Source organism: Mytilus galloprovincialis, chromosome 13, assembly GCF_965363235.1.
Source record: "Mytilus galloprovincialis chromosome 13, xbMytGall1.hap1.1, whole genome shotgun sequence".
Taxonomy (NCBI): Eukaryota; Metazoa; Mollusca; class Bivalvia; order Mytilida; family Mytilidae; genus Mytilus; species Mytilus galloprovincialis.
The window spans coordinates 53700033-53844211 of record NC_134850.1 but is presented as its reverse complement, the minus strand read 5'-3'; the positions used below and the strand labels follow the sequence as shown (position 1 = coordinate 53844211).

Genomic DNA, 144179 nt, shown 5'->3' with positions numbered 1-144179 from the left:
TTACATCATTTTGAGAAGACTGTTGCCATAGCAACTGGTACTATTTTGTATTACACTTTAAAGTTGGTATCTGATTCTATTAAACTTCATTTTGGTATGTTAATATATAATTCTTATTATCAAAATCTCGGAATCCTTTAATGTATGGCAATTTTTTCGTATTTTTTTCCCATTTGACTACCGTTGCTATTGGGACCATTTGACAGAGTGAAATATTTTCTGTATTTTTTATATTTTTTATCCCATAATCAGTAAGTACTTGATGAATGTTCATCTTTACAGCTCTCAAAAAGCTGGAAAATGAAGGAAATACTATGGGATCAGGTATTTTTTTTTAATTTGAATGTTGCTTAGCAACAGAAAAAATACATTATTTATGAATATAATCATTAACTTTGACATGATTTGGAAAGCTGACTTTCCAAGCTTACTTTAACGGGTAAGAGTTATATCTATTTTAATTTAAAACATTTTCAGAAATGATCAGGAAATTCAAAATTTCCATAAAATGACAAGAAAAAGCGGGAAATTTCAATACTTAGAGACGTGTCACGTGATCTGTTGCTATGGTAACATTTATCTGATATGTTCATTTTGAAGCCCCAACATATCTGTTCTGAGATAGATGGATACAAAAAGATATCGTCGCTGTTATGCAGAAACCACGTATCTAAGGTTTTGATAATTTTCACCAGGCATTAAAAACTGAAATCTTTTAATCGATTATTTAGAATTAAATATGTATGTTCAACTGTATGCCAAAATATCTGATCTTCTAACCAATCAATTACCAAGACGAGCAAATATTTCTGCACCTATATTGTTTTTTCAAAGCTTTTCATTATTTTTAAGCTATATTAGCTTTGAAAACCTGAAATTGATAAAACTGTACCTGTTATAATATAATCTGCCGTGCCATGTGTTTTCTTTTGAGATACGATATTTTCGCACAACAAAATGTCTCACCGATCCGACTACACTTTTTCGTCTCGTGTCAGAATTCGAGTTAATGATTGGTTAGAAGATCAGATATTTTCGCATACAGTGGATCATACCTATCTAATCTTAAATAATCGATAAAAAGATTTCCGCAAAAAATTGAGATACGAGGTTTTTGCATAACAGCGACGATATGCTTTATTATAGATAAAGAAATTTATGTGATATTTAAGAACACCCTTAAAAGTGTAAATTTTGCTTAAAAATGCATGAATGGGAAGGGGTTAAGTACTGGGACCAAATGCTTAGACCAACATTGACTCTGACGTAGAATCGTGCGTCTGACGTCAGAATGTAAACGTCACACAGGTAGAGATATACAATAATTTTGTCGTTCAAAGTATGAAAATATTATAGATCATTATAGTCTTTAGTTCTTTAGTTCTCTCTCTCTATATATATATATAGGCATGTCCTTTGCAGAATGTAAATTAGAAGTTTACCTTTCCTTCTTACCGCTTGTCTTTACGCTTATTGTGTATTTATTCTTAAAAAAAAAGAGCTACGTCATTATGTATAATAAAAGATACACAAAAGGGCATATAGGCAGAGCACACTCTATTTGGTCTTTTAAACAATTTTTTATTCGAGCGTCACTGATGAGTCTTTTGTAGACGAAACATGCGTCTGGCGTGAATATAAATTTGTTATCCTGGTTTCTATGATGAGTTTGTTTGCAACCACTGCTGGTGGAGATTTATTTCCCCGAAGGTATCACCAGCCCAGTAGTGAACACTTCTGTGTTGACTTGAGTTATCATTGATATGTTCATATTTATAAATTAACTGTCATCAACACTTTGAATTTTTGAAAAACTAAGGCTTTTCTACAACAGGAATAGATTACCTTAGGTGTATTTGACAAAACTTTCAGGAATTTTTGGTTCTCAATGCTCTCCAACTTCGTACTCTATTTGGACTTTTGAACATTTTTTTTATTCGAGCGTCACTGGTGAGTCTTTTGTAGACGAAACGCGCGTCTGGCGTAAATATAAATTTGGTATCCTTGTATCTATGATGAGTTTATTTGCAACCACTGGGTCGATGACACTGCTGGTGGAAATTTATTTCCCCGAGAGTAGTCAGCACTTCTGTGTTGACATGAGTTATCATTGATATGTTCATAATTATAAATTAACTGTTAACAAAACTTTGAATTTTTGGGAAAATTAAGACTTTTCTACATCAGGAATAGATTACCTTATCTGTATTTGGCAAAACTTTTAGGAATTTTTGGTCCCCAATGCTCTTCAAATTCGTTCTCTATTTGGCCTTTTAAACACTTTTTTTTATTCTAGCGTCACTGGCGAGTCTTTTGTAGACGAAATGCGCGTCTGGCGTAAACATAAATTTGTTATCCTGGTCTCTATGATGAGTTTATTAGCAAATATAAATGACCAGAATACAAAAATTATAATAGAACAATAACACAATAGCGGAATGTTTAAGTAGAGAGCCACGTCATTTATGTAAAAAAAAACATAAAAAGTCACACGCACAAAGCAAATAGGAAAGATACTGCAAACAACATAATGACGGGATGTATAAGTACAAAGCCACGTCAAATGAATATTACCAAAAAAAGACCAAACAGTAAAAGTAGTATTAATAAAGACAAATAAAAGAACTCTATAACACGTATTAAAATGATAAACCAGTACACAAAATCTATTCTTTAAGACCGTCGTGTATTATTTGTGAAGTTGATATGCAATATTTATCAACAAGGTCTTAGTACCTTCAATTGAACGTTCTTTGCCGTACCCCTGGTTCATCAACTTTCTGCTCAGAAAATGGTGACGTTTTACAAAGTCTGAGTAGGAGCTGCAAGCTCTTGAATCCCGAATAAGTTGGGAAATATAGATTCCTACACTGCAACAAATGTGGTACGATATTTCTCCATTTGAGACAGTTAGATTTTTTCATTTAAAACTCGAGGTTGCCGAGTCTATAAATGAGGCGGAGGAAGCCGTATCTAATGTTTCTCTAATTTCTAGTTCTAGGGGATATATTATTAGAACCCAATCAGAAAAGCTCGGATTGTTAATGGAAAGAACATCATCAATATATCTGAAAGTGAAATCAAATGACCTGGCTTCTTTAATCATCTTGTGTCTAAAGGAACACCAAATAAATTCATATGAAAATATACTACTAACGGTTAACGAGGCCGGGATAAGGTACCGGTATTTGATGTATCCACTAACAAATGTGAAAACTATCAATCAAACATGATTAACTTTAAAAAATAAATCATATGAAAATAAGAAGAGATCGACAAGGAGAGGCACACAGTTCGTTTCCATAGGATACCGACAATATGTTGACAAATTGTGAAACTCCAGCATACTAATCACTTGTTCCTCTATGTAGCATGTTTTACCCTTCTGTTCACTAACATATTGACAAAATATGCCTTATGTTAATTTAAAGTAATAAATTTATAGCGTATGCTACCATTTTTATGTTGAATTGCATTGTAGATTATTTACTTTAGGCGATTTTCAATTTCACATGGGAAATGGTGGTATACAGGGTTGAAAAATCAAAAGTTTTGATAGAACTAATTTCAGAAAAAGACCCGAGATTTAAAATTATCCAGAATTTCTTAAGATTTCTAAGAATCTACATTATAAAATTATCAATTAAAATGGCTTAACTCAATCAAAAGATATATAAACACAAAAATAGTGAACATACACTGAACGTATACATTTGATCTATGACACAAAGTAAAACTACGAAATCAATTATAAAAATTAGAGGTGAGATGTTAAACAATATCAGAAAGAAAACCATAAACTAAACGTGAACAAAATGCCAGCCAAATAAAATAATAAACACTGATAAATGAAAATAATTTTGTTGTATAAAGGTTTACAGTAATTGTATTCGGAAGTATGTTTTCACGTTTAATACCAGAACAGAAATGTATAGTCATACTGAACACTCATCACAGTGGTATATATTTAAAATAAAGAGACGAGATATAACACTTAATAAGTAAATATTAGATAGCCACAATGCATTACAAATTGTATCAACAGGTCAAATTAACACGAAACGAAAGTACGATTTGAGAGTACTCGCATTTACTGAAAGCTAGTTAAAAATCAAAACAATCAATACTAAAATAAATCGTGCATCGAAGACTAAAATAAACTGAAACACATTCCAGGGATTTGAATTGTTAACGTCATCATTCGTCAAAGAGACTAAAAACCATTTAAAGTCTAAAATGTGCTATATTTACTTGATAATACTCGACTGTAGTGTAGTGTGAAACACTGAAACTCACTTTACTCGACCAGACTTAATCATTCTATGCGCGTCTGAACCATACTCGACATAGTCTGAACGATACTCAACATAGTCTGAACAATGCTAGACCAAGTCTGAACCATGCTCAACCTAGTCTGAATTATACTTGACCTAGTCTGAACTATACTCAACCTAGTCTGAACCATACCCAACAAGACTTAATAAATCAAGACTTTTTTTCTTCTATCTATTGTATTTCATTTATTTAGAAACTGTTTTTTTTTAACAACAGCTATTTCCATGGCTAAAAATTTAGCAACAATTTGAAATTAGAATGAGAAAAAAGTTGAAGTTATTTTGGTCAAGTATGGTTCAGACAAGTCTAGTAATGCTCAGACCTTTAGTCAAGTATGTTTTAGACTGAAAAAATATGCTGAGTACAAGTCGAATATCGGTTAAGACTGTTTTAGACTGGCCAAGCAACAGTTCTGACTATTTTCAATGTCAAAGATAAGGATCAGATACAAACCAGTACGAGTATGATTCAGAGTGAGGTCGAGTAATGTAGAGCAAATTTTAGACAATTTTAGACTGGTCGAGTACAGATATATGGCATTTAAGACTTGTGAGAAGACATATACGCATGACTTGTGCGATGCCAAAAATAAAAGTATCGACAGGCAGTCGAACAGTAAGAAGTAAACCTTTTAAGAGTATGCTCTATATAAAAAATGAACCTGGATGAGTATTTATACATACAAAAAAAAACCAGTTTGAAAAGAATACAAATTTAGTGATGTTTTAATTTGCTTATGTCAATGTAAACTTCATTCAAAAATTAAAAAAATGCAACATTTTATTGTTGACTTATCAAAAACATACTAGACTAACAAAAGCTATAGGCTCCTGACTTCAGACAGGCGCAAAATTCGGCGGGGTTAAAGATGTTGTGTGATATCTCAACCCCCCTATACCTCTAGTCAAGGCCTCACTTACAAATATTTTGGTTTGCCTAAACCCTACACAAAGGTAGAGACAGTAGGTAAGTAGGTAGGCAATTCCCTTTTTTTTTTTTATTATTTTGAAAAGGAGAAATGGGAGTGTCGGGTTTTTTTCATGCAGATCTGATTAAAAAAAACTTTTTCTAATGAAGGCAATACAAGATTTTGGGTATACAGCTATTTTTTGGGTAGGTAGGGTTAGGGCACACAAACATATTCTTTTTTATGGCCTAATATAAAATGAAGATACACATAGTAGTACACATAGTAAAACTCAGTTTAAGGAAGTCCGAGTTCGATATCAGATTAGGTAACAATAGAATAGTTATCAAAGGTACCAGGATTATAATTTAGTACGCCAGACGCGCGTTTCGTGTACATAAGACTCATCAGTGACGCTCATATCAAAATATTTATAAAGCCAAACAAGTACGAAGTTGAAGAGCAACTATGCAAAATGACAATGATACATAACTTGAAATGAAAAAAATAATACTAGTAGTTACTGACATGCTAGCGCCAGAACGAAATTGAACTGATTGAAATCTTTTGTATATATGCATCATATGAAAATCAAGTACAATCCCTCCCCCATTAAAAGTATCATGCCATCATCAAATTTATGAGAACATACCCCGTATCAACAACTGGTTTAAGAATAAATGTGTTTATTACCGATGCAAAGACTCTATTAGTGAACCAATATCATTACCAAAGTATGCAATTCTAAATGACTTGACAACAGTATCGTAGCTATGTTCTTTCAGAATGAGTCTGTTTTAAGATTTGATAAGCTTTTGAGGTGAATGCCGACATTTGTGTGCTTTGTAAAGAATATTACCATACAATATTGGATGTGTAATACCTGAACGTATAATATGTCTGCATGTTGATTTATATTTACGTATGATGTTCGTGTACCGATGATAAAAAATAGTGAATATTTTGACTAGTTTGTGATATCGAAAAATGATTTTAGTCATCAATTTTAATAGTTTTTCATTGAAACATAAATAAATATTGAGAGGGCCTAACTAGATATTTTTACCTTTTAATTGGATAAATTATTTTATCAGTCCTTAAATATTTCAGATTTTATCCGTGTACAGTGAATCTAAATTTTTTAAGTTATTTGGGGGAAAATTTTAATGTATAAGTTTTAATTAACTCCCGTCTGGATAATATCCGTTGAGGAGGTGTTCCATAATTGGAAGGATATACATATAGAAGAAGAAGAACTTTAAGAAGAAGATAAAGAAGACTTCTATCGTAAGAATCAAATACGTTGTTAGATACACGAGTGCATGGAAAAAGTTGAGATATAATAACACCATAAGATGGTGCAAGGAAAACGTCACCATCTTAAAATGGAAAATTAAAAATCATGACATCTGTTTAACTAAATTTTGGTACTTAGCTTCCCGTTAAAGATATAGATAAAAAGATCCAGAAAAGAGCAATTTTCATTGTTAGTTTTAGCTTTATTTACAGTCAGTTCTGCAGGATAAATCACTTTAAGTGTACATACTGAAGTCGTCATTATCATGATTATTAAGAGCCAATGTATCATCTTTTTTAAATCAGATGTTATTTCGATGAGACTTTGCTGATTTTAGTCATCAATTGTAGCTATATGCTATCAAATTCGTTATTAAAGTGGTGCAGTTAGTCTTCAGTCAAAGGAATATCTACTACTTGTCGGTACATTTATCGCCAAAAAGTACATATATGTTGTCCAGGAAATAAAATAAAGCTATAATTATATCTTCACATTTCCAGTAAGTGTATCTAGCATTCTTTCCTTTATCGTTACAGAAAATACTCTAAACTAGTTACAGCAAATAAATGTGTAATGAGACGCTTCAAAGGACCAGTTAATTAACTATCCATCGAAATAACAGTACAATCAAAAGCATGTAGTTTATCTAAAAACTCTAATTAAAAGAATTTAAAACACTCCAAAACTATTAAATACCATTAGTTTCATAAGCTTTATTACAAAAGTTAATAACAAGTTTTTTGATAGTAGTAAAGGGGGAAGTTAAGACTGATAGATTAGGAGTAGAACACCTTCTACACGAGGCGATGAACGAACCGGTACTGAAATGGTTGTTTATGTTATTAAGGTAATTTCGGTACTCTCAAATGTTCGCAAAAGGCTTTATACTGGCCGGGTAGGCTAACGTCAGTGATGTGCTTGTTTACAAAGTTGACTCTCTGTTGAGCGAACGGACCTGATACAGAAGAATTGATAGTTTCGTTTTGGAGAAATTCCGTGTAGTATATATGCGTCACACCACTTCTTCATTATTGGGTGCTTTGTCTGACGATCTGTTGGCAATTCAAGTATGTAATAGTACATATATATTTAAAGTAGAATAGTTCTATACATTGTAGATAGTTCCTTAGAGAAAGCAAAGAGCAGTTGTGTATACATTGTATCTTAGTTTATGAATAGTTTACTTGTCCAATATTTTGTACATACAATGATTTTGGATCCAGTATCAAACTGACAACCCTTACCGAAAATAAGCCCTGCGGCAAACATTTGCTACAAACTTGCCGCAACTATTTTACCATCCAAATGAAGGTTACGACAAGCCTGCTGCAATTATAGTAATGCAAATTAGATTTGCCGCAAGCTTGCGGTAATTGTTTGCTGCAAAATTGTGGCAATTGTTTGTTGCAAACTTGCGGCAAACTTGCAGGGACTACACATAAACCACTGTCAATTATCTCTTTCAAATTACACAGCAACATTTTTAAAAAGAATTCCGGATCCTGTCTGTATACCAATAGACATTGAAAGAACATTTGCAAACTCCAAGATTAAAGGAAATACAAACATGCATTTGAGTTTTTAAAAAGGGGGCTGGGGTCATTCTCAAATGACATCATATACCTTTATTAAGAAATGAAAAAGGCTTAATCTCAAATGTGTATTTGGAATAAAGCTAGCTATTTATATACAATGTATATATAGGTAATATTGCATTACAGAATTGAACTTAATTTTAATAAAGATGTACAGTACATCAGTTATAAAATGCAAACTTATATTAGCTTAAGTTTTTCAAACACACATATACATGATATACATGATATAGTTGCTTATACGTAATTATGTATGATGTGACATCCCAGGTAGCACAAAAACATTTTATTGATATTTTTAAAATATATTGCAAAATATCACCAAAATATCATTCAAAAACATGTTTTTGACGTGATATGTCTGGCTGTACTCATGTGAATAGCATATTTTCTGGAAATATTTGTTCTGAATGTTTAAAGAGCATTATTTTTAAATATCTTGATTTTATATTGAAATAACATAATTTTGATATAATTCAGTTTCAATTGGAAATATCCAGACAACATCTTTCAAACATCTGGACAAAATATTCTTCTAATGTCTAGGATATGTTTCATTGATGTCTACCTAATATCTTTTATTTAGTACAGTCTGTCAACCTTATTCTTATTTTAATAAAAAGTTGAGGCATTGAATTGAATGATTACAAGTCAATTCATAAATTCTACTGGTTCATATTATAATATATATATATTCAGTAGATTAACAACTATCAATTGGAGAGTAAGACAATTCACTCGTGTCAATGATGTGTTGATATACAAGAAAATGAAAAAAATGAAAGTATATTCAAATTGTATTTGTTGTTTTGGGCTGGTTTTAAATATTTTTTGTTTGTGCATAAAATTATTCAATAATTTAGGTAAATACATTTAAATGACTACACAGATTTGAAAATGTTAGATAAAGAGAAGGAAGAGCACATTTTTTGTTAGAACATTGGAATAATATAATTTTCAAGTATGTGGTATAAAGGGGGGAGATAAGTACCTAATACGTTGGCATATTGTTGGCACAATGTTGGCTTATATTTCTTTATTGGCATGAAATATCAATGATATTTTTTTATAAACACTGTTTAAAAAACTTTGAATTAGGCAAAATACAAAGAATTTTCTAGTTCTAGGCACAGATTATCGTAGTCCTATTTGGTATGACTTTATCATTTTGATTTTTTACTGGGTCCTCAACGCTCTTAGAACACAATCGTTATTCGCTATATAATTTTTCTTTTGACTTGATTTGAATTTTCATTTAAGTTAGATTAGAATTGTTAAGACTTTTCTATCAAAAATGAGGAGACATTCATGTTAATCTGATTAAAAAATTGTATAAAAAATATTTTCTTTTTCATATCAAACATCATGGACCTCACACAAATATCACTAACAAACATAAGAAAATCATTTGTCGTACATCTTACAAATATCAATTAAAAATATTATGTAAAAATATTTATAAAATATTTCTTTTTTTCATATCAAACTTGTGCTTCACTCAAATATCACTGACAAACATTTGGAAAACATTTCTAGCATACATCTTACAAATATCTATTAAACATATTATCTTAAAACTATTATGAAACAGTTTTTAACTAATATTTTCTAAATAAAATCGAAAAAATATATTGTTATGATGTTATTGAAATATTCATTAGATATTACCATTTTTATATTTTTGATTAGGACAAGAAAAGTATATTGATGTTACATCAAAAAGATATTTTATTATACATCAAACCTATGCTTTACATAGATGTAAATCAAAAATGTTTTTTAAATATTTCTTTTACACATCTAAAAAATATATATATTAAATGTTATATAAAAATGTTCATCAGATATTGATTGAATATTGCAAAGAAATATCTCCTCGACATACAATTGTTCTCATTTATAAAACTGTCTATTTAACGTTTTAAAACATCAGCAAAGAATATTTATTATTCATTATAAAAAAATATTTACAAAACATGTGTTTATATTAGCAATCAAACATTGGGACGAAATATTGTTAAAATATCATTAATGCATAATTTCTGATGTAAAAAAAATGTCTTTAAAATATTTTTTGGTAAATATTTTTGAAAAACATATATATAACCAGTCAATAATATCATGAAAATTTTATGTGTTAGCTGGGATTAATCATTTTATTAAAAAGGGCAGTTCTATGAATTATTTGTACTTACAAAATTTCATATTTCATATTCTATATTATTGAACCAATTGAAATGCCTACTTGATCTCTTATATATGGAATGCATTTTCCAAACACAATCAACATGACCTAGCCATAATTTCAAATTGTTAGCTTCCAAGAAATGCCAACTAAACATGCCCAGTCAATATTGTTTAATTCTTGCAATGTTCTGTCAAACATATTAATGGTCAAATGTTGGACAATCTTGCGGCAAACATAAAGAATGGTAAAAGTTTTCTGCAATCTTGCGGCAAACATTCTTTATTATGTTAACTTTCTGGCAATCTTATGGCAAACATTAATGTTTCTGCAAACTTGCCACAAGCTTGTAGAAAAAAGCTGCACTGTTTGCCAGAAGTTTTAAGCTAGCGGCAAACATCCGCCGCAAACACTATTTTCTGTGTTCCTGCAATTTTTTTGTCTGCCGCAAGCTTGCTGCAAATCTACTGCAAGTTTGTGGCAAACATTGAAGTTCCATAAGGGAATCATTAGTGTTAACGAACCCATTTTAGAATAGAAATAGACAAGCTTACCCTGTGTACACGGTACAAATGTAATGCATGGTGTCTATCCTGTTCAATATTTATTTAATATTACCTCATCTTATTTGATAAAATTACTTTTAAATATTAACGTATACAGCGGTCTATATCTATTTATAGAAAATTTCATAGCTAATCTATATTTAATTGTTGGTGTGGCCAATCTATTTTAAAACCATGTAATGCGCATTATTCCCGGTCGTATCGCTATTTCTATTGCTGATATCATTCATGTGTGTTAATGTAGTGAAGTATAAATCATACTTATAGCACGCTATGATAAAAAATTACTCTATTGAAATCAGGTAAGTGTGTATTCCAAAATTTCACATGTACATGTAGCAATCAATGTCATAAAATAATAATTAACATGAAAGTTGAAATTGTCTCAGACTCATGTGACTGCATGGGTATGACTCACTGGTCTAGTAATTCTCTTTAAACTGCCATACAGATTATTTATTGTTTATTACACTTGCCAATAATTGCGATGTTTAAAAAAATTTAATACATCACTAATGTTTTCGATTGGTCAAATTATGGTTCTTTTTCAAATCTAAATATAGAAACGGTGTTTGTCTTTTCGCCATTGTTAGGTCAAAATGTCAACCAACATTGGGAACGTCCTAGAAATGGAGGCAGTCCGAGTACACAGTTTGTTTTAGTGAGCATTTCCAATATTGCACTGTTCTATCTCAACAAATAACACACGAATAAACTCATCATAGATACACGGATTACATTTTGTATATACGCCAGACGCGCGTTTGAAATTTCGTCTACAAAAAAACTAATCTTGTCTCCGTATGAGCCTCCTTTATAAGGAGCACTACCTTCTTCTTTATTTTTTCCTCCTTTATCTGGAGTACCACTACTTTTGTAGTGTAGCACGGATAAGCATCTGTGTGCATGTGCAGGAATAATTTACAGTGAATATGATCGGTGCACAAACCAGTATAAGTTCGCCTATAATCAATTGTTCAAGATACTGGTATAATATATGTATAAATGATATCACCACAGCCTGGCGTATTTACCACCAATTTACAACGCAACGGAAGTTTGTTTTATCCAATATGTGCTAAGTCTGCGATCCCAGCTGGGTGCTCAATTAAAAAAGCTTGAGGCACTGGTAGCTTTAAAACAACCTAATGTCAATTCACATTTATTACACGTGCAGGAAACTGTTGCATCAACATACTATATACATTTGTACTCCATTTAAGGCACACATGTTATTACGTCAATAATACACTAATCTATGTATAGTACTTTAAAAGTTCATGCACTAAAATCTAAAAAACACTTTATGTGCCACCAAGTTATTAATGTTACTGTGACAGTTTATAACTCAGCATATATCTCAACTTTCTATTGTCATCCTAAATTAAACCAATATGCACATCTTTATTGGTACTTCTCTTAAGTCGCCTAGCTTACACTGCACCAGTAGCCTTATAACTCCAACTTCAATAAAAAAAAAAAAAAAAAAAAAAAAAAAAACCACAACAAATTAAATTAGGGAGAAAATCAGTAGATTAACACAATATTTACTTTATCACTTAAAAATTGGGGCATATATTCCTATTAGCTGTGTAGAATTTTCCTTATACCTTTATATAAAAATTATCTTCGGTTTAAGGTAGCACAATACAAAGATTTTTTCACTCCCAATCAGATAACTTTAAACTGATGTAATTCATTTCATCCTTCTTTATATTTTATAAATGAGGTACCAAAAGAAAGAAGAAAGATTAATCTTTCAAATTGTGATAATTTCATTATGACATAATTATTACATAATTAACTGTTATGTAATTAGTTGCTATATTGTGATGTCCACACTTGAATGCATTTAGCGTCTTTGTTCTTCATAGCATCCTAAAATATTTTATAGATTCTTGTACAAAACAGCTTGACCTCCAAAACTGTGTCTCAGATTTTCAAAAACATCAATAGAACAAATTTTATACCCAATTGAATTTAGTGATCTCTTATAAATTGATGTTGCAAACTTCATTGAAGATTTATAAGAGAATGAAATGCAATAGGAAAAATCTGAGACACAGTTTTGGAGGTCAAACTGTGTTGTGCAAGAATCTATAAAATATTTTGGGATGCTATGAATAACAAAGAAGCTAAATTCATTCAAGTATGGACATCACAATATAGCAACTAATTACATAACAATTATGTCATTATGAAATTATCACAATTTGAAAGATTAATCATTCGTCTTTCTTTTGGTACCTCATTTATAAAATTTAAAGAAGGATGAGTGGAATTACATCAGTTTAAAGATGTCTGATTGGGGATGAAAAATCTTTGTATTGTGCTACCTAAAATTCCAGTATACACATCTAACTTAATAGAACAACTTAACCATTTATATCAACCTTTAAGTTTTATCCTAACTGGCTGAAATATAAGTATTGCAAAAATATAAGAATACAAGGCTTATACTTGACATTAAATTGTCATGTTTAACCTTAAACTTTTGATTTAAAGTTAACTTAATAAATTGCATTATTTTATTTTAAGCTATTAAATGATTTTAAATGACATTGCCATCCTAGCTGCCAACTAAATCCAGTATAGAACATCTTTAATAGTGTAAGGCATATACAATTCCTCTTGTTATGGCCTCAATTTTCTCCATAAATAAGAAAGTCTGTACTAATATTAGAACTTATGGACTAGATACATCCAAAATCAATCTCAATAGCATTGACTTGTTAGAAAATACTAGATTTCCTACTTCATGATTAAAGTCATAAAGCAGAGTTCCTAGCTTTGAAATAAACGGACTCCTCACAGTTTATGTACTACATGTAGTACATTGAAGCAAGAAATGTTCAGTATTTTCAATATCATCCATACACAATGGACGACATATCGCACTTACGTCATACTTGTTAAAGCTACTAAGATTTGATTGCAGTGTATACATTCCTGTAAGTAATCTAGTTTTACATTAGCTTTTAGAAATAGAGTCAAGTCCTGTGTTTGCCCAAACTTTATGAACAAAGTTCATTAACATAGGATGCAACAAAAAGCTTCTGATTTGAAGTAAACGAGTCTAGAAATCGCGTTCAGCAGCAAAAGTTTCTAATTTAGATTTTTCAAAAGACCATAACCAATGTTCCTGTATAGCTAGAATATCTGCATTACCGAGTAGCTCTAATAGGTAGACGGCATTTGTTCTCAACATTGAAGGTTGAAATAACGGTTGCCTTGCCATTGATGTTGTTATTTGCTGTCTCACATAGTGATTGGCCGATAAGTTCAGATTGTGACTGTGAGGATAAACTGGTAACCTCGCATATACTTGACTCAGTAATGTTGGTTGCATTGGCCATTAACGTTGAAGACTGTTTACAAAATGTTGTTCCTGTTTTGGGGTTTTAATCCTGTACCTTGGAGGCCTTTTTTTCGTTACGCTTTTTTTCTAAAAAAAGTGGTATCCGATTTTGCAGTGTTGTCCTGCTCAGTAACGTCGTGTGATGTGTTTATCAAGTTTGTATCTACTGAGACCACAGTAGTGACTGGGTTTTGTGATGCAGTGTCCTGAGTACTTGGAAAACCCTCTGCAGCCTGTATATTATATCCTGGGGTATCGAACCCTTCATGAGACAGTGCATGACGATTATTAGTACTCACACTTTTACTCCTACTATTCTTTTACCTCCGAGCTCCCTTGCATTTAAAACTTTCAATATAGACGGACAACTAATGTCACCACTGCTTTTAACTGGCGGAATACACTCCTGAATTTCTATCAATATTGTCTATAGTTAATAAATCCCTACAGTTTGTACATGTGTAGTAATTATTACTACATTCAAGTCCCTTACTATCTGAGGGTGAGATGTTTTCACAATCATAGTGAGACCAGGCATTGCACCTATCACACAACACTGCGTTATCTGCACAATGTTTATCGCAAACCAGACAAATTTCAGTTTCATTTATACTTCAGTTCATATCTATAGACCGCCCTCTTCCTGGAAGACTAATTGTGTCACAACTAACTGACTAGTATTTGATGCTGCAGCAGTGTTACTCATAATGTTAGAAGAGTCAGTTACACTTTTTGAATCTTGTACAATTTTGTCAGTTTCTAAAAGTCCACAAATTTTGTCTCATTACCTTGTTCATATTACTAAAATCACCAATCTTGTCAAGCTCACTAATAATGAGATGTAAGTGATCGGGATAGAAAGATTGTAAAAGCCCAACATTCACATTAACAATTGAAGTTGTCAAATATAAATTTATCCTTTATAACTTAACACCACCCTTGTATGCCATAAGAGATTCATCTGCCCTTATCATACAATCTTTTGACAAACGGGTTTCAAATTCGAATTTAACATCTTGAAATGGCACTGATTTAAAAATTGTTTGAGTTACTGCTCTAAATGCCTCAAATGCTGCAATTGAAAAAGTCAGCACAATATTTCCGTTTTTCAGGGCTACCTAAAAATGTTCACGATCAGTAGCTTCTAGCTTCTGATTCAATACCTTTGTCTTAATTTTTATTCACATTATAGTTTACAATTCTTTGTACAATTGGGCGGCTTGGTGTGAACGGCTTTCTAGCGTGTCGTATCCTTGTCGAACGAATCATGATATCGTAACGGATGGCAAGTCAAAAAGTTAAAATACTTTATAAAATTTATAGATTGGTGGACTTTCAAGTTATTTATTAAAATTTAGTTTCGTCACCCAGACTACAGTTACAATAATTGCATTAAAAATGTATAAAATGGATAAAACGGACAAAAAGGCATTTAACTAGTCCAAGACTTTATCTAAGGCTAAATGAAAGTAAAGGATAAAATAAAATAACGAAATGGGTTATATATTAAAACCTAAAAATATGGACCAAATGGAAGTGTTAAAAAATACACAACACTTTCAATTAAAATATATTATAAAAGGTAAAAATAATGATGCAGTAAAATTGAGAATGGAAATGGGGAATGTGTCAAAGAGACAACAACCCGACCAAAAAAAAACAACAGCAGAGGGTCACCAACAGGTCTTCAATGTAGCGAGAAATTCCCGCACCCGAGGCGTCCTTCAGCTGGCCCCTAAACAAATATATACTAGTCCAGTGATAATGAACGCCATACTAATTTCCAAATGGTACACAAGAAACTAAAATTAAAATAATACAAGACTAACAAAGGCCAGAGGCTCCTGACTTGGGACAGGCGCAAAAATGCGGCGGGGTTAAACATGTTTGTGAGATCTCAACCCTCCCCCTATACCTCTAACCAATGTCGAAAAGTAAACGCATAACAATACGCACATTAAAATTCAGTTCAAGAGAAGTCCGAGTCTGATGTCAGAAGATGTAACTAAAGAAAATAAACAAAATGACAATAATACATAAATAACAACAGACTACTAGCAGTTAACTGACATGCCAGCTCCAGACTTCAATTAAACTGACTGAAAGATTATGATTTCATCATATGAACATCAGGCACAATCCTTCCCGTTAGGGGTTTAGTATCATACCATCATAACATATATGAGAAGAACATAACCCGTGTCATGCCAACAACTGTTTTTAGAATAAATGTGTTTAGTTCCGATGCAAAGACGTTATCAGTGACTCAATATTAACGCCAAAATATGCAATCTTTAATGACTTGAAAACAGTATCGTAATTATATCCCTTCTTAATAAGTCTATTCAAAGGTTTTGTAAGTTTCTGAGGTGAATACTGACACCTTTGTGCTTTATAAAGAATATTTCCATAAAAAATTGGATGTGAAATACCTGAACGTATTAGAAGTCTGCATGTTGAGCTATATTTACGAATGATGTCTTTATACCGATGATAAAATTTAGTAAATGTTTTGACTAGTTTGTGATATCGAAAACCCTGGTGTAATAATTTTTCAGTAATACATAAATTTCTCTCGTTAAAATCTAAAACCTTGTTACATACACGAGCGAATCGTACAAGTTGAGATATATAAACACCGTAAGATGGTGACAAGGGAACGTCACCATCTAAAAACGGATAATTAACTATAGGAAATGAAAAATCATCCCTTTTATTATAAATTTTAGTATTCAGCTTTCCATTAGTGATATAGATATCAAGATCGAGAACTGATGATACATGGAAAACACTAAGTGAATCAGGTGAGCGTGTGAGTTAATATATGCATATTTACATAAAGTTCTACCATTTGCTGTCAGGAATAAAATTGAGAATGGAAATGGGGAATGTGCCAAAGAGACAACAACCCGACCATAGAAAAAAAACAACAGCAGAAGGTCACCAACAGGTCTTCAATGTAGCGAGAAATTCCCGCACCTGGAGGGTTTGGCTCAAAAGTAATATTTACAGTAATATTTGTCTTGGATGATAAAATCAACATGGCCAACCACTGACCAGAACGAGACGGAATGATGTTTTTAAGTGTTGTTCGCAAACACTTCGCTTGGTTGTGGGTTAAACATATTTAAATCTTGTTATTAAAAGGATAAAACATCATTTAGACACAAGTATAAATGTTATTTTGTGTTACAGCTCGACAACGTCATGGACATTTTCAACAAAATTTTCCGCCTTCCATTCCTGCACATGCGTAGTTCGAAAATCGTCATGGCGTATAAAGGAGGACCATATCGGTACAGATTAATGTGAGCATTTGCCTATCCAATTCCCCAGGCAGGCCGTGACATGTCTTATTACCAGAAAGATAACCTTCCCCAAACATAATACAATGTAATAAAATAAAACATATGACACGACGATATTAACTCACACGCTCACCTGATTCACTTAGTCCTCGAAGTATAAAAATTGCAATCTGTAACAGGTGTATATTTTCCATGTATCATCAGTTACGCTCGAATCTAAAAAAAAGTTGAAAAGGCCAAATAAAGTAGGACGTTGAAGGACCAAAATTCCTTAACGTTTTGCCAAATACATCTAAGGTTATCTAATCCTGAGGCAGAAAAGCCTTATAGTATTTCAAAAAATCTAAAAGTTTTGCAAACAGTTAATTTATAAATATGACCATGTCAATGACAATTCATGTCAGAACAGAATTATAGATAGGTGACTGAAAACATATAAAATTAAATCGATGATATTAATTACTTTTTATTAATCTTGTTCAAATCTGTTTGGTGATATATATTTTTACAGATTGTTTTCTCCATGTCCATTTGTGTGGAAACTAAGATGCCAACGAGAATAGAAGCAAATTTACCATGCAAGAGCTTACAGCTGTAACCAACGACAAGCTTTTGGATATTGAGCATTCTTCAGATGTTTTGGACTTACTCATAATTAAACTTTCATATTTTGACTCAGCCCACACTATTGAATCGCTCAGAGCTTTAATGTATCACAAAAACAGTTATTTCTTTTCTTAATATTTAAACATTTACATAGATAGAAACATTACAGTGCTTTCGTCATTATCAACAGCTGACCATGTGCCATGATATATTTTGTGCAACAGGAATGTTAGGATGCGAATAGTCTGTGGCTGTTTAATTGTCAGTATTAATTCGTCCATATGCTTGTCACTTAGTTTGTTCTGTTGTGCGTTCTTTCAGGGTTGAATTGTTTTGAAAATTCTTGTTTTGCCAATGTTGACATTTTTTATGCTGTACATGCTTTGACAGTCTTGACTAAATTTATGATTTTATAACGGCAGCAAATATACTCAGAGAGATATCAACATTCCAAAGACTAATTCTTAAATCAACATTTTATATAAATATGCTCATTGAAATGCTTGCTCAAGGATTGTGTGAATGAATTCATAATGAAAAAAAGTTGGGCTGTATTTTGTTTATTATGTTCGGTAAGTATAACTTAAGGAATGTTGTTTTACACATGTATTATTGTCTTTTATTTTTATAGTACAAAGAATGGATATAATTAAACAAGTGAAATAAAACAAAATAATCTGTACTAAGAAAATATATCAAAATCTTCATGATAAACTGTTAACTTTACATTTTTAACTTGAAATTTATATTCATTAAGTCTATATGAAACTTTAGTTATGAATAGAGTTTGGAAAAAAATATTGGTTTTTCTGTTGAAATTCTTTTATGAATTATGCATGTATATTAATAAATATGAACCTTTTTAAACATATGTTAAATTAGAAATCACACGATTTGTATGGTTGCAAAAGACAGAAGGGCAATGATATTTGAAACTAAAGTTTCGACAATCTATTGACTTGAAAAAGGCACATATAGTATAAATTGGAGGGGTTTAACATGTTTTTAGCACCCAAACCTACGCTAACCCTTCACCCTTGTAACAGCACAACTTGAAAGACAAACTAAGAATTCAGTTAAAACAGGTGGTACAGTGACCTATAGTTGTCAACTTCTGCGTTATTTGGTCTCTGGCGGGGAATTGTCTCTTTGTCAATTATATCATACAACACCCTGTTATTTTTAAAAATATGCAAACATGAACATATTGAATTTTCAGGTTTTGAATGTTTTTGGTGAAACAATAACCAGGTTGTTCCCAAATGGAATAGAAACTACATGCCTGGGGATTGTTTGTCCAAAAAGTAAGTTTAAACTTCAACACACATTACACATGATTATTAAAGCTGAGTTTGAAGAGATACTCCAAATACATACTATTAGTTATTAGTAATTTTTTGTTAATATAACCAAGATACTTAAAAAAATAATTATCCTTTTTCTCCTTTAGACATTAATTTACATAACATGGAAATACCATAGTATGAAGAGAAACAGATTTTTCATGCATATTTGATGTTTATTTAGGTGTTAAAACAGGACTTTTGAAGATTGATAATAAATGCAATTCCTACCTTCAATTGTCTGTCACAAACTACTCTTTTGGACTGACATTTCCATCTTTAACAGTTTTGTTGTGTGTTGCAAGGGTTGTTATTCTATTGATGATCATATTATAGCCCTGTCGTGTCGTCATGAATCAGTTTTATCTGTTCATTTTGATGTTTGTCCGTGCATCTATTTGTCGAAATAATTTTGTCACACTTTTTCGTAGGAAGGACTGGACAAAATGACACAGGTGTATAGTCACCAAAATTGATCTGTAGATCCGTTTAGTTTATATAGTAAACATTTTTTAACTGTTTAAATTTTATGAAAATGTTTCCAAACACTAACAATTAATAAGATATAGTTGCAGGAAAGAGGTGGGTTCCAATTTGTGTGGATAGAGGATAAGTTTTACTTTAATATACTCAAAGTCGGCTAGCAAGCATATAGCCTGAAATATTTTGCTTTTATTTATAAGCAACCTTGTTGTATGAATTTAATTTCAGACTTCATATTTGAACCCTGTACACTTGGTGATGGGAAGAATGACAAGTGCGTTGAATGTCCACCAGATAGGCCAATCTCAATAGCCAAATTTGATTCATCATTTTTCTATGAACCACCTGATGTTTGTAAAAATCCTCATGAAGTATGTGTCTGTGCTGCTGGTATGTTCCAAATAAAATGTAGATATTATGAATCAAGAACTAATTCCTTCATGTAAAATCATCAGTCATCACCTGTAGGAGGTACAGTTCTTTTTTAAGGAATTTATTGTTAGTAGAGAAGAAAGAAAATATTTTTTCAGGGATAATATATTGCAGCATACGATTTGAAATGCATTTATCAATCTCACATTATAGGTTGCATTTCTGTAAACATTGACAATGCAATTTCCCATAGGAACTCCTTTTACGGCTAAAACTGTACCACTTTTACTATGAAGTTTTGAAAACAATCTTATCCTAGAATTGAAAGTTGATAGAATCATATTCAAAACAGTGTGGCTGTGGCCATTGATTGACGGCCTAAATTATCCCGTTGACTGGGACAGATTAGGTGAACGTTTATCTGTAAAAACCACTGCTCACTACTTACTTATTATAGAATTTAAAATGTGGGGTCACCGAAGGTTCTTAAAGCTTTTAATATTAAAAAAATTCGAAAAATTAATCAGGAATAACCTTTATGTTTTGATTTATATTATTGATATAAATCAAAACATCGTGTTAATCCTGATTAGTTTTTCGAATCACTTTATTTGAGGCGTTGAGAACCTTTAGCGACACCACAGTTTAAGTGTCTTTAACAAGTACATAGTGAGCAGTGGTCGTTACAGACAACCGTTCACCTAATCTGTCCCAGTCAATAGGATAATTTAGGTCGTCAATCAATGGCCACAGCCACACTGTTTTGAATTTGATTCTATGCAATACAAAACATAGGGATGTGCGGCATATTTTCAACGTTTATATGCCCTGAACTTTTCAGGGCATATAACTTTTAAGTCTTAACCTCCTGATTCCACTTGTTCTAGTTCCCAATTCATATATAATCCGGCTGGCCACGTTATTACCGGTGATCTCAACATTGTTAATAACACTTCCCTACGAAATGTGTTATCAAAAGGTCCGAAATATCGTGATCCTAAATCCATCAATTGGAAATTTTAACTTTAAAATTTTGATGGATTCAGTCGAGGATTATGCCAGATTATGGGCTAAGCGCGAGAAGGAAGACGTAGATACTCTTTCTGAATGGATTAAGGCAGTGAGGTCGTTGATACAAATAAGAATTAAGAAACTGAAAGGGTCTATCAATGCCCATGCTACATAAATCTTTAAAGACCCAAATGTTGCAAAACACTTATCCTACCTCCATGACAAATATGTTGTTGTCCCCGCAGATAAAGCCTCAAACAACATCGTTTTTGTGTGTAAAACTCATTACTTTAACTGCTTGATAAACGAATTAGGTATTGACAATTCACTTGGAAACTCAACATATACCCTCACAACACTTACCAAAGAGATAATCTTGGAATTTCAACCAAAGATGAAGAACTGGATCTTCCATCACTGTATTGGATACCTAAACTACATACGTGTCCTTACAAACAACGGTATATTGCTGGGTCTTCCAAATGCTCTACGAAACCTCTTTCTAAATTATTAACATTTATTACATCAGCAATCAAAGACGGGCTTCAAAGTTATTGTGAAACTGTCTATTATAGATCTAGAGGTGGCGTGAATCAGATGTGGATACTTAAAAAATCCAAAGATCTTTTAGAGTACATACAATCAAACTCTCTTTCATGTTGTTATAGTGTTAAAACATTTGACTTTTCTACTCTTTACACAAGTATTTCACATTCTAAACTAAAGGACAAATTGAAAGAGTTAGTATTGCTTTGCTTCATAAAAAAAGCCCAACGTAGATACAAGTATCTTGTCATAGGGAGGGATAAATCCTACTTTGTAAAGGATCACTCTGATTGAAACAAAAAAATCACTGAAACTGACATTATCAAGCTGCTTGATTTCTTGATTGACAACATATTTGTTACGTTCGGAGGACGTGTTTTTCAACAGACTGTCGGCATTCCATTGTGAACAAATTGTGAATATTCTAAATCTCCCCAAAAGAGGCGTGGTTTAAGAAACAGCTGTATTTACAAAGTGCAACCTATAGGAACTATAGTCAGATTTATACTTTTCAATACGAGCATTGAAAAACATTATATATTTAATATATCATTTTTACACTATCTTTCAGAAGCCAAACTTATGAATCAAAGAGAATGTTTAACTAACCTAAATCCAGAATGTCAGTGTGATGTATCGAGAGGTTACTTTGGTAGTGATCCAAATCTATGTGAATTGTCAGAAAATCCTTGCTCTTCCCCTGGATTTCAACTTGCATTGAACGGTAAGAAACATAACTCAAAATTATACATATCTCTTATTTCTGATGATATTTGAAAAAAGCTCAATAATATGTCATTATAATTGCTGTTAAAAAGCTTTTGAATAGGTCTGAAAACCATGTACAAAAATGCCAAATGCTTAGAATGTTCATGCAAAGTGGAAAAATAGAATAATGTTCGATTACTATTTTAGAAAAATATAAAAATTGAAAGAAAAAATATAAATTTGCAGTACATTTTGCCAATGACACTGTACAAATTTTCCTACATATATTTTGCTTGAATGAAATAATCAAATTGTAAAATGATTATTTTAGGTAGTTGTTTACAGTGTGCAGATCAGTATTACAAAGAACAGATTGGAAATGGGGAATGTAAAAAACAATCCAAGTAAGTAGACATTGAAAATGTATTTCAGATGCCAATATTTGAACTCTCAATAAAAAGGTTCACCTCATAATAATTTATTTTACTTCAATCATTTTCCCCTATCCTTAACATATTAGAATAAGTCACTTATAAAGTATGGTGAGCTTTGCAGCAACTATTTTTAACTTCTGTGGATTGAGGTTTGAGGTTTATCAAAGCCAAACAGAAAACTTCTTCCTTTCTGCTGTACATGAACAGTAGATCTGGCCAATCAAATGTTACTAAAGATACCTAGTGTAAAATGTTAACATGAAATAATTTAATTGATGAATTGGTTAGTTATTTTACCCATCTTGGGGAATATGTACAAATTCATATTTTTCATATTGTTGGTGATATGTGTCATCAGCAATTTTATAGTAAAAGTCTTGTACAATATTGTATAAATGTTTGTCTAAGTTTTTATCGATTGTAAACCTGAAGTTGTTGTAGTTATTATTGCAGGAAATTACCAATGATGTTTTGATTCCATTTAATTCAGAACAAATACAAGCATATTTGATTTTTTTTTTCATACTTTTTATGACAATAGTTTCACAGTTTATGTTATTGTTAGCATTGTAACATTTTAATTTGAAAACTTGCTGGTTTCAAGATAAAGTCTCACCTCGTAGTTTGATCATTCAGATCTGTATCATGAAAGTCAAGGTATGGTTATTTAAAATTATTTGCACAATCGACTCGGATTAAAATTGCAAGAATAAATATTCAAAATATATTGAAAATCACTTAAATCACTAGTGTGACAGTGTGAAGTCAGTAGCATGCATACGAGTCACCTTTTATGCACTGTCTAATTATCTGAAACTTAAATCTCAGTTGTGCATTCACTGTATATAGATTCTTACATTAATAACAGTGGCATGGATTATTTGATTTATCCAATCGAGATAGTTTTAAACATTTTAAAGTTCTGTATCCTTCTTAAAGGTTCTCGAAGGGTTGAAATTGGCCCTAAATTTTTATGTTTTTTTTTTTTAAATCGGGCCATGAAATAACAATTTTCACATAGAAATACTTGTAATAGTACTTTTAAAAGAACCAACATATTTTGTTTGGCACCTTCCTTTAACATTTATGAAGCTATGATCCTTTAAACAATTTTTTTTTTTTTGTAATTTAAGGTCAATTTCGGTAAAATTATCTATAATTTTAATTGTTTTTGGCATAATTAACCTTGGCTGCCATCCACGATCCAAATGATTTTATATTGATGAATTCGATATCAAAATTGGAATCGTTTGGTTACCCCACATTTTGGATTGTAGGTAGCGGCCATGGTGTTTCTAAAGCTTTTAGGTCTGAAAATTGCACTAAATCCTCATATTTCGACAAAATATCCAAAATGGGTTAACTTTGGAGACTATTATGTACATTTATGTAAAGAGCTGATTTGTTTAGCATTAAGACTTTTAAAATAGAACCATTTACAAACTTAATTGTAACCGTTTTGATGTTTTATGATAAGAAGTTGATATTTTAGGCCATTTTGTTCCATAAGTGAACCTTGTCCTTTGCAAAATAATGCTTTAATTGACTTTACCTTATTTCACCAAACTTAAACAAACCCTTCTACTGGATGAGATGTTGCGCACCAGCTGTTTTAGTTTTTGATCTATTATATAGTAAGTGATTTTGTGGTATTTCTCACTTCAAACATAATCTTGACCATGTCTGCTTACAATAATATATTATTTGACGCAGCTGATGATATTTTCTTAGCTATAAGTCTTATTTGTCCTTTAGATTTAGGTACCTTTTTTTTGTCTCGATGAAGATGTTCACTAGGTTAAAAATGGGATGATATTTTGTTGGAAAAATTAAACGACATATACAATTCAGTAGGTAATACATGTCTATGGCATCAGTCACATTAAACTTCGGTGAATCTGTTAAAAGGTTTTATAAAGTTAAAATTTCATTTAATTATAACATAGAAAGTGAATTGATGGGTCTCTCCTAATACTAACACACTAATCATTTATTATATACATATTTTTCCAGATGTGAACATCCATATGTTGTGGATCAGCCAGGAGATTTCAAAACAAAGAGGACTTGCAAACTACGAACAACTATAACCACAGCTTTCCCAGGAATGAAAACTACTGTTCCTAATTATGTTTCTACTTCTGATAAAGGATATACAAGTATTCCAACCTCTTCAGCAACTGTTAATGGTAAGGTCAGAATATTACAAAGAAGGCATTTCCATTTTGCATGTTGGTACATTTGAACAATTAATGTCCCTTAAACCATATAGTTTTACACAGTGTATGTCTACAATCCAATATAAGAATTCGATACATATTTGTTTTTAAAGGTTTGTACATACCAAATTTGATATACAGTATAAATATAACTCCATCTAGAAGTCTGCAACAATAAACAGGTGTTAATATGTCAAGCTTTCAAATGCCCTGAATCATTTTCAGTAGATTTAACACAGATTCTGAAAGATCTGCGATCAACACAAAATTCTCCAAATCATTAAAGATAATCTTTAATCAGCTTTGACACTAGCATTTGGCATGGTTATATTTCACGTTTAACCCGAAAACTGAGCTAAGAATGGTATATATATAAGTCTGTTCAGAGAAAACACTTATTTTCATTATTACAGAATAAATGGTAACAAAAACTCAAGTGCAAATGAAACAAGAAAAAATCCCTGTCAAAGCTGGGGAGTTTCTGAATACAAGCCATCTCTCATATTTGTTTTCTTTTGTTTATTGTTTTGCAGTTACACCACTGTCCAAGGTAAGTCCGAGATCTTTGATCCTTGGTGGATATTGATATTTGTCTCGTTGGCAATGATTTTCCTAATTTCTATAACAAAAAAGTATTCAACTTGCTGATATGAATTCCTGCCATCTATTTCTCTGTTTTAATGGTTATTCTACTGAACCGGTATCATATACAGTTCATGTATTTGGATAAGAAAGTAGATGTTTAAGTAATTTTATTAAGTAGTTGATATTATTGGGTTCCCATTTTTCGCTTTCTTGGACCAAAGGGTCTTTCTCATTATTTTGGTGACTTATTTCCTCTTCATTTAACCTTTACACCAAAAAAGATCCCTCTGAAGCTACTGAGCCAATTAAAACCAAACTTTGTCACGATCATCCTTTGGGTATCTTGATTCAAAAGTGCTGGATGATTCTTCCTGCTCACTAACATGGCCGCAACATCTAAATACAGAACATAAGGGACAAATGCAAGTTTTGTATAATTTGGAGACCACTACGAATAGCGTAAACAGGGGTAGTAACTCTATTGGTAGGTATCAAACTTGGTGGTTTGATTAAAGTTATCTTTTGAATTCTTATATTTGGATTTTAGTTTTTTGACAACAAATCATGTGTTCAATTTCACTTATTTTTTTGCCATTCATTAGTGGCAACATTCAACATTTTTTTCTATAAAATTATTTCTTTTCTCAAATGGTATATTGAATTGTTGTAAATTTTCAGATACATCAACAAACGGCACTACAGAAGAGGAACCTTTCATGTGAGTTTTCTTTGTACATACCAAATTTGATATACAGTATAAATATAACTCCATCTAGAAGTCTGCAACAATAAACAGGTGTTAATATGTCAAGCTTTCTGTGAGTTTTCTAAAAAAAAAAAAAATTTTAAAAATGTCTTAGAAGTATTTTTTCATTTAGGTTGAAAATAAGGAGAGTTGGTATGATTGCCAATGAGACGAATATCACACAGAGTTCAACTGAACCTGAGCAACTTTAGGTAACTGTATAGCCTTCCACAATTAGAAAACATCAATATTACATAATCAGCAATAAAAGCCCCAGACATTACCAAATGTGAAACAATTCAAATGATAAAAATAGTAGATAATTCAAATACAGTCAATTACATTTTTTAGGATTTTCAATTTGGAAGTTGTTTTTTCTGATGTTCTTGTCACTGTAACTGATTTTTCTTATGCCCGCGTCACACTGTCCCGATTTTTACGCCGATGGCAACACGATAATGGAAATTTTCAAAATCGGGGCTGATCGTATCCAGATCGGGCTATTCGTAGTGCCATCTTTAACCATCTTTAACCATCGGCCACTTTTTCTAGCCTTCGGGGACAACTTCGGGAAGGGTTCTAAATTTTTTAACATGTTAAAAAATCCCCGAAGGTGCGCCCGAAGTTGAAGGTTCGTATTGAGTTCGTATCACCATCCTAAATATCGTAATGTCACCGGGAATGCATCTTTGTACATCGTATTGCATTCGTGTTTCAATCGTTTCCATCGGGCAGTTTTGACATTACGATGTCTACACGAATGAATCACGAAGATACCCGAAGGTCTTACGATGGCAACACGACTTCGTGAAGACCTCGTAATCCCGTTGTGTTGCCATCGAATAAAAGTACGAAGGCGACAAGATGGAACTACGACGGCAATAAATTCAGCTAAATGTAAGTAAATTTTCGCGCTAAAATACATTTAAAGTGCCATGCGCGATATGCACTGGTCAGTCCAATACGACAGTTAAGAAAGACGTTCACAAAACATGGAGCTCATATCATATGATTCTATGAGAACAAGAAAGGCGACAGCGTTGTTTCTATTAATTCAAATGGAATAAAGAAGAGCAGCTATTACAGGCTCAGGATTTACTTTTACAAGTAAAATATTATTTTTTGTCAATTTTTTATATCAAGTAACATAATTAAAGGTGACAAAGAATTTAGAGTTTTTAATTTTTATTAGACAATGTCGGAACATATTCAATTTCTTCTATTCACAACAACAACTCGAAAAGACAAAAACGTTAGTTATGATAATAGCGATATGTTCAGGCCTTTTCCATCTGGATGGTTTCATATCATTTCATGCTGGGGTTCCTTTAAATAAACGCGCCTCGAACACCAACACTGCAGGTACACGTATATAGGGAAACCAACTTTTTCTTCATTATTCTGATTTTTTATGTATCGTCTGAGTTGTTGTCACACGAATGTTTACTCCATAACCATTTTGTTTTCTATATGTCATATTTTTGCCGCCTTTGTTGCTTTCCCCACATCCTTCCTTGGGCATAATTATGGGTGATTATTCAGACTAGTGCACACATTTTACAGTTCAAACAAGGCAATGCCGAGCGTGGCATCCCCTCGTATGTAACATATTGGGGACAAATATGGACACTATATTTGTATATGACACATGCAGAAAATGGTAAATTGAATATGCATATTTGATACATAAACTATATTTTTAGAAATCAACCAAAACATTTAGTAACTGGAAATACCTTTAATATTGTCTTTAGAACCAGCAGGTAAAAAAGTTAGCAACCAATTTCCTGTGTATTATGCTATTTCAAGGAGAAAAACAAGTCCATCTGCATGACCTTGACCTTTGGCCTTGAACGTAAAAAATGTCAGATCATTACAAGGAGGAACAATATACCAAATGTGGTTAAAATCTTTTGAAGCATATTGGTTTGAGAGTGTCCACAAGGGTGATATTGCCTTGTATTACAACTGCCACTGTGACCTTGACCTTTGAACTTTAAAGTCAATAGTGCTTAAGATATTCTTAACGAGTACCACCATACCCAGTTTTGAGCATTTTGGTTCTAGAGTGTCCATAACAATTTTATCTACACGCAACTTACATGTAGTAGGCGAGGGGATAATAAACTAAGTTTTATAAGAATTAGACAAAAAGATCGATAACCCGCCATGCATGGCAGACTTGTACAGAAACGATATGTTTTCGAAATTCTGTTCGTATTTTTTAGACATCGTATGGCCATCCCGCCATCATCGTAATCCATCGTGTAGCCTTCGTAATCCATCGTGTAGCCTTCGTGATCCATTGTGTAGGCTACGGCTGAGATATGAAGCTTAAATACCCGTCTTTGGTTAACCTTCGTATGTCCATCTTTTGCTATCGTATACAATTTCGGCACCATCGTATAGACTTCGTTATTCATCGTACTTGCTTCGGTCACTTTTTTGTATTTTAACGAGATCTGGACCAACTTCGTACGAACTTACAATTTTAGCATTCGGGTGTTCATCGTTTATAAAAATCGGGACAGTGTGACGCGGGCATTAATGCCCGCGTCTCACTGTCCCGATTTTTACACCGATGGCAACACGATTATGGAAATGTTCAAAATCGGGACTGATCGTTTCCAGGTCGGGCTATTCGTAGTGCCATCTTTAACCATCTTTATCCATCGGCCACTTTTTCTAGCCTTCGGGGACAACTTCGGGAAGGGTTCTAAATTTTTTAACATGTTAAAAAATCCCCGAAGGTGCGTCCGATGTTGAGGGTTCGTATTGAGTTCGTATCACCATCCTCACCATCGTAATGTCACCGGAAATGCATCTTTGAACATCGTATTGCTTTCGTGTTTCCATCGCTTCCATCGGGCAGTTTTGACATTACGATGTCTACACGAATGAATCACGAAGCTACCCGAAGGTCTTACGATGGCAACACGACTTCGTGAAGACCTCGAAATACCGTCGTGTTGCCATCGAATAAAAGTACGAAGGCGACAAGATGGAACTACGACGGCAATAAATCAAGCTAAATGTAAGTTAATTTTTCGCGCTAAAATACATTTAAAGTGCCATGCGCGATGTGCACTGGTCAGTCTAATACGACAGTTAAGAAAGACGTTCACAAAACATGGAGCTCATATCATATGATTCTATGAGAACAAGAAAGGGGACAGCGTTGTTTCTATTAATTCAAACGGAAGAACAAGAAGAGCAGCTATTACAGTCTCAGGATTTACTTTTACAAGTAAAATATTATTTTTTGTCAATTTTTCATTTCAAGTAACACAATGAAAATTATAAACGCGCATCGTACATAAACACTGCAGGTGCACGTATATAGGGAAACCAACTTTTTCTTCATTATTCTGATTTTTTATGTATCGTCTGAGTTGTTGTCACACGAATGTTTACTCCATAACCATTTTGTTTTCTATATGCCATATTTTGCCGCATTTGTTGCTTTCCCCACATCTTTCCTTTTGTCTATATTATAATGATATTCTCCTGGAAAGAGCTCTTTTTTAATAAAAGGGATCAACGAACCCATTACCTTACCTTTAAGGTAGATCAGTAAACATGGGAATAATTATGGGTGATTTTTCAGACTAGTGCACACATTTTACAGTTCAAACAAGGCAATGCCGAGCGTGGCATCCCCTCGTATGTAACATATTGGGGACAAATATGGACACTATATTTGTATATGACACATGCAGAAAATAGTAAATTGAATATGCATATTTGATACATAAACTATTTTTTTTAGAAATCAACCAAAACATTCAGTAACTTGAAATACCTTTAATATTGTCTTTAGAACCAGCAGGTTAAAAAATGAGCAACCAATTTCCTGTGTATTATGCTATTTCAAGGAGAAAAAAAACAAGTTCCTCTGCATGACCTTGACCTTTGGCCTTGAACGTAAAAAATGCCAGATCATTACAAGGAGGAACAATTTACCAAATGTGATTAAAGTCTTTGGAAGCATATTGGTTTAAGAGTGTCCACAAGGTTGATATTGCCTTGTATTACAACTTCCACTGTGACCTTGACCTTTGAACTTTAAAGTCAATAGCGCTTAAGATATTCTTAACGAATAACACCATACCAAGTTTTGAGCATTTTGGTTCTAGAGTGTCCATAACAATTTTATCTACACGCAACTTACATGTAGTAGGCGAGGGGATAATAAACTAAGTTATGTTTAATATTGATCAAACAATTTAAAACGCGTGATGCCTTCGGCATATAATTTAAATGCATCGTAAGCTGTACACGACGTCTTTTAGACATCGTATGGCCATCGCGCCATCATCGTAATCCATCGTGTAGCCTTCGTGATATGTCGTGTAGGCTTCGGCTGAGATATGAAGCTTAAATACCCGTCTTCGGTTAACCTTCGTATGTCCAACTTTTGCTATCGTATATAATTTCGGCATCATCGTATAGACTTCGTTATTCATCGTACTTGCTTCGGTCACTTTTTGGTATTTTAACGAGATCGGGACCAACTTCGTACGAACTTACAATTTTCGCATTCGGGTGTCCATCGTATATAAAAATCGGGACAGTGTGACGCGGGCATAAAGAAGAAATTAAATTAACAGATATTTTCCTTATTTAATCTAAACCATAACAATATTATGATATTTTGCTATCAAACATGTGTTAAGTTTTGTTTTAATTTTACGAAGAGCTGCTAAATATTCAGGTGTAACTAATCAATTTGATCGTAAAGACACTTGAATCAAGCAGTTTTTTATGAAAATTTTTCATTAATTCATAATAGGGACCTCACATATGTATAGATAGCTTTAAGTTAAAATCAAAGTGAAAAGATTTATTGCAAGAACATAAATTAAAACCTATAAAGTGGCTTTTTTCAAAATAGTTAGAAGATATGATATGAGTAGAGGAAAACATTGTTTTTATATGACCGCAAAAATTTTAATTTTTTGGTCGTAAATTGCTATCACGTTGGCGTCGTCGTCGTCGTCGTCGTCCGAATACTTTTAGTTTTCGCACTCTAACTTTAGTAAAAGTGAATAGTAATCAATGAAATTTTAACACAAGGTTTATGACCACAAAAGGAAGGTTGGGATTGATTTTGGGAGTTTTGGTCCTAACATTTTATGAATTAGGGGCCAAAAAGGGCCCAAATAAGCATTTTCTTGGTTTTCGAACTATAACTTTAGTTTGAGTGAATAGAAATCTATGAAATTTTGACACAAGGTTTATGACCACAAAAGGAAGGTTGGGATTGATTTTGGGAGTTTTGGTTTCAACAGTTTAGGAATTAAGGGCCAAAAAAGGGCCCAAATAAGCATTATTCTTGGTTTTCGCACCATAACTTTAGTATAAGTAAATAGAAATCTATGAAATTTAAACACAAGGTTTATGACCATAAAAGGAAGGTTGGGTTTGATTTTGGGAGTTTTGGTCCAAACAGTTTAGGAATAAGGGGCCCAAAGGGTCCAAAATTGAACTTTGTGTGATTTCATCAAAAATTGAATAATTGGGGTTCTTTGATATGTCGAATCTAACTATGTATGTAGATTCTTAATTTTTGGTCCCGTTTTCAAATTGGTCTACATTAAGGTCCAAAGGGTCCAAAATTAAACTTAGTTTGATTTTAACAAAAATTGAATCCTTGGGGTTCTTTGATATGCTGAATTTAAAAATGTACTTAGATTTTTAATTATTGGCCTAGTTTTCAAGTTGGTCCAAATGGGGGTCCAAAATTAAACTTTGTTTGATTTCATCAAAAATTGAATAAATGGGTTCTTTGATATACCAAATCTAACTGTGTATGTAGATTCTTAATTTTTGGTCCAGTTTTCAAATTGGTCTACATTAAGGTCCAAAGGGTCAAAATTAAACTAAGTTTGATTTTAACAAAAATTAAATTTTGGGCTTATTTGATATGCTTTATCTAAATATGTACTTTGATTTTTGATTATGGGCCCAGTTTTCAAGTTGGTCCAAATCAGGATTCCATATCAAGTATTGTGCAATGGCAAGAAATTTTCAATTGCACAGTATTGCACAATAGCAAGAAACATCTAATTGCACAATATTGTGCAATAGCAATTAATTTTCAATTGGAGTTATCTTTCTTTGTATAGAATAGTAGTTGATAATATATGTTGGAAATTTGCCAGACATGACTATGATGTTATTTTCTATTTTTATTTGCCAATAACTTTATGTAAATAACTTCATTGGAAATTTGCCAATATAAAATGTTGCTGATGAAGCTTTTTTTCCTTATCTTATCTAAAATGTTTTTAAATAATGTATGTTGGACATTTGCCAGACATGACTATGATGTCATTTTCTATTTTTATTTGCCAATAACTTTATGTAAATAACTTCATTGGAAATTTGCCAATATAAAATGTTGCTGATGAAGTTTTTTTTATTGTTTTATACAATAAACAATGTATATTCACTTTTACTACCAACCAATCTTTACCATTCAGTGATAACAAGCACTTTATTTTACATTTTAATATTTTATGATGTATTTAAAAGAGTAGTTATTGTTGCAAACTCCATTAGAAATTTGAATTGATATCAGTTTTGGAAAAAGGGAAACGGGGATGTGAAAAAAGGGGGGGGGTTAAATTTTTCTCATTTCAGATTTCATAAATAAAAAGAAAATTTCTTCAAACATTTTTTTGAGAGGATTAATATTCAACAGCATAGTGAATTGCTCAAAGGCAAAAAAACCTTTTAAGTTCATTAGACCACATTCATTGTGTCAGAAACCTATGCTGTGTCAACTATTTAATTTTAGATTTAAAAAGTTTGAAGAAGAAATCTTTAATTGATTTGTAAAATCTTGACATTTGTTTTGTGTAAAAAAAAAAAACCCATGTAATGTCAAAAATTTGATCACAATCCAAATTCAGAGCTGTATCACGCTTGAATGTTTTGTCCATACTTGCCCCAACTGTTCAGGGTTCGACCTCTGCGGTCGTATAAAGCTGCGCCCTGCGGAGCACCTGGTTCAGAATTTATTTTCGCTTTCAGCGTCATTTTAATACTCTTTGACGGAACTAGTATACACATACAATTTCATAATTCTACAAGTCCATTTCTTACAGTGATGAGGAAGTGATATGGATAATTGGTGTTTTGTTGCTTCTTAGTCTTATAGCCATGCCAGTGGTAATTCTTTTGAAAAGAAAGTTGAGGAGCGAAGGTAAAAAAAAATATTTAGTTACAATACAGAGACCGTGTTTTATGAAAAACAAACCACCGTATTTGATTTTTCTTGAAAAGGCCAGACTTCGGCAGCAGTTTCCACAGTATCAACAATGTATTTATATAGTCTGTAGTTATGTTGGTTTATTGGAATGAGTAGCATAAATAAAAAAAAAACGTCAGTTCCGCTTAACATGCTTAAGCACCTATTTCACAGAAATTAAAAACCTTTGAAACATATTGTACTGGAAAACATTATGATGCAAGATGAATGCTGTACTGTGCTTGCATGGGGTATATTTGCAATTAAAGGCATGACTGTATCTCTTGGATGAAGATAAGAAATAAAAGCGATGAAATGTATCATGATATTTGGTATTCTTCCTTGTTTCCTGTCAACTGTTTTGGGTGTTCTAGTCATACTTGTACCAAGGTCATGCCACAGTTTTAACAGAGTGTGTCTTTTGTTTCTACTTGTCTTTTAATATAATTGATCAGTCAATTTGTCCTTTACAAATTTGAAATTAAAAACATATGTTCATAACTATACTTCTTTTGGGTGATTTTGAGCTCACCTGACCTGAAAGGTCAAGTGAGTTTTTCTCATCACTTGGCGTCCGTCGTCCGTCGTCCTGCGTCCGTAAACTTTTACAAAAATCTTCTCCTCTGAAACTACTGGGCCAAATTTAACCAAACTTGGCCACAATCATCCTTTAGGTATCTAGTTAAAAAAATATGTCCGATGACCTGGCCATCAAACCAAGATGGCCGCCATGGATAAAAATAGAACACAGGGGTAAAATGTATATTTTGGCTTATATCTTTAAAACAAAAGCATTTAGAGCAAATCTGAGAGGTGTAAAATTGTTGATCAGGTCAAGATCTATCTGCCCTGAAATTTTCAGACGAATCGGACAACTTGTTGTTGAGTTGCTCCCCCTGAATTGGTAATTTTAAGGAAATTTTGCAGTTTTTGGTTATTATCTTGAATACTATTATAGATAGAGATAAACTGTAAACAGCAATAATGTTCAGCAAAGTAAGATCTACAAATAAGTCAACATGACCAAAATTGTCAGAGAACCCCTTAAGGAGTTATTGTCCTTTATAGTCAATATTGAACAACTTTTCGTCATTTTTGTAACAGGTACAAAAATCTTCTTTTCTAAAACAATGGGCCAAATTTAACCAAACTTGGCCACAATCGTTACTAGGGTATCTATTTTTAAAAAGTGTCTAATGACCCCGCCTACCAACCAAGATGGCAAACATCAGTAAACACAGTAACAGGTGAGCGACACAGGCTCTTGAGAGCCTTTAGTTCTTATACTACTCTTTTCTGGATCATAACTGTTGTTTCGGATATGTTTATGGAGTACGTTATTAAACATTATCTGAACTCCACAGGAGTAATTGGATTTTATGGAAATTATACACAATGCTAATTACCACAAAACACAGACCAACTTTGAATTTTGTATGCATCATTATTACTGTTCTAGAGTTGTACCCCTTTACAAATGGAAATATTGCTGAATTTTTCGTTTCAGTTCTCCAACTTAAGTTTGCCTCAATCGAATCGTATGAAACTGATACACAATACTAATTACCAAATTTGATTTTTGGTATTATCACTTCGACTGTTCTAGAGTTATGCCCCTTTAATAGCTCACAAATTCCCTAGTGGTTAAGTTGATGATATTTGGTTTATCTCTTTCCATGGAGATTATATGGCTCTACCCCCTCAGTCCTGGTCTATTGATGTTTGCTCAGTTAACATGTATAAGATTATGATTAATTCTGTTTGAATTGCAGGTCAATGTATGTGGTTTGCAGATGTGTGAGCATTTATCAGTGGCGGATCCAGAAATTTTCATAAGTGGGGGCCCACTGACTGACCTAAGAGGGGGGCCGCTCCAGTCACGCTTTAGTGATTCCCTATATAAGCAACCAATTTTTTTCCCAAAAAGGGGAGGGGGGCCGGGCCCCCTGCCCCCCCCTAAATTCGCCTCTGTTTATTGTGTTTGGTATTCAGATGTTATAGCATTTTAATTTTTTCTTACGTAACTTTTTTTTGGCTGTGCCTGTGAAATGTACAGTAAATTGTTTGAAATGAGCTTGTCTTGTAGCATAAATTGTTGAAATGATTTACATAATGTCCAATTGAAACCTATCGGAAAAATTTTGTATTTACGGTAATGTCTTCTTGATGTCAACACTTTTATGGTTTGAACCAAACTTGGATTGGATAATGTGTTGAGGAATATGATAGTTGTTCTCCATTTGTTTGATGTGTTTGAGCTTTTGATTTTGCCATTTGATTAGGGTCTTTCTGTTTTGAATTTTCCTCGGAGTTCATTATTTATGTGATTTTACTTTTGACTTTATGAGTAATCTTTGCTAATGTTACATGAGGTTCAACTTGAAACATTTATTAAGTCTGACCGTTAGTTGCAGTCTACACCGTTAGTTCAAGTGCCCATAAGATATAAAAAAAAAAGTGTAATAAACATGATAAATGTCATTGCTATGTTTAAAGAATTCATTACAATTATTTTTTTTTTACAGATGTTGATGTAGAAAATCCTGGAATTTTGAATCAATTAAGAGTTAACATCCCAAACTTGAACCTTACTAATGAGTCGAAGAAATTTGAACATTCAAATAGAAGTGTTAAAGAATTGCAAAAGAAAAGTGAAGAAAAGGAAAGTTTACTTCCAGAAACAACTTTGAAGTTAAATGATTTAGGGGATAAAGATGATTCTAATGTTCCAAGTGATGAACCACTTAACACTATAAAAATTGTTGATCATAATATCTTACAAACAAGACAGACTACAGAACTTGGCAGCAATTTGATAGTAGCGGGAAATAGTGGCATACCAGATATTGGTGCTGATCAAATATCTAGTGAAAGTTATCAGACCAGTGGGTCTGGTGTAATAAGTGGGAAAATCAAGAAAGACAGTAGTGAAACTTTACTTAAGGCTATACAAAGGCAACTAGAAAACCAATCAGATACCTTGAAAAATGTTGAATCAGTTGTTACAAATCTTTTTCCAACCCAAATTATGAGAGAAAGTGCTAAATCTAAGAATGTATCTGTTCAGACATTTGACAATGTTTTAGATAGTTGTGAAGAATTTAGTAGAACAGGGCAGCTGTCTCAATCATCTGATAATATTGCAACACATGAAAATAGAAACAACTCGGTAGAAACAGAGTTAAAAAATGTAATTTTACCGAAGGACACAAATGTGAAAGCAATGGAACAAGAGCCTACTTCTAATGTACCAATTTTACATGTAGACTCAATGTTATCTGAAGGTAATATGATGTTTCAGCATTTAAACATATACCTGCAGGAACTCAAACTATAAACTATAATGCCATTAAAAATAGTTTGTTGGACGAAAGTACAAATTTTAAACTATAGTTTTGAAAACTTTGCATTTTCGTCAGATAGCTATAGAACATGTAGAAACAGAATAACATTTTACAAGATATTTTTTTTAAAGAAATTCATAAAAAATATAATAACCACAAATCAGGCGAGCAGTACTCTCTTTAAAAAAGTAATGAATACATGTACAATGTATACGATTTTGAAGGAATTGCAAAATTGTATGTTGAAATACCATTTAAGATTTTTTTTTGTCTATGCAAGTATTTAATTTTAAAATGCGTATGTAAACTGTGCTTTTTCTCTGTACATTTGAAAAGGGCATTTCAATTTTTTGATTATAACATCAGTGAGGCTTTGAAAGTTTCCATGTTTATTGTAGGTTTTTATTTTGTCCTGGTAAAAAAAGATAATTTGTAAACTCATAAATTTTTGCATTTGTATTGCAATATTTAAACAATGTGACAGTTTTGCAAGATAATTTGATACGATTAAAGGACATGATACATACAAACAATGCTATCAAAATTAAAATGTGACTTATTTTGGAAAACTTTTACACTTTTTCAATTTTGGTACTATTAAAAACATGAATAAATTTCCTGAAAGTACAATAACTTTTATTGATATGACTATTTTTAATTTTTAGGGAATGCCAAATCCTCTGTTTCTGTTTCTGTATATCGTCTACATTACCAATTATCAGGAGAGGACAGACCAAGTAGAGCATGTGCAGGTAGCATTTCATTCATTTTAATTTAAAATTTAAAGTACTGTGGATTCATTTATTCTTTCTGGATTGAGGAACACATGTATTTTGTTTATATTTGATCTCATAATTTTGCCAAAATCTGCATCAAAGCCTATGAAAAAATTGTTCTTACTTTTTTAGACGACGACCAAAAAATTTTGCAGTCGTATATTTGTATCACGTCGTCGTCTTTATCATCCGAAAACATTTGATTTCTTTAAAATTTCTTAAGTATAAGTAAATAGATATGTAAGAAATGTAAACACAATATTTATAACCACACAAGAAAGGTTCAGATAGATTTAGAGGGTTATGGTCCATACAGTTGAGGGACCAAAAAGGGACCCAAATAAGCATTTGTCTAGTTTTCAAGAAAATAACTTGTGGTGGGGTTTATGGATCTCTCTGAGTTTCCATACCACAAAGGGGTGGTTAGTATTGGATTTTGGGGGTTATGGCTTAAATGTTTAGGAATAAGTGGCAAAAAAAGAGAGGAAAAACAAGGGTTTCCTGGTAAATCTATACTATTAAACGAGAAGACCTTATTTTGTGTGTCGCTTCTCTTCTTTCCACAATAAATTAATCAACATGCCTCTGTGTACTATAGGTACAGTGCATAGTCGCATTTGTCATCCATTTATATGATTATTCAGATTGAGTTATTTTAGGAGAAAAACGAGAAAAAAGGCATCCGGATATTGTCCCGTCATTGGACGAAATTTTAAGTCAGATTAGACTTCCGGTTTGCGTTTTTCTGTATACTTTGTACATACATTTACTACGAATAAAGTGTATTTTCAAAATTTTATCCGCTATCATTTTCAAGTTTACTATCCACGGCGGTCACAGAGTGTATTAAATAGAGAGGGTCTGTATACTATATCAATGATCACCATGGATCGATTAGTTAACTTAGAATTGAAAGTAAATATGCTTTATTTATATAGTAATGAATGTTCATAATATACAGATAAGCGCTAAAATTATTCATGTGAACTTTTGATACCTTTTCTGAAATTCTCCAGTCATTAAATCTTTTACAAAATTCATTGATTACAAAAAAAAAGAAGATGTGGTATGATTGCCATGTTGAGACAACTCTATACAAGAGACCAAAATGACACAGAAATTTACAACTATAGGTCACCGTACGGCCTTCAACAAAGAGCAAAGCCCATACCGCATACTCAGCTTCAAAAGGCCCCGAAATGACAATGTAAAACAATGCAAACGAGAAAACTAGCGGCCTTATTTATGTACAAAAAATGAACGAAAAACAAATATGTAACACATAAACAAACGACAACCACTGAATTACAGGCACCTTACTTAAATCTTCATAACATACTAAATGTATGTTCATATTAAAATTGATAGAAAACCAAAAATTAGGAACTTTGGAAATAAAGGTGGAGAGTAAACAAAAACCATTTCCTGTCTCCAATAACTTATGACTTATGATACTTTTGCTGAAATTCTCCAGTCATTCTGTATTTTACAAAATTCTTCCAACAACACTTTACATACTTTAAACTATGCTCTGAATACCCGCGTTTTCGTGGGTGTGTTCTAGTTGACAATAAATTAAGTACAAATTGATGTTTAGATTACCTCCCTTACACTGCTTTTAAATTATGTATAAAGAAATGTTGTATTGTCTTGAGGTTGTTAGCTGTTAATTTACATTTAAAAGTTACTACATGTATTAAATGCTAATTAAGGAAGATTAATATTGAAGCCATGATTATGTATTTCATTTTCTATTCTTAGACTTTTATGATGTATTTGAATGGGTAAGTTATGGTTGCAAACTCCATTGAAAATTTGAATTGCGATCATGACCATATCTTGAGGGAAAGATTGTTTTTAGGAAAGGGGGTGGGGTTAAAAACAAATTGTGGGGAGGGCAATTTTTTTCTACTTTCAGATTTCAGAAATTAAAAAGTAATTTCTTCAAATACATCTTTTTTAGATAACAAACGGGAGGTGGGCAATTTGCAACAGCGTATTGTATTACACAAAAGCAAAAAAGAAAGGGGTAATAATTAATTTTTTTTGTGGGGGGAGCAATTCGCAACAGCATAATGTATTGCACAAAAGCAAAACTTTAAATATAAATTCAAGTCATATAACCAATTCTAAGTTCTTTGACTACATGTACAATTATTCTGTGTCAGAAACCTGTTATGTGTCTAATATTTAAATATAACAATCCAAATTCAGACCTGAACCAAGTGCGAAGATTGTGTATTTTTTGCCCAGATTGTTCAAGGTTGAACAAAATCAGTCGTATCCAGCTGTGCTCGGCGACGCAATTTATTAAGTTTGTGGTTCACTTTTAAAAACTTGTGGTTTACTTTTTCCCAGAAAATCCATGTCTATGGTATCCAACAAATATTATTATCAATCCATCCTAATTATTTGACACAGTTTTATAAATTTTTTGGAATTTTTTTCTCATGCTCCCAGGTATAAATACTGTAAATTCAGAAAATATTGTTTTAATTTATTATTGTGATTTTTGAAGAATCATTATGGACAAAAATGCAAGATTAGTTATCGTAATGTTAGGAACATCTGCATTAAGATATTTATCATATACTTAGACTTAATAACATATGATTTTTACCGTATGATAATAGCATTAAATTAAAGTATTTTCTATATTTTTCGAATTGGTGCTTAGCGGGCTGATATGAAAAGTTTATCACATGCTTCGATTGTTATCACATGCCTTTCCGTAACGTTATCACATGGCATTCCGGTGATACTCGGCAAATTCCGGAAAATACACCTTAATGCTACGTTTTCAGTGAAAAACATTACAAAGTAGTGTACAAAACAATTATATGAATACTGGAAAGTATATTGTGTAAAATAATTAAATTAAATTAAAAAAAAATAATTAAATAAATGCATTTTTTAAGTCCAGTCTTTCTGAAACATAATTTAGAAAGTTACTTTAAAAAAAGTTGACTTTTCCAAACAATTTTCATTATGTATATTGTATAATTATTTTTTTGTCGATTCGTCCATATTAAAATGTGTTTTTTTTTTTCTCTCTGTTGAGGCATATGATAGAAAGATTTCTTATTGAATGTATCAAATTTTGGGTCCGACGTCCGTGAACTTTTTACTCTTTCAAGATCTTTTCGGGAACCACGTAGAAGGATCAATATATGAATCTGTTATTTTTCTCTACTGTTGAAGCATATGATAAAAAGATTATAACATGTCATTTTTCATATCGCATGTATTATCAGCCCTCGGTCAATATCAGCCCTCGAGCCATGCGGCTCTTGGGCTGATATTGAACCTAGGGCTGATATTACATGCGATATGAAAAATGCCATGTAATAATCTGATAGTATCTTATATCAGAATGTGAGTTCTGATAATTGTGATAATTAACTGTTTGCAGTATTGGCACTAATAAAAAACCTTGGTATAATCATGATTATTTGCAATCATTTTTAAATTTACAGTTGTCATACTGATTAAAGATAAGTTCAATTGTAAGAATAGTTCTTGTTCTACCTGAAGCATAAAGTCTTTGCTTTAACATATTGTTTGTGGATGATAATTACAGTTTCCTGTTATGAAATATTACATTTTTTTTAATCAAAAAAGAAAACAACTTATTATTATTTTTTTAGGCAGTATAGAATGTTGTGATGGTCAACAACATTGTCTGAAGTCTAGAGTATTGCCTAACTTTGTGACTGGGAAAGTACTTCTGAAAGTTCCACAAACTTTGAAAAATATGACAGATCATGTCATTTTTGTACCATACAGTGAACATGGTGGTGCGAAGCCTTATACTGATATCCAAATGGAACAGTTATCAAAGAGTTTAGGTTAGTTACAGTGGTTGTCCTGTCACCTTTGTGGTATCACGATAGCAATGGCTAAAACAGTTTGCCAAATTGCAGTTAGATTTCTTCTCCAACTAACTGATCAACCAGTAAAATATTTTAACAGATTGCTCAAGTGAAAGGTTGTTAGTATGAAGTGAGTGCTGGGCAATAAAAATTAATACTTAGCATCCAGTTACTTGAAGAATCCCTTGATTTTAAGATACTTTCATAGGAGATTTTAGATAGTTATAGTATTAAGGGTTAGGTCTATAGCTCTTGAGTAAGCTCAGCAGAGCTGATATCTGATATTTGTCTGCAACATTCAGCCTATGATGGCAGTCTGTCACCACTAGTCTCATGTGTTGATTTTAGAAAATGTCACTTTATGTCGTTTCTATGCAATTACTTTTGAACGTTCAACCAATGCTCTTTAAATTTTAATATACTATTACTAATGACTTAATTGTGTTCAGGTTTGATATTGATGATCTATTTTACTGTTCAGGAGGATACCTGAAAAAGGGCATAGAATGGAGCAATTAAAAAAAAGTAAACCCCATTTCAAATCAAAATAACACTCAGTACACATGTAATATGCCAAATTACAGTTTTTACCCCTCCTACACAATTCACTGAACATAGAAATGTGGTTCAGTCTGTATTAAGGCAGATTGTATTGATGTAAAGGTAGCAGCAATTTGAAACTTATAACACATGTTCATTGTGACATAAACATTTTAGATTTTATTACCAATGGTGACCCTGATTAGAGAGTTCCCTGATGGACAGGAATATAATAGGGCTGATGTGTCTTTGGACATATGTTCTTGTTTCTGACTCTAGATTATTAGACTTAATTCTTTTTTTCAGAAATGCAAAGTCTTTTTGAACCTGACAGCATCATTCTAGATCTGAAGTCATTTGAGGTAATGTAAATGTTGTAATTATAGCTTTACTAGATGAGTTCATTGTTTGTATCCATGTTAAATGAATTCAACGGAATGCTGAAATAGAAGTTTTAATTTCTTTGAAACCAAATGTGAGTCCTTGGAGAAAGAATTCGACAAATAAACACATCCTAGTGCAAATCAGGTCAAAGAACTTTAAAAAAAAATGTTTTTAATTATAGTTTTCATGGACAATTTCATCTTGCTGTTCACATGCATATATGGTAGGGTAACTTCCAAATCATCTCCTACATCCTCTGTTATAAAAGTTTGAAACAAATCTTATTTTCTGTTTGGTTACATAGTATTATATATAAACTTGCAAGATAGTGTATAAGAAATCTCCATGGCTGGGACTTCTCTATCTTTATACATAATTTGGCCACATATGTTGAATCGTCTTAAGTAAGTCATGTTACAAAATGGTTAGAAAACATAATGAATATAAATAATCTTCACCCTATAAACATGCTATAAAATTCTGAAATTTATGTATTGTAGACTATAAATTTAAAAAGACCGGAGGAACATTTGGCACATTGGGTGCATTCCATATCTGTACAGCCTCATCAGATGTCAGTGCCACATGAACAAAACCAAGTAGATAGTGTAGGTTTTTATATTTAACTCTATAAACTCCTAGGGATCAGATGATGGCTCTTTTCATATACGAATTGATCTAAAATTAGAGTAATTCAATACCTTTTAAAGATGGATTTACCCATATTATACTTTTTTGCAAACACCATAAAAGAATGATAGAAAATGTAAATATCAAAGATCAAAGCACAGTAAATTTCAATAAAAAAGGTCAACATGACCAAAGTGTTCAACTGACTCCTTGTAGGAGTTACTGCCCTTGAATAACTATTGTTTACCCTTTTTATGTATTTTCTTTTAGGAACAAATAAGAGAGCAACAATAAATTACAAACATCTTCAACAAGATGAGGTTAACAATTTAGTCAACAGGTTAAAAATCATCAATTGACCTATACGAGGAGTTAATTACCCTAAAAAAGATCTGTGTTCACCCATTTCTTTAATTAGATAGAGAGAAACAGTAAACTCCAGAAATGTACAGCTCACTGAGATTGTAAAATAAGTCAACATCAGTTGCCAAAAGTTATTAAATAAAGATAAAAAAATTGCTAAAAGTTATTTCCCCAGTTGTTCCACAAAAAAAAAGCTAGTTAACGAATTATAAAAAAGCCTAAAAAGAGTTGATTTTGTTGTTAAAACACACTTTGATGAACCAATCAGATAATATCTAGCTATTTTAGGAAACCTATCCAAGATATAATGCTATAAATTTGAGATCTCCCTAATATTGCTGGTTTTTATACGGCTGCAAAATTTTTTTGATCGTATATTGGTATCACGTTTGCATCGTCGTCGTCGTCGTTATCGTCCGAAGACATTTGGTTTTCGCACTCTAACTTTAGTAAAAGTAAATAGAAATCTATGAAATTTAAACACGAGGTTTATGACCATAAAAGGAAGGTTGAGATTGATTTTGGGTGTTTTGGTCCCAACATTTTAGGAATTAGGGGCCAAAAAGTGCCCAAATAAGCATTTTTCTTGGTTTTCTCACAATAACTTTAGTATAGGTAAACAGAAATCTATGAAATTTTAACATAAGGTCTATATGACCACAAAAGGAAGGTTGGGATTGATTTTGGGAGTTTTAGTACCAACATTTTAGGAATCAGGGGCCAAATACAGGTCCCAAATAAGCATTTTTCTTGGTTTTGCACAATAACTTTAGTATAGGTAAATAGAAATCTATGAAATTTTAATACAAGGTTTATGACCACAAAAGGAAGGTTTGGGTTGATTTTGGGAGATTTGGTCCCAACGAATTAGGGGCCAAATGGGTCCAAAATTAAACTTTGTTTGATTTCATCAAAAAATTATTGTGGTTCTTTGATATGTCAAATCTAACCATGTATTTAGATTCTTAATTTTTGGTCCTGTTTTCAAATTGGTCTACATTAAAGTCCAAAGGGTCCTAAATTAAACTTAGCTTGATTTTAACAAAAATTGAATTCTTGGGGTTCTTTGATATGCTGAATCTAAACATGTACTTAGATTTTTGATTATGGGCCCAGTTTTCAAGTTAGTCAAAATCGGGGTCCAAATTTATTATATTAAGTATTGTGCAATAGCAAGAAATTTTCAATTGAACAGTATTCCGCAATAGCAAGAAATCTTCAATTGCACAGTATTGTGCAATAGCAGGAAATTTTCAATTGCACAGTATTGCACAATAGCAAGAAATCTTCAATTGCACAGCATTGTGCAATAGGAAGAAATCTTCAATTGCACAGTATTGCGCAATAGCAAGAAATATATAATTGTACAATATTGTGCAATAGCAAAACATTTTCAATTACACAGTTTTGCACAATAGCAAGAAATATTCAATTGCACAGTATTGTCCTGTTTTCAAATTGGTCTACATTAAGGTCCAAAGGGTCAAAAATTAAACTTTGTTTGATTTCAACAAAAATTGAATATATGGGGTTCTTCAATATGCTGAATCTAACCATGTATTTAGATTTTTAATATTTGGGCCCGGTTATAAAATTGGTCCACATTGAGGTCTAAAGGGTCTAAAATTGAACATTATTTGATTTTATCAAAAATCGAATTCTTGGGGTTCTATGATATGCTGAATCTAACCATGTATTTAGATTTTGGATATTGGACCATAATAGGTAAATGTCCAATTTAAAATTTTTAAGTTTTTAAGTTTAAGTTCTTATACCACATTCATTCTGTGTCAGAAACCTATGTTGTGTCAACTATTTAATCACAATCCAAATTTAGAGCTGCATCAAGCTTAAATGTTGTGTCCATACTTGCCTCAACTGTTCAGGGTTCGACCTCTGTCGTCGTATAAAGCTGCGCCCTGCAGAGCATCTGGTTAAAACCTAAAACAAAAGTGAAATAAAAGATAAGAATAAAATATATATGAATAAATTTAATCATGAACTTCTGTATTAGGGTTTTCAATGTAGAACACTATTCTTTTTAATGAAAACGTTTCTTTGCATAATAATGTTATGAAAGCCACATCAGTAATGATCCCAGTGGTTAAATTCAGGTACCCCGTTTTTTTCCATTACAAAAAGAGTCAAGAGAGCTGATAGTGGTGTTAAACACCAAAAATAAATCGATTTCAAAATGTATTTAATCAATAATTTGAATTTTATTTTAAAGGGAATAGACAACAACACAGGACACAATGAATTGCAGAATGAAGAGACATTTAATAGGCTTTCTCCTGAAAGTTTTGAGGATGATGATTGAATGTTGAATATGAGTATGGTTTTATATGTTCATTCAAACAATTCAAACATTATTACTATTTTGGAACAGTTATAAGTGTTCTTAATTACGAAACAATTTTATATTGTTTCTGGACAAAACATGTCAGCATTTATAAAACAATGCATTCAAGTAGATTTATTTTTACACAGTGAATAAACAGTTACACGGGTGGTAATGAAGAGCAGATTGCAGAAATATTCAAGTCTTTTTTTTTGTGGGGGAGAATGATAATTAAGTGTGAAGCACTATTATTATTGACGTTATTTACAATTAAGATCTGATTACAGAGATTCCCTTTTGTAAGATCCTTTATGCTTTTTAAATATTGAAATGAATTTGATAAAAAAAAATGTAAATGACAAGAATTGTATTTTCCAAAACAAATTACATATATATATATTTTTGGATTAACATATAATCATGTGTTATTGTACAGTGTTACTTTTTTTTAAAGTTTATATATATACGTTTCATGTTATTTTTTAAATAACATATTGGTTTTCAATAGAAATAGATTTACCTATAGTTAGTATACAAAGGGGGGCATTTAGAGGTATTTTTGATCCAGAGATTTCAGTATTCTTAGAGTGATCTGTTAGGGATGAAAACATATGGTAAGGATAACTCAGTTGATGAATGTCAAATAAAAATGTTATTTAGATTCTAAAAAAAATAATAATCTAACATAGTTTTCATCACAACAACTAGCATTTTTATCAATTTAGTATTGCATAAGAAATGTAAATGAATCTTCGTGTAGTCACTATTTAATGAGATTTTTCTTTGTTAGATGTTTCTAGGCTCCATTTATAACTGAAGGTGATACATTTTAATCTCTGCTTGAAAGCTCATTCATGTCCAGTGCACCATGATTAATCAATATTGTAGACATCGCAATATCTACAATGTTAACACGATATGTGTCAACATTTTTTACATTGTGTGAACCCTTATTGATGTATACAATCTAGAAAATATATTGTGTTTACATTGTATACATCGCGATGTATACAATGCTATCACGATGTTGTGTCAACATCGTAAACATTGTTTCAGCCCTTATATATTGTTTACATCGTTGACATCGTTAACATCGCGATGTATACAATGTTAACACGATGTTGTGTCAACATGGTATACATTGTTTGAACCCTTATATATTGTTTACATCGTTGACATCGTTAACATCGTTATGTGTACAATGTTAACACGATGTTGTGTCAACATCGTTTACATTGTCTTAACTCTTATATATTGTTTACATTGTTGACATCGTTAACATCGCGATGTATACAATGTTAACACGATGTTTTTTAACATTGTCTTAACTCTTATATATTGTTTACATTGTTGACATCGTTAACATCACGATGTGTACAATGTTAACACAATGTTGTGTCAACATCGTTACATTGTCTTAACTCTTATATATTGTTTACCATGTTTACATCGTTGACATCGTAAACATCGTGATGTATACAATGTTAAAAAGATTTTGTGTTGACATTGTTTACATCGCCATATAAACTATGTTGACACTATTTTGTGTCAAATTAGAGCTATAACATCAATTTTTTTTTTAAAGATTTGTTGTTAAAAAAACATAAAAATGCAAACTGTATGCATGTCATCGACAAACTTCATTGAATAATTATTATATAAATGAATAAAAAAAACTTTTTTTTGATATTTTCAACATCACAATGTGTACGATGTGAACGATGTAAATACAAAGGTATAGACTTGGTACATATAATTTATACAATGTTGACGCTGTCAATGATGTATAAACGATATTATCAACATCACGATGTAATCCATTTTAACGATGTAAACAGAAAGTTAAAGAGGTGATATACAACATAAACACGATGTTGACACGATATTGTCAAGATTGCGATGTATACGATATGAACGATGTAAACACAAAGGTAAAGACTTGGTTCACAACATCGATACTGTTGACGATGTAAAAACGATATTGTCAACATTACGATGTATACGATGTGAACGATGTAGACAGAAAGGTATGGACTAAGTTCACAACATCTATACGATTTTGACGATGTAAAAACGATATTGTCAACATCACGATGTATACGATGTGAACGATGTAAACAGAAAGGTATGGACTCTATATTCAACATAAACACGATGTTGACGCGATATTGTTAACATCACGATGTATACGATGTGAACGATGTTGACGCGATATTGTTAACATCACGATGTATACGATGTGAACGATGTTGACGCGATATTGTTAACATCACGATGTATACGATGTGAACGATGTAAACACAAAGATTAAGACTTGGTCCACAACATTTATACAATGTTGACTATGTAAAAAAGATATTGTCAACATCACAATGTATACGATGTGAACGATGTAAACACAAAAGTAAAGACTTGGTTCACAACATTTATACAATGTTGACTATGTAAAAACGATATTGTCAACATCACGATGTATACGATGTAAACGATGTAAATAGAAATTTATAGAGTCGATATACAACATTAACACGATGTTCACACGACATTGTTAACATCACGAATATACGATGTGAACAATGTAAACACAAAGGTACAGAACATAAAGATAGGATACAATGTAAACACAATTACGACACTATAAAGTTGACATTGGGATGTTGACAATATTGACAAAACATCGTGCACTGGACATACTTCTTTGGTTTGGGCAAACTTTAGTCAGAGAATGGAAACTATTTTTTTATGTAAAAACGTACATACAGACAACCGTACTGAAGTAACGACGAACAAAGGGTGAAATCATAATGCCCCCTCCAACAAGGCAGGGTATACACACTTTTTAACAGTTAACAGTTTATAGTATATTCGCATTTAAGTTTATAACTTATTTTACTGTTTTTTTAAAGCTTTAAGAAGTATGTCCAGTGCACGATGTTTTGTCAATATTGTCACAACTTAAATGTGAATATCCACATAAATGGAGTTTCCATTCTCTGACTAAAGTTTGCCCAAACCAAATGTTATGAAACTAATGAACAATGTATGGTACGACCACACAGAGATCGAATTTGAATTTGAGTGACGTTACTCTTACTTAGTTATGTCCCTATAATTGAAAAAAATTAACAGATTTGCAGACTCCACAATCTAACTTTATCATGCATCATTCAAATGATATGAGACTTATACACAATGCTCATTTAATTACCAACAAAGATCAATATTTTGAATTTGGGCATCATCACTGTCACCGTTCTTGATTTATATCCCTTTATGTATTGGGCATCTTTATAAATTAATTAGCGTTTAATTGACACACATATTAATTTATATTCTTTGCTTTTTGGAAAAATTTACAAATTTACTATAATCTATTATCATTGCAATTAAAAATGTAGTGTTTTTTTCTCTTGATATTTATGTACCTCGTGAGTACGTGAAAAATAATTTTGTTCCCACATTTACATATGTAGACCAAATATTTCTCATCACATAACATGACTACATTTTTACATGGAATGTTGAAATTCAGATAATGAACTAAAAAAAGAGTATACAAAAGTAATTCAAAAGTATGAACTAGTCAAAATAGTTAGAGTTGGAAAGTATCATATAACCTAGCTAGCTTTGTTGTGAAAATGGTATTCTCATAAAGTGCTGAAATTTGAATCAGAATAATATTTTGCTTGAATTATTAACTCTTATTTTGAACAACTATAAAAACCAGAAATATTTGTTAAAATGGTTTAAATTCCAGAAGTGACAGTTTATGTTCAGTCTGTATCTGGTTTCAATTTATTTAAAATTTAATCAGAATTAATTTTCTTTGGGCTTTTATGAATTGTCAAACTGTTTTTCATGATTTTTTTTTTATGTGCAAATGAAAACAAAAGTGAACTGTTGTCTGTTTTTGGTAAATATTTAATCTGAATTATATTTGAAGCATTATATGACATTAATTGATTGTGTCCTTAATTTTAAGAATGTCTTTTAGGAAATATAAATATGTAGCGATCGTTATATGTATCTCATATGCAATGAGCCTAATGTGTAAATATTGTTTGTAGTTAGTATAGACTTAGATATGTGCATTGTCAAATATCTCATTGAAATTGAGACTAATCAGTCTTTTTTTGTATTTATAAAATGTTTGTTGGAAAAGAACTAGGATGGTTAAAGTACTTTCTTATCCATAGGAAAATTGAACATTGATAAGGATTGGATTGTAGTTAAAATATTTTAGCCCACTATGTTTTTGTTTTACGATGGGGCTCATTATTGCTCTGAGATATTTATGTGAAGTTTTTCTTGTCATGTCAAATATGCACATTGAATGACTTCTAATTTTGAATAAACAAAGCAAAAACTTGATAACCCATTTTTTTAGGGCAACTTTCTATTAAATATTTTTATTTTCACTTCATTATAGCTCAAGGTAAAAATGTTCTTGGCCTGTCTGTCAGTTAAGTTAATTAAGTTTATATATACATCTAATTGAGATGTGAATTTGTTGACGCCAAGGTCACATATACTTACAATAGACCTACTTTGTGACAGAAAAAAGGCTTTCAAGAAGATTGCTCAAGAACCTTTGGATTAAAGTGGTCACATTTAATGAGTGAAAAATATCTTTTGATGAGGTAGTCCAGTTATTGGTGGTGTAACTTTAATTGTTCTAGAGTTGTGCCCCTTTAAAAAATTGATCAATCACTTCATTTCTGTTCTGTATCTAAAGTTTGCTTTGACCAAATGTTATGAAATTTATGCATCATATTTATTACCACATACATTTGTAACTCAGATCAAGTCACTAATTTGGGTATACTCGTTTTTACCATTATTCAGTTAGGTTCTTTATAACTTTATATGATATTCAAGCAGGGGCATCATCTGTGTCCCATACACACATTGTCCATTTATTTAAAATTGTACCATGCATACAGATTTGAATACTGAGAAGTAAAACATCAAACATGACAAGAAGTGCTTATTTGTCTCTGTGGACCCATGACATTTGTTTTAAAAAGTGATCGAAATCAGTCAATATTACAAGAGAGCAAATTTGAATTGCAATGAATACTCTGTAACAGTGTTAGATTTACTATCATAATATCACAGTTACATTTCTTTCATTTGTTATTAAAAATGTAACTTTCATAATTGTTTATTTTCTACAATGGTCGAGTGAGCAAAAATGTTGTTAATGAAATCAGGTTGGAGGTTATCTTTGCTTTATATTTTATTCTTACAATATCCTTGATTAAGAAATGCATTTGTATTGCTATTTTTTAATGCCTGGATTTTATATATTGTATTGAAGTTATGACGGCAAAAATGAAATATTATTTGTGGCGCAAAAGCGAAGCACCTGTTATGACATATAAAAATCTTTTCTATTTGCCAAGTGTACTTATATAATGAAGGTAAAATGAGGTAAAATATTACAAGAAATAAATTTCAATATTTCATATAAAACTAAGTGAATCTTCTTTGTAATTGTAGAAAATAACTAATTCTTGTATAAAGCTTTTTGTATAAAAAGATATAATTAGAAAGACTATAATGTTATGTAACTTTTGATATATAAGTATTAGATGTGAAAATCGTCTTATTTGACACTTAACGATATAAATAAGGTTTGAAAGCTTAAACTCTTAGAAGTATTTCCTTTAGCAAATATATCTAATTCTTTTCTACTGTTCACTTAGAATTCTATTTAACCAAATAATCGGATTTCCCTAATGGTCGTAAAAACAAAGTATTAAGTAATTAAAAAATAGTAGCCCCAACTTATGTAAAAATGTAAATTAGATAAAAAGAGATCTAACCAATAGAAACTGTCTTTATAAAAATAAGTATTCTAAAAGTCATTTTGATTGGTGAATAAAACAAGTCCAACCAGCACGTGTTCCAGGGGTTTAAAATAGGAAACCCTAAGGAATGAAACATATGAAAGTATTTTGATAATTGTTAATTCAATTTCATTTTAAGAATCAAACTCTTTATTTCATATTTATGCATTTGATTAATTTACTCGTATGGTTGGACTCAAAATAAATATATAGACATCTTTGTTTTATTCACCAGGTTCGTAAACTTATAAATTTTGTTTAGTGAAAAAATAAACGTAACCTTAGCAACGTTTTAATGTAATAATTTTATAACAGAAATCTTATTATAAGTATTATTAAAGTTACCATAAATATCATGATAAACTATTTTAATTAATTGATAAAGTATTTTGATAATTGTTAATTCAATTTCATTTTAAGAATCAAACTCTTTATTTCATATTTATGCATTTGATTAATTTACTCGTATGGTTGGACTCAAAATAAATATATATAGACATCTTTGTTTCATTCACCAGGAGGCCTCGAAAGAACGCAAACGACAGTCCCCCAAATTGTCGTAGTTAAAATACGGAGAAGAAACATGTAAAACAGAAACCAACAACACAAACACCCTTCAACGGGAAAGGGGAGGCAACTGCCTTAGTCTGACCTTACCCCCTCTTTCCCGCATAACAGAAAGTATAGTTCATTAATGAAATTAATTGTGAATACGCTTCTTTCTAGAAATAGTCACTTACTTTGATTTTGTATAACTTTTCAAAATCACAGCTTTCAATTCTTAAAGTTAGAATAATTGAGAATAGAAATGGTGAATAGGTCGAAGAGACAAAAATATATGGTGTTTACATTTTGAATTTGTAAGTCAAGCTTTAAACATAAAACTTATAGTGAGATAAAGGTGATATCATTTTATACGAAATCAAATGCTGTAAATTTATAAATATTGATTTCTTATAATGTGAATATTGTGATTGGATGCATATTGCAATAAAGAGAAGTCCCATTATTATATTTGCTTCATATGGCTGTAGACAGTGTTTGTTTTTATAGCTTCATACTGTTAACCTATGAAAATAAAAATACATGCGGTTATGACCTGCATTGAAGAAAAAAATTCAGTTCATGAAGCGTATAAACTTTTTTTCAGCTAAATCTAAGTATTTAAATAGTTTGCATGCAGTACACAAACAATGCAAAACAAGTGTGTTGATTAACAAGATATGCAGAGCTTTTATTTTAACCGGATTTTTGTGACAAAAATGTCGGTTATTGATTTGGGGATGTACGGCGGGCGGCCGGGCGGCAATCAAATGTTGTCCGTGCATTAACTCATGAACCGTTCAACCAAAGCTTTTAAAATTTTAATATGTTGTTACTGACAACTAAATGAAGGTCAAGTTCAATAATGGCGATTTTGACTTTTACCGTTCAGGAGTTATGGTTCTTGAAAGATTGAAAAATGAAGTTTCCAGTCGTGTCCGTGCATTTACGCATGAACTGTTCTACCAAAGCTTCCCAAATTTTAATATGTTGTTACCGATGACAAAATAGAGGTCAAGTTCAATAATGACGATTTTGACTTTTACCGTTCAGGCGTTATGGTTCTTGAAAGATTGAAAAATGGAGTTTTCAGTCGTGTCCGTGCATTTACGCATGAACTGTTCTACCAAAGCTTCCCAAATTTTATATATTGTTACTGATGACAAAATGGAGGTCAAGTTCAATAATGACGATTTTGACTTTTACCGTTCAAGAGTTATGGTTCTTGAAAGATTGAAAAATGGTGTTTCCAGTCGTGTCCGTGCATTTTCTCATAAACCATTCAACCAAAGCTTTTGAAATTTTATATGTTGTTACTGATGACAAAATAGAGGCCAAGTTCAATAATGACGATTTTGACTTTTACTGTTCAGGAGTTATGGTTCTAGAAAGATCGTAAAATGGCGTTTCCATTCACGTTGTTGCATTTACTAATGGACCATTCAATCTAAGCTTTTCAAATTTTAATATGTTGATACTGACTACAAAATGGAGGTCAAATTTGATATTGACGATTTTCACTTTCAGCATTCATCAGTTATGGTTTTTGTGATATTGCCAGGACACAAATAAATGTTAATAAATCCGGTTTGCTGTCGTTGTGACAGCCTCTTGTTATACTCTTGTATTGCTTTCATATACTGCATTGTTGCTTTTTATATGAAAAAAAAGATTTGTCTTCCAGCCATTCAAATATCAACTTGTGTATGCATTGCACCCTTCTGTAAATATTATGATATGAATTTTTAAAATATACTCCAAATTAGCATTTTATTTTTTAGCTTACTAAATAAATGTGAAAATTATAAGCCAGGTGTTATTTTCTTCAAACTTATAATTAAGTCTTTCCACTTTTCTGTGGAAAGACTTATTGTTTTTCTTCTAATATTCATACCTGCCAACTTTCACGATTTAGGCGTGTACTACACGATTTTGACCCTTTGTCACGATTGCACGATCGTGTTCCTGAAAAACCCTCTAAAACACGATTTGGTGAAAATTTACACGAAAAATATTGTTGTTCCCGATTTTGAACTGTGTCCAATGGAGGAAAATCGTGTTCAGCCAATCAAATTGTGCGTTTCTCATGATCAAATTAATATTATATTATTAGGTCTTTCCACTTTTCTGTGGAAAGACCTATTGTTTTTGTTCTGATTATTAAGTCTTTCCACTTTTCTGTGGAAAGACTTATTGTTTTTCTTCTGATTATTATTTTTTTTTTTTTTTTCTTCCGCCAAATTTTGTTCTTGCGATAAATGTTTGATTCGCAATATGTTGTTTAGATATTTCTCATATGGTATCGTATAATTAAGGCGCTTTTACATTTCACCCTGCTAAGGCGAACCATTTTCTTTGTAAGAGTTATCTCCCTATTCACTGTTTACCATCAGAGTGCATCTCCTTCGTAACAAAAAAAGATAGCGACAAAATTCTTTTTACAAATTGTTCGTTACATCCTCAGTAATTTTTGGCGTATTTGGATTGAAGCGAATCGATGAAATTTTATAGGAGTTATCTACCTTTACAAAATAAATTTGTCGGTATGTTTATTTAACTCATAAACAGTTAACCGTATAACCCTTGAATGTTTTTATTTGAGTCCCCTAGGTCCTAACTTAGAAAATGAGGTCAAGGTCAAAGGTCAAGGTCAAGTTCTCAATTGTGACTTTTGCTTGTTTTTGCATTTTCTCTGACACTTTGAAAGATACATATTACAGAACAAGTGCAAAATGGCAGCTTTATTGTAATGAAGATATGCTACATTTAGTCTTATACTATTACATGGCATCTTAGAGGAGTTGTTGCCCCTGAAATTTCTTGATATGAGGTTATTTGATTATTACTTCAACTAAGATCATTATAAAGGCATTTGACCTTGTACAAAAGGTTAGGTGACAAATGACCTTGAAAAATGAATACCGGAAGTGACCTTGAGAAAACCGGAAGTAGCCTTTTTTGCAATTTTTTTCATCTAAAAGTACCCAGAATCCATATATTTTGTCATATAGATACATAAACTGATTACTGAAGACTAAACATGACTTCCAACAAACCGAAAGTGGCCAATTATCTCCCATTCTACATACAAAAGTATATAGAAACTATATATTTTTGGAATCAGTGTGAAAGAAGCTATCATATGAGACCGGAAGTAGCATATTATCTCCCTTATATTACTCAAAAATATAATTAAACCATTATTTATCGTATCAGTCTGAAGAATAACTTCTTATCAAAATTTCTTTGGTGTGGAAAGTCTTTCAATTGTTCTCTGAACAATTGGTTTTTAATTGTACCTATTATTATGTTATTAAAATTTGCTGTTACAAAATTTTGGAAATTATTTGAAATTAAGGAATGTATCCCCTCATGCAAAGGTCTCATTCCTTGCCCAGCTTTGGCTCTATTTTTTGTTTTGTTTTTGTTTGTTTATAGCTCTTCATATTTTTAAAAAGCTTTTGATTTTCAAATATTTAGGCCTTGAGCAGACAATAATTGTCAAAATGCTCATCCATTGCAGAAAACTGATTGGTATTGTTTATGATATTATAAGACATCTCTCCAAATTTTGCTACTTTTCAAAAATCTTTTTCAGAATCTTTTTTTTTATTATGCTTGCACCTCAGGAAGTCAGAATTTACAATTTTGGAATTCTTACCTTCAATTATGTTTACAAATAATACGAATCCTGTCATAAATTGAAAACAAAAATTCTTTTAAATTATAGCTAAAGTCCAAAGAAAGAACTTCTGCTTGTAGATTTAGAATGGCATTAAGTCTTTATTCCTTGATTTATCCTAAACTATGATTGTTAACATTCCATATATATACATAATATGGTCCAAGACCACAATTATTTCGTAGTGCATTTCTTTTAGAACATTAATGAAAATAAAAAAAATCCCACCTGCACTTTCTCAAAGAAACTTTCACAGTGTGTTGTACTACTTTTGGGACAAATTATATCAAAATTATAGAAAACTTCATCGGCTCTAACTCAAAATATGGACAATTTTATGTTTAGGGCGTCTTGAAATCTTTTGACAGCTTCCGGAGTGCTAATTTTAAACCTTTTTTAGCTGGACCAAATCACTACTTTCCTTTAAAATTCAGGACCAATATTTCTTTACAGTGTAATTTCACCCCCATACTTGCAATTCGAGGCATTAAACATGGAGAAATAAATTTGAAAGGGGTATAAAAATTAATGGCAAGTAACCCACTGTCAACACTAGGGACTATATTTGTGAACGACAATTGTGGTCTCGGACCATATTAGATGAAATTTAGGGTTTGTTTCATGGACGTCAAGTTGGTTACTTATTCCCTATTCCCTATTCGTTACCTATTCCCTATTCCCTATTCGTTACCTATTCGTTACCTATTCCCTATTCCCTATTCCCTATTCGTTACCTATTCCCTATTCCCTATTCGTTACCTATTCGTTACCTATTCCCTATTCCCTATTCGTTACCTATTCGTTACCTATTCCCTATTCGTTACCTATTCGTTACCTATTCCCTATTCCCTATTCGTTACCTATTCGTTACCTATTCCCTATTCCCTATTCGTTACCTATTCGTTACCTATTCCATATTCCCTATTCGTTACCTATTCGTTACTTATTCCCTATTCCCTATCGTTACCTATTTGTTACTTATTCCCTATTCCTTATTCGTTACTTATTCGATTTTTAATATCCTTCCCCCTTTTTAATTGTTTATACTCTTTTATCTGCTAATAGTTCTAAATTTGTTGAGGTAAAATGATCTTTTTATGACCTATTTATATGTGTTTGTGCTCAACCGATCCTTTTACTTTATGTTCGATACTCATTTGTTCCTTATTTGATTTTTATACGTTCTACCTTTTAACTGCTTTATGTCCGTATGTTTGAAGATGGATTTTGGTTCGAAGCGATGAAATCACCATGTTAGCGCTTGTATAAAAAAGAAGATGTGGTATGATTGCCAATGAGACAACACCCCACAATAGACCAAAATGACACAGAAATTATCAACTATAGGTTACTGTACGGCCTTCAACAATGAGCATAGCCCAAACCGTGTAGTCACCTATAAAAGGTCCAGACATGACAATCTCAAACAATTCAAACAACAAAACTAACGGCCGTATTTCATATACAAAAAAATAAACAAAAAAACAAATATGTAACACAAAAACAAACGATAACTACTTAATTTCAGGCTCTTGTCCAGGGACAGACACATACTAACATAATGTGGTGGGGTTAAACATGTTAGCAGGGTGTACATCGTTTCGGAGCATGCTATTACCTTGTTTAATTCGTTCCATCACTCGCTTATAATTCGCTTATAATACGTGTATCATACATTGCACCTTTTAAAACATGATTTTCAATTGTTTTGTTGTCTCTGGTGGTAGATTTGGGTTCTTAGAGGTGATATAACTCTATAAGCGCATATGTACCCGTTCCAGCGCTCGGATATTACCCTGTTAAATATTCGTTACTTATTCGCTTTTAATACGTTTGTTGTACGTTGCACCTTTTAGAAAAGGATTTTCAATTGTGTTCATATCTCTGTTGGTAATAATATGTTCTTATAGATGAAATACCCCTATTATCGCGTATGTACCCGTTCCAGCGCTCGGATAATAATACCCTGTTACTTATTCGTTCCTTATTCGCTTTTAATGCGCGGGATATACGTTGCACCTTGAAATAAATCGTTTTTTAATTGTGTTCATGTCTCTGGTGGTAACAATGTGTTCTTTGAGATAAAATGACCCTATTAGAGCGCATGTTCCCGTTCCAGCGCTCGGTTAATACCCTGTTACCTATTCGTTACCTATTCGTTACCTATTCACTTATAATACGTTTGTTGTACGTAGCACCTTTTAGAAAAAGGAATTTCAATTGTGTCCATGTCTCTGGTGGTAACAATGTGTTCTTATAGATGAAATGACCTATTAGCGCGCATGTACCCGTTCCAGCGCTCGGTTAATACCATGTTACCTATTCGTTACCTATTCACTTATAATACGTTTGTTGTACGTTGCACCTTTTAGAAAAGGATTTTCAATTGTGTCCATGTCTCTGGTGGTAACAATGTGTTCTTAGAAATGAAATGACCCTGTTAGCGTGCATGTACCCGTTCCATCGCTCGGTTAATACCCTGTTACCTATTCGTTACCTATTCACTTATAATACGTTTGTTGTACGTTGCACCTTTTAGAAAAGGATTTCCAATTGTGCCCATGTCTCTGGTGGTAACAATGTGTTCTTAGAGATGAAATGACCCTATTAGCGCGCATGTACCCGTTCAAGCGCTCGGTAAATACCCTGTTACCTATTCGTAACCTATTCGTTACTTATTCGCTTTTAATACGTTTGTTGTACGTTGCACCGTTTAGAAAAGGATTTTCAATTAAGTTCATATCTCTGGTGGTAATAATGTGTTTTTATAGATGAAATACCCCTATTAGTGCGTATGTACTCGTTCCAGTGCTCGGATAATACCCTGTTACTTTTTCGTTCCTTATTCGCTTTTAATGCGCGGGTTTTACGTTTCACCTTGAAATAAATCGTTTTTTAATTGTGTTCATGTCTCTGGTAGTAACAATGTGTTCTTAGAGATTACATGACCTTATTAGCGCGCATGTACCCGTTCCAGCGCTCGGTTAATCCCCTGTTACCTTTTCGTAACCTTTTCACTTATAACATGTTTGTTGTATGTTGCACCTTTTAGAAAAGAATTTTCAATTAAGTTCATATCTCTGGTGGTAATGATGTGTTCTTATAGATGAAATACCCCTATTAGCGCGTATGTACTCGTTCCAGCGCTCGGTTAATACCTTATTACCTATTCGTTACCTATTCACTTATAATACGTTTGTTGTACGTTGCACCTTTTAGAAAAGGATTTTCAATTGTGCCCATGTCTCTGGTGGTAACAATGTGTTCTTAGAGATGAAATGACTCTATTAGCGCGCAGGTACCCGTTCCTGTGCTCGGTTAATACCCTGTTACCTATTCGTTACCTATTCGTTACTAATTCGCTTTTAATACGTTTGTTGTACGTTGCACCTTTAAGAAAAAGATTTTCACTTAAGTTCATATCTCTGGTGGTTATAATGTGTTCTTATAGATGAAATACCACTATTAGCACGTATGTACCCGTTCCAGCGCTCGGATAATACCCGGTTACTTATTCGTTCCTTATTCGCTTTTTATGCGCAGGGTATACGATGCACCTTGAAATAAATCGTTTTTTAATTGTGTTCATGTCTCTGGTGGTAACAATGTGTTCTTAGAGATGAAATGACCCTATTAGCGCGTTGGTACCCGTTCCAGCACTCGGTTAATATCCTGTTACCTATTCGTTACCTATTCGTTAGCTATTCACTTATCATACGTTTGTTGTACGTTGCACCTTTTAAGAAATAATTTTCAATTGTGTCCATGTCTCTGGTGGTAACAAGGTGTTCTTAGAGATGAAATGACTCTATTAGCGCGCATGTACCAGTTCCAGCGCTCGGTTAATACCCTGTTACCTATTCGTTACCTATTCGTTACCTATTCACTTATAATACGTTTGTTGTACGTTGCACCTTTTAGAAAATAATTTTCAATTGTGTCCATGTCTCTGGTGGTAACAATGTGTTCTTAGAGATGAAATGACCCTATTAGCGCGCATGTACCCGTTCCATCGCTCTGTTAATACCCTGTTACCTATTCGTTACCTATTTGTTACTTATTCGCTTTTAATACGTTTGTTGTACGTTGCACCTTTTAGAAAAGGATTTTCACTTACGTTCATATCTCTGCTGGTTATAATGTGTTCTTATATATGAAATACCCCTATTACCGCGTATGTACTCGTTCCAGAGCTCGGATAATACCCGGTTACTTATTCGTTCCTTATTCGCTTTTTATGCTTAGGGTATACGTTGCACCTTGAAATAAATCGTTTTTTAATTTTGTTCATGTCTCTGGTGGTAACAATGTGTTCTTGGAGATGAAATGAGCCTATTAGCGCATAGGTACCCGTTCCAGCGCTCGGTTAATAGCTTGTTACCTATTCGTTACCTATTCGTTACCTATTCACTTATCATACGTTTGTTGTACGTTGCATCTACCTATTCTAAAGGTGCAACGTACAACAAAGGTATTATAAGTGAATAGGTAACGAATAGGTAACGAATAGGTAACAGGGTATTAACCGAGCGCTGGAACGGGTACATGCGCGCTAATAGGGTCATTTCATCTCTAAGAACACATTGTTACCACCAGAGACATGAACACATTAAAAAAAAACGATTTATTTCAAGGTGCAACGTATACCCTGCGCATTAAAAGCGAATAAGGAACGAAAAAGTAACAGGGTATTATCCGAGCTCTGGAACGAGTACATACGCGCTAATAGGGGTATTTCATCTATAAGAACTCATTATTACCACCTGAGATATGAATTTAATTGAAAATCCTTTTCTAAAAGGAGCAACGTACAACAAACGTATTATAAGTGAATAGGTAACGAATAGGTAACAGGGTATTAACCGAGCGCTGGAACGGATATATACGCGTTAATAGGGTCATTTCATCTCTAAGAACACATTGTTACCACCAGAGACATGAACACATTAAAAAACGATTTATTTCAAGGTGCAACGTATACCCCGCGCATTAAAAGCGAATAAGGAACGAAAAAGTAACAGGGTATTATCCGAGCTCTGGAACGAGTACATACGCTCTAATAGGGGTATTTCATCTATAAGAACACATTATTACCACCAGAGATATGAACTTAATTGAAAATCCTTTTCGTAAAGGTGCAACGTACAACAAACGTATTATAAGTGAATAGGTAACGAATAGGTAACAGGGTATTAACCGAGCGCTGGAACGGATACATACGCGTTAATAGGCTCATTTCATCTCTAAGAACACATTGTTACCACCAGACACATGAACACAATTAAAAATCCTTTTCTAAAAGGTACAACGTACAACAAACGTATTATAAGTGAAAAGGTAACGAATAGGTAACAGGGTATTAACCGAGCGCTGGAACGGGTACATGCGCGCTAATAGGGTCATTTCATCTCTAAGAACACATTGTTACCACCAGAGACATGAACACATTAAAAAACCATTTATTTCAAGGTGCAACGTTTACCCCGCGCATTAAAAGCGAATAAGGAATGAATAAGTAACAGGGTATTATCCGAGCGCTGGAACGAGTACATACGCGCTAATAGGGGTATTTCATCTATAAGAACACATTATTACCACCAGACATATGAACTTAATTGAAAATCCTTTTCTAAAAGGTGCAACGTACAACAAACGTATTAAAAGCGAATAAGTAACGAATAGGTAACGAATAGGTAACAGGGTATTAACCGAGCGCTGGAACGGGTACATGCGCGCTAATAGGGTCATTTCATCTCTAAGAACACATTGTTACCACCAGAGACATGAACACATTAAAAAACCATTTATTTCAAGGTGCAACGTATACCCCGCGCATTAAAAGCGAATAAGGAATGAATAAGTAACAGGGTATTATCCGAGCGCTGGAACGAGTACATACGCGCTAATAGGGGTATTTCATCTATAAGAACACATTATTACCACCAGACATATGAACTTAATTGAAAATCCTTTTCTAAAAGGTGCAACGTACAACAAACGTATTAAAAGCGAATAAGTAACGAATAGGTAACGAATAGGTAACAGGGTATTAACCGAGCGCTGGAACGGGTGCATGCGCGCTAATAGGGTCATTAATCTCTAAGAACACATTGTTACCACCAGAGACATGAACACAATTAAAAAACGATTTATTTCAAGGTGCAACGTATACTCCGCGCATTTAAAGCGAATAAGGAACGAATAAGTAACAGGGTATTATTCGAGCGCTGGAACGGGTACATACGCGATAATAGGGGTATTTCATCTATAAGAACACATTATTACCAACAGAGATATGAACACAATTGAAAATCCTTTTCTAAAAGGTGCAACGTACAACAAACATATTAAAAGCGAATAAGTAACGAATATTTAACAGGGTATTTATTATCCGAGCGCTGGATAGGGTACATATGCACTTATAGAGTTATATCACCTCTATGAACCCAAATCTACCACCAGAGACAACAAAACAATTGGAAATCATGTTTTAAAAGGTGCAACGTATGATGCACGTATTATTAGCGAATTATAAGCGAGTGATGGAACGAATTAAACAAGGTAATAGCATGCTCCGAAACAATAATAATAATAATAAATTCTTTATTTAAAGAGGGTAACTCAATTAGAAATAGTCTAATTTTCATTGAGGCCCTCAAACAAAATACATGCATACAGTTAACATTCATACATTCATACATTAATTTACAATATATATTACTAGTATATACACAATTCAATCATTGAAATATACAAAGGGTAATAAATGACAATATTTGATATAGTTTTGTTAAAGGAAAACAAATTAGTTGACTTGCATATAATTTTCAAGAAAATGATTATAACTATGTTTCTTGAATAATTCCACATTAGGACATTTTTTTATTTCGAGTGGTAAATTATTCCATACTTTGGTTGCAGAATAATGAAAAGATTTTTTATAAAAATTTGTATTTGGTCTTGGAACAAAAAGATCATTATTATAGACAGATCGTAAGTTGTGGCGTTGCACATCATTAATATTTAGTATTGCTAAGTAATCAGGTGTTAGCCCATTTACAATTTTATACATTAGAATTGATTGTTGGTATTTTATTCTTTTGGTAAAAGATAGCCATTTTAAAGAAGAAAACATGAAATTAGATGGAATAGAAATATCGCATTCCAGTATAATTCTTGCTACTCTTTTTTGAAGTTTTATGATTCTATCTGAATCTTTTTGTAATAAATTTCCCCAAACTGAACTACAATAGTCTATATATGGTAGAATATATGCATTATAAAATAGTTGCCTTGTGTGTATTGGCAAATATACTTTAATTTTATATAAAAGTGATACTTTAGATGAGATAATTTTACATATACGATCAACATGATCTTCCCAGCTTAAATTTTCATCAATGTCTATTCCAAGTAATTTGAAAGAATGTACACCCTGCTAACATGTTTAACCCCACCACATTATGTTAGTATGTACCTGTCCCTAGACAAGAGCCTGAAATTAAGTAGTTATCGTTTGTTTTTGTGTTACATATTTGTTTTCCGTTTATTTTTTATACGACCGCAAAAAATTTAATTTTTTGGTCGTATATTGCTATCACGTTGGCGTCGTCGTCGTCGTCGTCTGCGTCGTCGTCGTCGTCATCGTCGTCGTCGTCCGAATACTTTTAGTTTTCGCACTCTAACTTTAGTAAAAGTGAATAGAAATCAATGAAATTTTAACACAAGGTTTATGACCACAAAAGGAAGGTTGGGATTGATTTTGGGAGTTTTTGTCCCAACATTTTAGGAATAAGGGGCCAAAAAGGGCCCAAATAAGCATTTTCTTGGTTTTCGCACTATAACTTTAGTTTAAGTGAATAGAAATCTATGAAATTTTGACACAAGGTTTATGACCACAAAAGGAAGGTTGGGATTGATTTTAGGAGTTTTGGTTCCAACAGTTTAGGAATTAAGGGCCAAAAAAGGGCCCAAATAAGCATTATTCTTGGTTTTCGCACAATAACTTTAGTATAAGTAAATAGAAATCAATGAAATTTTAACACATGGTTAATGACCATAAAAGGAAGGTTGGGATTGATTTTTGGAGTTGAGGTCCTAACAGTTTAGGAATAAGGGGCCCAAAGGGTCCAAAATTGAACTTTGTGTGATTTCATCAAAAATTGAATAATTGGGGTTCTTTGATATGCCGAATCTAACTATGTATGTAGATTCTTAATTTTTGGTCCCGTTTTCAAATTGGTATACATTAAGGTCCAAAGGGTCCAAAATTAAACTTAGTTTGATTTTAACAAAAATTGAATCCTTGGGGTTCTTTGATATGCTGAATTTAAAAATGTACTTAGATTTTTAATTATTGGCCTAGTTTTCAAGTTGGTCCAAATGGGGGTCCAAAATTAAACTTTGTTTGATTTCATCAAAAATTAAATAAATGGGTTCTTTGAACTGTGTATGTAGATTCTTAACTTTTGGTCCAGTTTTCAAATTGGTCTACATTAAGGTCCAAAGGGTGCAAAATTAAACTAAGTTTGATTTTAAACAAAAAATAAATTCTTGGGCTTATTTGATATGCGTTATCTAAATATGTACTTTGATTTTTGATTATGGGCCCAGTTTTCAAGTTGGTCCAAATCAGGATTCCATATCAAGTATTGTGCAATAGCAAGAAATTTTCAATTGCACAGTATTGCACAATAGCAAGAAAGATCTAATAGCACCATATTGTGCAATAGCAATTAATTTTCAATTGGAGTTATCTTTCTTTGTATAGAATAGTAGTTGATAATATATGTTGGAAATTTGCCAGACATGACTATGATGTCATTTTCTATTTTTATTTGCCAATAACTTTATGTAAATAACTTCATTGGAAATTTGCCAATATAAAATGTTGCTGATGAAGCTTTTTTTCCTTATCTTATCTAAAATGTTTTAGATAATGTATGTTGGACATTTGCCAGACATGACTATGATGTCATTTTCTATTTTTATTTGCCAATAACTTTATGTAAATAACTTCATTGGAAATTTGCCAATATAAAATGTTGCTGATGAAGGTTTTTTTATTGTTTTATACAATAAACAATGTATATTCACTTTTACTACCAACCAATCTTTACCATTCGGTGATAACAAGCACTTTATTTTACATTTTAATATTTTATGATGTATTTAAAAGAGTAGTTATTGTTGCAAACTCCATTAGAAATTTGAATTGATATCAGTTTTGGAAAAAGGGAAACTGGGATGTGAAAAAAAGGGGGGGGGGTTAAATTTTTCTCATTTCAGATTTCATAAATAAAAAGAAAATTTCTTCAAACATTTTTTTGAGAGGATTAATATTCAACAGCATAGTGAATTGCTCAAAGGCAAAAAAAAACTTTTAAGTTCATTAGACCACATTCATTCTGTGTCAGAAACATATGCTGTGTCAACTATTTAATTTTAGATTTAAAAAGTTTGAAGAAGAAATCTTTAATTGATTTGTAAAATCTTGACATTTGTTTTGTGTAAAAAAAAAACCATGTAATGTCAAAAATTTGATCACAATCCAAATTCAGAGCTGTATCACGCTTGAATGTTTTGTCCATACTTGCCCCAACTGTTCAGGTTCGACCTCTGCGGTCGTATAAGGCTGCGCCCTGCGGAGCACCTGGTTTGTATATGAAATACGGCCGTTAGTTTTGTTGTTTGAATTGTTTGAGATTGTCATGTCTGGACCTTTTATAGGTGACTACACGGTTTGGGCTATGTTCATTGTTCAAGGCCGTACAGTGACCTATAGTTGATAATTTCTGTGTCATTTTGGTCTATTGTGGGGTGTTGTCTCATTGGCAATCATACCACATCTTCTTTTTTATACAAGCGCTAACACGGTGATTTTGTCGCTTCGAACCAAGATCCATCTTCAAACATACGGACATAAAGCAGTTAAAAGGTAGAACGTATAAAAATCAAATAAGGAACAAATGAGTATCGAACATAAAGTAAAAGGATCGGTTGAGCACAAACACATATAAATAGGTCATAAAAAGATCATTTTACCTCAACAAATTTAGAACTATAACCAGCAGTGGCGGATCCAGAAATTTTCATAAGTGGGGGCCCACTGACTGACCTAAGAGGGGGCCCGCTCCAGTCACGCTTCAGTAATTCCCTATATAAGCAACCAATTTTTTTCCCAAAAAGGGGGGGGGGCCCGGGCCCCCTGGCCCCCCCCCTAAATCCGCCTCTGACCAGATATAAGAGTATAAACAATTAAAAAGGGAGAAGGATATTAAAAATCGAATAAGTAACGAATAAGGAATAGGGAATAAGTAACAAATAGGTAACGATAGGGAATAGGTAACGAATAGGTAACGAATAGGGAATAGGGAATAGGTAACGAATAGGGAATAGGTAACGAATAGGTAACGAATAGGGAATAGGTAACGAATAGGAAATAGGGAATAAGTAACCAACTTGACGTCCATGTTTGTTTCTATATTGTTATATGATTCATTAAAGTCACATAAAATCTGGTGTTGGTTTATTTTGCATTATTTAAGTCTTTCCCCTAAGTGAGGAAAGACCATATTATTTTTCTAACGTTCTTTTTGTACCCCGCTTTAAAAATTGGAAGTTTACGGTTTTACCTTCCGTCCATCCATAAGAGATCGGTCCAACGATTTACAGAAAAGAGCGACGATTTACAGAAAAGAACCTAAAAGGACCGAAAAGAACCGAAAAGAGGATACATTTATATTTATTATATCAAGTTAAAACAATGTAAATATACAAGGATTTTTTTATATTGGTAAAAATTCTTCGTAATTATAATTCAAATTTAGATTGTGCATTTATAGGGGGATATGTGAACTTACAAAAAAGAAACAATATAACTTGTTTTTTAATAATATATTTTTAATATGTGTATGCTCAATTATCATTTATTTTTCTCTTTTTTTAATCTTATTATCTAAACATTTGTTTACTGTTTGCGTAGATATAAGAATGTGTGACAACCCTCTACTTAAGTCATAGTTTGTACAAGTAAACTATTATAGGTCAAAGGATGGTCTTCAACGGGAAGGATGGTTCACACCAAACAACAAGCTATAAATTAAGGGACCCCCAAAAATGACTTATTTGGTGAATATTTTTTTCTAAAAGATAGGCACGCGACCCTATCTGTAATTTTTCACATGTAGGTTAAAATTAGTCCTGTGACAGTGAAACGTCAAAAACATATTTTTACTAAGTCATACATTTTTGACATACATACAGTTGATAATAAATACAGAACACTAAGTATACTTTACTAAAGAAGTATGTTCTCCTTCAGATTTTGGTGATGAGGAGAAGTGGCTTCCTAGGTTGACTATTTTAAGCCTTTACTACTGAATGCTAATACTGATGTAAATGCTGTGGAGTATGGATGGGTATTGTTGAAAGATACTCTCTACACCAAGTGAGTTATTGAAACAAAGATAGATGATGTGCATCATTATAATAATAATACATTTAATTGCACATACTTTTCAACAGATTAACAACTAATTGACTTATTTTTTTATTTTACCAGGTTCAAAGATGTGTCTTGCCTGAAATGGAGTGATGTGAACCAAGGTGGTGCCACTGACTTTTTGAACATTCTAGGACTTATGGATGTAATTTTTTCCCTACCTGCTTATTCTGCTGATGCAGAACGGTTTTTTCTGAGATGAAACTTGTAAAGAATGATTGGCGATCAAAATTGCGTTCAACTGTTTTATCAGATCTTTTATTCATTATGCTTCATACTGAAGATATAGCATCATTTGATCCGGTCCCGGCTATTGAAATGTGAAATATTTCTGGACAGCGCTCCAGACGACCCAGTCCGGCACCCTATGGTCGTCGTGAGGATTGCGATGTCGTGGAAGACAATGTTGATAGTTGTTCTGTCCTTGATCCTGATTTTGATTAAGAAAATCATTGAGATTATAAAAGCCTTTATCAAAATCAAAATCAAGACCATACCTTTGTTCCTGTCTAACTTATGTAAACGAAAGCATCAAAATAAAATTAAGGCAGTGGCTATTTGACCGGCACCGGCTAAATAGCAAATTTGCTATTTGACCGGCACCGGCAAAATAGCAAATTTGCTATTTAGCCGGCACTGAATAAAATTGTTCATTGATGTGATTAGTCATGTTTGTAGAGAATAAACCAGATGCTCCGCAGGGCGCAGCTTTATACGACCGCATAGGTTGAACCCTGAACGGTTGGGGCAAGTATGGACACAACATTCAAGCTGGATTCAGCTCTAAATTTGGATTGTGATTAAATAGTTGACACAGCATAGGTTTTGGACACAGAATGAATGTGGTCTAATGAACTTAAAATTATTTTTTTGTCTTTGAGCAATCACTATGCTGTTGAATATTAATCCTCTCAAAAAAATGTTTGAAGAAATTTTCTTTTTTTTATGAAATCTGAAATGAGAAAAATTAACCCCCCCCCCAAACCATTTTTTTTTACATCCCCCTTTCCCTTTTTCAAAACTGATCTCAATTCAAAATTCTAATGGAGTTTGCAACAATTACTACTCATTTAAATACATCATAAAATATTAAAATGTAACAAAAAGTGCTTGTTATCACTGAATGGTAAAGAGTGTTTTAATTTATCAGTTGGTAGTAAAAGTGAATATACATTGTGCATTGTATAAAACAATGATTTAAGTTGATTCAACTACTTTTCTGGACAAAGAAAGATAACTCCAATCAATTGAAAATTTCTTGCTATTGCACAATATTGTGCAATTAGATATTTCTTGCTATTGCGCAATACTGTGCAATTAAAAATATTTGCTATTGCACAATACTGTGCAATTGAAGATTTCTTGCTATTGCACAATACTGTGCAATTGAACATTTTTTGCTATTGCACAATACTGTGCAATTGAAGATTTCTTGCTATTGCTGAATACTGTGCAATTGAAATTTCTTGCTATTGCACAATACTTAATATAATATTTTTGGATCCTGATTTGAACCAACTTGAAAACTGGGTCCATAATCAAAAATCTAAGTACATGATTAAATTCAGCATATCAAAAAAGCCAAAGAATTCAATTTTTATTAAAATCAAACTTAGTTTAATTTTTGACCCTTTGGTATTTAATGTAGACCAATTTGAAAACGGGACTAAAAATTAAGAATCTACATACACAGTTAGATTTGGCATATCAAAGAACCCCAATTATTCAATTTTTGATGAAATCAAACAAAGTTTAATTTTGGACCCCGATTTGGACCAACTTGAAAACTGGGCCAATAATCAAAAATCTAAGTACATTTTTAGATTCAGCAGATCAAAGAACCCCAAGGATTCAATTTTTGTTAAAATCGAACTAAGTTTAATTTTGGACCCTTTAGACCTTAATGTAGACCAATTGGAAAACGGGACCAAAAATTAAGAATCTACATACACAGTTAGATCCGGCATATCAAAGAACCCCAATTATTCAATTTTTGATGAAATCAAACAAAGTTCAATTTTGGACCCTTTGGGCCCCTTATTCCTAAAAACCTGTTAGGACCAAAACTCCCAAAATCAAACCCAACCTTCCTTTTATGGTCATTAACCATGTGTTTAAATTTCAAAGATTTCTATTTACTTATACTAAGGTTATGGTGCGAAAACCAAGATTAATGCTTACTTGGGCCCCTTTTTGGCCCCTAATTCCTAAACTGTTCAGACCTCAACTCCCAAAATCAATCTCAACCTTCCTTTTGTGGTCATAAACCTTGTGTTTAAATTTCATTGATTTCTATTTACTTATACTAAAGTTATTGTGCGAAAACCAAGAATAATGCTTATTTGGGCCCTTTTTTGGCCCCTAATTCCTAAACTGTTTGAACTAAAACTCCCAAAATCAATCCCAACCTTCCTTTTGTGGTCATAAACCTTGTGTTTAAATTTCATCGATTTCTATTTACTTATACTAAAGTTATTGTGCGAAAACCAAGATTAATGCTTACTTGGGCCCCTTTTTGGCCCCTAATTCCTAAACTGTTCAGACCTCAACTCCCAAAATCAATCCCAACCTTCCTTTTGTGGTCATAAACCTTGTGTTTAAATTTCATTGATTTCTATTTACTTATACTAAAGTTATTGTGCGAAAACCAAGATTAATGCTTACTTGGGCCCCTTTTTGGCCCCTAATTCCTAAACTGTTCAGACCTCAACTCCCAAAATCAATCCCAACCTTCCTTTTGTGGTCATAAACCTTGTGTTTAAATTTCATTGATTTCTATTTACTTATACTAAAGTTATTGTGCGAAAACCAAGAATAATGCTTATTTGTGCCCTTTTTTGGCCCCTAATTCCTAAACTGTTTGAACTAAAACTCCCAAAATCAATCCCAACCTTCCTTTTGTGGTCATAAACCTTGTGTTTAAATTTCATCGATTTCTATTTACTTATACTAAAGTTATTGTGCGAAAACCAAGAAAAATGCTTATTTGGGCCCTTTTTTGGCCCCTTATTCCTAAACTGTTGGAACCAAAACTCCCAAAATCAATCCCAACCTTCCTTTTGTGGTCATAAACCTTGTGTCAAAATTTCATAGATTTCTATTTACTTAAACTAAAGTTATAGTGCGAAAACCAAGAAAATGCTTATTTGGGCCCTTTTTGGCCCCTAATTCCTCAAATTTTGGGACCAAAACTCCCAAAATCAGAGGCGGATTTAGAGGGGGGCCCAGGGGGCCCGGGCCCCCCTTTTTGGGAAAAAATTTGGTTGCTTATATAGGGAATCACTGAAGCGGGCCCCCTCTTAGGTCAGTTAGTGGGCCCCCACTTATGAAAATTTCTGGATCCGCCACTGAAAATCAATCCTAACCTTCCTTTTGTGGTAATAAACCTTGTGTTAAAATTTCATAGATTTCTATTCACTTTTTCTTAAGTTAGAGTGCGAAAACTAAAAGTATTTGGACGACGACGCAAGACGACGCAGGACGACGACGCCAACGTGATAGCAATATACGACGAAAAATTAAAATTTTTGCGGTCGTATAAAAAGCTTAATAATAATTTAAAATCATTTTATCACAATATGAAGCATTAAAAATACAGTACAATAAAAAAAAAATAGTGAAGATGTTCATATAAATAAATAGTTTATAACTTAATAATATTAATTAAAAGCATGAAAACACCATCAAAAGATCAAAGAACTAGCTGCAAACTGCAGTTCAACCAAGGAGCTCTGGTTAGTCTTTAAGACCAACTTAAACCAGAGTGTGGCAAATCACATCACGTACAAAACCGCAAAACAAAAAGACAGCCTGCCTTGGCTCACACCATCAGTGGTTAAACTAATAAAAAGTTTCCAAATTCCAGCATCCAGAAGTGATTACAGGAAATACTCTTTTTTCCCGAGAACGATCAGGGATTGCCACACCGTCTGGTTATGTTGGTCTTAAAAGACTAACCAGAGCTCCTCGGTTGAACTGCAGTTTGCAGCTAGTTCTTTGATCTTTTGGTGGTGTTTTCATGCTTTTAATTAATATTATTAAGTTATAATTACATTAGATGTATGTTTCATTATAATATTTTATTCTGATTGGCTAACTGCACATCACGTGTTATTCCGTGAGCAGTCGCATTGCTCAATACAACTTTTCACTCATGATAACACATGCTCCAACAATAAAGTGCACATGTGAATTAAATAATAAAATATATAAAATTCGTGTTTCCATGATCATAGCTAAAAACTGTAATTATAAGTATTGAATGCTTCTTTTTGTAACTTATAGGGTTGTAAAAGCGTTAACCGTGCGTACATTTTTAGAATGAAGCGCTTCTGCGCTTCATACAAAATGTACTTCGGTCAACGCTTTTACACCCCAATAAATTTACAAAAAGAAGCATTCAATTCTTAAATAAATTATTTATTTATATGAACATCTTCAATATTTTTTTTTATTGTACTGTATTTTTAATGCTTGATATTCAACGGTAATAAAATTATTTTAAATTATTATTAAGCTTGTTTATTCTCTACAAACATGACTAATCACATCAATGAACAATTTTATTCAGTGCCGGCTAAATAGCAAATTTATGTGTTTTTTTTCTGGACAAATTTTTGTTTTCGCCTGCGGCGAAAAACAATCTATTTTTTTCGCGACAAGTCGAAAACAATTTTTTTCTTTCAATTTTAGCATTACATATAGTGGCAGCTGAGGGTGAAACAAACATTTTATTTTTCTCAGAATCAAAAACAAATTATTTTTTTCTCCAAAAACTGGAAACAAACTTTTTTTCCAAAAAAAAACCATAGCCCCCCAGAAAATCAAATGGTTGCTGCCTTATAGCTGACTATGCGTTATGGGCTTTGCTCATTGGTGAAGGTCGTACGGTGACCTATAGTTGTTAATTTCTGTGTCATTTTGATCTCTTGTGGCGAGTTGTTTCATTGGCAATCATACCACATCTTCTTTTTTATATGTATTGTTTGCACATGTCCTAAGTCAGGAACCTGTTGTTCAGTGGTTGTCGTTTGTTTATGTGGTTCATCGTTTCTCGTTTTTCACATCAATTAGATCGGTTTCAGTTTTTCAGTTTGAATGGTTTGACACTAGTCATTTTTGGGACCCTTTATGATCCTTTATAGCTAGTAAGTCGGTATGGGCCAAGGCTCCGTGTTGAAGGCCGTACTTTGATCTGTAATGGTTTACTTTTTTACAAATTGTGACTTGGATAGAGAGTTGTCTCATTGGGACTCATACCACATGTTCTGACATCTAATCAAGATTGTTTTTCTCACTAAAGATAATCATATTAATGACATATAAAACCATCTCATATCTTATTTAAAGTTTAGGACATTTTTAGCTAATATCGAATGAGAACTTAATATAATTTTATTTGGAAATATTGAGCTGCCCATTGTACACATTCTGTCCTCCTCAACGCCCACTTTGTGTCAACTACAGATGCTCCATCTACTTCCGTCAAATCTTTGCGGGAACCTTGCGCAGACATCGGAACAAATAAAGGTCTCAAGTTTGTTTCTTTAAAAATCAACGCATTCATTGAGATATCTTCACAGTATCTTTTGCTATTCCAATCAACGAGCTTCGTATCTTGCATATATTTCACTAAATATTTACGATGAAACAACATTGTTTTACCGATAGTTAAAGATGGATTCTTGCCCCTAACAATGTATTCGTTCATTGAATTGACGTAACGCATATCTCTGCTGATGCCCACTAATCTGCTCGGATTTTCACTCCATCGTAATAACATTAACGACAGCAATGCTTCACTTATAAGGACATCGTCATCAATCACCAGGACAGCATCTGTACGTATGTATTGAAATACATTAAAACGGTTATTCATGCTGTTAACTTCCGATTGTATAAAAGTAAGTTTGGGTAAATTGATATTTGGTGTAAATGATGCGTTTTTATTATTCCATAATAATAAAATTTGGTCTATCATCTGATACTTGGTGTATGCAGGTAGGATCTCGTTATAGTTGGGGAACCTTTTCGTCGAATACCCCATAAGTACAACAGTGACACCACTATTTCCCACACAGAGTGTATCAGCTCCTACTAGCATAGCGGAAGTCAACTGAGGATAAATAAACATGCATGGCTCAACATAGTAACTCACTTCCTTTCTCCAGTTTTGTAAATGTTGATGCGAGATCATTATTCTGATTTTACTAAATTTCAAAATGGCTGCTGTAGCTTTTGTGGTAAAATTGTCAGTTTGTATGAGTATTATTGATTTCGTATTGTCAAAATCATTGACCATCATAAGCTGACTTTGTAAAAATGTAGAATTCACATTTGAAACAAAAAATATTATAGTTTGTTTGCCTTTACTTCGCCCAAAGCAAGCAGGATGTTGTGGGATAATAGTTTTTGCCACCATATTACGTCTGCGGCCAATGAAATATACGCCTTGATTCTTCAGTCGACGTAGCTCCTCGGTGTCCCAAGAAGCATACACTTCCTCAAACATAGACATGATATGTTTTGCAATCACAGTTTTTATACGAATTGGGTGTAGCTGAAATTCACGATCATTGTCCGGTGGGGTAGCTACACCTCGGTAATTATCCCAAAGTCTTTCATGCCAAATAAATAATCCATTTTCTTTGATCAGATTAATAGCCGAATTAAGAATAGATAATGCATCATAAACATGTTCGATAACATTAATCATGACAAGAGAATCAAATTTCCTGGTATTATTAAGTTCTTCGGCCGGTATAGATAATAACGTAGTCGGTAAATTCATAAAAGTACCGTTTTTATAAAAGCAACGTTTAACGTGCGTCATATAATGGAACGCCATTGGTTCTACCAACGTTATACTGGTTGCATTCTTGTCTTTAAGCATCGTCTGTGACTGAGTAAAGGGACCTGCACCAAGCTCGATGATGTCACCTAAATTGTCTGGTAAAGATTGGTAGAAATTAAACGATTTAGCATGAGCCTCATTCCGATCTGTGGCAGTTTCACGTTGATCCCAGGTTACCTGTTCGACGCTTTGAGCACCATGCCATCGTTCACAAGAGACTGACAAGGTACCAGTTACGTTGCTATAGAAACACTCGTCACTCCATTGCGAGCATTGTTTGTTGTCATTAACTGCGCATGTATCTCCATGCCATGGTGGTCTACAAAATGTTTTGTCTAGAAAAGATATACTCTTCGGCAAGTCATTTACCGGAGTGGTATTAATAGTCTGGGATTTAACTTTATAACTGCCAATGCACCAACCCTTTTGAGCTCCTCTGTAAATCCAACCTTTAGGAACATGCATTTCTATATCATGCACTAAATCGTTGTTCTTTAAATAGTCCACACCTTTCAGCACCGCCGGCCAAGATTTTGAACAATCATCTAACAGTAATAGGTTATTGACAGAGGCAACTCTTGCCATGTTTTTCATGTCTGTCTGTGGAAAGTGAGCATGGTGGGCACCGTCTACATGTATCAGATCACATTTTCCTGCAAACTGAGGTACGGTTTTAGTAGAGTCACCTTTCACAAGTGAAATTTGACGGTCACTGAATCTTTTCCGCATCCAGGCAATTGCCGAGTCTTCATATTCGGCTCGATCCCACATATCAAACGCTGTATAACTAGCAGAATCTGTGGAATGTAGAAACAGTGTTGCACTATGTCCTCCGGCAAATCCGATCTCACAAATTGTTCGTATTGGGTACTTTTTATTGAATTCTTTGATCGCAGATATATAACTTTCAACCTGTATCTTCCCCTTTCCGTTGTATATATTCCCTGTGAAAATATAAATGATGTCAATTAAAATCTTCATATGAATTGGCAAAATCTGTTTTATTTTTGACTGCGTATACTTTTTTGTTTCAGTATGATGAACAAAACGTATCACAAAAGGGAAAAACCAACTTCTTTGTTCTTTTCGAAACAAAATGCACTTTCAGAAAATATTTGTTCATTGTTGAAGGCCTTACAATGCCAAATCGTTAACTTTGTAAATGAAAAGACAAAAATAGCATACGCGTAGCTACGTTTACGTCAAAACGCCCGGGCGTACACTTGAATTTTGAAAATAAAACAAATATTCGACACAGAATGTGAAAAACTGCTTGTGCTTCTTTTTTTCAATGGATTGTAATTTTGAATAAAAAGGGACTAAATTTACTCAAATAGATCATTTAATATATTTGTTCGAATCTTTTGTAAAAGTCTGAATCTAGTACTATGAATTCTACGAACTTTTCTTATATTTAAAGCAATTCACTATCTGCTCAGATTCGATATGCTGTTTGTATTATTTTGTCGAGCCAGTGATTTATGTCCCAAAAGCGACACAAAGCGGCGTCAACATTTAGGTTCCGAATGTGGATAAAGTCTTTTGAATGACTCTCCGTGAAATTTTATGAAAGTTGGACAGAAACTGTTTATGATCAAAAGAGTATTCAGAGCAATATAATAATGCAATTATACCTTTAATTTTTCCACATTTTAAGGACAAAATGTATTTCTTTCTGCAATTAATAAGTGGTCGCAGTTTGGGCGTACATTTTGTTATTTCTAAATTACATGAACCTTCATCGAATTTTATGAAAATGCCAAAGAATCTTTTTCTATTACTTAGGTCTAAAGCTAAGATTTTGAAAGCATTTTTTTCGTTCATTTTCTGTTCTTTTCTGATAGACAGCCGGATAGCCGGACTCTTCTTTACGCAGTTAATTGTTTTACATTCTCAATTTATAAACCTTCATAGATTGTCGTGAAATATTCCAGATCAAGAAAAAAATATCAGAAGAAAATTTTAGATTTTTTTAAATCTCTTTAAAGGAACGATAAATTGATTCACTTTTTGTGGGAAGAAATCCTAGGTGTTCCAGAATTTTTTTTATATTGCACCTCTTAGAAATATTTTTTCGTGTTCATTAAAAGGTGCTTTTGTGGATTGTATGCTCACTCACGGCACCATTTAAACTTATTTAAAAGTAATATTGCTTTGGACGTTTTCTCTAAAACCAATGACCATTAGGATAGCTTCTAGTTTAACACGATGAATAAGTTAACATATTAAAAGATTTAACCAAAACAAACAAACAATTTAGATTCAAAAGTATGTTGCTATCAATGATTTTTTTACTGACAGAAATCATTATGGTATCTCATTCTCGATAGCTTTCTGGGGCTTCGTCCCTTTCGAACCCACTTCCAGTAGGTGCTTTAACACTGAACGATTGGCACCCCTCATATCCCTCGCCAAGTTTCGGGCGTACACTTAAAAATGACCCAGCTACGCCACTGAATAGAGAGATGAACCAGCATTCTAAATTCAATAATGGAAATCCTGATTCTGGTCATAAATATAACAAAATTGAAATTTATGTAAAAATATCCTATTTGTCAAATAAGACTGCCATTATGTAATTGTCTATGTTCATGAATAGCTATTTATTTTATTTTTGTCCGGTATAATGAATAATGCAGTCGAAATTCGTGCTCATGCGTATTATACATCGTACCTGTTAGAAAAGGTTTTCGTTACCGTGTAAGGTCAAAATCGATCATGCCCGCTTGGTTAGTACCTATATCTGGTGTACTGATGATACGCGGTGAATATGTTACATAAAATAGACATTGCAAAAATTTAGAGACCTCTAAGTGAAACCACTCGATATCTAATTCAAATTTGGTAACTTCTCATAGAATTCAGATTTGGACAGATAATTTCGCTGGTCAGTATCTAAAGAAAATGCAAGACGTGCTTGATCAATCATGCAATTTACCCAAATAATTTTTATATATACTACTAATACTTCTTTAGTTCGTATTTACTTGTGTATATTGCAATTGAATTTGATACATTTAAATTACATGTATAATAGTACAGAATGTTGTGATGGAAAATTTACCGACCGTGCAATGGCTGTATAGCCAGTCAAAGTCGTTAAAACTTCCATATGTTGCAAATGAGACAATTATCCCCCAGAGTTAAAAGGAAGTATAAGTTAGCAATTATAGGCCGCCATACGTCTTAATAAAATAAGTCATTTCGTATCTCTTTTATAGTCGATCACAAAAGGTCCCGACATGGAAAATGTGAAACAGTTCAAACGATACAACTAACAGCCTCATTCTTTACAAAATAAGTTACGAATAAACCACACATGATAATGACAACCAATATACTACTTGGTCCAGACTTGGGACAGGCACATACAGACATACAAAAGACAACAGCCTGACCAAAAAACAGATCACAGCCAAGGGCCAACAAGGGGTCGTTAACGCAGCGAGAAAAACTCCACCATTGAGGCCGACTTTAGAATGTCTCTGAAAAATAATATATACTAGTCTAGCAAATTAAAAGTCACACTTAACTTCGAAACTTAAAATTGATCCAAAACTTATGTAAAATCACACAAGACTAACAAGTATGAAAGCGCGCCGCGAGCAATAACACAAAATATCTGATTTAGGCAAGAGGCTATATTGTATTGTTATTTTTTTAAATTGTGTCTGACATGTTTTCATTTCTTGCTGTAATCCAAAATAGGACTCTTTTTTTATTAACTCACATTTTTTCATCCTATACTGTAGGGAATTTGTATATGGTTGACTATCGTACTATGGTAAACACGTAATCATTTTCTCGTAAATATCTATAAAATTTAAATCTGAGTAAAGTCTGGCAGAGAACGCTGTCCCCATCCCTTTCCCCTTCCCCAAAAAGTGAAGATTACTGGTATGTCAACGATAAAGCTCAATAAATACTTTCGTCAGCCAACCACTTTATTAACTGGAAAGAAGAAACTTATGAAAAAGAAGATGTGGTATGATTTCCAATGCGACAACTGTCCACAAGAGACCAAAATGACGCAAAAATTAACAACTATAGGTCACCGTACGGCCTTCAACAATGAACAAAGCTCATTACACCTGTACTTTTTGCACACAGTAAAGGCAACTACAATGTACCACGAGAAGCAAATCAAACCAGGCATTGACCACCACATCAAATTTTGGTGTGCAAAGTCCAGAACAACAGCTAAAGGACTTCACTGGCTATAGCAACATTTAGCCTATAAAAATCGGCTACCTAGATAATATCTCTCTGTATATAAAAAAAATAAAATAGAAGATGTGGTATCATTGCCAATGAGACAACTCTCCACAAGAGACCAAAATGACACAGAAATTAACAACTATAGGTCACTGTACGGCCTTCAACAATGAGCAAAGCACATACCGCATAGTCAGCTATAAAAGGCTTAAGGTTCATGTGGGCCCTATGGTTAAAATGGCCGTATTTTCACCTCAAAATTTTCTCTGAGTACAGGCAAACCTGTACATCTGGAAAAGTTTTAAGGCATAGCATGCCCTAGATAAATAGAATTCAAATGCATTGTATGATTTAGAAAATTCATATAAACTTAACTGGATTTTGCCGTACACTTGTTGAGTTTACCTTGAAATGGTCCACTCAGGTACACAATTTAAATAACCAATTATTGTCAGGTATCTATTGTCCATCTAATGTCCATGTCAATTAAAAATGCTCACTTTAATTTTTACCTGTGGGGAAGTTCTCAAACCTGTTTCCCAACTTAGTTTATTTTGGCACCTTCTGGAGGAATGAAAAAAAGTGCACGGCAAAATCCTGGTAATTTTTTTTTTCTAAAACATAAAACATACTTAAAATTCATTTATCTAGGGCATGCTATGCCTTAAATGTTTTACAGATGCGCAGGTTTGTCTGTACTCAGGGTAAATTTTGAGGTGAAAATACGGCCATTTTAGCCATAGGATCCACATGAACCTAAAGCCCCAGTCCCACTAGACCACGATCGCACCACGCTCACCGCGATCTAAAATAAATTTAGATCGTGATGAGGTCGCGGTATGAGCGGCATGAAAATGTAAATTTTCGTTGCTTTCACGATGCTACTACGTCCTCTCTACGCTTCTACAAAGATCCCGCTACGATTATACCACGTTCTCACCGCGCTTATTCTGCGACCTCACTACGCTTATCAAGATCTTTCTACGCTCTTCACGTTCTCACTACGACCATACCACGAGTTATCCGATTGCAACACGATCTTACTGCGATTATTACACTTTCTTACCACGATTATACTACGTTCATAGCGCGATCTTACTACGTTCTCAGCAATAACGTCAACATCGTGTTCCATATCAATACAGTTCAATTCCTTCTATTTCTGATTAAATCGTAGATTTCTCGGAAACAATACAGTCATGCCACCAAAATCTACCAGAACACGTGGGCATGGTGGTAGGAGTTGATGTAGAGGCAGAGGGAGCAAAGTAACGAATCCTGATCAAGCAGAGATGTCGGACCGACCAATCCAACCTAGATTACAACCTATTGCTGGTCCATGAAGCTCAATGACGATATTTTAGTGAACGATAGCAGAGATGACATAGATGTATCAATATATAGGAAGATGTGGTATTAGTGCCAATGAGACAACTCTCCATCCAAGTAACAATTTATAAAAGTAAACCATTATAGGCCACGGTACGGCCTTCAACACGGAGCCTTGGCTCACATCAATCAGCACGTTATAAAGGACCCAAAATATTACTAGTGTTAAACCATTTAAACGGGAAAACCAACGGTCTAATCTATATAAAAACGAGAAGCATGGTTGAACCGTTAGAGCAAATGGATAATTACATTCAAACAAACAAAATCTAGGGAGCATTTTTTATATATTTTATGTGAAAATGACAATGAGAATGATGGTCGTAGTGTGAACGTAGTCAGGTCGTAAGAAGAGCGTGATGAGGGCGGCAAGGGCGTGCTAGAATCGTACTATGGTCGTGAACAGCGTGGTATAGTCGTAGTGGAAGCGTAGTTGGGTCGCAGTGAGAACGTGATGGTCGTAGTGAGGTCGTGATAACGTCGCTGTGCGATCGTAGCGCAGTCTCTCCGAATAGAATCACGCTTTCGCTACGCTCTCGCTACGATTGTACAGCGACCTTTGCGATCTTACTACGATCTTAGTGCGCTCTCACTACGCTTCTACTACGACCTGATTTCGCCACGACAGCACCACGATTGTTTTGAACATGTTCAAAGTTGGCCACGCTCTTCACCAGAGGCGGATTTAGGGGGGGGCCAGGGGGCCGGGCCCCCCCTTTTTGGGAAAAAAATTGGTTGCTTATATAGGGAATCACTGAAGCGTGACTGGAGCGGGCCCCCTCTTAGGTCAGTCAGTGGGCCCCCACTTATGAAAATTTCTGGATCCGCCACTGTTCACGATCTTGAAGACCTCACCACGACCGTGATACGACCTTACTGCGATCTACACGATCGCACTACGATCATCAAAATTTGCATTTTTTTCACAGATCGTAGTGCGATCGTGGCCTAGTGGGACTAGGGTATTAAAGTCATAAGAAACCTCAAATAAAAAAAAAATAATGCATATGATTTTAATAACTCAATGGATAGTTTTCATTATAAAACTTATGTACATATACTTTTTTCTGAAGAAAATTCTTTAATTTATTCATATTTAGAAGAGGTTTACTTTATTTGAATAGCTTCCTTCCAGCAAGCAATTCCCCCGAGATATTTTCCGTATGCAAGGTGACCTCAGTGTGACCCATCTCGTAAAAATCCGGTGACCACAATACGCATGGATGTCCTTAAAATAAACTATTATCTAAATTTACATGTTAAACACGTGCTCAATTTCCATGCTTTTTTGTTTATTTTTCGTCACTTGTTGACAAACAGGTGACAATCGTTAAACTTCGGCTTCAAGACACGAACTTTAATTGCCTGCCATATTTTCACAACAACACTGACCGATTGAAAAAAAAATTGACAATTATACGAAATTTACACGAAAAAAATGATAAATTCGAGCACAGAAGACTAAGTTTATGATGTTTGTATGCATTGGTTCAAGAATTGGAAGAACATTATTTTTCACCGGTCACTCGTTTCTTATGACTTTAAAACGAGAAAACTAACGGCCTAATTTACCAGACTCAAGCTAGCGACCAATTCTAGCGACCAATCAAGCTAGCGACCAATTCTATCGACCACTTAAGTTAACACTGAGCATAAACACATAACAGAACCATTTCGAGATATGTCTGAAAATCACAAATTGACATTATACTACAACGTTCTACTAAATTAAATATTTAATACGTGAGGTATCGCTATTGATAGAAAAAATACATACTTAATATACTTTGAAAAGGAAACATTGCAAAGGAAACACCTATTAATTTTGTTTTAATTTTATTTTGGATTCCAGCAAATAAACATGAGTAGTGTACTTGCTTGCTGGAGGCTAATCTTCTAAATTAGTTATTCAGTTTTTGAAGACTTTATATTAAATGGTATTATACATTTATTTCAAATCGAGATTTTTGTTTTAACTAGCAATACTGTTTCCAGATTAGATATTTAAAAAAAAAAACTTTATGGTCCAAATACCTTATATGGTCCGGCCAGTTGATAATAAAACGAGTATAATACTATTATGGTCCAATCATACGCGGCGTACGATCATACCATATGAGTATACGCATATGGTCATGACCGCACGCATATGGTCCAAATATATATATGGTTCGGAACATATTCGTAAGTATTGTAAAACAGAATAAAAAAATCTAAGTACAGCCGTTCAAATGTCAACTTACGGTGAGATAATTGAAATGTTTAAGTGAACAAGGAACTGAGAAATATCGAGTATTTACTCAAAACCATTTAGGTTTGAGGGGAGTGGTTCTCGAAACAGTATAATTGGTATAGTCCAAGGCACTTCAGATAATACGGAAAGCAGTAAAACAGATAAAAATATAATAAGAAAGAAAAAACACAATGTATTCAATGCAAGTCAAAACATTTAAACTACGTTCAGCCAGATGCATTTTTTTTATCTTTACTTCAACATTTATATACAACAGATCTATTACATATTACTCAAAAATATCACAAGAATGCTTTAAGTATAATGACATAAATAATCAACCCGAAAATTAGAAAATAAATGTTATGAATCCTTCGGTTTCTAGTACAACAATGTTGTTCTTTAAAAAGTGTTTCTCAAAAATATTTCTCATACATCTTGCATCAAACAAGTATTCATACAGAATAGTTATATAATGTTTTATACTGTATAAGGTCAACTTTACTGTTTAACCTCTTAAGTAAATTCCTCCTGTGAAGATAAAATATTAATTTTTTTTTCCGTTTCAACCTTTATTCAGACATTATACGTAGCATGTTATTAATAAAGTGACCGATAAAGACAAAAGAGTAATAAGTTGTCTAACAGATAACATTTTATACATTATTCCTTATTCAATATATTCTTTTAAGATAAATTATTCGTTTTTTTTTATCAATTACACAATGCATTGTCAAGAAAAAATTCTGATTTAATGACAAAAACTAATGTTGTGTGAATATTCTTTCTTATCTTCTCAAATGTGATAAGAGTAAGTTTCAAATATATAATTATCTTTGATTTTGTGTATCAACTTGTTGTTATTTTACCTTTATTCAATCATTCAACTTATACATTTTATAATAAAATTATAATATTTTCTTTTAAGTTTTAAAAGATACGTCTTCAATCTTTCAGGTAACTATTCAGTATTGAACCGAGTCATCGAAATATTGTCATTATTTCATCTATATTATTATTAAAAAATAGAGAGCAAAAGTAAATAACAATTACAAAATTTTAACAAACATCAAATAAAAAAATGAGTTGGAATGTCAGTCTTCTTCAATTATTAAATATCAATTAGAATGAATAAAATGAAAATATAATATGATAAGCAAATAAAAAAAAAAAACAGTCGAAAATAATTGATAACTGAAAAGGGAAACAATCTAGTCCTATTACATTTATAATAAGTTACTATATCGGCCCAATCAAGAGAATATACAAAGTAGTACATATATCAAACAAAATAGTTATTATGCATATTTATAAATCTTTGTCAATAAGTATAATATTTAGTTCATTTTGGTATCAAATGAAAGCGTATTCACTTAGGATCACGAAAGACCCGTGTTGAATAATACTAGTAATCAGAATCAAATTAATAAAAAAAGGGCATATTTCCCCCGTTGTATAGTTGGCTTAGTACCTGTTTTTTATTCTGAATTTCTAGGGAACCAGAAGACAGCAATACACAGTTAGGAGTTTGGTTTCGCATTTTGGCCCCTGTGGATTTTTTATATATGAAAGTTGTTGTGCAATAAAATTCATTTTCAGACAGCTGACAACTAATTTAGCCTTCAAAGATGGTTAAGAAAAACACCAATGTTATTTTTACATGTTTAATGGGCTATTTTCTGTTTGACTTTCCGTATTTTCATAGCTATACCAGCCATAGGTCCAGAAATTAATGTAATATTTCTGGTGCACTTTCCCACCCGGGCATTTTCATGAATAGAAGGGTCTGGGACAAGCTTTCAATCCCACTAGGTGTGGGTAAAAACTTTGCCGTAGGGAACTGTACAGAAAGAGTTAAAGTATGAGCCCCTACCCATTTCTGTATAGGTACCTCAAACTTTGGATGGACTGTGAAGTCTTCAGGTACACTTTCCAACCCTGTAAAGTTCCCTACGTCAAAGTTTTTTCCCACACCTAGTGGGATTGAAAGCTTGTCCCATTCCCTTTTATTCATGAAAATGCCCGGGTGGGAAAGTGGACCGGAAGCTGACAACAACATACTCAATTTCTCATTTTGGTTCATTATGGGTGGTGGCAGCAGTCGCTTTACTCCCATCCCCGTACGGCAAAGTTCTTGACCGTAGGTGGTTAGATTGATAGCTGTCATCCATATCTTCAACTCGTATCAATCCCTGGTTGGGAAAGTGCAACTGAAGACTTCACTGGCCATCCAAAGTCTGAGGTACCTATACAGTTATGGGTATGGGCTCATTTTTCAGTCTTTCTGTACAGTTCCCTACGGCAAAGTTTTTTCCCACACCTAGTGGGATTGAAAGCTTGTCCCAGTTCTTTTTATTCATGAAAATGCCCGGGTGGGAAGGTGGACCGGAAGCTGACAACAACATACTCAATTTCTCATTTTGGTTCATTATGGGTGGTGGCAGCAGTCGCTTTACTCCGATCCCCCTACGGCAAGGCTCTTGACCACAGGTGGTTAGATTGATAGCTGTCATCCATATCTTCAACTCGTATCAATCCCTGGTTGGGAAAGTGCACCTGAAGACTTCACTGGCCATCCAAAGTCTGAGGTACCTATACAGTTATGGGTATGGGCTCATTTTTCAGTCTTTCTGTACAGTTCCCTACGGCAAAGTTTTTTCCCTCACCTAGTGGGATTGAAAGCTTGTCCCAGTCCCTTTTATTCATAAAAATGCCCGGGTGGGAAAGTGCACCGGAAGCTGACAACAACATACTCAATTTCTCATTTTGGTTCATTATGGGTGGTGGCAGCAGTCGCTTTACTCCCATCCCCGAACGGCAAAGTTCTTGACCGCAGGTGGTTAGATTGATAGCTGTCATCCATATCTTCAACTCGTATCAATCCCTGGTTGGAAAAGTGCACCTGAAGACTTCACTGGCCATCCAAAGTCTGAGGTACCTATACAGTTATGGGTATGGGCTCATTTTTCAGTCTTTCTGTACAGTTCCCTACGGCAAAGTTTTTTCCCACACCTACTGGGATTGAAAGCTTGTCCCAGTCCCTTTTATTCATGAAAATGCCCGGGTGGGAAAGTGCACCGGAAGCTGACAACAACATACTCAATTTCTCATTTTGGTTCATTATGGGTGGTGGCAGCAGTCGCTTTACTCCCATCCCCGAACGGCAAAGTTCTTGACCGCAGGTGGTTAGATTGATAGCTGTCATCCATATCTTCAACTCGTATCAATCCCTGGTTGGGAAAGTGCACCTGAAGACTTCACTGGCCATCCAAAGTCTGAGGTACCTATACAGTTATGGGTATGGGCTCATTTTTCAGTCTTTCTGTACAGTTCCCTACGGCAAAGTTTTTTCCCACACCTAGTGGGATTGAAAGCTTGTCCCAGTCCCTTTTATTCATGAAAATGCCCGGGTGGGAAAGTGCACCGGAAGCTGACAACAACATACTCAATTTCTCATTTTGGTTCATTCGAAAAATCAAGGACGATAATTGTGTACTCGGACCATTTGAGGATGCCAAATGTATAGAAAGCCAGTATATATTAATTCTTTCGAACATAAGATATTTCTTATTTCGTTTATTTGAAAGCTTATACATTGTACACAGGAACGAGTTTAAGTCAACTCACATTTAATAGTTATTCTATGCTACGCCTACAACAGTAAAGACCGCAATGTTATCTGATCTGTAGGTTTGTTCGTTCGTTCGTTCGTTTTTCCGTGTATCCATCCATTTATACTGTATTAGATTGAATCTAAGACGACATTGTAGTCAAATCAAGTTGAAACTAGGTACAAATGTTTATTAAAATATGTTCTTTTTAAAATTATTTACGATTCTCTGAATATGGAAAATAATTGTGCGAGCAAATCATCATACACAAACACTGTTGGTTTTTTTTTTCTAATTCAATTCGTTTACTTTTTTTCTCATTTCGTATCCGTAAATTACTCGTATATAACTATTATGTCATTTGGGGATATACATGTACAACCCGTTTTAATAGTTTATTTGCAATCCTTGATTTTTGTTTACCATCTCGGTTAAGAGTTTGGAAAACCTAGAAAACGTAAAGAAGACCTCAAAATATAGTATATGCCCTTCTCTATAGAGTAAAATACGTAGAGGAGCGCACTTTCCATTCTATAAATACATATATAATAACATAAAGTATGTGTTTATGTAGGGGAATAAAAATCGTTCGCTAAAAAAGATTGTTCCTTTGCTTTTTATGTATTTTTCGCTGTGCATTTGCTGATTACAGATACCCTATCTCCTTTTATGTTCTATTGTATTACGATATTTTGACTTTTTACGATTTTCTGGGACGTTCTCCCTTTACTGAATTATATTGCTGCAGACATTTACATTGTAGCAAGCAAACTAGTCAGTACATTATGCTACAGACGACATTGATGTTGTAGTGTCCCTTCTGACTTGATATGATGGATATCTCTAGTTATTTAAAGGTTAAAAAACAATATAAACTGTATTGGTAGCCATATTTTATTTTTAACAGAACGTTGTTTCATTATGTCGTTTTGTGGTTTTCTCATATACCACATTAGGATTCTTTGACAAGTTGATTCTCATTGTGTTCTTTAGTGGTCGCTAGAATTGGTCGCTAGCTTGATTGGTCGCTAGGATTGGTCGCTAGCTTGAGTCTGGTGCCTAATTTATGTGAAAATTGAACAAAAAACTATATGTATAGTAAAGTATATAATTAGCTTACCGTATATTTTACTCTCTGGTGATTTTCTACGTATTGTCACATCTAATTCGTCCAACAGTTTATATAAACTATCCTGAATATCACCTTCGAATGTTACTTTAGTTTCTATTGTCACCGATTTATTGTAAGAGAACACCTGAACAGATTGTTGAAATTTTGCACGCAATATATTTTTAACAAATTCCACATGATCAAATCCGGCGAATAAAAACAGAAGAACTAGAAAACACACAATGAGCAACAAAATTAGACATTTCTGAAATCTTCGAATCATTTGACTCATGGTTGTAATTGTGTCAGATTAGAAAAATGCTAAGCGCACCATCAACAATTGTCCAAGTGTGTGGCCGGTTAGTAAAATGCTATGACCAACAATTGTCCATTTGTCAGGTTAGAAAAATGCTATGAGCACCATCAACAATTGTCCACGTGTCTGGTTATGAAAATGCTACAAGCACCCTCAGTAATTGTTGTATTTTTTAAGACATCCACATCAACAGATTTATATTAAAACAAGATAATCCACTTCCTTCTCGGTTGTATTTAAATCGATTTAATACCCTACAGGATAATAATGTAGTGGTCACTACAATACATGTACAATGGTCAATATTACCTGTATATATAATATCTGCTTAATTGGAGAGCCTAGAGTTCAAGCATCCATTATTAACGAGCCAGGTACATATTGAATTTATGTATAATTAACTGTGAATAACCGCCGTCTATACAAATTTATTTGAAAATACGCGTTAAGAAATAATTTAGAGAGTTTTTTTTATTTTAGATTTTTTAAGCAATTAGTGGTCATTTTTCTTTCAATGACCTACTAATAATTAGATGGTTCGGATTTCATATTTCTCACAACAATAGACATAGAGAAAAGAATACAATTAGAAGCATATAAAAATATAGCGTCTAGGTGACATTAACTCAACTTATAATATATTTCTTTTATTTTATAGGAAGTAAATTATTCATTATAGTGACATGTGATCATAAAATTTTGACATAAAATATATCATAAAATAAATGTAATAAATATGAAATTATATAAATTATTTTGCATGCATCGTATACTTAACTATATACCACATCTTCCTATATCTATTAAACTTTGCGCCTCTTAATATTTTTAAAATACAGTGTGAATATCAATGATTCAAAACACTTTTTTCTACTCAATCTAATTAAAATATAATCATAATAGATCTATTATTTACTACGGATACTATGTTTAGTTCGGTGACCGCATATCTTTTTGACAACATTGATGTTTCGAAAGTTCTTATTTTGGCGAATCCAATGATAAATAATATACCCGTAAAGTATGTTTTACGATTAAATTTTGAAAATATTGAGTCTGGTCACCGTACTAGTTATACTAGTCTACTCGTATGTAGTAAAACGTAGTATAACGAAATCAGAGATCTATATCTCAATTAGATTGCCTGATATCTCATTCTTTGATTTCAATTTTCAAAATTTTAAACAGGATAGCAGCACCACAACTATAGTCCCTAGTGTGGACAGTGTGTAACTTGCCAATTTTTTTTTTATATCCCATCCAAATTTATTTTTTCATGTTTTATGCCTCAAATAGCAAGTAAGGGATTGAAATTACACTAAAAAAAATTGGATCATGAATTTGAAAGTCAAGTGATTTGGTCCAGTCAAAAAAGGTTGAAAATTAGCATTTCGGAAGCTGACAAAGATTTCAAGACCCCCTTAACATAAAATTGTCCATATTTTGAGTTAGAGCTGATGAAGTTTTCTATAATTTTGATATAATTTGTCCCAAAAATAGTACAACACACTGTAAAAATATTATTTAGAAAGCGTGGGATTTTTTTTTATTTTCATTTATTGTCTAAAGGAAATGCACTACGAATTAACTCTTGTCTCGGACCACATGTAATTGCTTATTGATATCTATATCCTAGCAATTACTTTCGTAAAATATTCATTAGAAGAAATAGTAATTAGCTTTCGTAATGAAAAATACGTCTTTTCGACAGATGTTAACATTAGATAGACGACAAATACTTGAATAAAATTTTAACATCTCTCAAGACTAATATGAAAACCATGGTAAAACATACACAAAGTATGTGTATAGGATGGGGCTATTGCACGAATAATGTCTTTTTTACATATTCCCCATTTCCATTCTCAATTGTATTAATATTGTGGAATATGACAGCTCTCTCGCAAGTAAAAAAAATCCTAACTGTAAAATATAAGGTCATACACTACAGGCACTGGGACAAATTCTACTGCATCTACTCAGCGAGAATAACAAACAATGCAGTAAATATAAAAAAGAAGATGTGGTATGTTTTCCAATGCAATGAGACAACTCTCCACAAGAGACCAATTAACCATTTATTACTGTAACCTTTGCTGTTAATTGAAGTTAATCTTTGGTAGTCTCTTTTGAATTTATTTTTAATTGTGTGTCTTATAGGACTATCTAAAATTAGAGTATATAAGCCGTATCGACAACTAACTTCCGTGGGTGATCCTGGCTACGTGATGATCGTGTATACTGACCTCTAATTAAAAAAAAAGTTGTGGTATGATGACAACTCTTCACAAGAGACTGACCAAACGACACAGAAATTATAGAACATAAATATAATGGCATAGGAAGAGAGCTCTCTCACAAGCAAAACAAAATATCTCTAAAAATATAAGTACATACACTACATATACGGGGACCCATTCTACTGCATCCACACAACACGAGTAACAAACTCAGCAGTAAATATAAAAAAGAAGATGTGGTATGATTGCCAATGAGACAACTACACACAAGAGACCAAAACGACACAGAAATTATAGAAAATTAACCACATCATTGCGCTTTAGATGACTATAATGTATTTTTGGTTACTGCTTCATTGTTCCATTAATATTGCATTATGTCTTAAGCCATTTTAATAATTGTTTATTGATTTCATACGTCATTCATGAATCAAATATCTTGCTTTTAAAAACTATAATTATTCGATTCAATTCTGTTCAAAGTAACCATTTCAACAATAGCTTTACGATCGGAATGATTTCTATCAGCTTTTAATTCTCTTAGCAATTTTAGACTAAAGGCTAACAGGAGCCTGACTCTCTCACTCAAATTTGAATTTATAAGATTATTAAGAATATTTTTGTTCCAGATTGGAATAGTGTTTCAGAGAAGATTTTTGAAATATCTGCAGTATTCACTAGTTTAGTTTGTGAACAACAATTCCATGGTAGGTGGTGGTAATTACTTCAACGATGAGAAAACCCATACCGTATAGTAAACTATAGGTGTCATACCACCAATTAAAAGTCCCTATCTGTTGAACCAAATTTTACAATTTTCACAGCTTTCTTAATATTTTACCTTAAGTTTAACTTCATAGAAACCAATTATATCCTGAATCGCACATGTATCGGCTTTCTACATGCCAATTTTCAACAGGTGTTTAAAATCATATAAAAAAGAAAAGGTCTTCCGAATAGAGGTACCACTAAAAATAATCCCTGGTTTTCTAGAAATCTTAAACTAGTATACTATGGAGTGCATTAATCCTCAATTTTGAATGCAAACTCATAAACAAGTAAATTTTAGCTCAAAATGGTCTTAATATATTTCTCTTTCACCAAAAGTTTCATTTCTGCCAATTTGTTGGTTAGTTTAAGTAAACAATGACATCAAATGCACTATTTTTTGTCCGAGTAGGCCTACTTTCGTTCTAAATTTGAGAGAGTAATTGGTGGTATGACACCTAAAAAAGACCTGACATGAAAAATAGGAAACAGTTCAATTAAGAAAACGCCTACAGCCTATTTATAATAAACGAAAAAAAAAATATTACAGACATAATCAACGGCAACCACTGAGGTACAGGCTCCTGACTGGTTCATAAGGAATTACTGTTGCGTTGTTAAACATTTTTTGTACTAGCTAAACTCTCCAATAATCTTGGACAGTGGTATTACAGCACAACGCAAGAACAAGTTATAAAACTCAGTTGAAATTTGATTGACTCATCAGATCGATACAATGCAGCAAAAAAGGACACAAAGTACAGATCTGAGAGAACTCATATTTACTGAGAGCTAGTTCACAGCCAATAACAATTTATCTGACATAAAAAAAATCATGTATGATCTATGAACAAAATAAGTATATATATTACCACCAATTGTTCTTTAGATTTTACTGCAATATCTAGTGGTCTTTTGATAGTTGACTTTGGAATGACATGATTTAATTGTATACAATTTGGGCTATTGGGCTTTAAAAAAAAACTTGCATACAAATTCTGGCCTGAGGTGGAATCTGAACCACATCAGATTCGTGCGTATGTCTGAATCGGTATTAGTTCATTGTTGAAGATCATACCTAGAACTATAATTATAAACATCGTCTAAATTATAAATTCTTATATCAATATACTTGATATTCAGGATACATGTATACAATATTTTTTAAAGGAGCTTTTATCTGTGTAAAAGAAAAAAAACAGTAAGGTGGAAATGTATAATATTGTCACAAATAGAAATACGAAGATGTGGTATGAGTGCCAAAAAGACAACTATCAATCCAAGTCACAATGTGTAAAAACTTAAAAAGTAAACAATTATAGAAGGACAATATATAACTAAGGTAAATTCGCAAATTTCCAATTAAAATATTTATTTTATAAAAAAAAAGTCAATAGCGGGTTTTCAGAATTTTATATTGAAGTATTCAGAAACCCATTGTACACATATGGATCGTTTGTCTATCCATTTGTTTGCAGGAATTGCAATTGACAGTCCATCTACTTCTGGTAAATTTGTTCGATAACAATGGTCATTCATTTGCACAATAATAGGCTTAAGTTTTGTAGCATTAAAAATCAAAGCATTCATTGAAATATCTTCACAAAACCTGGGTCGATTCCATTCTACAAGAACTTGGTCGTTCATATATTGTTCCAAGTACTTCCGATGGAATAACATCGTTTTGCCAATTACAAGAGGCGAATCACGATGACGGCGGCCATAACCAGAATATTTGTTACCCGGAAGAACAAATCGCCCATCCAATCCCAACAGTCTATCCGTATTTTCAATCCATCGATATAAGATCAACGATATCAAGGCTTCGTTTAATAAAACATCGTCATCGACGATTAATACAGCATCGGTATGTAGGTGTTCCGATACATTGAAACGATTGTTCATGGAGTTCTCCTCGGGTGTGATAAACGTAATCGGAATATCATAATAAGGATTTAAAAAGGGTTCATTCTTATTATTCCATATAAGTATAATTTGATTTATAGTGTTCATTTTAGCGTACGCTTGCAAAATGATTTCATAGTTAGGCAAGCGTTTTGTTGAATAACCCATCAGAACCAGCGTCACTGCAGCGTTTGTTCCAACACACACGGTATCAAAACTATTCAATAAAACGCTAGTTAAATGCGGATGAATACGAACACAAGGTGATGCGTATTGCTTTATTTCGGATTCCCAATTTGGTAAATGCTGATGTGAAATTAGTATCTGAACTTTTGTAAATTTGAAAATGTCCGACATGTTTGTGTTCATGCTCTCTGTTTGAATGAGTATGATTCTTTGTGTATTCACTGATTGGTCAGCCATCTTTATCTCCTCAGTCAAAAATGTATAGTTTGAGTTTGATATGAAGAATATTATAGTTTGCTTGCCTTCATTTCTATCAAAGCAAGCATCGTGTTCGGGTATATTACTTGTCATTTGTTTGCTTAGTTTTTGGCCAATGAAATACACACCTTCGTTTTTCAATGTACGTGAATTCGTATCCCAAGAGAGAAACAGCTCTTCAAACATTGTCATTACTTGTTTGGCAACTATCGACTTAATACGTAATGGATGAATATGGAACTCGCGGTCGTCTGGAGATTTCGCAATACCTCGGTAGTCATCCCATAACCTTTCATGCCAGATAAATACACCGTTTTCCTTCAGAAGAGTTACAGCAATATTCAGAAGGTTCAATGCGTCGTAGACATTTTTTATCCCATTAATCATAACAACAGTATCATATTTTCGTGTGTGATTTAATAATTCGTTTGCAGGTATTGCTAATATTGTTGTTGGCAAAGATTCGAAACTGCCAGTTTTATAGAAACAGTTACCCACGTGATTTATATAATGAAAAGCCATTGGTTCCAGTAAAGTGATACTTGAAACTATTTTATTTCTTAATATACTTTTGGATTGGGTAAACGGCCCCGCACCAATTTCTATTACATCACCTAAGTCGAATGGTAGTATTTCATGATAATTGATAGATTTAATATGATTGTTTATATCGATATTTCTGTCCCTGTAATCCCATGCAAGATTCTTGACCCTCTGAGCTTTGTGCCAACGGTCACATGAAACAGCTAAAACTCCGCTTTGGTCATTATAAAAGCATTCATCACTGAGCTTCGAACACGGTGTATATATTTGTTCCTCACATTCTTGGCCCTGCCAAGATGGCATACAAAACTCTTTGTTCAAAAATACGAAACTGTTTGTCTCAAAATTTCCAAAACTTTTTAGAAAGGGTTGTTTATACGAAAATAAATTAAGTGAATTTTGAACGAACTGATTGATTGACCAAGTCTTTTTATAATGGCCGATACACCAACCTTTTTGAGAACCCCGGTGAGACCATCCTGTTGCTATGTATTGCTTCATATCATATACTAAATCATTTTTGATGAGATGTTTCACAGCTTTGGTAACTGACGGCCATGAGTTTGTGCAATCATCTATTAAGAGCAGGTTATTTACAGAAGCAATTCTCATCATATTGATCGTGTCCAACTGTGGAAAGTGAGCGTGATGGGCGCCATCTATATGTATGACGTCGCACTCTCCTTTGAATTTTGGAACTGTTTTTGTCGAGTCGCCTTTTATTATTGTAATTTGGCGATTTGAAAACTTGTTTTTTATCCACGTTAATGATGTATCTTCGTACAAGGAGTTTTCCCATTTGTCAAATGCTGTGTATGATTCGCCATAAACGGTGTACAAGAACACTGTTGCACTATGACCGCCTGCAAACCCTATTTCACAGATATTCCGTATCGGGTATTTTTTGTTAAAATCTTTAATAGCAGTTATGTAACCTTGTAATTGTTGTGTTGCTTTTCCGCTGTAAATATTTCCAAATATTTCACTTTCTGGCACTTTTGTACGAATAAGTGCGTCCAGTTCATTTAGCTCGTTCAACACCGAAGAAATATTGCCATAGGTAAAATCCGGTGACGTTAAATTCCAAATGACTTGGTTTATATTTGTTTCTAGTCTCTTTGTTTTTTTATTGAAACTTGTGAAATGAACATAATAAAATAATGAGCTACTGACACAAATTGTTAAGAGCAACAACAAATATTTCTTTTTACAAATATTTCTGTACATCTTGTTTCGGAAAATGATAGCGAATATTCTTAAACGTTATCATATTAAAGTAAGTGTTTATTTTGGACTTATTATATATATAATTGTAAGAGAAAAGTGTATTAAATCCGTCAAATCCGGAAAAGTCAGGAAAGATTATTACTGTATCCTATTTCTAAATACTGGCCATGTGTTTACACTATGTAATGTGTTATTTGTATTTTTATAAAATACTACATGCAAGTTCTTATATTGAACAATGATACCACAACCAAAATCACATGTGTATTGGGTGTTTTTTTTTTTTTGGTAAATGAAAAATAGTTAGAGCTTTGTATTTGAATTTGAAAAGAAAAAAATAGAAGTTGTAATATCATTTTCATATCTAAAGTTACTACTAAAGTTTAATAAACATTGTTAGAGGAAAGAAAAGATAGTGAAAAGTTATGGTAGCAGTACTTGTCTTCCGAACGTTAGTATTTTCTAACAAGACTTTAAGCATGGGTTGGCAATTTACATGTAGAAAGATGATATATATATATATGTACAATATTCTGGATATACCTGGTTTTTATGAAGTTAAATTTAAGACACAATGTTTGGAAAGCTGCAAAATTTGACATTTGGTCGAATATATTGGGATCTGAGACATGTACAGCATATTTTTAATGATATTTTAATCATGTACATCAGATTTGCATTTGCTTTACATATTGCATCTGTCGTACCGATAACATCAATTACTGACTCCGATGGCAAGTAAGAACAGAAATTAGATATTTTTCCAAATTGCCGTCAATTTTTTGTTCCCGCGAAATTAACGCAATTTCAAAATGGCGGGCTTTACTCTCGGTACCATTTCTAAGGGCTTCCTTCCCACTGATAGGATGTAATTATGGATAAATTAAAAGGAACAATTTTCATTTGGCTGTATAACGGAAAATATACGCTTCGGTAATTCAATGGAGTGCTTTTGAAGAAAAGATCATATACATCCGGGTATTTAATTATCACAGTACTTTATATCTATTGTATGGTATATCATCTTATTTTGTTTATTTCCGGATCTGCGGCTGCATTTTTAAATACATGTAGGAAACAAATACTTCTATAAGCGGATCCTTTCGTGGGGAAAATTTGGTTGATTATATAGGGAATAACTAAAGCATGAAAAGGCTTATGAAAAGCTCTGGATCCGCCACTGTCTTCTTAATTATATATACTCTTACGGGGGATCGGAGATATTTATTCGAACTGTCTCTATATATATATATAAAAACTTTACCTTAAGGATGTACACCTCTGAGGAGCCAAACATTTCTAGAATTAAACTTTTTTTCTAAACCTGGTTTTTGGGTTTATATGACTGTGGTTTTTGGGTTTATATGACTGTAAAAAAATAATTGGTGAAGAAAAAATCATATGGTGGTGCGCTTCTTTTTTTGCTACGGCCCTCTGAAAGTACCCAATTTTGATGATTTTTCCATTTTTCATCAATTTTTACCCATTTTGGGGCTAATATCGTGAAAAAAATCACAGTATCATAATTAAACTTTTGTTCATACTCTCAATAAAGATGAAAGGGGCCACTCTGAAGAAATTCAACTAAAAAAAACTATAGGTGTAAACATATGAAAGTTTTGTCATATTTTGATGCTTTTTCGTATCAAATTTACCATGTTGTCAATTTTGTAAATTTGTAATTTTTCTCTGTTTAAAGAACAACATGCATATTTTTTTAACCTCCTTGTTATAAATGATTGAAAAAAATACATATCTATGAAAATTGAAAAGAAAAAGTTATATGGGATGTTTATGTTTCTGGTAAAATGATTTTTTGTACCCCTCACTCATTTTTCTCAAAATTTCACTAAAAATGACTGACTTGATTAGTAATAAAACTTGAAAATTTCATTACTCAAAAACTACTTATTGGAAATACACAATTCTTTCACAGAGTTAATAAGTTTAATTATGATAATTATCAAGTTCATTGCTTTTTTCAACTTATATCACATGTTTTGGAAATAGTTCCAGAACGAAATTTCAATGAGACTGAACGAGACTGAAATATCAGAAGAATACATCCTTAAGGCATATCATTTTATGAATGAATATTGACAGATATACTATTTCGGACAGCACAATGATATCTGTTTAAAGTGGGGGATAAGTGTAGGGAACTGTTTTACATAACCTCTACATAATCAACAGCCTAATCAACGAAGCTTAGCAACATTTATGCAAGAATTTATATACAATTTAACAAGTATTTAAAAAATTTGTGAAATAGTCTAAGTCAAACTTCATCCTAGACGACTGCTATTGTAGTTTTGATAGACGTCGCTGGAACGGTTTACTAGTACATCTTTACTATTTTGAAGTTCTAATTTTTGTTTGTTATGTTTTGTTTGTTATGTTGTCCTATTACACCGCTGTATCAGACTAAGAGAGGGACGAACCACCGTTGTCCTATTACACCGCTGTATCAGACTAAGAGAGGGACGAACCACCGCAAACATATTTAACCCCGCTACATTATGGATGTGCTTGTCGAATGTCAGGAGACTGTGATGCAGTTGTTGTCGTTTTCTGCTGTACTTCATTATTGGGGTATGTTTTTTGTTTTGTACATACATCAGGCCTTTAGTTTGTTCGTATCAATGGTTTAACAGCCTTGAATGCATGACTTGATATTCCCCGAGACATGTATAGTGAAGTATGAATCTCCTGCTACATGTATAGTGAAGTATGAATCTCCTGCTACATGTATAGTGAAGTATGAATCTCCTGCTACATGTATAGTGAAGTATGAATCTCCTGCTATGTGGTTTTGCTAATATTAAAATATCATTGTACGATAACATGTAGATGCTAACTTTTACGTCATTTGGACTCTGACGAAATTAAGTTTCTCATTTGGACTCAGACGACGAAATTTAGTTTTCTCATTTGGATTCAGACGAAATTAAGTTTCTCATTTGGACTCAGACGACGAAATTTAGTTTTCTCATTTGGATTCAGACGAAATTAAGTTTTCTCATTTGGACTCTGACGAAATTAAGTTTTCTCATTTGGACTCAGACGAAATTAAGTTTTCTCATTTGGACTCGGACGAAATTAAGTTTTTTCATTTGCAATCATCCACATCTTGTTATTTTAATACCGGTACTAGACATGAATTAACTCTAATGTCGAGACTATAACATCCTTCTATATCAAAACCTACTCGTGATTATTTGTATTTCAACTATTTATTATAAAGTAAATGGCAGGTTAACGTCCTCTTTGTGATAAAACACAATTGGAGATTTGGATATCAAAACACTGCTTTTGAAAAGTAGACGATCTATACAAATACATCAACAGACGGCGAAATCAAGGGGGGGGGGGGATGCTTCCTTTTGAAAAAGTAAATCAAACCAAACCAAATCAAATCAAATCAAATCAAATCAAATATGTTTATTTCCTAATCAAAGGGCCCTTATAGGCATATCAATTACAAACAAATAAATCATAATAGACAAAACATAAATACATGTTTAGAAACAATATGAAATTAAACATTATAGTATGATTCATATAAAAACAAAAGAACAGTATATTGTATGAAATACCTTCCAGTCTGACACTTTGTTTTAATAAATTAAAAAAAAAAGACAAGAGTTTTTTTTATATATATATATACATTTTAATTAACACGCAAATAATACATTCATAAATTATTGTCCTCAACTTGTCTTTTTTGGATTATTTTAAATTATAAGAAATGAAATTGTAATAACAATATTCACAGACAGGTTCTCAAATAAAAAAAAAGAGTTAAAATTCATTATACTTTAAGTTAGATTGTTGATATTCTATTACATATTCTGGGTACACTTGATCGAAAGTAAAAATGACGAATATATTTGGATTTCGCACATTATCTACACAAGAGTCGAACAGTTCGAAGGGATCCGAAGGGTTCCTTGGTGGAGGACGAACATACGACGTTTCTCCAAGAGTATATTCTCCAGCTAAAACTCGAACAACAAACATGCGTTTTTTTCTTCCAAAATCCGTTCTAAGTTCAATGTTTTGTTTGTTATGTTGTCCTATTACACCGCTGTATCAGACTAAGAGAGGGACGAACCACCGTTGTCCTATTACACCGCTGTATCAGACTAAGAGAGGGACGAACCACCGCAAACATATTTAACCCCGCTACATTATGGATGTGCTTGTCGAATGTCAGGAGACTGTGATGCAGTTGTTGTCGTTTTCTGCTGTACTTCATTATTGGGGTATGTTTTTTGTTTTGTACATACATCAGGCCTTTAGTTTGTTCGTATCAATGGTTTAACAGCCTTGAATGCATAACTTGATATTCCCCGAGACATGTATAGTGAAGTATGAATCTCCTGCTACATGTATAGTGAAGTATGAATCTCCTGCTACATGTATAGTGAAGTATGAATCTCCTGCTACATGTATAGTGAAGTATGAATCTCCTGCTATGTGGTTTTGCTAATATTAAAATATCATTGTACGATAACATGTAGATGATAACTTTTACGTCATTTGGACTCTGACGAAATTAAGTTTCTCATTTGGACTCAGACGACGAAATTTAGTTTTCTCATTTGGATTCAGACGAAATTAAGTTTTCTCATTTGGACTCTGACGAAATTAAGTTTTCTCATTTGGACTCAGACGAAATTAAGTTTTCTCATTTGGACTCGGACGAAATTAAGTTTTTTCATTTGCAATCATCCACATCTTGTTATTTTAATACCGGTACTAGACATGAATTAACTCTAATGTCGAGACTATAACATCCTTCTATATCAAAACCTACTCGTGATTATTTGCATTTCAACTATTTATTATAAAGTAAATGGCAGGTTAACGTCCTCTTTGTGATAAAACACAATTGGAGATTTGGATATCAAAACACTGCTTTTGAAAAGTAGACGATCTATACAAATACATCAACAGACGGCGAAATCAAGGGGGGGATGCTTCCTTTTGAAAAAGTAAATCAAACCAAATCAAATCAAATATGTTTATTTCCTAATCAAAGGGCCCTTATAGGCATATCAATTACAAACAAATAAATCATAATAGACAAAACATAAATACATGTTTAGAAACAATATGAAATTAAACATTATAGTATGATTCATATAAAAACAAAAGAACAGTATATTGTATGAAATACCTTCCAGTCTGACACTTTGTTTTAATAAATTAAAAAAAAAAGACAAGAGTTTTTTTTATATATATATACATTTTAATTAACTCGCAAATAATACATTCATAAATTATTGTCCTCAACTTGTCTTTTTTGGATTATTTTAAATTATAAGAAATGAAATTGTAATAACAATATTCACAGACAGGTTCTCAAATAAAAAAAGAGTTAAAATTCATTATACTTTAAGTTAGATTGTTGATATTCTATTACATATTCTGGGTACACTTGATCGAAAGTAAAAATGACGAATATATTCGGATTTCGCACATTATCTACACAGGAGTCGAACAGTTCGAAGGGATCCGAAGGGTTCCTTGGTGGAGGACGAACATACGACGTTTCTCCAAGAGTATATTCTCCAGCTAAAACTCGAACAACAAACATGCGTTTTTTTCTTCCAAAATCCGTGTAACTGTCGGCAGTTTGAGCCATTTTCGCAAAATAACTGCCTTTGCCATATTTGTGACCAATTTTACTACCACTGAACCTGAAGTCGAAGCCCTGGCGACATATTGCATCAACTATATCTTCGTTGGTACCATGAAATAATTGTAGCTCCATTACGTTACCACCAAATGTTTTCTTCTTATTCATCTTTTCTCTTTTACTACAAAAATCAAATTTGATTTCTACCACAGAATCTCTATATTTGATCATATTTGATTTTGTTCTAATACAAACGAGTGTTTTTATATTAGCGGTTTTTAAATAGGATATCCATAATTGGATCCTTAGAATGTTAAATAATATGACATATATATATATAAGATATCATACATAATTAGATATCTTGAAGTTCGAATAAATAGTAAAACGGCTTGCCATAATACGACCTAACATTCAAATGACTATGCTCTGGAGTTCAGAATGAGGATTACATGGGCAGATAAACCATATTACAATACGGCCTGACACATCTATACTGTCTGACCACTTAATGCCTGTACAGACTCAGTTAAAGCCAAAATGAGATACTTGCAAGAGTTGTCTCTTTGGCAATTATACCACATCTTATTTTTATATATAATGTCTGACAGTCTATGACTATACTGTCTGACAATCAAATGACTATACGAACTGACAATCAAATGTCTATACCAACTGTTAACTACGGGAATCAACGGTCTTACATTCATACACTTATGTCTATAAAGCCTGACAGAGAGATGACGAAACGGTTTGGTAGCTACATGACTTTACGACCTTACACTCAAATTGTTATACGGTCTGACAGACAAAATAACTTTTATCATCTGACAGCCTGATAACTGTACGATATGATTTCTATAGATGACTATACCATCTGACAGCCAGATGACTTTACATTTTAACAGCCAGATGACTTTACATTTTAACAGCCAGATGACTTTAGACTTTTACAGTCATATGACTTTACACTTTGACAGACAGATGACTTTATACTTTGACAGCCAGATGATTTTACATTTTGACAGCGAGATGACTTTACACTTTGACAGCCATATAACTTTACACTTTGACAGCCAGATGACTTTACACTTTGACAGCCTGATGATTTTACACTTTGAAACCCAGATGACTTTACACTTTGACATTGATATGACTATATGGTCTGAGAGTTAGATGAATCAATGGTCTGACCATCAGATAATACTTAGCTTATTTGTTTTAAAGTTTTGAAATTATATTGTTAGGATTCTGTTTTCATTTCATCTTTCTCCTTCTTTTTTTATATGTCACCAAACAATTCAATTTCATTTGTGAAAATGACATATACCAGGAAAACTTACCTCACATAATTCATCCATAATTCGCCGTTTTCAATCCTTTTTACGGATGTAATATTGCATGACGTTGGCATTGTTTCAAAAAACATTTTCCTTATCGTGAAGATTTCAGGACCGGTCTTTTGACATTCTACCTAAAAGTGCGTTTGTATAGCGGGAGTATTAAAGTCATATAAAAACTCATTTGTAAATATCTTCAGATTGTGATCTGGGAAAATCTGTTTGGTAAATGTCGTTTCTTTTTAACTATTCAACATTTGTTTAAAATTTCAAATCTAGATTTCAACATTTTAACACCTTTGGCAAAAAATAACAAATCCTTCGATTGTCCACACATTTCAATCGCAAGTTTAAGAATTTATTCAAAGTAAAATTTCCCTTATAAAATGTACATAATTCATTCACTCTAGCTTGTGCCCGGTAACCAATACGCCATGGATAGTGGATTCGTCATGAAGTCAATTTTACAACATAATTTTGATAAGAAAACAATCTTATTCTAAACACGTCAAGATTGAATAGATAGATATAATGTCATTTATATTTATTTGGATCTGCTTATCCTTCCGAGACACCTGAGCTCACCGGCGTTTTTTGTATGTATTGTGTTGCTCAGTATCCTTTTCTATGTTGTGTTTTGTGTACTATTGTTTGTCTGTTGGTACTCTTCGTTTTTAGCCATAGCGTTGTCAGTATATTTTCGACGTATGCGTTTGGATGTCCGTCTGGAATCGTTCGTCTCTCTTTTTAATAGCAAATTATTTTGTATGCATGTATATATTTTTATCCCTGTTCAACTCTTCAAATTTCTTCAGTCTAGAGAGTGGCACTGTCAAGACTAGCAATCTTGTATCAGTTATCTATATCATTAATAGAAAATGGTGTTACAAAATTGAAGGATTTTAAATGTATGATATATACCGGTACAAAAAAATAAAGAATGGAAATTGGGGAATGTGTCAAAATGTGGGACAGGCGCAAAATATATTTGTACAAATACACTTGTTCTACCATCTAGACTACATACCAAACTATAATGATGGATTAAGTCTTCTGGTCGGCGTCTTTTATCAAAAGACCATGACGACGGTAAACTAGATGTTTGATCGTAGGACAGTGGTGTTAGTACAAGCGTAGAACATGATGTTGCTCTCTTCATAGTCCCGTTATCAGCTGATCTGCAATGGTTCAGGATTGTAGAAGTATTATATTAGTACTGAAATATACTTAAAAAAGGATTCCATGGTGGATAAAAATGCCATGGGGCAATTCAAATTCGAATTAAACGAAAAACGACAAAGAAAATAAGAAAATACTATTCACAAAGACTTCAAATACAGCATGATTTGTGAAGCATGAAAAACATAATGATAATTAGTGTAGGTGTGCAAACATGGTTTCAAAACAGAAATTATATTGCTTCCTTGGAACAAATAGTAAAAATAAGAATTACAGTACGTCATGTTAGAAGTCACTGATGCTCCTATATAGAAGTTGAAATGGTACCAGAGGAAGACCTCAAATTCCTTGACGAGCGAAAAAGTGTAGTTTGCAAATATAGTAACAACATGGAAACTTTTTAATGCAAAAAAAATACACATATCTGATTTCCTATGGATTTGTAGGTGGTTGTAATTAAGCTTTATTTTTTTTTTGTAAGGATATTTCACCTGTTTGTTGTAAATATTGGAAAATGTTGTTTCATCTCATGCTGCTGACCGTTTCAAATCACTGTAAGATTGTTATCTGGTGCACTCCCGAAACATGGTAAACGTTCATTCTACCTAAATGATGATGATTCAACTCTATAAAATGTCGTGAGATTTCCAAATAACCTATCTAGATATTATTGGTCGTGATATTGAGTGTTCTGAACATTAAACTGGTTGAATATCCTTTGACAGCAGGTACTTTTATTCGAGGATTAACTAAATTGTTGGGCCGATTATTTTGAATTAAGGAAAGCTGTTCGGACCAAAACTCTCATAAGATTTTTTTAACCAAATCTATTAGTGAGATGCTATTAAACTGAAAGTAAAGTACCAATCTACAAAACCACTATTTCGTACTTTCTCTTTTTCAACTCCACATCTTCAGCACATACAAATACAGGCCGTCTACGAACGCATCTTTCCGTTTTATGGAACACATTTTTCTGAACCATTTTTTGAAAGTCCATAATGTAGTCGTGTCCACTTGTTTTGAACCTCATTTGACCACATGGATTTTCGTGATAATTCATTTCCAAGCTCTCACTGTCCAAAATAGCAGCATAACCTGTGACATTCTGAATAGTAAAACAGATAACTGCTGTATCTAAAATGTTGCAGAATGTTTATTTTCTAGATAAACATGTAGGTGTTTATTTATTATTAGAACTGGAATGGGTGTTTACTCACACGAGCAACACGACGGGTGCCACATGTGATGGAGGATCTGATTCCGAAGCACATGAGATTACCCCCGGCTTTGATGGTTCTTTTTTTTTTTCTATCCTGGCATTGTCGGTTTGTTTTCGCCTTATGAGTTTAAATACCCCTTTGGTATCGTTCTCTAATCTTTGTCATGTTTTAAGACTTAACATGCACTGTTGACATTTACTTTCCAGGGGTACGCACTGAAACCCGGACCGGACCGGACTCCGGACCCGGACTCAAGTATGAAACCCGGACCCGGACCTGGACTGTACGCCGGACCCGGACTGGATACCGGACCCGGACTCAATTGTTTTGACCTATTTAATTATAAGTTTTAATATTTTGTAATATCTCTAAACTACAATTTACTATGTATTCGCATGCCAGCATTAATCTGCATTCTTGTGACCAACTCCTTCTCATTACACAAAATAATTTCAAACTCATTAAATTAATTTACTGACATCAAGTATATTTCTTGCGTCAAAAGTTAATTAGAGATTTGTATATTTGGAATATACCTATATACCCCCGACGTGTCAACCTACTCTTCCAACACCTGGTATCTACCCTTACTTATTATGCGAAGTCAAAAAGGGGCTGCAATAAAAATGACATTTTCTCATGACAACGTTTATTTGAATATAAAACCAAGAATTTCTGGTGATACTTTCATTATTCACTATGGATTCAGACACAGCAATAGTTTACACTTATAGAGACCGTGCATTTTGTTCAGCTGATGATATTGACGTTTTGCTTGGTAAGTACTATTTTCATTCTTTTTTTTTTTAAATTAAGTTGTACATTAAAGAATGCAAATATATATATAAAAACAAAATGGTATTGTTTTCCATTCGGTTTTTTTTTCAGCAACAAGCTTTACTACAATAAACAGTTTGTATAAAGTTAAAAAGCAAAATATCGTAATGCAATACACACAGGTATTCCTAGTGTAGTAACTTCAAGATAGTCCTGTCCAATATTGTTTGTTACATGATGGTCATCGTTAATAGCTTTAACAAACAAAAATAATAATCAAATCTTTCAACCAAGCAATTAAATGAGTTTATTTCTGTATTGCTGTTTATATAAATCCGGGGTTATTTCAAATCAAGGTACTAGGGCAAACGTGAATCAGAGTCTTCGGATTCGTCAAAGACCAAACTCACCTAATTTTTCATCTTGCTCTTATAAACGGCTTTTGTCATTTCCGCCCCCCCCCCCTCAAATCAGCAAAATTGTTACTGAATAAACATGAAAACTATCTATTCGTCATATAATCTTTGCAGTTTTGTATCTTTGTTCTAGATGCCATAGTTTCCTAATACACCTAGTCCGGTGTCATGTAAGGTCACCACCCGGACCCGTCTTATTTGACCAACTTTAAATTATTTCGTAAATACTCGGATTAATATGTTTTATAAAGTGAGATTTTAGTCAAAATTTTTCATTTCATCAAGTTTTCCGTCAAGTTTTGCTGTTTATATAAGTCCGGGGTTATTTCAGGTCAAGGGCCGGACTCACCTTGTTTCTTTTTATCCTTCTCTTATAACCGGCTTTTCTTATTTTTCCCCTTTAAAATCAAATTAGCAAACGGGTAAATGAATAAACATGAAAAAGATCTCTTTGTCAAATAATTTCTGCAGTTTTGTATCATTGTTCTAGATGCCATATTTTGCAATACACTTAGTCCGGGGTCATGTAAGGTCACCACCCGGACCCGTCTTATTTGACCAACTTTCAATTATTTCCTTAAATCTCGGCTTAATATATTTTATAAAGTGAGATTTTAGTCCAAACTTTTCCTTTGGTCAAATTTCCCGTCAACAATCTTTACGACAATACACCGTTTGTATACAGTTTAATAGCTAAATCTCGTACTGCAATACACACAGGTATCCCTAGTATAGTAACCTCAAGCTAGTCCGGGGTCATGTCAGGTCAAGAGCCGGACTCACCTGTCCAATATTGTTTATTACATGTTATAATCGCGGATTTATGGTCTTTTATTGATTTTTCCGAGAACAATCGCCTCAACATATATATAAAGAAATGAATGAAGAAGAAAAAAAACTCAAACATTCCAACCAAGCAATTAAATGAGTTTATTTCTGTTTTGCTGTTTATATAAGTCCGGGGTTATTTCAGGTCAAGGACCGGACTCACCTTGTTTTTTTTTATCCTTCTCTTATAACCGGCTTTTGTTATTTTTCCCCTTTATAATCAAATTAGCAAACGGGTAAATGAATAAACATGAAAAAGATCTCTTCGTCAAATAATTTCTGCAGTTTTGTATCATTGTTCTAGATGCCATATTTTGCAATACACTTAGTCCGGGGTCATGTAAGGTCACCACCCGGACCCGTCTTATTTGACCAACTTTAAATTATTTCGTATATACTCGGATTAATATGTTTTATAAAGGGAGATTTTAGTCCAAACTTTTCCTTTGATCAAATTTCCCGTCAACAATCTTTACGACAATACACCGTTTGTATACAGTTTAATAGCTAAATCTCGTACTGCAATACACACAGGTATCCCTAGTATAGTAACCTCAAGCTAGTTTCGTTGTTGAAGGTAGCAGAGGGGACAAGTATGCCGTGTCGTTGTTTCCCAAGGAAAAATGTGTTTGCCCGTCGACAGGAACCTGTTTCCACATCATGGCTGCCAAAATTAGTATTGGCATGGAATCAACAGGTCTAGTCAACAGAAAGATAAACCTGACACAATTGAGAAGAAACTCAAAGAAAAAAGCAGACAAGAAGAGTGGTAGAAAGCTACCAAGAATTAATGACGTTGAACAGGACGTCACAGCAGCACCTGATTCAACCTTAGTGAATTCAACATTTGTGAATCAGTCTCAAACTTCAATACTAGAAACTAATGCTACGTTGCCACCTGTTCCCGAAGAATCAGTTTCGCCAAAGTTTGGATCAAAACAGATTGAAAGAAAAAGAAGAAAGAGGGTCACACTTACTCTGCCCTCTTTTCACTCAACACCTAAACGGAAAACAACAGAAGCGGCAGAGAAAATAGAAGAGGTAATGCCAGAAAGCGCAGAAGAACGCTTCCACCAAAGCCCTGCTTCATCTCCACTCTGGTGTCCACCCACCGATTTCTTTCTCCAAACTGATGATTTTAATGATCTTATTTATGGACAAAGCCTAAAATATGATGTTATGAACAATGCACAGAAACTGATCAGCGACAAGTATGTGGGAATGAATGGTCTTGAGGCAACAGTCCTGGCTCCATACTTCGAAGAAAAAGCCAACAAATGGCATTATTACGAAGGAAAAAAGTTCAAACGTGAATATCCACCATCAGCTCAAATACACCACACAGGAAAAGGTCATTGGGTCTTGTCATACAAGTCAGTTGACAGTCAATCGGTATACCTTATTGACAGCATGCGAAGTTCACGCGAGGCCTTGTCGCCATCCTTGCAAATACAACTTGCAGCAGTGTACGGTCACACTGATAATCTACTCAATATCAACATGCCATTTATTCAACAGCAAAGAAACAGTGTTGACTGTGGTGTAATGTGTATTGCATTCTTGGTGGAGTTTTGTGAAAAAGGACACCAAGGTGTCCTTTCTGCTAACTTCGATCTAAGCAAAATTCGCTCTCACCTGTTGCGCTGTTTTGGGAGAGGCGATATTACATCTTTTCCGCAAATTGCACATAAACTTCGGTCTAATGTAAGATGCAAAGATATACAACTGAGACTGCACTGCATTTGTAACATGCCAGAGGTATTCAGTGACATGATAAAGTGCGACCGATGTGAATTATGGTTCCACAAGAAGTGTTTTAGTCTCGATCATACGATGGACAGCAGTTGGTTCTGTGTTGGTTGCAGCAATTAGACTTTGTAGAGACACTGATTCGTGATCAATATTAGAATGTGTTACATTTTATTTGCAATTTACTGCAATTTCATTCACAGTTGACACGCTTAAAAAATGTGTCATTGTTATTATTGATTCAGATTCAATATTTTAATAGATTTTCTTCGGCATGTAGATGTACAATTATATACTTAGCTTTAATGATCGAAACAAAAGGTTCAAACTTTAATTTTAATAGAAGAAAACATTTCAAACACTTAGTGCCGCAAATCTCTTTAATGGGCTAATTTTTTGTTTATTTATTCATAATTTGTTGTATAGCATTGTTTTGTAAATAAATTAAATTATTTAAATGTTACATAGATGTTCTCTAATTGTGTGTGAGTGAGTGAGTGGGTGAGTGAGTGAGTGAGTGAGTGAGTGAGTGGGTGAGTGAGTGAGTGAGTGAGTGAGTGAGTGAGTGAGGGAGTGTGTGTGTTTGTGTGTTGGTGTGTGTGAATATGTTATAATATATTTATTCAGACAGTTCATTTTGATAGGAATTTATTTTTAAAGAAAATCTTTCTCGAAAATAACGTTATATGAGTCGTTACTATGTGAATATTGTTAGGATATGGAACAATATATGTGTGTTATGTTATGTTTTGTTATTTTATTTACTTATTAAGTTATTTGTTGATATTGTGTCTTAATGATATTATGATATTGTTTTGAAAATAAATGATGTCACACATGTAGAATAGTATCGTTGTCGATTATGCAAGTCTCGTCATTATCACGCATAGAATAAATGCCAACGGAAAAGCACATAAGCAAACAACAGACAATCACACATTTATATATGCATGCACATGTATATATATATATATATATATATATATATATATATATATATATATATATATATATATATATATATATATATATATATATATATATATATATATATATATATATATATATATATAGTAATACAATATTTATTCCATGAGGATGATCGTGTTATCTGTTGTCATGATCTGTTCTTTTTTTCTGAGTTAATTCAAGTATTTATTATATATTCAGTTCAGTTTTTACCGATGTATGTAAATGTTCTGTTATGGATCAAATATGAGTTCTGTTCGTTTTGCTACACGCTTTATTTCTTGATTTCCTAAAATCAGGTTTATAGTTCAAATATTAAGAGTCCCAGTTGTACTCTTTTGTGTTACTTAAACGAAATCAGTTAATCAATTGATCACATCACCGGGAATCATATCACATCTCAAGTTACTTTCATACATAAGTTGTTTACAAAAATACTCTATCGTGTGAAACAACGTAAAAATCACACCAAAGGAAAACTTGTCGCGATACTGATACAGATTATAAGAATTTCAAAGATCTATTCGATTGAAATGCATGGTGAACCATCAGAAATAGCATGCGAAATTATGATAAGAAACATACGTGAGGACAATGTATCAGTAGTTATCAAAGGTGCCAAATATGACTAAAGTCGTATATTAATGCCTGGGATAACATAATCCTTAGTAATTCAATAAGTGATATACTGTTGCCCAATTTCAATTCTCAGTATTATTTTGCAAACATTACATTTATAAAAAATTGTTCATAAAAAATATAATTGATATTCACTTAAACACAAGACAAAATAAATTATTTCCTCAGACACAAACATGTAAAAGCATCACCGAACATTTGCCGAAGTGTCGACTAATGAGACCGTCGGCTACTCCTGAAATGAGGAAAGTTCACGTCCTTTTGAAAATAGAGAGGTCTTGTATATATTAGAAATATTTTTCACGAAGTTAAAGGGAGACGGAAAAACCAGACGATCAACCTTCCAAAAGTAACGATTATATGTAGCAGGAATTGTACACATGTACACGATACCACATCCTTATAAACATACGATACATGAAAACCAACCAAACACATATTAATACAACTCAACCGAAGTTAAGGAATGTTATGAAAGGTAGTGCATGCTGAATAAGTGTATGGGCACACGATGATAAGTCATTGCACATGAAAAATTGAGAATATCATACAGTATATAGGTATTGCATCAAGTCTTAGTGTACTATAAATGAAGACCTGCTCGAGACCTGTCTTAATACCAAATCAGGGATCCGGCAATTGATTTCCTTTCGTTGGGTGCATTTTTATTTGATTTCGTTAATTTTGTTATTTTACTTAAGGTTATCTGCTGTTGGTCGTTGTTCAATTTCAATTGTCTTCTGTTTAATAGGAATAATTATAATTTTAAATCTGAGTATCATAACTTACATTACAAACCATTAGATGCAGCGTAGCAAAAGTTATGATTATATATTTAAAAAGATCCTGATTTTGAAAAATACAATGTGAAGCAAATTTATACTTGACACTATAAAGAATAATTTCTTAAAATTACACGCTGTGGCAAGACTCCGTGTGTGGATCTCGTTGGAATGAATATGATAATACTTTCCCTTTGGTGTATATACATATTTGGAAGCTAATAGAATAAGGACAAATTATTCAATGTCGCAGAATGAGAGATAGAAACAACAGAATTCTATAAAAGTATAAAACGGAAAAAGTTGTCATGCGTAAAAAAAAAGGGGGTATCAAGGACATAATTTCCTTCCTTTTGTCTTTTTTTTAAATTTTAGACATAAGTAATTACTCAGGGTAACACCTTTACGAAAGAAGTATTTATCCAATATTAATGTGTGCGTTAACTTTGGGTTTTTGTTGTAGAACCGCAAGATTTCATTTTCCATGCACTTGCTGTTTTTATAATATGCCATATAAAATAAGTAATTATGGTATGATTTTGTCTGGGAAATTAAGACTATCCACCCTAATTCAACCTAAAGTGATGTATAAGCGATCATGTGCAACCGTGCGATTTTTATCAATGAGAAAACCCATACTCTGAAGTCGGCTTCAACCCCGGACCCATGACCAAACTTACAACATTATTTATAACAATACATTTAAGAACAGTAGTGAACCAACGACCACTACTGAATTGAAGGCTTTAAACTTAGGACCATGAACAAAAAGAATGCGATGGGGTTAATGATGTTAGCGGGCATCAAACCCCCAAATCTTGGACAGAGATGGTATAAAGCACAACAAATTAACAAACTATAAAACTTAGTTGCAATTGGCTAAACTCATTATTTGACAACATTCAAACGTCTTTTTGAAATATTTAGGTCGGCCCTGAAAAGGGCCGTTGAGTATGAAAATCTATACTTTAAGAATTTCTCTCTGGTAAACTATATATCTCTCTGTGAGTTGTCTTAGTCCGTGCATTCTTGTATCTCGTGTCCCTCCTTACAACCTTTGAACTTACACGATAAGTCATTTGATTCAGACGCAATTCTCTTCAATTCCATCAACGGACGTGAACGTTTCCAATGGTTTCTTGTGCGGTCTATCTTTCTGTCGAGTACTCATGATCAATTTGCATAATCTTCCTTTGTATACGGTGCAAAAAGTTGAATGAATAAAAAGGATAAAATTTCGTTTCATCAAATAATTTGTGAAGTTGATATCTCTATCGATGTCTATAGTTTGCGAATACACCTAGTCCGGGGTTACTTCAGGTCACCATCCGGACTCGTCTATTACATGTAATTTTTTCGTTAAATGTCGGATAAATAACTTATATTTTTTTTTATGTATGACATGCTTGATCAAAGGTCCCGTCAATATACTTTACGACAATAAACAGTTTACATACAGTTAGTCTCGTAATGCAATACACGCAGGTATAGTAAACTTCAAACTAGTCCGGGGTCATGTCAGGTCACAGTCCGGACTCACCTGTTCAAGATTGTGTATTACATGGTTGATCGCTGCTTAAATGTCGTTTATTGATTTTTCCGATGACTATCGAATAATTTAACAAACAGAGAAATGAATAAAGGAAAAGCAAAAAGTGAGAAAAAAAAATCTTTCAATTAAACAAATAATTTAGTATATTTATATACAGTCCGTATAAATTCGAAAAAATTCGATATATGTTTATGAAGAGGTAGAAATTTTCCGTCATATATCATTTATAGAAGTAAGACATTGAGTCATAAGAGCTGCACGGTATACCGAGCTGCACTCTTCCTATTAAAAGAATTTAATTTGTATCATTGATAATAAAAAGATTTTATTAATTTCCATTAAACAATAACGACAAACGAATTATTATATATCTCTTCCTTAATTTACTTTACTCTTTTTTGTTCAATTTTGCGATCAGAATGTGGATTTTTTTTTTAATTATACCTTTACTTATTAAATGACAGTTATCTAAAAAACAAAAAAGTTGTAAAAAACCCACAGTCCGGGTCCGGTATCCAGTCCGGGTCCGGCGTCCGGTCCGGGTCCGGGTCCGGGTTTCATACTTGAGTCCGGGTCCGAAGTCCGGTCCGGTCCGGGTTTCAGTGCGTACCCTTTCCAGGTACATGACTGGCGTACACAGAGCTATCATTACAAAATTGCGCGAAAAGTCAAACAACACTACAAAACACCTCATTATTCTTAAATTTACTTTCCTTTATATAAATGATGTGATCTCACTAAATAATTCAAAGTTTTATGACTTAGTCTATATTGAACGTATATATTCGTTCGACTTGAAATAAAGGATACAACACATGCAGTAAAGTCTATGGACGTCAAGTTGGTTACCTATTCCCTATTCCCTATTCGTTACCTATTCCCTATTCCCTATTCGTTACCTATTCGTTACCTATTCCCTATTCCCTATTCGTTACCTATTCGTTACCTATTCCCTATTCCCTATTCGTTACCTATTCGTTACTTATTCCCTATTCCTTATTCGTTACTTATTCGATTTTTAATATCCTTCCCCCTTTTTAATTAAGTCTCCCAAACAAAGTTTGGAGACTTATTGTTTTTGCTCAGTTCTTATTATGGCACCCTCAACGGAGTTGGGGTGACATATTGTTATTCTACGTTTCTTTTTTTTCTTTTTATTATTATTTTTATTCTTCCACACATTTTGTCCATGCTATTTCTCGGAATTGGCTTGAACAATATTGATGAAACTATGCCATAATGTAGTCCACTATATGAAATTGTGCAAACGGGGTATGGCATCATCAAGATGGCTGACGTTGCCATGGAAACTAAACAAATGTGAAAAAATCCAGTTTTTTGTTTAGATGAACTATTGGGATATGATTGAACTCAGAACCATTATATTTTAATGCAATGAAGGTGCCCACTATATACAGGTGTTGGGTGATTTTGGCACTCATTGGAACTACTATGTTGCCATGGAAACTACTCCAAAAAATTCAAAAATCCCAAAATGTTCCAAACTTCATGAAACTTCACAGTAACGATGAGCAACATTGGAAGATGTGGAATTTGTCGTTGAAATTTTCAAAATATCTGTTATTACCATGGAAACAATGCAAAAAAGTCAAAACTTTGAATTTTCACAGAACATTCCAGAACATCAATGTTAAATTTATTCTAGAGACATATTAAAAGGTATATGATGGTATATGATTATGGAGGGAAAAAATTGAAGTGGGGGTTTGACTTTGCAATATTCAAAATGGCCGCCGTTACCATGGAAACAGCAAAAATATGAAAAACTTCAAAATGCTTTAAATTTAATGAAACTTATAATAGATGTTGCCAAGCTTTTGTAGACTTGACTTTTGAGTTAGGAATTTTCAAAATGGCCGCCGTTGCCATGGAAACAGCAAACATTTTCTAAATGGCTGCCGCTGGCCTGGCAATGGGGGAAGGGTGCCATCCGCTATTGCTTGCAATGGCAAATCTAGTTATTTTTATTATGGCACCCTCAACGGAGTTGGGGTGACATATTGTTATTCTACGTTTCTTTTTTTTCTTATTTTTCTTCTTGCAACAAATTTTGTCCAGGGGATTTCTTGAAATCCAATGGACCAATGTCGATGGAACTCTACTATAATAAGGACCCCCACGTGCAGAGTTGCAGTAAGCATGGAATGGTTCAAGATGGCTACCGTTTCCATGGAAACTGAACAGATGTGAAAAAATCTAGTTTTTGGTTTTGGTGAACTGTTTGAATATGCTTACACTCAGAATCACCATATTTTAATACAATGTAGGTGCCCACTATATACAGGTGTTGGATGATTTTGGTACTCATTGGAACTACTATGTTGCCATGGAAACTACACCAAAAATTTCATAAATATCAAAATGCTCCAAACTTCATGAATCTTCACAGTAACGATGAGCAACATTGGAAGATGTGGCATTTGGCGTTGGAATATCCAAAATATCTGTAGTCACCATGGAAACAATGCAAAAAGGTCAAAACTTTGAATTTTCACAGAACATTCCAGAACATCAATGTTAAATTTACTCTAGAGACATTAAATGGTATATATGATTATGGAGGGAAAAAATTGCAGCGGGGACAATATATGGACAGTTCAAAATGGCCGCCGTTGTCATGGAAACTGGGGCCAAGTTTTGCATTGACCCTATGGAAAAATGCATAAAATCAGCATTTTCTCAGAGAGTAGTGAACCAAAGTAAATGAAACTGTATTGATATATAACATGACATGTGGCAATGAGATGTCTGCTTTTAGAATTTTGGAATTATCTACTGTAACCATGGTTGCAGCACAAATGTTCAAAATTTCAAAAAAAAATTAAGTGCTGCAAACTGGATGAAACTTTATAGGAATAGTAACTGGCATGTGCAGAGTTGCATTTTGAAGTTAGAATTTCCAAAATGGCCGCCGTAACCATGGAAACAGCAAAATTGTCCAAAATTTCAAAATGCTTCAAACTTAATGAAATTTAGCAAAAATGATAACTTGCAGGTGTAGATGCACTCTTTGACTTTGGAATTTTCAAAATGGCTGCCGCTCGCCTGGCAATGGGGGGACGAGGGTGCCATCCGTTATTGCTAGCAATTACAAATCTAGTTATTCTTCTTCTTCCTCTTCTTCTTCCGCCACTTTAAAAATGAACTTGTCCGCAGCATTTCTCCAAAACTACTTGTCAGATTTACTTAGGGTTTCATTAAATGTTAGACTAATATGTCTAGGTGAGCCATCAATCGTTCATTTGTGCATTGGGTCTATTAATGGGTATTTTGGGGGGCGGAAAGAAGGGAGGGGTTTACTATAGAACCCTATGGGATTTTATTTTCTAAAATTTTCAAATGAATATAACTTGAAAACTGTAAGTGATAGATACATGCAGTCTTCAGAAATGATTAAAGGACAATAAAACAAATCACATGAAATATAGGGGAGTCCCTGGGGGGTCATCCCTACCCCCTTCAATTCGAGAATATGCTTTTAACTTGTAAACGGTCCAGATCTCCACCCCTAAACCATATATATTATTGTATGGGACAATAAAACTAATCAAATGAAATTAAATAAAAGTTCCTGGGGGTCACCCCCACCCCGTTCAATTTGAGAATGTACTATTATCTTGTAAACGGTCCAGATACCCACCCCTAAACCATATATATTCTTGAATAGGACGATAAAACAAATCAAATTAAATTAAATGGAAGTCCCCGGGGGTCATCCCCACCCCGTTCAATTTTAGAATGTGCTATTATCTTGTAAACGGTCCAGATCCCCACCCCTAAACCATATATATTCTTGTAGGGGACAATAAAACTAATCAAATGAAATTAAATGGAAGTTCCTGGGGGTCACCCCCACCCCGTTCAATTTGAGAATGTACTATTATCTTGTAAATGGTCCAGATCCCCACCCCTAAACCAAATATTTTATTGTAGGGGACAATAAAACAAATGAAATGAAATAAAAGGAGAGTCCCTAGGGGGTCACCCCACCCCCTCTTGTTTGAAAACTTATAAACGGTCAACATCCCCACCCCTAAACTATATATATTCTTGTAAGGGACAATAAAACTAATCAAATGAAATTAAATGGAAGTTCCTGGGGGTCACCCCCACCCCGTTCAATTTGAGACTGTACTATTATCTTGTAAATGGTCCAGATCCCCACCCCTAAACCATATATATTCTTGTAGGGGACAATAAAACAAATGAAATAAAATAAAAGGAAAGTCCCTAGGGGGTCACCCCACCCCCTCTTGTTTGAAAACTTGTAAACGGTCAACATCCCCACCCCTAAACTATATATATTCTCGTAAGGGACAATAAAACTAATCAAATGAAATTAAATGGAAGTTCCTTGGGGTCACCCCCACCCCGTTCAATTTGAGAATGTACTATTATCTTGTAAATGGTCCAGATCCCCACCCCTAAACCATATATGTTCTTGTAGGGGACAATACAACAAACAAAATGAGATAAAAGGGAAGTCCTGAGGGGGTCATCCCACCCCCTCTTGTTTGAAAACTTATAAACAGTCAACATCCCCACCCCTAAACTATATATATTCTTGTAGGGGACAATAAAACAAATAAAATGAAATGCAGGTAAAGTCCTGGGGGTCACCACCACCCCCTCCTGTTTGAATACTTGTAAATGGTGGAGATCCCCACCAGTAAGCCATATAGCGTGCATGTACCTGTTCCAGCCCTCGGTTAACACCCTGTTACCTATTCGTTACCTATTCGTTACTTATTCGTTTTTAATACGTTTGTTGTACGTTGCACCTTTTAGAAAAGGATTTTCAATTGTGTTCATGTCTCTGGTGGTAACAATGTGTTCTTAGAGATGAAATGACCCTATTGGCGCATATGTACCTGTTCCAGCGCTCGGTTAGTACCCTGTTACCTATTCGTTACCTTTTCGTTACTTATTCGCTTTAAATACGTTTGTTGTACGTTGCACCTTTTAGAAAAGGATTTTCACTTGTGTTCATGTCTCTGGTGGTAACAATACGTAATTAGAGATGAAATGACCCTATTAGCGTGCATGTACCCGTTCCAGCGCTCGGTTAATACTTTGTTACCTATTCGTTACCTATTCACTTATAATACGTTTGTTGTACGTTGCACCTTTTAGAAAAGGATTTTCAATTGTGTCCCTGTCTCTGGTGGTAACAATGTGTTCTTAGAGATGAAATGACCCTATTAGCGCGCATGTACCCGTTCCAGCACTCGGTTATTACCCTGTTGCCTATTCGTTACCTATTCGTAACCTATTCGTTACCTATTCACTTATAATACGTTTGTTGTACGTTGCACCTTTAAGAAAATAATTTTCAATTGTGTTCATGTCTCTGGTGGTAACAATGTCTTCTTAGAGATGAAATGACCCTATTAGCGCATATGTACCCGTTCCAGCGCTCGGTTAATACCCTGTTACCTATTCGTTACTTATTCGCTTTAAATACGTTTGTTGTACGTTGCACCTTTTAGAAAAGAATTTTCACTTGTGTTCATGTCTCTGGTGGTAACAATGTGTAATTAGAGATGAAATGACCCTATTAGCGTGCATGTACCCGTTCCATCGCTCGGTTAATACCCTGTTACCTATTCGTTACCCATTCGTTACCTATTCACTTATAATACGTTTGTTGTACGTTGCACCTTTTAGAAAAGGATTTTCAATTGTGTCCATGTCTCTGGTGGTAACAATGTGTTCTTAGAGATTAAATGACCCTATTAGCGCGCATGTACCCGTTCCAGTGCTCGGTTAAAACCCTGTTACCTATTCGTTACCTATTCGTTACCTATTCACTTATAATACGTTTGTTGTACGTTGCACCTTTTAGAAAAGGATTTTCAATTGTGTTCATGTCTCTGGTGGTAACAATGTGTTCTTACAGATGAAATGACCCTATTAGCGCGCATGTATTCGTTCCAGCGCTCGGTTAATACCCTGTTACCTATTCGTTACCTATTCGTTACCTATTCACTTATAATACATTTGTTGTACGTTGCACCTTTTAGAAAAGGATTTTCAATTGTGTTCATGTCTCTGGTGGTAACAATGTGTAATAAGAGATGAAATGACCCTATTAGCGTGCATGTACCCGTTCCAGCGCTCGGATAATACCCTGTTACTTATTCGTTCCTTATTCACTTTTAATGCGCGGGGTAAGTATACGTTGCACCTTGCAATAAATCGTTTTTTAATTGTGTTCATGTCTCTGGTGGTAACAATGTAATCTTAGAGACGAAATGACCCTGTTAGAGCGCATGTACCCGTTCCAGCGCTCGGTTAATACCCTGTTACCTATTCGTTACCTATTCGTTACTTATTCGCTTTAAATACGTTTGTTGTACGTTGCACCTTTTAGAAAAGGATTTTCACTTGTGTTCATGTCTCTGGTGGTAACAATGTGTAATTAGAGATGAAATGACCCTATAAGGGTGCATGTACCCGTTCCAACGCTTGGTTATTACCCTGTTACCTATTCGTTACCTATTCACTTATAATACGTTTGTTGTACGTTGCACCTTTTAGAAAAGGATTTTCAAATGTGTCCATGTCTCTGGTGGTAACAATGTGTTCTTAGAGATGAAATGACCCTAATAGCGCGCATGTACTCGTTCCAGCGTTCGGTTAATACCCTGTTACCTATTCGTTACCTATTCACTTATAATACGTTTGTTGTACGTTGCACCTTTTAGAAAAGAATTTTCAATTGTGTTCATGTCTCTGGTGGTAACAATGTGTTGTTAGAGATGAAATGACCCTATTAGCGTGCATGTACCCGTTTTAGCGCTCGGTTAATACCCTGTTACCTATTCGTTAACTTTTTGTTACCTATTCACTTATTATACGTTTGTTGTACGTTGCACCTTTTAGAAAAGGATTTTTAATTGTGTCCATGTCTCTGGTGGTAACAATGTGTTCTTAGAGATGAAATGACCCTATTAGCGCTCATGCACCCGTTCCAGCGCTCGGTTAATACCCTGTTACCTATTCGTTACCTATTCGTTACCTATTCACTTATAATACGTTTGTTGTACGTTGCACCTTTTAGAAAAGGATTTTCAATTGTGTTCATGTCTCTGGTGGTAACAATGTGTTCTTAGAGATGAAATGACCCTATGAGCGCATATGTACCCGTTCCAGCGCTCGGTTAATACCCTGTTACCTATTCGTTACCTATTCGTTACCTATTCGTTACTTATTCGCTTTATATACGTTTGTTGTACGTTGCACTTTTTAGAAAAAGATTTTTACTTATGTTCATGTCTCTGGTGGTAACAATGTGTAATTAGAGATGAAATGACCCTATTAGCGTGCATGTACCCGTTCCAGCGCTCGGTTAATACCCTGTTACCTATTCGTTACCTATTCACTTATAATACGTTTGTTGTACGTTGCACCTTTTAGAAAAGGATTTTCAATTGTGTCCCTGTCTCTGGTGGTAACAATGTGTTCTTAGAGATGAAATGACCCTATAAGCGCGCATGTACCCGTTCCAGCACTCGGTTAATACCCTGTTGCCTATTCGTTACCTATTCGTTACCTATTCACTTATAATACGTTTGTTGTACGTTGCACCTTTTGGAAAAGAATTTTCAATTGTGTTCATGTCTCTGTTGGTAACAATGTCTTCTTAGAGATGAAATGACCCTATTAGCGCATATGTACCCGTTCCAGCGCTCGGTTAATACCCTGTTACCTATTCGTTACTTATTCGCTTTAAATACGTTTGTTGTACGTTGCACCTTTTAGAAAAGGATTTTCACTTGTGTTCATGTCTCTGGTGGTAACAATGTGCTTAGAGATAAAAATGACCCTATTAGCGTGCATGTACCCGTTCCAGCGCTCGGTTAATACCCTGTTACCTATTCGTTACCTATTCACTTATAATACGTTTATTGTACGTTGCACCTTTTAGAAAAGGATTTTCAATTGTGTTCATGTCACTGGTGGCAACAATGTGTTCTTAGAGATGAAATGACCCTATTAGCGCGTATGTACCCGTTCCAGCGCTCAGTTAATACCCTGTTACTTATTCGTTCCTTATTTGCTTTTAATACGCGTGGTATACGTTGCACCTTGGAATAAATCGATTATCTATTGCTTTCATGTCTCTGGCGGTAATTGTGTGTTCTCTGAAGTGAAAAAACCGTATTAGCGCATATGTACCCGTTTCAGCGCAACACTGATACCCTGTTACTAATTCGTTTCTTATTCGCTTATAAAACGTGCTGTAGCGGTTAGTGCATCGGACTACTAACACAATGGTTCCTGGTTCGATTCCCGTTCGGGATGAAAATTTCAGGAACTCAATTTTTGGCTCTCCCTTGACACCATTTGCGACTATGGTCTTCAGGAAACGATGATAGTCCGTCGGAAGGGGACTATAAATGGCTGACCCGTGTTAAGAGAGAGCCATATATCTTGCACGTTGAAGACACCCTTGTAGATTTCGAAAAAGAGTAGGCTGATGCCGATACAAGGCAGCACTCGCACCCGAAAAGTGGAAAGGGGTAAATATAAGTTGCAAAACTTGTTTCCCAATCCACTATAAATAAATATGTTAAATTAAAAAATAAAACGTGTGTTATGCGTTGCACTTTAAAAAAAGAAATACGTTTATGTCTTTGGTGGTAACTGTCGGTTTTTAGAGGTGAAATAACCCTAATAGAACATATGTACCCGTTTCAGCGCTCGACTGATACCCTGTTATTTATTCGTTCCTTATTCGCTTTAAATACGCGTGGTATACGTTGCACCTTGAAATAAATCGATTATCGATTGCTTTCACGTCTCTGGTGGTAATTATGTGTTCTTTGATCTGAGTTGAAAAAAACCTATTAGCGCATATGTACCCATTTCACCGCTCAGTGATACCCTGTAACTTATTCGTTCCTTATTCGCTTTTAAAACGTGTGTAATGCGTTGCACTTTAAAAAGAAATATGTGTGTGTCTCTGGTGGTAACTGTCGGTTCTTAGAGGTGAAATAACCTTAATCGAACATATGTACCCGTTTCAGCGCTCGACTGATACCCTGTTACTTATTCGTTCCTTATTCGCTTTAAATACGCGTGCTATGCGTTGCACCTTGAAATAAGAAGTAACGAATAGGTAACAAGGTATTAGCCGAGCGCTGGAACGGGTACATACGCGCTAAAAGGGTTATTGTATCTCTAAGAACACATTGTTACCACCAGAGACATGAACACAAATGAAAATCTTTTTCTAAAAGGTGCAAAGTACAACAAACGTATTATAAGCGAATAAGTAACGAATAGGTAACGAATAGGTAACAGGGTATTAACCGAGCGCTGGAACGGGTACATGCGCGCTAATAGGGTCATTTCATCTCTAAGAACACATTGTTACCACCAGAGACATGAACACAATTAAAAAACAATTTATTTCAAGGTGCAACGTATACCCTGCGCATTAAAAGCGAATAAGTAACGAATAAGTAACCGGGTATTATCCGAGCGCTGGAACGGGTACATACGCGCTAATAGGGTTATTTCATCTCTAAGAACACATTGTTACCACCAGAGACATGAACACAAATGAAAATCTTTTTCTAAAAGGTGCAACGTACAACAAACGTATTATAAGCAAATAAGTAACGAATAGGTAACAGGGTATTAACCGAGCGCTGGAACGGGTACATGCGCGCTAATAGGGTCATTTCATCTCTAAGAACACATTGTTACCACCAGAGACATGAACACAATTAAAAAACAACGTATACCCTGCGCATTAAAAGCGAATAAGTAACAAATAAGTAACCGGGTATTATCCGAACGCTGGAACGGGTACATACGCGTTAATAGGGGTATTTTATCTATAAGAACACATTATTACCACCAGAGACATGAAAACAATTGAAAATCCTTTTCTGAAAGGTGCAACGTACAACAAACGTATTATAAGTGAATAGGTAACGAATAGGTAACGAATAGGTAACAGGGTATTAACCGAGCGCTGGAACGAGTACATGCGCGCTAATAGGGTCATTTAATCTCTAAGAACACATTGTTACCACCAGAGACATGGACACAATTGAAAATCCTTTTCTAAAAGGTGCAACGTACAACAAACGTATTATAAGTAAATAGGTAACGAATAGGTAACAAATAGGTAACAGGGTATTAACCGAGCGCTGGAGCGGGTACATGCACGCTAATAGGGTCATTTCATCTCTAATTACACATTGTTACCACCAGAGACATGAACTTAAGTGAAAATCCTTTTCTAAAAGGTGCAACGTACAACAAATGTATTTAAAGCGAATAAGTAACGAATAGGTAACGAATAGGTAAAAGGGTATAAACTGAGCGCTGGAACGGGTATATATGCGCTAATAGGGTCATTTCATCTCTAAGAACACATTGTTACCACCAGAGACATGAACACAATTGAAAATCCTTTTCTAAAAGGTGCAACGTACAACAAACGTATTATAAGTGAATAGGAAACGAATAGGTAACGAATAGGTAACGAATAGGTAACAGTGTATTAACCGAGCGCTGGAACGGGTACATGCGCCCTAATAGGATCATTTCATCTCTTAGAACACATTGTTACCACCAGAGACATGGACACAATTGAATTTTTTTTCTAAAAGGTGAAACGTACAACAAATGTATTATAAGTGAATAGGTAACGAATAGGTAACGAATAGGTAACAGGGTATTAACCGAGCGCTGGAACGGGTACATGCGCGCTAATAGGGTCATTTTATCTCTAAGAACACATTGTTACCACCAGAGACACGAACACAATTAAAAAACGATTTATTTCAAGATGCAACGTATACCCTGCGCATTAAAAGCGAATAAGAAACGAATAAGTAACAGGGTATCAGTGTTGCGCTGAAACGGGTACATATGCGCTAATATGGTTTTTTAACTTCAGAGAACACACAATTACCGCCAGAGACATGAAAGCTATGGATAATCGATTTATTCCAAGGTGCAACGTATACAACGCGTATTAAAAGCGAATAAGGAACGAATAAGTAACAGGGTATTAACTGAGCGCTGGAACGGGTTCATATGCGCTAATAAGGTCATTTCATCTCTAAGAACACATTGTTACCACCAGAGACATGAACACAATTGAAAATCCTTTTCTAAAAGGTGCAACGTACAACAAACGTATTATAAGTGAATAGGAAACGAATAGGTAACGAATAGGTAACGAATAGGTAACAGTGTATTAACCGAGCGCTGGAACGGGTACATGCGCCCTAATAGGATCATTTCATCTCTTAGAACACATTGTTACCACCAGAGACATGGACACAATTGAATTTTTTTTCTAAAAGGTGAAACGTACAACAAATGTATTATAAGTGAATAGGTAACGAATAGGTAACAGGGTATTAACCGAGCGCTGGAACGGGTACATGCGCGCTAATAGGGTCATTTTATCTCTAAGAACACATTGTTACCACCAGAGACACGAACACAATTAAAAAACGATTTATTTCAAGGTGCAACGTATACCCTGCGCATTAAAAGCGAATAAGAAACGAATAAGTAACAGGGTATCAGTGTTGCGCTGAAACGGGTACATATGCGCTAATATGGTTTTTTAACTTCAGAGAACACACAATTACCGCCAGAGACATGAAAGCTATGGATAATCGATTTATTCCAAGGTGCAACGTATACAACGCGTATTAAAAGCGAATAAGGAACGAATAAGTAACAGGGTATTAACTGAGCGCTGGAACGGGTTCATATGCGCTAATAAGGTCATTTCATCTCTAAGAACACATTGTTACCACCAGAGACATGAACACAATTGAAAATCCTTTTCTAAAAGGTGCAACGTACAACAAACGTATTATAAGTGAATAGGTAACGAATAGGTAACGAATAGGTAACAGGGTATTAACCGAGCGCTGGAACGGGTACATGCACGCTAATAGGGTAATTTCATCTCCAATTACACATTGTTACCACCAGAGACATGAACACAAGTGAAAATCCTTTTCCAAAAGGTGCAACGTACAACAAACGTATTTAAAGCGAATAAGTAACGAATAGGTAACGAATAGGTAACAGGGTATTAACCGAGCGCTGGAACGGGTACATATGCGCTAATAGGATCATTTCATCTCTAATTACACATTGTTACCACCAGAGACATGAACTTAAGTGAAAATCCTTTTTTAAAAGGTGCAACGTACAACAAACGTCTTTAAAGCGAATAAGTGACGAATAGGTAACGAATAGGTAACAGGGTATAAACCGAGCATTGGAACGGGTACATGCGCGCTAATAGGGTCATTTCATCTCTAAGAACACATTGTTACTACCAGAGACATGAACACAATTGAAAATCCTTTTCTAAAAGGTGCAACGTACAACAAACGTATTATAAGTGAATAGGTAACGAATAGGTAACGAATAGGTAACAGGGTATTAACCGAGCGCTGGAACGGGTACATGCGCGCTAATAGGGTCATTTAATCTCTTAGAACACATTGTTACCACCAGAGACATGGACACAATTGAAAATCCTTTTCTAAAAGGTGCAACGTACAACAAACGTATTATAAGTGAATAGGTAACGATTAGGTAACGAATAGGTAACAGGGAATTAACCGAGCGCTGGAACGGGTACATGCACGCTAATAGGGTCATTTCATCTCTAATTACACATTGTTACCACCAGAGACATGAACACAAGTGAAAATCCTTTTCCAAAAGGTGCAACGTACAACAAACGTATTTAAAGCGAATAAGTAACGAATAGGAAACGAATAGGTAACAGGGTATTAACCGAGCGCTGGAACGGGTACATATGCGCTAATAGGATCATTTCATCTCTAAGAACACATTGTTACCATTAGAGACATGAACACAATTGAAAATCCTTTTCTAAAAGGTGCAACGTACAACAAACGTATTATAAGTGAATAGGTAACGATTAGGTAACCGGGTATTAACCGAACGCTGGAACGGGTACATGCGCCCTAATAGGATCATTTCATCTCTTAGAACACATTGTTACCACCAGAGACATGGACACAATTGAAATTTTTCTCTAAAAGGTGCAACGTACAACAAATGTATTATAAGTGAATAGGTAACGAATAGGTAATGATTAGGTAACAGGGTATTAACCGAGCGCTGAAAGGGGTACATGCGCGCTAATAGGGTCATTTTATCTCTAAGAAGACATTGTTACTACCAGAGACACGAACACAATTAAAAAACGATTTATTTCAAGGTGCAACGTATACCCTGCGCATTAAAAGCGAAAAAGGAACGAATAAGTAACCGGGTATTTTCCGAGCGCTGGAACGGGTAATATGCGCTAATAGGGGTATTTCATCTATAAGAACACATTATTACCGCAAGAGATATGAACACAATTGAAAATCCGTTTCTGAAAGGTGCAACGTACAACAAACGTATTAAAAGCGAATAAGTGACGAATAGGTAACGAATAGGTAACAGGGTATTAACCGAGCGCTGGAACGGGTACATGCACGCTAATAGGGTCATTTCATCTCTAATTACACATTGTTACCACCAGAGACATGGACACAATTGAAAATCCTTTTCTAAAAGGTGCAACGTACAACAAACGTATTATAAGTGAATAGGTAACGAATAGGTAACAGGGTATTAACCGAGCGCTAGAACGGGTACATGCGTTCAAATAGGGTCATTTCGTCTCTAAGAACATATTGTTGCCACCAGAGACATAAACACAATTAAAAAACGATTTATTTCAAGGTGCAACGTATACTTACCCCGCGCATTAAAAACGAATAAGGAACGAATAAGTAACAGAGTATTATTCGAGCACTGGAACGGGTACATGCACGCTAATAGAGTCATTTTATCTCTGAGAAGACATTGTTTCCACCAGAGACATGAACACAATTGAAAATCCTTTGCTAAAAGGTGCAACGTACAACAAACGTATTATTAGTGAATAGGTAACGAATAGGTAACGAATAGGTAACAGGGTATTAACCGAGCGCTGGAACGGGTATATGCGCGCTAATAGGGTCATTTCATCTCTTAGAACACATTGTTACCACCAGAGACATGGACACAATTGAAAATCCTTTTCTAAAAGGTGCAACGTACAACAAACGTATTAAAAGCGAATAAGTAACGAATAGGTAACGAATAGGTAACAGGGTATTAACCGAGTGCTGGAACGGGTACATGCACGCTAATAGGGTCATTTCATCTCTAATTACACATTGTTACCACCAGAGACATGAACACAAGTGAAAATCCTTTTCTAAAAGGTGCAACGTACAACAAACGTATTATAAGTGAATAGGTAACGAATAAGTAACAGGGTATTAACCGAGCGCTGGAACGGGTACATGCGCTTTGATAGGGTCATTTCTTCTCTAAGAACACATTGTTACCACCAGAGACATGAACACAATTAAAAAACAATTTATTTTAAGGTGCAATGTATACTTACCCCGCGCATTAAAAGCGAATAAGGAACGAATAAGTAACAGGGTATTATCCGAGCGCTGGAACGGGTACATACGCGCTAATAGGGATATTTCATCTATAAGAACACATTATTACCACCAGAGATATGAACACAATTGAAAATCCTTTTCTAAAAGGTGCAACGTACAACAAACGTATTAAAAGCGAATAAGTAACGAATATTTAACAGGGTATTATCCGAGCGCTGGAACGGGTACATATGCGCTTATAGAGTTATATCACCTCTAAGAACCCAAATCTACCACCAGAGACAACAAAACAATTGAAAATCATGTTTTAAAAGGTGCAACGTATGATACACGTATTATAAGCGAATTATAAGCGAGTGATGGAACGAATTAAACAAGGTAATAGCATGCTCCGAAACGATGTACACCCTGCTAATATGTTTAACCCCACCATATTATGTTAGTATGTGCCTGTCCCTAGACAAGAGCCTGAAATTAAGTAGTTATCGTTTGTTTTTGTGTTACATATTTGTTTTCCGTTTATTTTTTTGTATATGAAATACGGCCGTTAGTTTTGTTGTTTGAATTGTTTGAAATTGTCATATCTGGGCCTTTTATAGGTGACTACACGGTTTGGGCTATGCTCATTGTTGAAGGCCGTACATTGACCTATAGTTGATAGTTTCTGTGTCATTTTGGTCTATTGTGGGTTGTTGTCTCATTGGCAATCATACCACATCTTTTTTTTTTATGCAAGCGCTAACACGGTGATTTCATCCCTTCGAACCAAGATCCATCTTCAAACATACGGACATAAAGCAGTTAAAAGGTAGAACGTATAAAAATCAAATAAGGAACAAATGAGTATCGAACATAAAGTAAAAGGATCGGTTGAGCACAAACACATATAAATAGGTCATAAAAAGATCATTTATTTCAACAAATTTAGAACTATTACCAGATATAAGAGTATAAACAACAAGAAGTAATTGTAACAGGATGCTGTTACGAAGTCTCCCAAACAAAGCTCCCATAACTCGCAATTCATATGGTCCCATGTTCATTTGATTTGATTTTTTGTCCCATACAAGAATATATATTACTGGTGGGGATCTCCACCATTTACAAGTATTCAAACAGGAGGGGGTGGTGGTGACCCCCAGGGACTTTACCTGCATTTCATTTTATTTGTTTTATTGTCCCCTACAAGAATATATATGGTTTAGGGGTGGGGATGTTGACCGTTTACAAGTTTTCAAACAAGAGGGGGTGGGATGACCCCATCAGGACTTCCCTTTTATCTCATTTTATTTGTTTTATTGTCCCCTACAAGAACATATATGGTTTAGGGGGGATGAGATCTGGACCATTTACAAGATAATAGTACATTCTCAAATTGAACGGGGTGGGGTGACCACAAGGAACTTCCATTTAATTTCATTTGATTACTTTTATTGTCCCTTACAAGAATACATATAGTTTAGGGGTGGGGATGTTGACTGTTTATAAGTTTTCAAACAAGAGGGGGTGGGGTGACCCCCTAGGGACTTTCCTTTTATTTCATTTCATTTGTTTTATTGTTCCCTACAATAAAATATATGGTTTAGGGGTGGGGATCTGGACCATTTACAAGATAATAGTACATTCTCAAATTGAACGGGGTGGGGGTGACCCCCAGGAACTTCCATTTAATTTCATTTGATTAGTTTTATTGTCTCCTACAAGAATATATATGGTTTAGGGGTGGGGATCTGAACCGTTCACAAGATAATAGCACATTCTAAAATTGAACGGGGTGGGGATGACCCCCGGGGACTTCCATTTAATTTCATTTGATTTGTTTTATCGTCCTATTCAAGAATATATATGGTTTAGAGGTGGGGATCTGGACCGTTTACAAGATAATAGTACATTCTCAAATTGAACGGGGTGGGGGTGACCCCCAGGAACTTTTATTTAATTTCATTTGATTAGTTTTATTGTCCCATACAATAATATATATGGTTTAGGGGTGGGGATCTGGACCGTTTACAAGTTAAAAGCATATTCTCGAATTGAAGGGGGTAGGGATGACCCCCCCAGGGACTCCCCTATATTTCATGTGATTTGTTTTATTGTCCTTTAATCATTTCTGAAGACTGCATGTATCTATCACTTACAGTGTTCAAGTTATATTCATTTGAAAATTTTAGAAAATAAAATCCCATAGGGTTCTATAGTACAACCCCTCCCTTCTTTCTGCCCCCCTCCAAAAAAATACCCCTTTATAGACCCAATGCACAAATGAACGATTGATGGCTCACCTAGACATATTAGTCTAACATTTTATGAAACCCTAAGTAAATCTGACAAGTAGTTTTGGAGAAATGCTGCGGACAAGTTCATTTTTAAAGTGGCGGAAGAAGAAGAGGAAGAAGAGGAAGAAGAAGAATAATAAAAATAATAAGAACTGAGCAAAAACAATAAGTCTCCAAACTTTGTTTGGGAGACTTAATTAAAAAGGGGGAAGGATATTAAAAATCGAATAAGTAACGAATAAGGAATAGGGAATAAGTAACGAATAGGGAATAGGGAATAGGTAACGAATAGGTAACGAATAGGGAATAGGGAATAGGTAACGAATAGGTAACGAATAGGGAATAGGGAATAGGTAACTAATAGGTAACGAATAGGGAATAGGGAATAGGTAACGAATAGGGAATAGGGAATAGGTAACGAATAGGTAACGAATAGGGAATAGGGAATAGGTAACGAATAGGGAATAGGGAATAGGTAACCAACTTGACGTCCATGTAAAGTCTCTCTCATATTCTGACTTGAATCTCGATATGGACCAGCGATGATCGGTCAAGAACGCTGCATATGGAGTATTATTTCTATCAGTTGTTACGATTCAAGAGCTTGCATTCCCTATCAAGATTTCCTTGAAAGAGAGTTACTGCTTACTATCCTATAAATATCCTATAAGCTGTACTTGCTTTTGGAATAAAGTATTATTACTGGAAAGTTTTTTTGTCGAGAGTTGTGCTGTTGAAAAAATCTTATATTTCACGGTCTCAATCACGATAAAGGAATAAAGAGATATGATTGCTTATGAGACACTTATCCACATATGTTCGAATACAGAGGATGTACTAAATCTAAATTTAAAGAAATAGAACTATAATGTTAAAATAAAATTTAATAAAAACAGTAGACAGCTTTCTCGCAACCAAAATAAAAAGATGAAAGAAAGGCGAAATAAACCAAACGGATATTTAAACTCATACAGTGGAGATCATTTCTAACCTCTCATCAAATCAGTCAGAATCTGTCAGGAGAACTGTTCTAGGACAGTATGTAGAACTGTCATCCTGACACATTTTAGACAGTTCTAGCTAGAACAGTTGTAACCTACAACTGGTATGGTCATGCAGTTCTATCTATTAATGTAGTTCTATCTATTAATATATAAAATATTCTCATCACAGCACTGTTCTACAATCCTGACAGGTTTGATCAGTTTTTCGGCTAAAACAATTTTAGACAGTTCTGTTGTTGACAATTCTACGGTTAGAACTGATTTTGACAATTCTACCTAGAACAGTTTTAGACAGTTCTACTGTTTTAGGATTGTTTAGAACACTTCTATGACAGATTATTCTTACAGTTCTAATGAGAGACTAGATGTGATCTCCACTGGACGTGTAAAAATAAACTGACAACGCCAACGAGTTGGTTGGCCGTTATGGAATATATGTTTCACAGATGACGACGGATATGTTCCAAATGGTGTAAATTGAAGAAAAACAATCCAGCCATCTTTCCTAAAATGTAACCTAGCCAATTAGACTAATCATTATCTAGTCAATGTAAAATGATAATATATAAACAAACTGATTGCAGATAAATGTCTTTACTATCTTTTAATAATTCATTCATTAAGGTTCTGCATTATAGAGAAAAAAAATCAGCATCAGTTATATAAAACACTGAATTTTAGAGTTTTTCCAATTTTTCGCAGTTTTACTTTCAAAATCTCATTTTTTACCCCAAAATGACCCTTTCCCGCAAAATATATTTTTGTATATTTTTACTAAGTGATTTATATGTATATAAACTTTGATTTTTACCATTAACATCTTTTGTAGCAATTAGTTTGAGGTTGACCCTTATTTAGAACAGATTGACTAGATTACATCGGGTTTGAATTTACATGAGCGACACAACGAGTGTCACTGGTGGAGCAGGATCTGTTTATTCTCTCCGGATTATATCTCTATGCTTTCTATGTTGTGTTTTGTGTATGGTTGTTTGTCTTTTGGTCTCTTTTCATTTTTTATTATTATGGCGTTGTCAGTTTATTTTAGACTTATTATTTTTAATGTCTCCCTGGTTTCTTTCGCCTCTCTTTCATATCAAGCTGAACACAAGCCATAAAAACACCAGCAAAAGACGACAGTGATATAAGAAGCCGTAAAGGGAAAACAGACCATGCTCCACCTGTGTCACTCGTCAATTTACTCGTATTTTGTACGTATTCAGTGGTGTAAAATTAGATGGGTTTGTGGTTACGACAACTTGAATATTTCTCATATGTCTTCCGTTGTGACGCAGATCTTACAAAACCTTAAACAAACTGGTGATGGTGTCCGTAACACTTTCAAAGTGATGACTTTAAATTTATAAGTTGAACCTTGGTTGAATAGCTTTCTTACAAGCATCAACCCTCTATAAACATGTATAATCCGAAACGTAACTTTTGGAATATGGTAGCATCTAAGAGATATATGATGGAATTTAAGAAGAGTTAGGCAGTTGATACAAGTACAGAGACAGTCGATAAAATACTATATAAAATAAAGAAACCGCTCCATAATAGCGAGCAACTTTAACTTAGGGAACAACCATATTATAACTTCAAGGGGGTGGGGTATGTTTTTTTTTTCTAAGTTAGACATTTTAATCGCGCAAAGAATTTTTCGACACAATAAATAAAAAAGGGGGAGGGAATTTGCACTTAGAATAATTTTGTTTGTCATCTGCTTGAACAGATGCACTCAGAATAATTTTTTTTGTCATCTGCTTGAACAGATGCACTTAGAATAAATTTTTTTTGTCATCTGCTTGAACAGAATATCTTGAAGTTATATGGTTGTTCCCGTATCGAGTTTGAAATTAAAATACCTGTCCACCATAAACAATCCACCTTTCTCTTTGATCTTCCCAATACCATTTGTATTCTGTTGCTAAAGGTTGAAATTTCTGGACCGCTGATGATTCGGTAGATAACCTTCTAACATTGATAATAGTTCCTTTTTTCTTCCCTGTCATTTGAATGAAATCTATATTCATTCGCATTTGCTTTCTGGAAAAGACAGATTAAGAACAAAATTAGATTTAATGATGCATATGTTTTAGGCACTTCGAAAATGTCATCCGAACAATACAGTCGCACTTTGTTGTTATCATTCGTTTGATGTGTTTGAGCTTTTAATTTTACCAATTTATTACGGACTTACTGTTTTGAATTTTCCTCGGAGTTCGGTATTTTGGTTATTTTACTTTTTGAATATAGGATAAGAGTGAAAGCACATCTGTAGCTGGTTTCGTTAGGCAATCAACAAACATAACTTAAAATCAAACCGAATTTATGTTTGTTTTTAAACTTGAGTTTGTGTCAAATTTCAGTTTTATTGACAGTTGCTGCCATGTTTAAAGGTGATTATGTCCATCAACACAATATTATTATATTCTATTTATTGCCTACATGTTTGATAGCAGTATTGGTCCCATGCATAATGAATCATGTTAGGTGATTGGTCAACAATCTAATCTTGGCAAAAACTGTCGGACAGTTTGGCATGGGTCTCAAAGTTGTACTACTGTGGATTCATTATTATTCGTGGGACAGCTATTTTCTAGGGTTTCGTGGATTGAAGTCAACCACGAATTCAAATTATCAAAGAACCAAACGTGAAAGTACTACAAAACACACGTACAATTAAAACTGTATATATAGCGGTCAACATTATAAACATCCAAAGCACACATCTTAAACAATATAACAGACAATATAAATATAATACACTCCCATTGAACATACCTATAACAATGCATATGGTGTTACATTATAAATTCACAGAATATCCCTAACTTGTACACAGTTCACTCTTACTGTATATATAGCAGTCAACATTATTAACAGTACATACCCAAACTGTATAGAACAATCAACATTATTAACAGTACATACCCAAACTGTATAGAACAATCAACATTATTAACAGTACATACCCAAACTGTATAGAACAATCAACATTGTACACGTCACAGTATTTCTGTTCTATCTCCACGTTAGACGCTGGTCTGAAGTCAGTCCATTCTCCTCTCGTGTCTTTAAACTGCCATTGATACATACTAACTTTATGCTGCATGTTACATCTAGCTCCATATCGACAATTTCCTCTCAAATAATAGATGCATATTTCATTAGACTCTGCCTGGAGTACACGTGGCTCATCAATGTCACAACTGCATGCTAACGATAAACTCGACATTCCAGTAAAGAGGCTTGGGTTTGATTTTGATCTATAAAAAACGTGTAAAAAACTTAAAAAAATGAGAATTGTGACGTATGTCTTTGACCAATATCGATCAGTTTTGTGCTATCCTCGAAAAACAATTCCATACTTTTGAGACAAAATTAGATGATACAATTCGTTCAGTACTACACTTTCAGTTTAGTTTGTTGTTCTATGTTTTCATGCAATGCAAACCACTTAAATTCAGTACTCTGAGTTATCCCTTTATACATGTTTCAGATAATTGATAGTCAACTAAGGCAAATAATTGATAGTCAACAAAGGAGTAATTCAGGGGTTGTTGTTTGTTGAAGTGTTACATATATAAGCCGTTAGTTTTCTAATTGAATTGTTTTACCTTGATCATTTCTGGGCCTTTTATAGCTGACTTTGCTCATTGTTGAAGGCCGTACGATGACCTATAGTTTCTGTGTCATTTTGGTCTCTTGTGGAGAGATGTCTCAGTGGCAATCATACCACTTCTTCATTTTTTTATCTATATAAATCGTGCCATCGACTACATTTTCATTACTTGATCATTTCAAGATTCGTTCCTATGTTGTGATCATGCCAAAGCTAAACGCGCGTCTTGCGTATATACAGAATTTAGTCCTGATATCTATGATGAGTTTATTTACATCTATCCCATTGAACAAGAGATAAAGGATACAGCAGATACAGTTAAGTCGGCCTCATATCTTGACTTAAATCTAGAAATTGACAATGTGGGTCGATTAAAAACAAAACTTTACGACAAAAGAGATGATTTCAGCTTTCCAATTGTGAACTTTCCATTTCTAAGTAGCAACATTCCAGCAGCACCTACATATTGTGTATATATCTCCCAATTGATACGATATTCCCGTGCTTGCATTTCCTATCATGATTTTCTTGATAGAGGGTTGTTGCTCACAAGGAAGCTATTAGATCAAGAGTTCCAAATGGTGAAGTTGAAATCATCTCTTCGTAAATTTTACGGACGCCATGACGAGTTGGTTCACCGTTATGGAATAACCGTTTCACAAATGATATCGGATATGTTCCTTACGTCGTAACTACAATCCCCTTCCCTTTCATAATGCTACCGAATTAGACTATTTACCGGATTTGTTATCTCATAAGCAACACGACGGGTGCCTCATGTTGAGCAGGATCTGCTTACCCTTCTGAAGCACATGCGACCACCCCTAGTTTTTAATGGTGTTCGTGTTGTTTATTCTTTAGTTTTCTATGTTGTGTCATGTGTACTATTGTTTGTCTGTTTGTCCTTTTCATTTTTAGCCATGGCGTTGTCAGTTTATTTTCGATTTATGAGTTTGACTGTCCCTCTGCATGGTATCTTTCGTTCCTCTTTTACTATAACTCCATTGTCAATATCAATGATAACATTATAATGACCAGATTATGCCACTATTCTTGGGATGTCACAGTGATCGTGCCACAATTACTAGGACTGCATCGTCTGTATCACTAGCCACATCTTCATTTAATACCTCATCATGCCACTATTCCTGGGTTGTGATCGTGTCACAGTTACACTACCTCATCGCCTGTATCACTAATGATATTCATATTACCTGCTCATGCCCTGATTCCTAGGTTAACATCGTGCCACAGTTACTGGTATTTCATCGTCATTATCATTGACTTCATCTGTCTTACCTGTTTATTCCACGATTCTTGGGTTGTGGTCGTGCCACAATTACTTGTACCTCATCGTCAGTACCACTGATGACATTCTAATGACTAAATACCTGGTCATGCCACGATTCCTGGATTTTGAACGTGTCACTGGTACTGGTGCTTCATCGTCCGAATCACTGTAATCATCGTCCGAGTCTTCAGTGAAACATTCTTTCAAATCTTCTACAATGCCTCTTGCACTCTGTGCTATATTGATGCCATATTTTACTAGAAGTTCTAGAAAATGAAGATTTCAAAATTAATATGAAGATAAAAAAACGTGATATAAGATCGTAAATTGTAGATCTACTTGTAAAGAATGATTAATAGTTACCTTAAGTTGTCTTCTACTCGTCATCCGTTATAATGAACGCAATTATTGTCTAAAATCTAATGCTTAATACCCTAGTCCCACTAGGCCACGATCGCACTACGATCTGTGAAAAAAATGCAAATTTTGATGATCGTAGTGCGATCGTGTAGATCGCAGTAAGGTCGTATCACGGTCGTGGTGAGGTCTTCAAGATCGTGAAGAGCGTGGCCAACTTTGAACTTGTTCAAAACAATCGTGGTGCGGTCGTGGCGAAATCAGGTCGTAGTAGAAGCGTAGTGAGAGCGCACTAAGATCGTAGTAAGATCGCAAAGGTCGCTGTACAATCGTAGCGAGAGCGTGATTCTATTCGGAGAGACTGCGCTACGATCGCACAGCGACGTTATTACGACCTCACTACGACCATCACGTTCTCACTGCGACCCAACTACGCTTCCACTACGACTATACCACGCTGTTCACGACCATAGTACGATTCTAGCACGCCCTTGCCGTCCTCATCACGCTCTTCTTACGACCTGACTACGTTCACACTACGACCATCATTCTCATTGTCATTTTCACATAAAATATATAAAAAATGCTCCCTAGATTTTGTTTGTTTGAATGTAATTATCCATTTGCTCTAACGGTTCAACCATGCTTCTCGTTTTTATATAGATTAGACCGTTGGTTTTCCCGTTTAAATGGTTTAACACTAGTAATATTTTGGGTCTTTTATAACGTGCTGATTGATGTGAGCCAAGGCTCCGTGTTGAAGGCCGTACCGTGGCCTATAATGGTTTACTTTTATAAATTGTTACTTGGATGGAGAGTTGTCTCATTGGCACTCATACCACATCTTCCTATATATATTGATACATCTATGTCATCTCTGCTATCGTTCACTAAAATATCGTCATTGAGCTTCATGGACCAGCAATAGGTTGTAATTTAGGTTGGATTGGTCGGTCCGACATCTCTGCTTGATCAGGATTCGTAACTTTGCTCCCTCTGCCTCTACATCAACTCCTACCACCATGCCCACGTGTTCTGGTAGATTTTGGTGGCATGACTGTATTGTTTCCGAGAAATCTACGATTTAATCAGAAATAGAAGGATTTGAACTGTATTGATATGGAACACGATGTTGACGTTATTGCTGAGAACGTAGTAAGATCGCGCTATGAACGTAGTATAATCGTGGTAAGAACGTGTAATAATCGCAGTAAGATCGTGTTGCAGTCGGATAACTCATGGTATGGTCGTAGTGAGAACGTGAAGAGCGTGGAAAGATCTTGATAAGCGTAGTGAGGTGGCAGAATAAGCGCGGTGAGAACGTGGTATAATCGTAGCGGGATCTTTGTAGAAGCGTAGAGAGGACGTAGTAGCATCGTGAAAGCAACGAAAATTTACATTTTCATGCCGCTCATACCGCGACCTCACCACGATCTAAATTTATTTTAGATCGCGGTGAGCGTGGTGCGATCGTGGTCTAGTGGGACTGGGGCTTAATACATGTTGCAAATGTAAATAACTATTGTTAGAAAAATTTCTGAAGAAGACTTCTTTGCAATTTAGTCTCCGTTGTAGAGTTGTCTCTTTGGCAATCATATCTTCTTATTTTCTATTTTCATACTTTATTCACATCATGATTTTGTCACATATTATTGTGAACAATTATTTTCATACTTTATTCACATCATGATTTTGTCACATATTGTTGTTACACACGATGATACATTCAGTGTAATATATTTTCATAGTTTCACATTCATATTAAATATCTAATTACAAAATACTCATTTCCAGTAAGTGGGGATAAAACGAAAAAGAAAAAAGAACTACTGTAAACGCAAGCGATTTATTTTCGCGAGTAGAAAAATGTTGCGCAAATCGTCCCGAACACCTAAAACTTGACATTTTCCTTACTTATTTACATCAAGTAAATTGGAGAAATTAGCTAGAAAGGGCTAAATGCAAATAAAGTATTTGCGAAAATAAGTTGGTAATTGACATTAGATTAAAATTCTACCTTTCAATTGAGGCTGGAAAATGTTATGATTTTGTCTGCATCTCCTTCCAAAACGACATGATCCGGTAACATAAGGTTTACAGATATGCAAAAATTTACATCCAACTTCCTTTGAACAGCCTTTTTCTAAGTTGTAAAATTTGCATATTGGTGGTCGCGTCACCTGACATCTATTCCTTGGTCTTTTAAACAGAATTCGTAGCTCTTCGACATCGAGTTCCTCCAAATCATGGTATTCTAAAAGTATTCTGTTATAGTCAGATTTCAAATTGTGACCAAAACGGCACTTATTTCCTTTGACGGTGCAAGAATTTGATAAAAGATAAAATTTGCAAATGTGTAATTTATTGCAATTTTTGTCGCATTTTCTCCGTATTCCGCTATGCGATGGACACAGTTCTAATGTTGTTTTTGCTTTGATTAATAGTGAACCATAACGATTTTCAACACAAAAGTTGCTATCAAACTTTTGAAGCAGAGGAAGAAAGGAAAATCGAAACTTTCTTCCAAGACTCTCTTCTACTTTCTCTTTCAGTTCTTCGATAGTTAAACTATCATTTCCTTCTGTGCAGAGTTGGTGTATAGCATTTTTGACTATCTGCAAATCAAACCTCTTTAAATTTCGGTCTGGTTTTGTTGAAAGTTCTCTTAAGTTTGCCATTGCTTATTAGAATGATGACTGAGTGCATGAATAAATCCTATTTGTATGAGTAAAACATCAATACACAGGTTTTACCTAAAATAACACACACAAAATATGCATTTCAGAAGAATCATTCAATGAAAATTGTGACGATTATTTTCTGTTAAACAAAATTTAAATATCATATAAAAATAAATTGGACCGACTGGAGAAATAAAGGCTACAGTAGTATACGGCTGTTCAATAATCATTGATCGATTAAGCGAAAACAAATACGGGTCACAAACCAAAACTGAAAACACCATATTAACTATAAGAGAAAACAGTGGAACAACAGAAACACTGAACTGCTGCAAAATTAATCGCCAACATACATAGCATCGAACTATTAATTAACAACTGCCATTTACCTGACTTGGTGATTAAAGAATAAATAGTAGACTAAATCTGTTCTTATGGCTAGCCAAACTTCCCGCTCAATGTCAATGGTGAAAATAAGAATTAAATGTCAACAAAAGTGACAAGAATACAGTACAAATAAACTCAGGAGAGAGAAATACATAAATGCATAATATAATAGTACGTAACAACGTGTAAACCACGGAATAACAACGAACACCTCCCGGTGATGTATAACAGTATATCACAATCATGAACTGTATGTCAACGCCACATAACGTGATTTATTTTTTTGACGTTTATTTTAACATAAATATATTTTATAAAAATGGATCGAATAAAAGGATATAGAAGGATTCAAGTAGGTGTGTTGCTGTACTCCCAATTTTATTAAAATTCAGTTCTAAGACTAGGGTTTTTATCGAAGACAATGACGAAATTATAAATCTATATCATAGCATTAGACTGGTGTATTTTTGACCGAACAAAAAAAATAATTTTGAACGTGTAAATCAACTCATCACAGATAACAGGATTGAAATTTTATACGTTAGACGAGCGTTTCGTCTACTTGGAAAGTATTTGCAATTTATATTGTACATGTTGTAAGACCGCCGGTTTTATGAGTGACGGATAAAAGAGAGATAAAAGATACCAGAAGGACATTCAAACCCATTAAGTCAAAAATTAACTGACAACGCCATGTCAAAAACCGGACTAAAAGCAAAAACAATGTTGGTTTAGCTCGATCAGGGATAGATTCCTCAACAACGAAGGTGAAATCTATTTGTAAGAATATCTTCCAGTAAATAAACGCAATAATATTTTTTTAAGAGGTAACACAATATTGTGGACAATCTAAATATAGGTGTACATTTATCATTTGTTTGTCTGCCCTTGTTAACGTGGCAGACAATCAGCATGTCAACGGAAGCAATATAGATTTAAGTATAGATTAAATCTAAATATGCAACAATTTTGTGTTTTGACATTAAAATATATGTAAAGCTTACCCTTTCATGGTAAATTACAAAAAATATATAAATTCAAATGCGGAAATAAAAATGTACTTTTTCATTCCTTAACTGCTTTACTACAAACCAAATATTTAAACAAAATACTTTTCACTGCAAATATTGTCACGAAAGATAACACAGGTAGATTATATGCACCTTGAACTGCGATGACATAGAAATATCAATCTATAATTGTCATCCAGAACACCTTTGAAGGGCCCCCCGAAACAATTCTTCGATAATGTAATATTGTTCGTCACTTCAATACTGAAATATAAACAACACAAAAAGTCATGTTGTTTCATATTATATTTCAACTGGCTTATATAACCATATAAGCCAGTTGAAATGTGATATAATATTTAATGATTGATCGTAAATTTCATAGAAATTTCTTCTTCAAAATTAATACCAGTTCCCTGTTACCTATTCTGTATTTTCCACCTTTACCAGATGAACCACTTCAGTTGGAAAATCCTCTTGAAATGTAGAATCCCTTATTATTGCTTATTCACTATTGGATTAAAAACATCTTCTTTATACACTTATATACACCGCCACCACACTTATTTAAAAGTATTCAAACTGTATATACAGACATATTTTAAAATCTAAAACTTGATAGATTCATCCACTGTTATTTCACGGTCCTTTTATCTCACTTGAGTCTCTCTCCTCATCGATAGAATATATATACATCACATGTGTCCACAATGCACATTGACTGTAAAACGTGCTCAGCTCAGCAAATGTATATTTCACATTCCTTATACTTAAACATACTCATCAAATGCAAACTGTAAGTCCTAACCCTTACACCTACACGTAGTATATACCCCTAAAAAGAGAGCCTTATTACAGAATAGTTAATTCTTTAACTTAAGGTAATGAACAATTACATTGTTATTTGTACTCATAACTTAGCGACAAGTGAACATTTAAAATCTAAAAAGCATGTGTATAGTTATCACCTATCATATAAACGTTAAATAAGACCACCTAACTGATTTATTTAAAAAATCAAATTAACAATTAGTTTAAATCTTGGCTTATCAATATCATCTATACCACACTCAAAAAATAAGTTACACTATATGTCTCTTTAACTTGGAAAACTATACGCACAGTCTTTATAGTAACAAACTAGTTCTTTTCTGATGTAGGCTAAAACATAAGCTGCTTGACAGGCGCTCAATATTTGACCATGATTGTTTTAAAAACTGGAATTTTGTACAGTCCACTATTAATTGTAATAGATTATCTTCAAAGTTAAATAAATCATCCACAAGAAGAGCATTAATCTTATCATTTAGTAGATTTCTTAGTAGCATAATGAATTTCCTTCTCACTCCTTCCAATGAGTTACATTTTATTAGAAAGTGCATTAAGTCTTCAGATTGTTTAAAACACAGAGGGTATAAAGAACTTGTTATATTTCCATTAAATTTTGCTCGATTAGCTTGAAGAGTGTAAGTCCCACTTATTATTTTGGCTTTGACACATGCTCTTTTAACGGATAACAGTTCTGAACCACTACTCTCCCAGATATTATGAACTACACCAACTTCAAAGTTATCAAAATTTAGCATTTTCATAGATACTTTTGTCCCAGCTTCAAGAATTAAGATGTTTTTCCAATAGTCATTCACTGCGTTATAAACCAATTTTTTTCCAAATATGCTTTTCTGGGACTAGATCCAATACCTCTATTGGGGATGGCAATTCGTACATTTCTGTTAATTTTATAATTTGAATAAACCAGCTTTCATAGTCTCTTGTTTTCAAAGCAAGCTGTCTTTGAGCAATACTGCATTCAACAGACCCATGATTATCTGCAATGTTACGAAATAGGGAAAGCATTTTTTTGTGAATTTCAGATTCTATAGGAAGCTGACCAGTCAGGATTAAAACAGCAGAATTCGCAGTGCGAGACGGCAGATGCTGGATTTGTTTCAACAATTGTATATAATAAACAGATAGTTTTGCTATATCAGTTTTTGTTAATCGAATAATATCCAGGCCATACAGTAACCTCGGAATAACAAAGCACTTTATCATGTGGACTGAGACCTTCGGATTAACCCATTCAGGCCATAGAGACCAGCGCCCATCAATGCATATACTGTTTTACGGGCAGTTTGTATTCTATCTGGTACAACTTCTTTAACTCCAAATTTAGAATTTATGTCCCTTTTTATTCCTAAGTGGGTAGCATTAATTGGTGTATTTAACTTTTGGTCGTTCATATACCAGGAATGTTCTGACTTATCTCCTATTTTCAATACACAAGATTTCTGTTCACTTATAGTATATCTAAACTTGTTTGCATGGTCCATTTCAATATTAATCATAGTTTGTAGATCATATGGATCATTAGCTATCAATGTAACATCGTCTGCTACAGTTGGTGCACCACAGTATATTGAACCTATGTACGAGCCAATTTTATTTTCCTCATAGATTTTCAGTAAAGAGTTGATAAAAACTTTATACGCAGTTGGAGACCAAACACCTCCTTGTCGGACGCCTTGTTTTTCTTTAAACCCACGTGAAAAAATTTCCTTCCCATTTTACTTTTGTAGTTAAGTCTTCATACCAGGCCCTAAATAATAACCAATTATCTCCAGAAATGTTTATTTTATGCATTTCTCTAAATAGACCAGCATGCCATACTATATCAAACGCTTTTTTAGCATAAGTTAATCCAATATATATCGGTAAACGTTTTTCTTTAGCTTCTATTCTAAGTTCAGTTACGACCAACCCCGCTACAGTAGGGGATTCCCCTTCAGTGAACCCTTTTTGTAATCTACTTTGCTGATTTTTAATGGAGCTTTTGTTACGAGATAAATGTAATTTTTTTATAGTTTTCCCAATAGCACTAGTTATAGTTATACGTCTATATGAATTTGGATCTTCTTTTGGTTTTCCTCCATTTTTAAACAGAGGGCATCCTATCCCAATTTTTAAATTATTTGGGACAGCAACAGTTTTAAAAATCAAGTTTATCAACTTAGTCAGTATATTTATGACTGTCTGGTCTCCATATTTCAAATGTTCTATGGTGAATTTATCAACATCTGGAGCTTTTCAATTTTTAAAAGATAAAATACATTTATTCAATTCGTACTGGTTTATTCCTTGAATGCCAACATCTTTTGATCTACCGACAATTTACCTGTAAAATTATGTTGGCATTCGAGGAATAGGTGCAAGAAGTTATCACAACAAAAGTGGATGCTTTTCAAAACAATCATTCTAATTAAACAGAAAAGTAAATTTCAGGTAGTCAAATCACATTGAATTTCATGTTTGTAAAATTGTTGAAAATTCATTTTTTGCTGTAACTGCTTGAATATGCTCTTCTCTAAAAGAAAACTTTGAAATTGTTGCATCACTTAGTCTGGACTTTGATGTTTTTTTCAATATTTCTATAGTTTTGTGTGCTGTGATTTTCTCCTATTTTATTTGATGGAATTTCTCCAAACTCTGTATATTCTCATACTTTTTTCATAGCATAAAAAGAAGAATATTTTGAATAATATGTTATTTGTTCGCAGACAGAGAACACAGAAAACAATACATATAACATAAGTAAACATATAAGCAAATTGAAAAAAGCACTATAAATATCATATGTGAATATTATTGAATATTTTATACAAGCAATTTTCATTGAACAATCTATTACAAGTGTAAACTTTAATTAATCGTTCAATCAAAAAAGTTAATATAGTTTATATTTACTAATAAAATATTCAATATGATATGGATTTAAATAAATCTCTAATATCCTTTTTTTAGTTTGAAATAACTCTATTTATCTAGAATTTCTTTAATTTTTTTATATATGTCTTATGTTAAGAAACATTTCCATTCCCAAAATATTTTTTTTTAATAAAAAGTAATAAAAATATTTTTATTTTCTTTCATTCTTTAGAATTCATGATAATTTTAACCCCAAAATCTACTAAATTTTCTTATCAAAATGTGATAAAATGTTGCAATTTTATCAAGTTCTCTAATTAAGTTTTACATTTAAATACTTATAAAATCATTTAAATAGTTATTAAAACACCTATTGTTCTTATATAAACATCTATTGAAATATTTTTGTTGGCATTCAAGGAATAGGTAACATATAAAATGTTGGCATTCGAGGAAGACACCTTCGTACTCAGTCACTTCCTGAATCGGTTCTCTTGTACTTAAGAAAATGTCAGTTAATATTTCAATGTCATTATTAACCAAATTAAAGAATTTACTATCGAATCTATCTTGCACAGATGGTGAGGCCAAATCTTCAAAGTATTCAGTCCAAGCTCCCAAAATAGAGGCTGAATTATTATACAGTCTATTATTAACCTTTAAAATTAAAGTTGTGGATGACCTTGAGTTTCTCTGTTTATTTACGAATGCGAAAAATTGTTTATCATTATTCTCATTTAATTCCATAATTTTGGTATACGTATTTTCTCTTTTCTCAGCAGCCAATCTTCTTTGGGCAGAACGTAGTTTTTTCTTTTGCACTTTCATTCGAATATAGTTAATGCTAGATTTATTATCTTTATTACCTTCATTTTTCCATTTCCAATAGTGAAATTTACCCTCCTTAACAATTTCAGTCATTTCTGGGGTCCAATCCCTTTTTCTCTTAAATCGCTTTTTCCTTTTTGGGCATAGACTTTCAGCAGTAGTCACAATAATGTTAGAAAATTTTGTTTAAATGTTCTCTATATTTTCAGCTGTTTCAACCACAGACACATCGTTAAATTCAGTTAATCTCTCTTGAAGTAAATTTTCATATTTTTGTTTATCAATTTTATCCCATTTTATACGTAAAGGTCTAGGAATACTAGTGCTTATAGCCATCCTTTCAATACAACAGTTAATTGAAATCATAATTGGATCGTGAGTGGATAGATTTTAAAATTCAAGATTAAATGACATATATTTCTTGACCATTGCCCTAGTTTCCACAAAATAGTCTATTTGAGATTCATCTCTATTATTGAAGTGAAAAAACGTACTCTGCTTTTTGCAAGTGGAAGGTATTAACAGACCATTTGATTTTAAGAATTCATCAAAGACAGTGTCACGAGGTATTTTGCGCTCATTTCTATGCAGTGAGGCATTCGTGTAATTATATCAGAAGTCGGCAGATATTTTTCTATCATTTCACTTAGCTCATCTAGTACAGTTTTAAAATCTTCAATAGTGATATTTCCACCTCTAGTTGGCATATAGACACATATTAGCACAAGCGGCTGTTTTATGTTGAAACGAATAGCTATTACTCTATTACATCCATCCGATAAAAGTTCAACAAGGTTTTGTAATTTTTTGTTAACACAAATTGCAACCCCAGCGTGCCCCCTCATCCGTTCAGTTGGATCATTTGTCTTATCA

The 144179-nt window shown here is 33.7% G+C and overlaps 2 protein-coding genes and 1 long non-coding RNA gene across 7 annotated transcripts; 1 reads left to right on the top strand and 2 right to left on the bottom strand.

Annotated features, from left to right (window-relative positions):
* Positions 1-11087: 11087 nt before the first annotated feature.
* LOC143056568 (uncharacterized) lies at positions 11088-46316 on the top strand. 3 transcript variants are annotated; one of them, XM_076229671.1, is made up of 16 exons: positions 11100-11187; positions 16973-17047; positions 18063-18729; positions 19377-19461; positions 20212-20373; positions 22484-22636; positions 22952-23024; positions 25068-25243; positions 26537-26576; positions 33716-33813; positions 36384-37142; positions 37868-37954; positions 41626-41826; positions 42697-42752; positions 43275-43382; positions 45998-46316. In XM_076229671.1, the coding sequence occupies exons 3-16, from the start codon at positions 18691-18693 to the stop codon at positions 46085-46087; spliced, it is 2127 nt and encodes a 708-aa protein (XP_076085786.1). In that variant the 5' UTR covers positions 11100-11187; positions 16973-17047; positions 18063-18690; the 3' UTR covers positions 46088-46316. The 3 variants fall into 3 exon arrangements, with proteins under 3 accessions (XP_076085787.1, XP_076085786.1, XP_076085788.1); XM_076229673.1 differs by having other exon boundaries at positions 16973-17055; XM_076229672.1 differs by lacking the exon at positions 16973-17047 and having other exon boundaries at positions 11088-11187.
* Positions 46317-73064: 26748 nt separating this feature from the next.
* On the bottom strand, positions 73065-87782 carry LOC143055882 (uncharacterized). The gene is made up of 2 exons (XR_012972158.1): positions 87110-87782; positions 73065-75485 (listed from the first exon to the last, which is right to left on the bottom strand). It is a non-coding gene; the product is annotated as an uncharacterized LOC143055882 (long non-coding RNA).
* An 11773-nt stretch (positions 87783-99555) lies between these two features.
* Positions 99556-139591, bottom strand: LOC143057827 (protein mono-ADP-ribosyltransferase PARP12-like). 3 transcript variants are annotated; one of them, XM_076231251.1, is made up of 9 exons: positions 139197-139591; positions 136713-137448; positions 134439-134604; positions 132398-132691; positions 131288-131468; positions 103597-103814; positions 102555-102705; positions 101531-101661; positions 99556-100368 (listed from the first exon to the last, which is right to left on the bottom strand). In XM_076231251.1, exons 2-9 carry the CDS (start codon positions 137371-137373, stop codon positions 99927-99929), a joined length of 2244 nt encoding a protein of 747 aa, XP_076087366.1. In that variant the 5' UTR covers positions 137374-137448; positions 139197-139591; the 3' UTR covers positions 99556-99926. The 3 variants fall into 3 exon arrangements, with proteins under 3 accessions (XP_076087366.1, XP_076087365.1, XP_076087367.1); XM_076231250.1 differs by lacking the exon at positions 139197-139591 and adding an exon at positions 138768-138882; XM_076231252.1 differs by lacking the exons at positions 99556-100368; positions 101531-101661; positions 103597-103814; positions 139197-139591 and adding an exon at positions 138768-138882 and having other exon boundaries at positions 102569-102705.
* Between the last annotated feature and the right edge of the window lie 4588 nt (positions 139592-144179).

Excerpts from the sequence above, each read along its gene's own strand:
- LOC143056568 (XM_076229672.1), top strand. The coding sequence starts at position 18,691 with ATGAAAAAAAGTTGGGCTGTATTTTGTTTATTATGTTCG. Across the intron at positions 20,374-22,483 it reads AGTATGTGTCTGTGCTGCTG|AAGCCAAACTTATGAATCAA; the intron begins GTATGTTCCAAA and ends ACTATCTTTCAG. Across the intron at positions 25,244-26,536 it reads CTCTTCAGCAACTGTTAATG|ATACATCAACAAACGGCACT; the intron begins GTAAGGTCAGAA and ends GTAAATTTTCAG.
- LOC143057827 (XM_076231251.1), bottom strand. The coding sequence starts at position 137,373 with ATGGCAAACTTAAGAGAACTTTCAACAAAACCAGACCGAAATTTAAAG. Across the intron at positions 134,605-136,712 it reads TTTCCAGCCTCAATTGAAAG|AACTTCTAGTAAAATATGGC; the intron begins GTAGAATTTTAA and ends TTCATTTTCTAG. Across the intron at positions 102,706-103,596 it reads GTGGAGTTGAAAAAGAGAAA|ATCAGCTGATAACGGGACTA; the intron begins GTACGAAATAGT and ends GAACCATTGCAG.